At 34.9% G+C, this 131,706-nt stretch overlaps 15 protein-coding genes across 26 annotated transcripts; 10 read left to right on the top strand and 5 right to left on the bottom strand.

Moving 5' to 3' along the window:
- The first annotated feature begins 16,597 nt into the window (after nt 1–16,597).
- On the top strand, nt 16,598–21,199 carry LOC7467068 (auxin response factor 9). The gene is made up of 14 exons (XM_024589458.2): nt 16,598–17,125; nt 17,200–17,315; nt 17,477–17,572; nt 17,856–17,912; nt 18,034–18,186; nt 18,280–18,364; nt 18,524–18,614; nt 18,703–18,867; nt 18,997–19,110; nt 19,229–19,301; nt 19,390–19,543; nt 19,646–20,247; nt 20,348–20,535; nt 20,654–21,199. The coding sequence occupies exons 1-14, from the start codon at nt 17,056–17,058 to the stop codon at nt 20,790–20,792; spliced, it is 2,103 nt and encodes a 700-aa protein (XP_024445226.2). The 5' UTR covers nt 16,598–17,055; the 3' UTR covers nt 20,793–21,199.
- Nucleotides 21,200–28,005: 6,806 nt separating this feature from the next.
- Nucleotides 28,006–29,588, top strand: LOC18094457 (cellulose synthase-like protein G3). The gene is made up of 6 exons (XM_052448131.1): nt 28,006–28,113; nt 28,211–28,327; nt 28,410–28,595; nt 28,690–28,913; nt 29,164–29,264; nt 29,392–29,588. Exons 1-6 carry the CDS (start codon nt 28,006–28,008, stop codon nt 29,586–29,588), a joined length of 933 nt encoding a protein of 310 aa, XP_052304091.1.
- On the bottom strand, nt 29,542–32,311 carry LOC7477840 (probable E3 ubiquitin-protein ligase RHA4A). Of its 2 annotated transcripts, XR_002982273.2 has the most exons (4): nt 31,920–32,311; nt 31,645–31,730; nt 29,827–30,479; nt 29,542–29,642 (listed from the first exon to the last, which is right to left on the bottom strand). XR_002982273.2 is itself a non-coding variant. In XM_024602761.2 (3 exons), the coding sequence occupies exons 1-3, from the start codon at nt 32,139–32,141 to the stop codon at nt 29,999–30,001; spliced, it is 789 nt and encodes a 262-aa protein (XP_024458529.2). In that variant the 5' UTR covers nt 32,142–32,311; the 3' UTR covers nt 29,542–29,998. The 2 variants fall into 2 exon arrangements, 1 of the variants encoding a protein (XP_024458529.2); XM_024602761.2 differs by having other exon boundaries at nt 29,542–30,479.
- Nucleotides 32,312–34,246: 1,935 nt separating this feature from the next.
- LOC7467065 (30S ribosomal protein S6 alpha, chloroplastic) lies at nt 34,247–36,083 on the bottom strand. The gene is made up of 2 exons (XM_002297929.4): nt 35,589–36,083; nt 34,247–34,759 (listed from the first exon to the last, which is right to left on the bottom strand). The coding sequence occupies exons 1-2, from the start codon at nt 36,069–36,071 to the stop codon at nt 34,520–34,522; spliced, it is 723 nt and encodes a 240-aa protein (XP_002297965.4). The 5' UTR covers nt 36,072–36,083; the 3' UTR covers nt 34,247–34,519.
- A 1,051-nt stretch (nt 36,084–37,134) lies between these two features.
- On the top strand, nt 37,135–40,670 carry LOC7467064 (26S proteasome non-ATPase regulatory subunit 8 homolog A). The gene is made up of 6 exons (XM_002299416.4): nt 37,135–37,325; nt 37,471–37,549; nt 37,700–37,802; nt 38,781–39,044; nt 39,819–39,930; nt 40,313–40,670. Exons 1-6 carry the CDS (start codon nt 37,221–37,223, stop codon nt 40,451–40,453), a joined length of 804 nt encoding a protein of 267 aa, XP_002299452.1. The 5' UTR covers nt 37,135–37,220; the 3' UTR covers nt 40,454–40,670.
- A 988-nt stretch (nt 40,671–41,658) lies between these two features.
- LOC7467063 (protein ABIL2) lies at nt 41,659–45,072 on the top strand. 4 transcript variants are annotated; one of them, XM_024608106.2, is made up of 11 exons: nt 41,659–41,771; nt 41,992–42,097; nt 42,836–42,965; nt 43,100–43,182; nt 43,274–43,424; nt 43,668–43,767; nt 43,862–43,957; nt 44,086–44,128; nt 44,221–44,309; nt 44,423–44,520; nt 44,685–45,072. In XM_024608106.2, exons 3-11 carry the CDS (start codon nt 42,861–42,863, stop codon nt 44,856–44,858), a joined length of 939 nt encoding a protein of 312 aa, XP_024463874.1. In that variant the 5' UTR covers nt 41,659–41,771; nt 41,992–42,097; nt 42,836–42,860; the 3' UTR covers nt 44,859–45,072. The 4 variants fall into 4 exon arrangements, with proteins under 4 accessions (XP_024463874.1, XP_006368791.1, XP_024463870.1 ...); XM_006368729.3 differs by having other exon boundaries at nt 41,684–41,871; nt 41,992–42,165; XM_024608102.2 differs by having other exon boundaries at nt 41,685–41,871; nt 42,002–42,097.
- Nucleotides 45,073–49,671: 4,599 nt separating this feature from the next.
- On the top strand, nt 49,672–52,782 carry LOC7467062 (cyclin-dependent kinase E-1). Of its 3 annotated transcripts, none has more exons than XM_052446973.1 (2): nt 49,672–50,001; nt 51,055–52,782. In XM_052446973.1, exon 2 carries the CDS (start codon nt 51,143–51,145, stop codon nt 52,550–52,552), a length of 1,410 nt encoding a protein of 469 aa, XP_052302933.1. In that variant the 5' UTR covers nt 49,672–50,001; nt 51,055–51,142; the 3' UTR covers nt 52,553–52,782. The 3 variants fall into 3 exon arrangements, with proteins under 3 accessions (XP_052302933.1, XP_024447059.1, XP_002299450.1); XM_024591291.2 differs by having other exon boundaries at nt 51,018–52,782; XM_002299414.4 differs by having other exon boundaries at nt 51,011–52,782.
- Nucleotides 52,783–55,975: 3,193 nt separating this feature from the next.
- Nucleotides 55,976–60,899, top strand: LOC7477839 (protein NLP7). Of its 3 annotated transcripts, none has more exons than XM_024593744.2 (5): nt 55,976–56,691; nt 57,580–58,151; nt 58,349–58,396; nt 58,529–59,465; nt 59,622–60,899. In XM_024593744.2, the coding sequence occupies exons 1-5, from the start codon at nt 56,391–56,393 to the stop codon at nt 60,755–60,757; spliced, it is 2,994 nt and encodes a 997-aa protein (XP_024449512.1). In that variant the 5' UTR covers nt 55,976–56,390; the 3' UTR covers nt 60,758–60,899. The 3 variants fall into 3 exon arrangements, with proteins under 3 accessions (XP_024449512.1, XP_024449513.1, XP_052303810.1); XM_024593745.2 differs by having other exon boundaries at nt 55,978–56,682; XM_052447850.1 differs by having other exon boundaries at nt 56,549–56,792.
- A 5,482-nt stretch (nt 60,900–66,381) lies between these two features.
- On the bottom strand, nt 66,382–70,127 carry LOC7477838 (protein KINESIN LIGHT CHAIN-RELATED 1). The gene is made up of 3 exons (XM_002297928.4): nt 69,160–70,127; nt 67,548–68,456; nt 66,382–66,842 (listed from the first exon to the last, which is right to left on the bottom strand). Exons 1-3 carry the CDS (start codon nt 69,816–69,818, stop codon nt 66,617–66,619), a joined length of 1,794 nt encoding a protein of 597 aa, XP_002297964.2. The 5' UTR covers nt 69,819–70,127; the 3' UTR covers nt 66,382–66,616.
- Nucleotides 70,128–79,627: 9,500 nt separating this feature from the next.
- On the bottom strand, nt 79,628–83,420 carry LOC7467061 (beta-amylase 1, chloroplastic). Its single transcript, XM_002297925.4, has 4 exons — nt 82,729–83,420; nt 81,004–81,214; nt 80,786–80,902; nt 79,628–80,681 (listed from the first exon to the last, which is right to left on the bottom strand). Exons 1-4 carry the CDS (start codon nt 83,271–83,273, stop codon nt 79,887–79,889), a joined length of 1,668 nt encoding a protein of 555 aa, XP_002297961.1. The 5' UTR covers nt 83,274–83,420; the 3' UTR covers nt 79,628–79,886.
- Nucleotides 83,421–91,483: 8,063 nt separating this feature from the next.
- On the top strand, nt 91,484–94,713 carry LOC7477835 (luminal-binding protein 5). Its single transcript, XM_002299412.3, has 8 exons — nt 91,484–91,676; nt 91,948–92,215; nt 92,292–92,506; nt 92,597–92,839; nt 92,958–93,437; nt 93,547–93,701; nt 93,789–93,871; nt 93,960–94,713. Exons 1-8 carry the CDS (start codon nt 91,622–91,624, stop codon nt 94,459–94,461), a joined length of 2,001 nt encoding a protein of 666 aa, XP_002299448.1. The 5' UTR covers nt 91,484–91,621; the 3' UTR covers nt 94,462–94,713.
- A 995-nt stretch (nt 94,714–95,708) lies between these two features.
- Nucleotides 95,709–101,158, bottom strand: LOC7467060 (glutamine-dependent NAD(+) synthetase). 2 transcript variants are annotated; one of them, XM_024600098.2, is made up of 13 exons: nt 100,753–101,158; nt 100,346–100,651; nt 100,020–100,243; nt 99,678–99,781; nt 99,331–99,465; nt 99,012–99,180; nt 98,533–98,668; nt 97,691–97,829; nt 97,232–97,369; nt 96,773–96,940; nt 96,510–96,605; nt 96,295–96,423; nt 95,709–96,221 (listed from the first exon to the last, which is right to left on the bottom strand). In XM_024600098.2, the coding sequence occupies exons 1-13, from the start codon at nt 100,944–100,946 to the stop codon at nt 96,006–96,008; spliced, it is 2,154 nt and encodes a 717-aa protein (XP_024455866.1). In that variant the 5' UTR covers nt 100,947–101,158; the 3' UTR covers nt 95,709–96,005. The 2 variants fall into 2 exon arrangements, with proteins under 2 accessions (XP_024455866.1, XP_002297960.1); XM_002297924.4 differs by having other exon boundaries at nt 97,232–97,408; nt 100,753–101,157.
- A 1,911-nt stretch (nt 101,159–103,069) lies between these two features.
- Nucleotides 103,070–109,299, top strand: LOC7467059 (ABC transporter F family member 3). Its single transcript, XM_002299411.3, has 18 exons — nt 103,070–103,374; nt 103,531–103,743; nt 103,834–104,026; nt 104,199–104,407; nt 104,528–104,686; nt 105,035–105,163; nt 105,247–105,348; nt 105,443–105,589; nt 105,858–105,920; nt 106,028–106,074; nt 106,191–106,250; nt 106,413–106,495; nt 106,633–106,727; nt 106,991–107,077; nt 107,739–107,826; nt 108,084–108,169; nt 108,547–108,609; nt 108,787–109,299. Exons 1-18 carry the CDS (start codon nt 103,171–103,173, stop codon nt 108,907–108,909), a joined length of 2,151 nt encoding a protein of 716 aa, XP_002299447.1. The 5' UTR covers nt 103,070–103,170; the 3' UTR covers nt 108,910–109,299.
- Nucleotides 109,300–111,596: 2,297 nt separating this feature from the next.
- LOC7467058 (uncharacterized) lies at nt 111,597–112,207 on the top strand. The gene has a single exon (XM_002299410.4). It carries the CDS (start codon nt 111,725–111,727, stop codon nt 111,989–111,991), a length of 267 nt encoding a protein of 88 aa, XP_002299446.1. The 5' UTR covers nt 111,597–111,724; the 3' UTR covers nt 111,992–112,207.
- Nucleotides 112,208–115,789: 3,582 nt separating this feature from the next.
- LOC7467057 (trehalase) lies at nt 115,790–120,112 on the top strand. Of its 3 annotated transcripts, none has more exons than XM_052449989.1 (11): nt 115,798–116,611; nt 116,734–116,976; nt 117,380–117,495; nt 117,594–117,694; nt 117,804–117,913; nt 118,084–118,156; nt 118,244–118,411; nt 118,503–118,590; nt 119,269–119,368; nt 119,548–119,761; nt 119,847–120,112. In XM_052449989.1, exons 1-11 carry the CDS (start codon nt 116,031–116,033, stop codon nt 119,928–119,930), a joined length of 1,878 nt encoding a protein of 625 aa, XP_052305949.1. In that variant the 5' UTR covers nt 115,798–116,030; the 3' UTR covers nt 119,931–120,112. The 3 variants fall into 3 exon arrangements, with proteins under 3 accessions (XP_052305950.1, XP_052305949.1, XP_024449717.1); XM_024593949.2 differs by having other exon boundaries at nt 115,801–116,611; nt 116,857–116,976; XM_052449990.1 differs by lacking the exons at nt 119,269–119,368; nt 119,548–119,761; nt 119,847–120,112 and adding an exon at nt 118,689–119,257 and having other exon boundaries at nt 115,790–116,611.
- Nucleotides 120,113–131,706: the final 11,594 nt, after the last annotated feature.

Below are 131,706 nucleotides of genomic sequence, written 5' to 3'. Positions count from 1 at the left end.
GTTGTGAGCTCTTTACGCTCTTTCTGATGGAAACATCATGCCCCCATCAGACCAAGCTGCGTGCTAGCCAAACTATAACTATTTCATGCTCAGTCATTAATTATTTCTCAAGGGTTTGGCTGCTTTTTGACAAGAATGCGTGAACAGCCTTTTTGGCAAGGTTGTCCATGTAAGATGCGGCTTGTATAAGCTGATTTTGTCTATAAAATCATTGAAGTAATTTAATTAATTATGTACTATTTCATATTATTTTTACCTAGTTTGGCGTGGGTAATTCAAGCTCTACAACAAATGCATTAAACTGACAATAGGCTTCGCCCTGCATGAGGTTTGGGTCACAGAAAGATGGACACACAGTATTCTAGCAAGGCCAGTGTTCATCATTTCTTTTAGCCTTTGCTTTGCTAGCAAGTTGAAGCAATTTAGTCTTAAAAAAAGCTCATTTTCCTTTTTTGGCTTGCTCAAATCCTACCGTCCAAATTTGGATAGTATTACACAATTCTAGAGTTCAAGGGTCATTCTCATTTTCCTATAAATTTTTCTCTCTACCAGGTTCTTTAACTCGCTAGATCCTATTTATTGTTGTGTCTTAAAAATATTTTAAAAAAAAATTAAATTTTTTTTAATTTTTTCTTTGCTTTAAATTAATAATTTTAGTATTTTAAAATCATTTTGATACACTAATATTAAAAATAATTTTTTTAAAATAAAAAAATAATATTTTAATATATTTCTAAATAAAAAACATTTTAAAACAGCTATACTTCCGAATAGTTTCCAACTCGAAGCTTCATTTACGTGGACTTTGCCCATCCACTTATCTACCACCTGCATGTCTCATGTCTCTCACTGCTTGCACCCACTATACTTGGTTAGTGTGCCATTGCATTTACAAATCAAAATATTAGCTTATTTTATTTTGATTCATGTATTCACCTGTCATTGGTTTATTCTCAACGACCCCCATAAAAATAATATATATATGCTTTTAATATTATAGAATTTCAAGTTCTTCATTAGTTAAGAGTAGTTAGTTGCCCACGCGCATCATCATGTAACTTTTTGAAAGTATTATTAAACCCAGCTTATTTCAGCAAATCAACATTGTGAATCGTCCATTTGGGTTTTGTCCTGGAATAGGTTTTAAAGTAAATTAAGTCGGAGTTAACACTGTATCAACTCATCTACCTGCTTGGTGTATTCATAACTTGATTCATCTGTTAAAATCTAGGTTGATTTTCAAAAAAAAAAATTAAAAGCAATATTAATTTAATATTTTTTAAAAATATATTAAAATAATAATATTTTAAATTGACTCGGGTTAAATCGGGTTAACCCGCCTAACTTATAAACTAGGTTATAGACGGAACTAGATTTAATAGCTTTTTTAAAAAAAAATCTACTAGATTTGTGGCCAATGATTTTTTATTAGAAACATGTTTTATTGAATAAATAGCAATAGCAATATATAAAAAAAGTATAATCGTTTGAACTAAAAAGAAAAAAGCATATATTTTTTAATAAAAAAAACCTAATTTTCTTATTCATGCAGTTTTTTATTTTATTTTTACAAAATGTGTTTTCTTATAAGAAACATTACTTTTTAAGCAAAAACTTATTATAATTGTGAAAGCATGTATCAATTTAAAAAACTCGTGAATCAGTCATCTTTCCGTTATCACATGAAAAAAACCGAGAACAATAAATTTGAGAAATTATATAAAATATCTGTAATAAAAAAAACTAAGAAAATAAGTATTTCATTCTCATTTAATATTAAAGAGCAAACTATTTAAAAAAAATTCATATCAAACTAGTGCGTAATTATCTATAAAATACAATAATAATAAAAAGTTCTAACCTTCTTAAAAAATGGCATAATTTTTTATTAGTAGTATATTTTTTGAATAAAATGCAACAACAATTAAAATACAGGTTTTTTTACAAATTTCAATTATTTGATACAAGTAAAAAAAAAATATTTCTTCAATCTAAACTTCATCCTTTATTGATGTATTTTTTTATTTTACAGTAAGAAAATTTTTAATTATAAGCACTATATTTTATATAAAAACCCATCATGATCTCAAAAGTAAGTTTTAATTAAAAAATTACTAAATTAATATATAAATGTTTTGTATGTTATTGAAGATTAAAAAAATAATTAATATGATAAAATCAAGTAAAAAATATATCAAAAAAATATAATTTTCATTTTCATTAAATATCTATGAGCAATTATTTTTTTCTTCCATATTAGGTATGTAATAATTAATCATAAGCAAATTGTTAACATTCTCGTATAAAAAAAGCATAATATTATTGAAGAACTATGAAAAAATTAACTACTAATTTAATTATAATTTTAAGTAATTTATTAATAGTATATTTCAATCAAAACCTATGAAAAAAATTAAAAAAAATACATTGAAAGAGATCAAGCGTTTGGGCCAAAGAAATTAGGCCCACATGATTATCCCAAAAAAAAAAATTGATATGCATGGAATTGCATGGCCAGGCCTACACATTTGGCTTTCTTCTTTTTTTATGCTGAGGAGCTAACGATATGTTGTCTACTAGTCAAGATTCCAGCAATCAAATAAAAATAAAAATTCAGGTTGGGATTTTTTGGACTAAAAAAACCCTGATAAATACACAAAAAAGTTCAATAAGCCAGTTTATAACTCTAAAATACCCTTAAATCGATCAAAAAATACAAAAAAAAATTAAATAAAAAAATTCTTATGTGACCCTGTTTTATTTTTCCTAGCAAGATGAACGGTAAAAAAACATCTTAATTGAACTCCTCTCATCAAAAGCAATCAAATGAAACCAAGATTAGTTTTTTTTTGTAGTCAAAATATTATCAACCAATCACTTTCTCTCTCTTCTTTTATTTTTAAGTGTTTTTTTTTTTCATCTTAAATTTTAGGACTGAAATATAATAAAAAAAATATCAAACTTTATATAAATCATGTGAATATAATATAGAATGCTAAAATAAAATAAAAAGTTAGAGTCCTTAAGAGGGTGTTTGAGAGCGTGGTTGTGGTTGCATTTCAAAGTGTTTTTTGCTCTGAAATGCATCAAAATAATATTTTTTATTTAAAAAAAATTATTTTTAACATCAACACATTAAAATAATTTGAAAATAAAAAAAACATTAATTTAAAATAAAAAAATAAAAAAAATAATTTTTTTAAAACACAAAAACAAACCGTCCAGAATATAACTGACCTTGGAAAAAATAAAAAAGGGGACGAATCAAGCTTGATTGTGCGTAAACTGAAAAAGTAAACAGAAAAAACCTATGTGTGGATGGGCGTTAGTTTGACGACACTCTATGTAGGGCTGTGGTATAGCCAGCATCGTGCACTCTCGACTTCCTTGTGTGTCATCAAATTGGAGTTGTCACTCTAACCAAAAGTGCAAGGAAGCAATTGGAGAACTAACAGGAGGGGGAGAGAGAGAGAGAGAGAGAGAGAGAGATACCTGGCATTATAGCAGAGCAAACATTCGCATGACAATCTTTGTTGAATTCTTTGCATCTTTCCTTTCACAAAGATTTGTCAAAGAATCAATGTAAAGGAAAACCTCTGGCTGGGGACAAATAGAACCTCTCTGAATTAAAACATCGTAATCTTTATAGCATAATCTATAGCCCGAGGTTCATCCGGTCAAGGGATCAGGTCATATGAGTTGACTCGGATCAACCTGAAAAATAAAAATAAAAAACAATTCATATAGATATGAACTATAAAAGAAAAAATGTAAAGTGTGTTATAGTTATTCCACATCAAAAAATTAAGAAACAATCCATGCGGACATAGTCTTATATTATCCTAAATCAAAAAACTAAAAACTAAAAATCAATACATGTAGATGTAGGCTATAAAAAAAAATATAAAGGGTTGCAAAGTATAGTATAGTTATCTCACATCAAACAATTAAGGAATAATTCGTGTGGATGTAAGCTATCAAAAAATAAATGTGAGGCTAAGTATTCATAGATTAGTTTTATATTTTTTGAATTTTTAAAAAAATTATATATATAAAAAATTAGGTCTCACTCAGCTTATGTCGAGTCACTCGAGTTTTAAATCGACCCGACAAGCTGTCCAGATTTGACTAGGTCAATTGCAAACCTGATTTTTTATGATTTGAAGCTCAAACAAAACTCCAAGTCATCTGGATTCTAGATTAACCCGTCGGGCAAGACCGGAGACCGGGTGCCATAAATATGCTTTGAAGCATGCATTAAAGTTAGGATTGTTCCCACTTGCGTGGTGCTAAGTTACTGTTTAGCTAGTGTATTAGAGGAAGCACATGGGTAGCTTGATGTTGACAATGAGAACTTAGGTATCTTGATTTCTTCATTTAGTTAATGCTATGCTAATAGATTAGGCCATCATTGACCGAACAACTCTTAGAATCCCTCTATCACCCTTAAAAAGCCAATGTTGTTGATTAGCCCTAATCAGCATCATGAGCTTTTTAAACTTCCAAAGTATCATTCTTTTGTTAGTTGTGGTAATATTCCTCTCAAAGAATCTTCAAGCTCTCAAGTTTTATATATTAATCATTGTAGCATGCGTTCACAGCTAGCATTCTCCTGTCTCTCGGCAGTTTTTTTGAAGTGTACAACTTGCTTTCATATATTTTTTTCCTCATTTCTTACTTTCCTCGAACCCCTTCCTTTCCACTTCAGGTGAACAGAAATTTAAGCAGACTGCCTGCGTTCAGTTGATCTCCATTCTTCCACAGTGATTTCTTCTTAAAATACCAAGTTAAATGCTTGGGCAGGGAGCAACTTGCTAGACCTCTGTGCCTGCCCTTAGTTGACAAAAAGGATGCCTATAACCCACTAGTTTAGGTGACAACATCATATATAATTACAGGGGCAATGTAGGTGGCTGGGGGTTTAGCTAGTAAACAATTGCGTGCTGTAGTGCCATCCATCATAATTTGACCAATATTTATCTTAATTTATACATTTTAACGACTTATCAAATTTACTCTGAGATTGTTGGTAGGTAATCTAACATGCGAAGGCGTGCATTAATATATATCGAAGGCTTGTTGAATAAGTTCCAGCAAAACTCCGTTTTCCCTGCAGCCGGTGATGTCATAAAATGGCCACCTTCACTGCAGTCTTCATCTCGACCGAAGGGAAAATCACCTGAATTTATTGTTAATTCTTGGAGTCAACCATTTTAGATCGGTTTTAACAAAATACATAATTTTTAAAATCTACGTTTCTAAAATCATAATTAAAAAAATTATCACAGTACCAAACATGCACTTAAAGCTATCGGACATTACTGTGTTTACTTATGAGACTTGAGCGGCAGCAAAAGAAGATTAAGTCTTCTCTAATTATCAATTGTGGCACGAAGCTTATCTCCAATAACTGGCGATGTAGAGGTGTTATTGTTCGATGCATAAAACCCCATTGACCTCCTTTAAGCACTAAATTCATTGCTAATTGGGCTTCCTCCTTCAACTAGCCGATTCGAGAGTGCTAATTAACATGGATATTGGCTTGGTTAGTGCTGACTTGATTAGTTTGACCAATCTTTAAATGCATGTACGAATTGCTATGTACTGGATTGCTTGATTTCAAATATTTATAATACATAAATATTATAAATATGCAATGAAATTGATTTTCCATTTTTCTTGTGCAAGAGGCATGTAAATATAATGAAATTGAATAAGGAATCTATGACAGCAAATTTGGACTACCCTTTTAAAACAAGTAATAAAAGGATTGATCCATTTTCACCATCACCAAAAAAAAAAAAAAAAACAAGGGGATAGCCCAAAGCTGGTTTGAGAACTTGAGTTCTATTTGAAAATGTGATTGCGGTTACTTTTTAAAATGTTTTTTATTTAAAAATATATCAAAATAATATTTTTTTTATTTTTAAAAAATTATTTTTGAAATCAGCGCATTAAAATAATATAAGAACACCAAAAAAATATTAATTTGAAGTAAAAAAAAATTAAATTTTTTAAAAATACCTTTACAATACAAAAAAAAAATACAAGAATTTGAGATGATGACCGTCATATAGTGACAAAAGATGAAGGAGGTTAGGGCCGGATAAATGCGTGGCGTGGTGGCTAATGGTAATTTCGAACAGAGGATTTTGTGTCCTTTCCTTCTTGTGCAGAGGTAGGGAGGAAAATGTTGAAAAAAATGAGGATCCAGTGGATCTCGAGGATTTTGGACTGAAAGTGGGCAAGTCCACGTCCGGAGGCGGCCAGGATTCTGGTTTTTCTATTTCGGATTATGGCAGCTGTTTTAATTTAAAAATATATTAAAATAATATTTTTTATTTTTTAAATTTTATTTTTAATACCAGTGCATTAAAAAAAATTAAAAACATGAAAAAAATTACAATTTAAAAAAACATGTTTTCAAACATATACTATGAGATCACAAGGTGAAGAATGCCGAGTCAATCTTGTAGTCCTGTTCTGGGGGACCAAAATCCCACTCATCCTGCTCTCACATCTCTTTGGACTAATAATATGCTTACACGAGAGCAGTTTTAGGAAGGGGTAAGCCTCCACTACCTGAACATTTCCTAAGAACCCATGATTGTCTTCACATGGATTCCAACCCAGAATGTCACCTTATTTAATGTTCTTAAGAAGATATCCACCTAAGCAAGCCCCTCCTTAATTGCACATCTCTTGTTAATTAATAATCTGTGGGGACAGGAAGACAGAGGAAGGGGATTGGTCAGGACTCCCAGCTTGTGGGGTCTACGGCAGCCAGAGGATCGCCAACCAAATTGGTCTCCACGTGGGGAATACAAATATAAAGAGATCACCAATCATAGCACAAAAACATTGTTGATTCATTGGAGTGATGTAGAATAAAGAGTACAATAATGGCTGCCTTCACTGCTAGTCTCCCGATGAAGAGAGTAGAAGCATCCCTGTTTCAGGGCTTGGTGGCGGAATTCCACTCCATGTCCCTTCTCGAAACTGTGGAGTTAATAAATGGCAGCATGACTTCGGTAGGATCGCTGCTACCCTGAATCCGTCGTCGTAAATATATTAGTTCAGTAGTGATTGCAGATATTTATTTTATTTTATTATTATAAAAATATAATACAATTCTAGTGTGTGTATCAACTATGCAAGTAAATCTTTAATTGATATTGATTCAAAGTTGATTGTGATAAAAAATAAATATACGTTTAAATTAAAACAAAAAAATACGAGGTGGTCAAATAGAATAGCATCTTTTGTTATCACCTCTTAAAATTCAATCCATTAAACTTTTCAAGTTTATCATCATGCACCACAAAAAATAATGGTGGAATACTCACTACCAAAGTAATACCTACCAAAATGACATTGGTTGGCACAAGAAAATCTTGAGTGAAAAGAGTATAAGACATTATATAATCTATAAAAAAATAATAGCCACTAATATTTATAAACAAGTATCTCAACTCTATAATAAGTGAGAAATAAAATAAAAAACTTGTAAATAAAGCAACTTTTTAAATAAAAATATTTAAATCATACAAGATGAAATCAATAATCATTTTTTTTAATGAGTTACTATGTTAAGCTTTATTTTGTTAATTGGGTTTGATTCAATTATTATTATTTCTTTTATGAACTGTATTGTACACAAAATAGTATTGTGTGAACGATACTTTCACTAAGTAGATTTTCAAGAAATACTGAAGGAGTCGAAAACGGTTTCGCTTAAAACCTAGTCTTTTTAGACAAAATTTCTTGGATCATATTTATTCAATGAACTAACTTTTTATATATATATATGAACAAGATGATTTTGATGTCAATCTCATAAAGTATACTGTTGTAGTAAAACAGTACAGATGGAATTGGGTGAATAATGTTAGGAGATTGGCTTTTGTTAATTATGGCTTCCTTCCTATTAATTAAAGACATTAAAATTTTGTTTGAGTCGTGGTGTTATTTTCAAAAAAATAACATGCGATGAAAATAGTTAAATTAAAGATATGATTGATAAAAATAAAAACTAAAATATTGTTTTGAAAATAAAATACTATAAATTACCATGACTCTAATTTTGGTCAGAGTGAAGTTTTAATTCAAATTCTTTATTCAAATAAAGAATATTTCCTAATCAAATATATTTTTCACTTTTCCACATGTTGAAGTTATTTTTTTTTTATTAATCCTTAAAAAAACCATACCAAACTTGATTTTTGCATCACGCTTGAAAATACACTAGCAAAGTGGGAACCTTGCAAGGGGAAAGAATGCTCAAGGTGTCGGTCATTGTTGATCAATAAGCACAATGGTCATTTTTTCTTATCTTGCAATATATTTTACTTCTAACATTTTTATTATTTTAGTTCTAATTCGTTCAAGGTCAAATATTAATAATTATTCAAGCACAATTTACCACGTTGGTCTAATTTATAATCAATTTTTGGCACTATTTTTCAAAATTAAATGCTCATGCGATTAACTTATCTAATCCAAGAAACCATTTTTCTAATTGTTGATGACGAACATCAATCTTGTGGTTTAAACGCTTGTTTATAAGTGTGGTTGTGATTGTTTTTCAAAGTATTTTTCACTTAGAAAATTATCAAAATAATATATTTTTTTTATTTTTTAGAAATTATTTTTGATATCAGCGCATCAAAATAATTTAAAAATACAAAAAAAATATTAATTTGAAACAAATAAAAAATATTTAAATTTTTTTTAAAATATTTTTAAAATATAAAAATAAACATTATATCACATTGTCAAATTATATTTATCAATGAGGAATATTGTTAACTCTTCAGGGGAGAAAGAGTCACCAATTAAAAAAATATCCCATCACATAAAAGCAAATGCTATATTATCAAAATATATATAAAAAAAAGAGACAGGTGGCAAGCAAAGAGTGATGCTGTGAGAAAAAGTTCCTTTACTGCATAATCAAGTACAGAGACAGGCAAACACACACATACTAAAACCGTGATTGGTTTGTCCTTATTCCTGTTCACGTTCTCTAATCGAAGAGGCTAGAAAAAGGGCTTAATACCTAAGCAAAGAATGCTTATCCACATTAATAAAGGTAATTACTAAAATAAATGGTGATGACGTGGACTCCATAAACCTTGCTGCAGCTGTGAAGTTTCCTGGGTTCGAATTCCGTGGCGGGTTAATGAGAGGCATGGCTTTTATTTATATTCTTGCAGATTATCACTCTCGCTTCAAGACTTTTTTTTAAATAAAAATACAGATAATTGAAGTAAATAAAACAATTTAGTGGGGGGTAAAGGAACAAGAAATACCCTCAATTATCACTCTCGTTCTCATCCCTTCCTTCTTATTTTATCTCTTCCGCCGTATTTAGATGCCCACCTCTACCCCACCAAGAGAGAGAAAAAAAAGAGTGAGAGAGGTTTTTCCCTCTAAACAAATTTAGTAATGGTTATTTTTTTTTTAATTTTTTTTAGATTTATATTAATATGATTTTTTAAAAACATATTTTTGATATAAACACATAAAAAAAAATTTAAAAAAATAACCATTATTAAATTTGTTTTAGAGGAGTGAGAGAGGTTTGTTTTAAGGGGTGTTTAAAAATATGAAAATGATTATTTTTCGAAGTTTTTTTCGCTCGAAAATACATTAACATAATTTTTTTTATTTTAAAAAAATTATTTTTGATATAAACACATTAAAATGATTTGAAAACATAAAAAAATAATTTAAAACAAAAACACATTAAAAAATTAAATTTTTTTTAAAATATTTTTAAAACATAAAAATAAACAAACTAAAAAACATCGAGCTGTAGAGCTCTTTATCCAACTATGGTTAAGCAATAAACAAGTCAAGTCCTTCGGTGGCATCTATGTTTCTTTCCTCCGGGAACTTGAAGTTGAAGTTTTCTCTTCAAAGAAGAAGAAGAAGAAGAAGAAGAAGAAACTATAATTAAATATTTTTAAATTTTGTTTGGTATTGTGATAATAGATGTTTTTTTAAAATATTTTTTATTTAAAAATAAATCAAAATAATATTTTTTTTATTTTTTAAAATTTATTATTGTCATCAGTATATCAAAATAATCTGAAAACACTAAAAATTAATTTAAAACAAATACACATATATATAGGTGGGCATGGAAGGCATCTTAGATAGATCATGCTTAGGGGGTAATAGGGTTTTTTTTTTTTTTTTTGAGAATCGCAGGGGGACAATAATAGTTGCTTCTTGTGTTAAAGGTTCAAAGCTGGAAAACAAAAAAAATCATTAATTAAACTAAAGCAAGGTTTAAACAATTGCCCCCTTTCTCTTTCAGTGTTCTTCCAAGAAAGAGGTGAAAGCGGCTCAAGAAAGGGAAATTTAATTATTTAATTTCATACCATGGTCAATTCTACTACAAGTTGTGTGAGTGCTCTTTATCACTCGAGCCAACCATATCAAACACATTTACGAATATCGGCTAGTTTAGCTTGTAAAATTATTTATTTTTAAATTTTAAATTGTCGCGGAGAAAACTATAAATAAATGTGTTTTATATTTAATCATTTTAAATGTAAAATTAGTTAGATGTTAATCAAAACTACAAAATATCTTGAGAGCATTTTCATAATAATGGATAATCTTTTAATTTGTTTATTAAGTTTATTTTTTATAGCAGTAATGTGTTGTTTGTCCTGCCTTTTTTTATAAAAAAAATATTTTTTTTCTTCCACCTTTATTTAATTTGATATGTTTTTAAGTTCCTCGGTATAGTTTTTAATTACTTGGATGGACCAAATTATTATTATTATTATTATTACAAGCAACAAAATAGGTATTATTTTGGATCATCACAACTAGTTTTCTTGGGATCAGTTGTATATTGACACAAGGACCCACCTTCTGAACAGACCCCACACAGGCCCGACCATGTGGTCCCCATCATGACACGTCAGCTAATTTCTTCACTAAAATTTGAAGGTAACATGTCGCTGTGCGGTCTCTCATATACTTTTTTTTTTCAGAGACGACAGTCATTCACCTCAGAATGGTGAGCCCGTAAAATATGACTATTTTTAAGGTCAAAATATAATTAAATAAAAAATATATACCCCAATATTCTGCCGGGTTAACTCAAGCCAACCAAGTTGTTGCTTGCTTCGAAGCAGACATCAAACGAGACGGCAATATAACGGTAACGTCAGTTCAAAGATCTCCGTTACCCCTAGCCACGCGCATCCCAATACAGTGTCCGTACAATCAAACAAATCATTTCAAAATAGCTGCCATTTTTTTTTATTTTAAAAAAAGAATAGTTTACTGTAAGTTTAGCTTACACCAGATAGAAGACATGGGATACGTAATGTGCCGCACAAATTTGTTTAAACGATAGAAAAAACTATTAAGGCATTTAAGCATGTTCTAAATAACAAGGAAAATCATAATTATTATCTTTAAACCAAGTTTAATTATTTAAAAAAAACTAATAATTTTAATGCGTGTTTATCTAAGAGCATATGAATAATAAAACACATCTACATTGTCATAGAGCACTCTTCGCAAGTGATATCAAACTTTACTGTGCTAGTAATTCTTGAAATTACCCAACCTAAACTCATGCCTAACTCTGGTCTAAAATCAAATTGTGAGGGGGTGACCTAGTGTAACATGGCTCAATTGTCGAGTCTAAAAAACATATAAAGATCGGTAAAAAATATGGTTCGAATAAAATAATCCCAAGATAACATTATTTTTTTGTAAATATAGAGGTGGTGCGAGTCGGACCAAATGTTTTTTGGAACTTAAAAAAAAAAAGAGTCAAGATGATAGAAAAAGCCCAAACATATGGATCAAAAGACAACTTAGTATTGGTAATGATATGGTTTGAATTCATCAAATCTGTGGTCCGGAGAATGGGTTCCACTAGGTTTAATAACTTCATTTTTTTTTACTTATATATATAATAACAAAAATATAAAAAAGTTAAAAGAAAAGATTTAAATGATAAAATTGGAAGAAAAAATAAAGTACCAAAAAAAGAGGCAAAACACATGCACATGAGCTTTTTTTAGTGGCATGACATGCATGGGCTTTGAAAAAAGAGCGAGGCTCGCGTGCATGAGCTTTTTTTAGCACTATTTTTTTTTAAAAAAAGACATTTGTATGATTCATCCTCTGTCTACCTAGATTCTGGCCGTTAATGTGGTGGCTAGAAAATCTAGGTAGATTATTTTTATCCTATAAACCAATTTTCAACGTCATTTTCACCTAAAAACACCTGATAAAACCCCAACAAACATAAATTTATCAACCTATAAATCCTAAAAAACAGTATGGAAACACATAATCAATTCAAATAAAATCTTTCTTTCTCGAACCTGATCTATTTTTATGTCATTATTGAGGTTCAAAACAATCATCATCAAGCCATCTCGTTGAATGGAACCCGTTGACTTCAAGGTCAACCTTTTTTATGATCGGAATTAGTGTCAACCAATGATTTTCTCTCTCCTCGATTAGAATTCGACAACTTTATATCTCCTCTCTTAAACTCATGTAGTAAAAAAATAAAAATAAACTTTTAGATCAAAATTGAATTTTCAAAAAATATTAGGACCATAAAGGTTAAAAAAAGAAAGTAAAAGGATGGAAATGAATATTTTGCCCAAATTCTATATTAGACATAAGTTTTCTTTGTGTTTTATGCTTTGGTCCCTTATCATTGAATTTTTTCTCCCTTTTTTCTATAGATCTCATGGTCCAGGTTATCTTTAAGTTGTTCTTAAATTAATTCTTTTTATATAGTTTTAGCCATTGGGTGTTAAATTGATTTCATTGTTGTTAGATGAATTTTCAAGTTTGTTTTTAAATAATAAATTCTCAATTGCTAACCGCTCTCTCAAATTACAACTTCTGTCATAACTTATGAAGAGATTCCCTTCAAAATATCAAACTACCTGTTCCATTTTCAATTATAAAAAATTCTTAAAATCATCTCATTTTCAATCAATCACAATACTTGTCGAAAAAATAATAAGAGATAAATAGAACTCAATTATTATTATTATTATTATTTATTCAATAACATAGTGATTAACAAAAATAAGGATTCAATGACAATTCCGAAGAAAATATTTCTTTTTTTAAAAGGTACCTTTTGTTTTTCAATCTTCTAAATATATTAGATTGGTGAGTGAAGATATTTAGTTTATCATAACAAAAACATGCAAAATATAAAAAATTGTTCAAGAAAGCTAGAGAACATACAATTTTAAATCTATAAACATGCAAAAATAAAACTCAAGAGAAACATGCTTTCAATATAAATATAATAAAATAATACTATCATGCATACAATGCATATATTCAAACTTGCAATTGATATAAAATCAAAGTCCTAACATACATACTAATAATAAAAATAACTATACTTGAATTAAAACAAAGAAATATACTTAATTACTTGTTGAAGCACTTTAAAGTAATGAATATTTTATTATTGACAATGATGAGTCTTTTATTCTTAAGGTTTTATTACTCCTTACTTGTGCAATTAAGATGTTTATAATATACATCTCAAGATTCCAACAACACCACCTTGGTATAGATACACTTCTAAACAAGTTCTTTGAACCAAAAATTATGTAATTCAAGTATCTCTCAACAAGATGAAGCTAAGCTCTGGATTTAAATGGAAAACCAAAGCATAAAAAGAAAACAAAATACTAAAATACAAGGTAAGGAAGAGTGTATAAAAATATAAAAAACATTATTTTAAACTCTTCCTTCAACCCCCTATTCATAGTGAATTTTGAAAGATAAAATGTTAAAAAATTAATTCATAACCAATTCTCATTATTCAACATTTGATTAGCCACCATAAATCAAGAATTGCATAAAATGCTTCTTGAAGAGATTGTCAACATTCGTTAGTTGAACTTGACAAAACAATGGGCTGAAAGAAAAACCCGAACCTAGGCCCGACCTAAAGCCCGAGCACGAGCTAAAACACACATGTATGTGTGTGTTTAAGCTAAAGCCCCACTTTGCCTTGAGTGCTTTTTTGGCCTAATTTTAAGTTTTCAACTGCCCACTTTATAAGCACCATAAAAGTTTTTTTTTCTTTCCAATGTTGAATTGAGTTCTTTAGAGGGTTTGGAGTTTCACTAAAATATATCAATTAAGGGTTCCTTAAGATCAATTTCTCATTTACCCATAATTTGTTTAAATTAAGTTAATGTTTAATATTAAATAACATATAATAAAGATTAAATTCTAACAAAATATTAACCTTAAAAGTGAGTGGATCTTATTTTTAATTTGGTCTTATATATACCCATTAACCATGTTCTTTAGACAAATTTTCAACAATCTCCAAGATGAATGGAAATTGTCTCACCAATTTTAAAATGAATTGAAGATTTGTTAAGAGATATTGATTTGGTAGATCATTAAACTAGGATATGTAGCTTTTGGTTTTGAACCTTTCTTGGTGAGATACTATTGGATTTATTCCGGTAAATAGTGAACGAGATGTCCTGAATTATTCGGTTTTTTTTGTAAACCAATACAATAATACTCATGTATTTCTCTACCTAGAGATTTCATTTGGTTCTCACTGTTATGTTTATTTTAGCCCTGAACAACTTTTAGATTCACAAATGTTTTATAGAATTCAGCTTTTATTAAAATTTTTAAAGAAACGACTATATTTCTCACTCATATATATGATATTTCATTAAGCGTATCTTGGTATACTTCACTTGGTGTTCTAAGATATAGAATTTATTAAGAGCACAAGTTAACTAAGTATAGTTGCCATCATTACACTATTTCATCTTCTAAGACTTCAAGCTCATTCCACTCGATGAATTATACACAAGCTCTCTTAACAAATTCTTGGTAAACGAATCCATAATATTTTTTTGACTTTATATAGTCAATGAAAATAATTTATTTTGAGAGCAAGTGTTTAACGTTATTATATCTATGATGAGTATGTCTAGACTTACCATTATTCATACTACTTTGTGCCCTTTAAATTGTTGATTGACTATTGTAATGGACACAAATAGTTAGAACTGGTTTTTGCCAATATGGAATATCCTTTAAAAAATTTTAAAGTCATTCGACTTCCTCTCCAACTTTATTAAAAGTAATAAACTCTGATTCTATTGTGTATCTTACAGTACATGTTTGTTTAGAGGATTTCCATGACACAACTGCTCCACCAAGTGTGAAGACATATATACTAATGGATTTCAAGTTCTTAGTGTTAAGTATCCAATTGACATCACTATACCCTTCAAGTACCGCCAGGTAACCAATATAGTGTAGCTTATAGTCTAAGGTGCACCTTAGATATTTGAATTCTCTTTGTATTGCTTTCTAATGATCTATAAGTTGATTACTTGTAAATTTACTCAGTTTGCTAACCAAGTAAGTAATAAGGTTTTGTGTAGTTCATAACATACATCAAGTTCTTAATTATATAAGAATATTTTAATGGTTTATTCCCCCCTTTTATTTTTGGACAGACAAACACTTATATCCATTAGTGTTTTCACATTGCTATTGTTACTTTTAGAAAAATTATCGAGAACTTTCTCAACATAATGAAATTAGGACAATACTAATCCATCAAATGTTCTATAAATTTTTATTCCTAGTAGATTTGATCATAAAATCATTATTATCTAAAATAAACATACCGTCAACATAGAGACATATAATGACATAATTTTTATCCATGTTTTTAACATAAACATAACTTTTGTTTTTAAATAGAACAAGTGAGCATGCACATATTATATATGTTAAAAAAATTATTTTTAAGAAAAATAAAATAGAAAATAGAAAAGAATAATAATAATAATAATTATTATTATTATTATAAAATCTATTAATAATATATTTTTAAATGATCTAAAAAGGTGTTGCAAAAATCAATCCTTGAAATTTTCAAATTAATTAATAATATATATTTTAAAAGAACAAACAAGATGTTGAGTAATTTTATGGTGCTCATGAAATAAATAATGATATCCTATTAGTTATTCTTTATGGTCCACTCTTAATAAATAGAAAAATACAATTAGAATAAAGAAATACTAAGTGTAGATATTTTTATTATTTTTTATGGGTTATAAATTTTACATTATCTCTCCTCTTTATATTTATCTTTTTTTTGAGTTTCAAGAAATAACTAATTAAATATCATTAATAATTTAATGAACACCATAAAATTTTCCCAAATGTTGCAATACTCAATACTTAAATTTATTTTTTCATAAATTAAGGTCAATGTAGTTGGTTTATTTTGATGGTAATTAACAGTTTCCATGCTTGGAAAGCTTTTAAAGACAATTGTATAGCTTAAATTTTACAAAGTAATTTCACATGGGATCCTCGAATTGATAACAAAAAATTTCGTAAGAAAAAACTACCCGCCATCAGTTAACTAACGGCAAAATCATTTCTATTCTTTTCCGTCAATCTAACGGCATCCATCTAATCCTTCTCACAAGTTAAAACTCTTAACTAGGGTTAGTTGGGTTAACGTTACAAAACAAAACAAAAGCAGTCAGCAACAAATAGGAAATAGAGAACACAACAGAACAGAACAGTTAAAGCAACACAAAAGTCGCGTAATATAAGACGCGCGCAAAGCAGTTTTCATGTTGGAAACGGCGTTTTTATTGTCTGAAGAGAGAGAGAAAAAAGCTGCTTTCAGTGAGAGAAAACAGAGAGATTCCTGTTTTTCTTAAGCTATTAAGGAAGAAGAAGGTGGTTTTGTAACGGTTTAAAAGTGGGTTTTTTGCGTTACAGGTTCTTGGATCTCTCAAGTGTGAAATAAGTGAAAGGTTGGGGACTTTTTAACGGATTTTAAAGGGAAATAATTGTTGCAGTTATTGAGGGATTAAATTGTTGTGATTAAGTGTAGATAATGAGGGTTATTTAAGGTTTATAGAAAGAAGTTATACTTCGTGGGTTTGAATTTTTTTTTTGGAGGGTCTTTTTTTGGTTGACTAACTTTGGCTGCTGCTGCTGCTTGGTGGGTTTTAAAAAATGATGGCTATGAATAGAGGAATAGGAGGAGGAGGAGGAGGGGGCTCGTTATCGCAGGGGAATAGTGAAGGTAAAGTGTGAAATGACTCTTTTTTTTCATTTTCCGTTTGTTTCCCGGGAAATTTTTGAGATGTTTTTTTCCAGGTTGTGGAGGAGATGATCTGTATACGGAGTTATGGAAGGCATGTGCCGGTCCACTGGTGGATGTTCCCAAGCGAGGAGAAAGAGTGTTTTATTTTCCTCAAGGTCATATGGAACAGGTAAAGTTTGGGTTTTAAACTTTTTGTTGGTTGTTGAGCGAGTGATGGAGCGAATTAGTGTGGTTTAATTGGAAATTTTGAGTCTTCGATCGTTTCCATTTGTGGGTTTGTGCTATTTCTGGTTAAAGATTAAATTTTTTTCTACTTTTGGGTTTGTGTAGTTGGAGGCATCAACAAATCAGGAATTGAATCAGAGGGTTCCTTTGTTTAATCTGCCTTCGAAGATTCTCTGTCGTGTTATTCATACTCAGCTGCTGGTATTTTTCGCTCCCTGATCTTAGTTTCCTTTGCGTATATTCTATTTCCTTTTATTTTTATGCTTTGTTGTTGAGAAAGTAGATTATCGATCCATTTAATTGGGCTTTCATGAAAGTGATCATATTATTTAGCTGAACTCATTAGTTTAGATGCAAGGCATGTTTGACTTAGTTTTAGTCATATTGATTTGTGCATTTTCTTGGTGACTGATTGAAATACTAAATTTACTGGTCAAAACGGTTGATTTGAGAACTTCTTGTTGATTTCTTTCTATTTGTCCAGGCAGAACAAGATACAGATGAGGTTTATGCACAGATTACTTTAATTCCTGAATCAGATGTAAGAAGTGATTAGTTATCTTTCTAACTTCTAAACTTTTAGTGTTCAGGTTGCAGAGATGTTGACAATCATTTGTTTTGATTTAACTCTAATGGTTTTAAATTTCATTGAAACACTGTAGCAAATTGAACCTACGAGTCCTGATTCAAGTTCATCTGAGCCTCCAAGACCTACAGTTCACTCCTTCTGCAAGGTGTTAACTGCCTCTGATACGAGCACCCATGGTGGATTTTCTGTTCTTCGTAAACATGCCACTGAATGCCTTCCTCCGCTGGTAATATGTGTACGCCTGTGTGCTGTGCTAGTCTTGTTTTCTTCCTTTTGATCATATGTTGACTTCAGCTTTTTATATGTGGATGTTTTGAAGGATATGACCCAACCAACCCCAACTCAGGAATTGGTTGCCAAGGATCTACATGGTTATGAATGGCGATTTAAGCATATTTTCAGAGGTAAAGGATTTTTATGTGCTTTCCATCTGTATGTGTTATTCTTGAGTTTAGAGAGAAATTGATATCTCTCAATGGCTATGTCTTGGACTACTAGACTTACGGCACAAGTAATTGGTTGGTAAAAAACAAATCATCACTCACATATAATAAAATTAACAGGTCAGCCAAGGAGGCACTTGCTCACCACAGGGTGGAGTACATTTGTTACCTCCAAGAGATTAGTTGCTGGGGATTCATTTGTCTTCCTCAGGTATTTATTATGTTTTCAGATGTTGGTGTCTTGCCCTCCATAAAGTAAAACGGATGGAACTCTTATTTGTTTAACATTGGTTGTCCAGAGGGGAGAATGGGGAATTGCGTGTTGGGGTGAGGCGTGTTGCTTGCCAACAGAGCAGCATGCCATCATCTGTGATTTCCAGTCAGAGTATGCACCTTGGAGTTCTTGCAACAGCTTCTCATGCTGTTTCAACCCTAACTCTCTTTGTGGTATATTATAAGCCGAGGTATAATACGTCTTCACAAGAAACTGTGCAAGCTTTTTTTATCAAAGCATTCCTGACAATTATGTCAGATTGCTTTATCTTTTCTTTCTTTCAATAAAATATTTGTCTTTGTTTAATTTAAATTATCAGGACGAGCCAGTTCATCATAAGCCTGAACAAATATTTAGAGGCTGTTAGCAATAAGTTTGTAGTTGGGATGAGATTCAAGATGAGGTTTGAAGGTGAAGATTCTCCTGACAGAAGGTGGGAGAATTACAGCAAATGGTTGCTTTAAGCATTTCCTTTATAATGTTGCAGCTCTATTGCAAATGCTCTATGAAATTTTTAGTGACTTACAATTCTGAAATTATTGACTGTTAAGGTTTTCGGGCACGATTGTTGGGGTTGAAGATTTTTCTCCGCACTGGAATGATTCTAAATGGCGGTCGTTGAAAGTAACAACTTCTAACCTTGATATTTTACTCTTTATTTGATATTATAAGTGATGCATTTAATTAATCTGTTACTTTGTCTCGTTACCAGGTTCAATGGGATGAACCTGCTCCTATTCCAAGACCCGATAGGGTGTCACCATGGGAGATAGAACCCTGTGTGGCTTCCGTGCCAACAAATCTGTCTCAACCAGTTACACAAAAAAATAAAAGGCCCCGGCCTCCATTTGAAATTCCAGCTCTTGGTAAATAAGTGTTCTGTTTCCTCCTATCTTTTCAGCATTGAATAAGTTGGTCATTGCAATTTCTTACTGTTTTTGTTATTGGTTGCCCTCATAACGATATAGATTTATCTTCAACTGCATCAACTCGGAATTCTGGATTGACACAGTCCCATGATTTAACTCAACTGAGTGTTACTGGTGAAGGCAAAAGTTATGAAAATCACGTCATGTGGCATCAAAAACAGACTGATGTTAATGGCCATAGCAACTCTATGTCAAGGACTCAAACTGAAGGGGGCTGGTTAGCTTCTCCCCATGTTATTGTTTCTCAGCATCCGTTTCAGGATGCCATGGAGGATAGCAAAAGTGTTTCCCCGTGGCCTGTATTCTCAGGCTATTCAACTCCCCTCTCATCCAAGTCAAAGAATGACGCAATCCTTGACCCATCTGATAAGGGGAGGAAATCTGAGGTGCCTACTAGTTATCGATTATTTGGCATTGATCTTGTAAATCATTCCTCAAGTTCAACTCCTATTGAAGTGCCTGCACAGCTGATGAGTATATGTAGTGGTGCCACTGAAGGACATGTTCTAGGTGCCCTGTCTGCAGTTGATTCAGACCAAAAATCTGAAGTATCCAAGGAACAGAAACCAGAACAGTTACAGAAATCACCAAAAGAAATTCAGAGCAAGCAAAGTTCTACTTCCACTAGAAGTCGCACGAAGGTACTGAAAATAAGAATTTCTTGTTTAATTTAAAATTTTTTGCACTCTTCAGCAGGTTTCTGAAAAGAATTTTCTTGTGCGGTGTTGAATTTTCCTGTAGGTTCAAATGCAGGGGATTGCTGTTGGTCGGGCCGTGGACTTGACCATGCTTAAGGGGTACAGTCAGCTTATAGATGAGCTGGAGCAGTTATTTGACATTAAGGGACAGCTTCACCCTCGGGATAAGTGGGAAATCGTCTATACTGATGATGAAGGTGATATGATGCTTGTCGGTGACGATCCGTGGCCGTAAGTATAATGTAGTTTTGATGTTCACAATCTAGTAAAACTTGCATCAAAACTTCATAGACAATTCTTTTACCTGTTGCGTATTATGATACTCATTGGTTGGCTGTATTTGATGCAGTGAGTTCTGTAACATGGTGAGAAGAATCTACATATGCTCAAGTCAGGATGTGAAAAGGATGGGTCCAGGAAGCAAACTTCCCATGCTACCCATTAAAGGTGAAGGGACTGTATTAAGCTCAGATTCAGCAGAGAACTGAATCATTGAACTTCCCATTTCCCACATTTCTTATTCTCTCACTCTCTTTGTTTTTTTGTTTTTTTACCTTTGTTGTTGGTTATTTGTTTGCGGTTATAGTAGTTTTTGGGCTCCGGGGATGGTTTAAGTTGGAGAGACAGGAGGCACTGGCTGATTAACAGCTCGGTTTTTTAGAGCTAACTACCTAAGGAGACTCAAAAAAAGACATTGACTGGGTTCTAAGTAGTGGTGGAAGTTAAAACCGTAGGGCTAGAGTCTCTGCATTTTTTTTGGTATTTGCAGGTAGGGCTGGGGATGGGGTATATGTTTCTTGTGTCTGTAAATATCTTGCGGTCTGGAAATGTAATATTCGTCTTTACAGATTGGAAATTTTCACGCTTAAGTTTCTATGTTAGCTTTAGTCTATCAGATTATTTTGTCCGTGGATATTGGGCTGCATTACTGCATGTCGAGTTAGGTCTGAACAAATCCTTTTTCCCTTTGTTTTTGTTTTTGTATTTTTAAAGTGTGTTTTTTTGTTTTTTTTTTTAAATATTTTTTTTTAAAAAAAATTTTAAATAAAAAATATTTTAAAAATTAATCTCTAGTACACTACACTTTTATTCTTCTAAGAGGAGGTTAAATATTAAATTAAAAGTGTGTTTTAGGGAGAAATGGTGAATTGTCAACGTAATGATAGTAATCTAGAGCCTCTATCTTCGCCACAAATCTTACTGAGTGTATTTGCGCCTTTCAAATGGCATTCATGGCGTCTGTCTATCTTGTATTCAATTCGCTTTTGAGCTGTTGGCTGGTACGGTGAATGCCTTTTTTTAAAAAAGTAATTTGTTAAAAATAAAATTTTAAAAATAAAAAATAAAAAATAAAAAATATCGTTTTAATATATTTTCAAATATATTTTTTTCAAGATAAAGAATGCATATAAAAAAAACCGACATTTAGACAGAACTCAGAGCATGATCACCCACCACCATCCACTTTAAGACATGGGACCAAATGTTCTTTTTAATAGAATCAGCTAGACAACAAGAGGCACCGATTTTAGCATCAAAACACAAAGAACAGCAGCTGGGTTTTGGGACCTGTGTCTCTGGAGTCTAGCCCACAGCTCTAATCATATATAGCTTTCTCAGATCACCTGCAACTGCAAGCCAGGCAGCAGCCCAGCATTGCTATTAGATATGGCTTACTTGTTAGAAAGATATTTCGTGTGCGTGTCTTTTGTCATCCTCCATGGCAAAGAGAGAATAGCTGTCTGCCTGAACAAAATGACAGACATGAGAAAAGTCTGAAGAAGATTGCTGTAAGATGGGAACAAGAATCCCTTACCATCCCTCTCTCTTTTTGTGTACAGAGTCCATGGACACCAACACATGAGACCAAGAAGAGACAAAGTAAGAATATTTCAGAGAGGGATCCTTCTATGGATTTTTTTTTAAAAAGTTTTAATTGTCTGGTAAACTTTTAAAAAACGAAGAAAGGACAAGTGCTAATGCCCACTATCGAACATTTCATTTGTGTACAGTTAACCTAACATATCAAAATAGTTGGGGATAAGAATCTTTCTCAAGCACACATTTTGATTATTATAATGAAGTGCTCGCAAAAACTACTCTTTTTCTTCTTATGATGGCCTAAGCATGCCTTTTAAATTTGTAAAATTTTAACTCTTCAGAATTATTAATTAAATTAAATTTCAGATTAACAAAATAAATAATAAATCTCATAAAAAAATATTTTTTTTTGTTAGATTTTGATGGGGACAATAGCCTATATCGTGTATGGGTATAATTTCTATATATATATTTGTCCAATTTATACTAATTAAAATTTTAAAATTTCACTGTTTACCTTTATTTCTCATTGTTAATCAAAACTATATGAAATAATCAATTAAATAATCATAAAGTTTAATTGATATCGTGATTATGAACTGCGAGCTCATTTTTAATTTTATTATATTTATTATCAATAAAAAAATATAATTAATACCGTAAAAAACACACAAGTATTAAATTTTTTTTTGCTTTATTATTAATTATTTTTTTTAATGATAATTGGCAAATTTATCCGTATTTTTTTACCAGAAAGTACACGTTTTGTCACCCCCTTCTAATTTCTTCAGGAAGGGAAGTATATCCTGCCCCACCATGCCCACTTAAATCACAAATTTTACTGAAAAGATGTGTGGTAATAAGTGGTGTCGGCAGGCAGTTGTCAATTGTGGTCTATTTAGCATTTGATGACTCTGTTTAATAGTTGAGCATATGCAAGAACAGGAGATAGCTTGGATGTCAAGCAGTGATGAGTCTAGAATGCTGTGGAAGGAATTGGATAAGTGACTGAGTGGACGGCTATATTATCATGTTTTTTTTTATTAAATTTTTTTATATAATTATAAAAAAAATATTTATTTTTTTAATTTTATTTTTCTTTGATATTTTAATCTGTAAAATTTAATTATTATTTATTTTGTTTTGAATTATTTTTTTATTTGAATATATTTTTCAATTCAATCCTTTACATTTGATTTCATTTATTTTTTTATATTAAATTTAATTTTTATTTTTTAATTGTTATTTATTTTATTTTATATTTGATTTCAATTCTTTACATTTGATTTCATTTGTTTTTTACGAGGGAATCTCAATCTTAAAATCTGGAAGTTTTAAAAGTTAATCCAAGTTTTTTATGGTTCTTTTTAAAATTTATGTCTTTTCAATTTTATTTTTTAATATTAAAATTATATTTTTATTTTTTTTTATAAAATATTTTTATTTTATATATCAGATTACGAGTTTAGCATGTTAATCTAATGTATTAGAACAAAACTAAATCTTGATTTTCTTTTGATTTATAAAAACACTACCGGTATTGCCTTCTGGCTGATGTCCTTTTCTTTTAAATGTTGTAATAGCAGTTTTGTGGGGCAACTTTCCTTTATCCAAATCATAGCTTCAAAGACTGGCCAACAATTTAACACCGCAAATCCAGATATCAACATTTGGACTCAAAGATCCTCCAAATCCAAATTCCTGTCTTTGAGTAGACCCCACCCCATGTAAAGGAGATAAAAAGTTGTATAATGTAGCCGTTGTTAGTGCTCTTTCGAATTTATTTTATCTGCCACGGACCTAAATATTTATTATTTTTTAAAAAATATATATAAGTCACTTAAATTTACTTTTCTTACAAAGAGATGGTAAATATTGCAATTTTTTTTTTATCAATTTTATGAACAGGTCATTGAATGAATCATGACTCTAATTTTCTTGGATATCAAAGATCATAAATTATCACTAATGATTTAGTATTGCTGTGTGATGTAATCATTTAGCTATTAAAAATCAATATTAACAAAAGTCAATTGTTTTTTCGAAAAACATGGAAGACACCTTGTTTACTGTAACAGTATAGTTACCTTTTTGTCCATCCAAAAAAGAAGAAGAAATGTCTTGGTCTTGGGTGTATTTAAGTCTTTTTGAATATCCTAATAGTGATTAAAGGATTGTTAAAGGGTATATGTGTTTTTTGTATTTTTTTTAAAGTATAGTAAAAGAACCTAATTGCCTCTAAGTAAAAATTTATAAACTGACAAATAGGGATAGTAATGTCTTTTTTTTAATACATTAAAGTGACAAATTCACCCTTATAATAAAAAAAATTAAACCCTGTATCCAAGGGCCTTTTAGTATTTTCACGCTTGATTTTTTATTACCACTTTCATCAAGTGCATTTTGGTCTCTTATCAATGTTAAATTATTATTTAAAATGAAAATACTAAGATTTTGGCTTCTAGCGCGTGCAACAAATACACACAAGTGTGTGGGAGGCGTCAGCACACTTTGACAAAAAAACCCTTTCATCATGTTGTTGGAAGCACCGTCGCATTCTATTTCTCCTGATGCGGTGCGTGTTGGCGACAATGGAGTGATTTATCATTAGTGAACTTTCTCCTTTTTTTTTTCTCTTCTCCCTCAAAATTACATGTTGATTCTTTTTGTTGTTGATATTTCAACTCGTCCTATTCTTTTGATTTTTTATTTTTATTCTTGGTTCTTTGTAAAAGTTTTATTTGTTTTCAATTTTGTCAATCAATTCCAATTTGACATATATCATTTTTTTTCAATTTGGTCCTTATTCTTTTGATTTTTTATTTTTTTATTTGGTCCTTTTGTAAACGTTTTATTGGTTTTCAATTTCACCCTTCAATCCAATTTACAATGTATTATTTTTTTCCAATTTGATCCTCATTTTATTTATTTATTTTCCTTTATTAAAGTTATTTTTCTTTTCAATTTAATCCTCTAATTGAAAATTTGTAGTTGCCCTCTAATTTATTTTTTATTTCAATTTTCACCCTCATTAGTTTAATTGTATTTTTTTTATTTTAGATCCTTTTGTATAATTGTTTTTTTCTCGATTTCACCCTTAAGCGTTTGATTTGTTAGAGATTGAGTTTTGTAATTTTTTCATATGATGCTTATGATCTAATGACCCGGGTCATAAGTTTGAAAAGTTAACGTGAATTGATATTTTTTTTTAAAAAAATAGGTTTTGTGTTTGTCTTCATATTTTCTCTATTAGGCTATCCCAATCTCATGACCTGGATCACAGATTTGATGGAATAACCCGGTTTTGCTCGATCCTAATTATTGGAGTTAGAGGTTTGTCATGTTAACTCGGGTTCACCGGGGTTGATGTTTTTAGGTTCTTTTTATGTCTCATTTCATCCTTTCATATTTAACGGGTTGAGAATTGAGCTATATCATTTATCCTTTGCTGGAAAAATATTTTTTTTATCCAAGATTATTGTGATCACTTTTTTTTTTATTATAAAAAACATAGTCCATCTATTGTTGTTGCTTATTTTTGTATCGTCTAGTTAAAATAAAACCAACTTATTTGATCCAGTTAGGTCTATAACCCGAGTTGTGGATTTTTATTCCTTTCTTAAAACCTGGTTGCAGCACGTGAATATCATTTAACGCAAAAAAATATCTGGCCCCACGATGTCGCGCGATCCAGACCTAGTTAAAAACTAAAAAGTTCCGTAAGTTTAGATAATAATCTCTATTTTGTAAGTTAGATATTCCAAGATATATTATTTAAGAAACTATTTATTGTAAAATGCAAAATTCAAACTAATTGAAGGTAGAGTAAAATTCTTGAAATATAGTTTTTTTATATAGTATTTTTCTCATTGCTATTATTTTTAAGGGAATATAAAAGAATAATTATTTTAGAATTTAAAATTATAGATTAATTAAGATACATATTTATTATTATCTTGTTGTACTACAAACTAAAAAAACTGGGTACCATGACTCATCTTTTTTTGAATGAGTAGTGAAGGAGGTCTTTTTTTTTTTTTTTTTCTATTTTCATCATTCAACAATGCATGTGTATTGACTTTTTTATTGTTTTTTTTAATTTCATCATTTAACATGTGATTGATTTTGAATTAGTTTTTATGATTTGTTTCGGTTTACTTTCTATGAGTTTGTCATAATTTCAAACAAACGTCCTGATATTAGATTTATTCTCGATTTTATGAGCTTCTATTTATGTTATTGTATAATTAAGTCAACAAATATTTTATAAAATAAAGTTAATAAACCCAGTGGAGTCTATGACCTAGGTTGTGGGTTTGACAACTTAAGCCGTGAAATCCGAGTCGATCTAATATGTTTTCGTTTTAATATTCAAAATAAAAAGCATATCTTGATTTTATTTTAAAAGTCAAACCATATTTTTTACTGGTTGTTTCGGGTTGTTTTTAGATTTATCAAGTCAACTAGATAACTTTGGGGCAACTCCAACACGATTTAAATTTAAACTTGGTCTTGGAAATGAGACGAGTTGGTAGGTTTCAAGGTTTATCCAGCTTAAGAACAATATCAAGTAATTCTCTATGACCTGGATTTGTTTTTGATGTTTTAAAAAGAAAAAGAAAACTTAGGGCAACCCATCAAACCTGCGGTTCAGGTTATAAGTATGAGATAACCTCATAAAAAATAAATAAAAAAAACTATGAAATTCAATCCATAATAAACCTAATATTAAAATCAAAATTAAAAAAAATCTAGATTAGAAAAAAAACACTATTCAACTGAATAGTGTTCTCTAAAGACAGGCAGGGTAAGCACCCTTCTCTTTTGGTTTTTTTTTTTTAATGTTAATATAAAATGATGGAGTGGAAATGTAAAATAATAATAGTAACAGCACCTTAAAAAAAATAGAACAATAATAAATAATAATAATTGTCGTGAATACCAATACTTCAATTTAATCTTAGCAGCAACAAAAATAGTTCAGAATAAGAATTAGAGGTAGATGTCGGTATAAGAGCTCGTTTGTTTTTGTGTTTTAAATTTTTTTTAAAAATTAAATTTATTTATTTATTTTTACTTTAAATTATTTTTTTGATATTTTTAATTTATTTTAATATGTTAATATAAAAAATAAAATTAAAAAAATATTATTTTAATATATTTTTAAATAAAAATATTTCGATAGCTCGGTGCACGATTGGTGAATTTGTTCAATCTACCTTGAAGAATTCCCGGGAAACCTTGGAAAGGTCATTGAAAGAAGTGATTATCCAGCTTTGGATGTATTTATGTGCACTGCAGATCCATGCAAGGAGCAACCAGTGAGTGTAGTCAACACAGCCTTGTCAGTTTTGGCCTATGATTATCCTATGTGTCGGATGATGGAGGCTCAGCAGCATTGACTCTTTTTGCTCTCATGGAGGCTGCTAAGTTCGCTAGTCATTTATTGGCTACCATTTTGCAGAAGGAACAGCATAGTAGAGAGATGCCTCAAGGCATATTTTCAATCAAATCACACTTCCTCCTCTGAGATTGAGACTGTTAAGGTACATTATACTTACATTTAAACTCTATTGTTATGTTCCAATTTTTAAGATTTTCTATTTTTTTCCTTATCAGTCGAGTCTTGTTCCTATCAGTCTTCTTTCTTTACATGACTCAAAATTTTACCTTAATTACAGCTTCAACAATATTTTTTAAGAGAAGAAAGTTAGGTGAACTGGTGAAGGACCCGATCATGGGGCCATGAATTAAGAGAGGCAAGGACGCTCGGGTTCGAGACTCTTGTTTGTTTATTAAAAATGGCACATGAAGTAGACTAGCTGTACTACACACTAATATTGTGGCATTAATCACGAGCAGGTTTTGTAAGAAAATGGCATGGATAAAGATGTCACCGGCCGTTTTATGCCCAGCCTTGCATATGTCTCCAGAGAGAAAAGCAAGGCCTCAAACCACCACTTCGAAGCAGGTGCCCAAAACGTCCTGGTAAGAAAGCTACCCCATTATGTTGTTGAACTTGAACCACGCATTGTTCATTGTGATTGTTTTTTCCTTGGCACGTAATTTTGCTTGTATTTTGAAGCTTCGAGTATCGGCTGCCATGACCAATGCACCGATGATCTTGACCAATGTCCCGGCAACGCCTCTTCGGGCACTATCTTACTATTCGGGTCCTAAAATCCGGCCCAAAGATGGGTTCGTTCAATTTCCTCAACGTTTTCAAAGAATCAACAAAAATGACATCTGTTTTTTTGATGGATTAGTAGGTCCCTCTTATCTAGGAACCGGGAGCTTCTTTTTCTCGCCAAGTATTCTGTGGAGGCCCATCGAAATTTGAGTCACCGGCAATTCCTGAATTAAACCCAAACCATGTTGTAGACAAGTCCATACGGTCCTCGGATATTTTAGCACTGGCACACCATCCATCAGGTTGCAATTATGAGAAGCAAACAAATTGGGGTTACAAGGCAAGTATAATAAACGTCCCAAATTTTAAAGTTTTCCATGCTAGACAGATAGCCATTGACATTAACTGCGTTTCATTCTGAAACTTTCAGATAGGATATAGATATGGATCCTTGGTTGAAGACTATTTTACTGGATCGCGGTTACATTCTGAGGGTTGGAGGTCCATATTTTGCAATCCTGGGGGATGCACCCGTTTCCTTGTTGGTTCAGCAAAAACGGTGGACTGTTGGTGTTCTTGAGGTGGCCTTCTTAAAATGCAGCCCATTAACCTTCGGCTCCAGGGCTATGGGGCCTCTTGCAGGCCCCGGTTACTCAATGTATGCATTTTATCCCATTTACTCAATTAGAAGGTTAAGGAGGTCGAACATCTTACAGACTAGCTGTTCTCAACAAATTCATACCTAAGACTAGGAATGAAGTTTACCATTTTTCAAGACTTCAAAGAATATCACTAAATTTAAACGAACACCAAAATGTTAAAAATCTTTTAAAAAGCTCGAAGTGTATTTTTTTCTTTTAAAATCTTATCATTACCATGAGAAAGTGAAAGTTTGTTTATTTATCTAGAGTTTCTGATCAGACAATTATTGCGGTGTTGATTGGAGAAGAAAAAGGTGTACTACATTCAATCTACTATTCTAGTAAAACTCTTCAAAATATAGATCAAGGTACTTGAGAGTGGAGAAAATGGTCTTAGCTCTGGTATATGCTAGTAGAAAGCTAAAGCTATACTTCCAAGCTCATCAAATTATAGTGTTAATAGATCAATTTTTATGATAGATTCTTCATAAACAGGACATGTCTGGATGGCTAGTGAGGTGGGCAATTACGTTTGGAGAATATGGACTAAAATGATTTTGAGGAATGATAAAGGAAAGTTACCTGCCAAGACTAAAATTATTTCAACAATTGTGGCATTGTCCTTTTGTGTAGCAGCTTCTTCCATTTTCAAGTACGAAAATTCTGAGTTCTGTATTAACATTCCTCAATGAGTCTACACTTTTACTAATTATGCTCCGGTAAAGTGTGCTTTGGTCTTGTTTTATCTGCAATGCATTGTGCTCTAATAAACACTTGGTTTTAAAAGAAGAAGATCAAGATGATGCTACCACAAGATTTAACCATATTTTCGGGGCAAAAATGCTCATCTTAGCATGCTTTTCTTGTAATTTCTTCATTTACTGACATGAGAGGAGCTAAATTCGGATTTCGCTACAAGGCTGACTTTACCTTATCAGTGATTCGCTGACGCTACCAGCTAGTGACCGGCCTTCTATCCAACCCCTTCCAAGAAATTTTCGAAACACAATTACGCAGCTAGCTGAAAGAAAGCGCATGCTTATAGGCACGCGGGAGTTCACACGTGTGTTTGCCATTTGGTGTCCGCCTTGAGAGCTTTTGCCTATCTACTTATTTCAACTTCATGTGGAGGCAAATTTTCTCTTCTTGGACTGTGTGTTCGAATATGAAGAATGACAGATTCTCCATTTGTAGAACCCCTTCCACTCTCCATGGAAATAGACAACTCAGGCAAGCCGGAAGAGTCCCTCAATTGTGTTGTCACACTTGCTGTTCCTTCCATAGGTATCACAAACTGTTCTGTTGATCCAGCACCAACATCTTCTTGTTGCTGCGGTTCTGATGTCATGTTCTGAGGATGGTGAGAGTTTGCGCTAGATTGCGGCAGTATCATAGGTCCACTAGATTGTAGCGGACTGGTACAAAATTTGGTGGTGGGGAAAATGACATAACATCTACAAAGTGGACAAGTTGAGTTCGAGTGTAGCCAATGATGTATGCAGTCGATGTGAAACACATGCTTGCATGATGGGATTTGGAGAACTTCCTCTTCGATCTCGAATTCGCCCAAGCAAACACAGCATCTGCAACCAAAATGTTTCAAAATTCCATCAGGGTCAGCTGAAAGGAAGCCTTCGCCTTTTCTTTTTAAATATTCTAGATAGATGCCATTCCTAATATCATGTTCCCTGTTTTTCTGTTGCCATCAAAACTATACTTTGTACAAACTTCCAGCCATGGTTTGCCACTTTGCTTTCCAGAAAGTAGTGGATGTAACTAAAGATTCTTTGGTGCATATGAAATAGGACAGAAACTTAACAGTTTTAGTGGTCTCAACTTACAAAGTATAGACAAGAAGCATCAGCTGAAATTCTGATATTTTTGATAAAATTTTGGAACTCGATACCATGGCATTTTTCTTGGTTAAGGCTTATTAATTATTACAGAGGGTCTGGTCTAAATATTTGCTAGCCATTCTTTAGCTAAAGAGAATATCTAATCAGAGTCTTCAATTTCAGAGTCGGGTAAAAGTTTGATAGAATTGTGCAATTTACATCAAAATAATAGAAGCCAGGGAACCCAAAAAGGACTGAAAAGATAGCACTAAAACTAGACCTATAAGCGAATAAGAACTCAAAGAAAAGTCGTTAGGCTCCAATAGCTAAAAACTCTTGTACATGGCATAACATTACATATTTTCTTATCTTTTTCAATAGCTTTAGTGATTAGCTTTTTAGAATCTCAAAAGCGAGCAGGAGTACTGTTTGCAACATTATTTCATACATGCTTTTCCACCTCCATTCATGTCTATTTTCACACAGATTTTACTTGTTCACCGTAATCTTATTAAACAACATTAAGAGACACTGCTGCTGCCTAGCCTATAAAGGATGGTTCATAGGGATTACTGTTTTACAAGATAATTCTGCATGACTTTATGGAGATGTAAATACTAAATAGTGTGGCCTTATCTAAAGCCTTTTTTCTTCATGTTTACAGTTTAGAGAAACTTTATTGCAGGTCAATTTCAATCTTCCATTTTTTCAGTGAATTGGCCTTGTCAGCCATATGATCATTACTGCAATATACCACTAACTTGAGCATATGTTGTAGGGCAGGATAGAAACTAGCCCACATCACACGAACATATGTGATAGAAACTAGCCCACATCACACGAACATATGTAGCACATTTCCATCAAAGTTGTCTTAATCTTAAATGGAAATTGAGTAGTGTGACAAACTTACTGAGAATCCTTTGTCATTAATTCTTCATCAAATAAGACAATTGGTAGCTTGTCTTTAAACTCTTCCTTCAGACCAATCTGACAAATCTAAAGATATAATCATTGGAAACAAGAAAAAGAATTAGAAAAATATTAAGATGATGGCTGAAGTGCAGAACAGCAAACCATGATACCATAGTAGTATACAACTCGATCTCGAAAGCACAACATAAAAGAAAGAAATGCTCTTTTGCATGCATTTGGTGCATGCGAGAGAGAAATGGAGAGAGGTCTTACAGAGGAGGCGTGGTATAAAGTCGCTTGATTGGAACTTCCTGGAATTATATGTGGAGGAGATGAAATTGAGGAAGCCCTTCTCTTGAGGTAGAACAAGTAAAACAACAGAAAAAGAATGATAGAGAAGAGAATAGGAATTGAAAATATGAAAGCCTGGTAAAGTTTAAGTTGAAGTTGTTGAGGGTAAAGATGGGGAGGGGCTGGAGCTTGAGGGATGCCCATCAGTCTCCAAAGATTCAAAAAGGACTGGATGTGGAAACAAATGACCAGTACTCAGAGTTGAAGAGGTTGCATAGAAGAGTTACAAATGCCTTGCCGAATGTATTTATGGAGAGAGGCTAAGGTAGTTAAGGATTGGTATGAGATTGGGAAAAGGATACATTAATAAAGCAACCTTTTTTAAAAAAGAGAAAAGAAATAGAAGCCAGCAAATTAGAGCTTTTGAGATCAAATTTAGATGATGGTAGACATATTCTCACTTTTTCAATGATGGGACAAGCCCCATGTCCCACTAAAACATGGGTCCTCACACTTAGCACTAAAGACTGGTTTGTCTTCATTCTTCAGGCATGGACCCAAAACACTATTATGAGTTCTAAAATGCCTAGACTATAAGAATGCCGACCTCAATTGCTGAATTGACAAAGAGAAGGTAAAAATGATTGGTTTAGTAAATTTGTTTGGTTTGGTTAGCTAAGGCTATCACTAACCACCCCACAAGAAAGAGTACTTGCAAAAGATGGCCGTGGCAGTTGGTGTTTTATTGCAAATCTTGCTTAAGGAAGACATTCAGAAGGGTGTTTCCTAAGATGTCAAGGCAGAGCCTGATTCATGGTTGGCAGGTCACTGGCCTAACAACCTTCAAATAAATAGAAAAAAACATAATCGGGTTTGCGAGGTGGGTTTGTTTGACTCAGCTTCACGTTCCTCCCATACGGCTAAATTTAGGAGACCACCAGCACACTAGTATAATCAGGCCTGTATGCCTCCCACTTGACATGACGATTTGTTGTTGTAGATGTTAACCTAACCTTGCAGTTGCTTTTTATTTGTTAAGACATCATCAAACCCTCCGAAAAAGATTTTTCTGTTAAGATTTTTTTGTCCAGATACGTATTTCCTTTGGTAAAAGATGAATACTTCTTTCAGGTGGTTGATCCAGCTGGTTAAATATAAATATCTTACTTTAGATGTTTTTCTCATATGTGAATTATTATTTTAATGTATTTCACGTTTATTTTATGATCCTACTTAGTGGAAGGTGTCCTCCTTTCCCAGTATACAGTTCAACGTGGGCATGCTGCTCCAAACTTTAATTGAGAAAATCGCACTGTTGTTGGTGGATCATGAAGACAGTTCTCTCTCACACAAAGTGGGTATCAGATAAGATCTCGAACTGCACCACTACATCAGATTCTCTACATATAAAAATATTTCTGATCGTACAATTTGACACAATTATTCCTAGTAATCCATTTATATAGGCAAATGGCAGCTACAGAATCTCTTGTAGAAGTGGAAAAGTTCGCCCAAAAAATTATTCAAGTGACGACTGAATCCTATCCTAGCACTATTTTCTTTGTTAGTTACTTGTATATGATTGGGAGAGGCCGCCACCAGAGAACTTTTGTGCTTCAACTACTGCCATATGAGAGTAGTTTAACATTAGTGCTCTCCAAGGAAGGATCACCGATGCTGATATATCTTATAGTACTTCAATTTTGGAACAAAAAAGGAGACTGGAGCCCAGAACAGTCAACCAGTATGTCTATCACATATCGAGGCTGCTTCTTTTTGTAAGCAAATCAAAACTCTGGGTTTTGAGTTTTGGGTTTTGAGCGGGTAGAGTCCAGCTCTCTTCAATGCATTATAAAGAACTGAACTAACGTGGGGACGGTTAATGTCCTGAAGTTGATGACGTTGAGGTTAAGCCTTTTTTTATTATTAAATTTTATTTTTTTTATTTCGATTTTTTTTTAATGTTTTTACAATCTTTTTATTGTTTTGATATTAAAAATAAATTTTAAAAATTAAAAAAAATATTATTTTACTATTTTCAAATAAAATACATTAAAAAAAATAACATTTAACACATTTTCAAACACACCTAAAAAAGTATAGAGTTCAGCACCATTGAACATTAAAAGATGTTTAAAAATACTGTAACAATTGCTTTCAAAGTCATCAAAATAATATTTTTTTATTTTTAAAATTATTTTTAAAATCAACACATCAAAACTATTTAAAAACATAAAACAAATTACAGTTTCACATTCCCAAACAGAGTCGGACAAGAGGGGCTGGATATTTCTGCTCGCAATCAAAGCTAGGATAAACATGGCCTTCATGAGTTGTTAAATTCCCATACAATACAATACTACTTGCACTGTTGAGGCAAGTCCACATTCCTAGCACCCGCAGTCCACATTCATAGCACCCGCATGATTTCTAATCTTGTCATTGTGGATATACTTAAACAAAATAAATTTCAATCATTAGAATCAAGATTATAACAAACAAGATTACATTGCCGCTATAACTCATTCTCTCCTAACCATGTTCCTCCATCGTACTGCACAAAAGATTGAAACTGACCAGCACTAATACTTTCTCTTTCTCACTTTGAAACTGGATGATCGGATAACATCATCATCTGTGTTCAGAGTTTGCTCAAGAATTCCAATGGACTCAGGTTTTGTGAAGTAGGTAAAGAGAAGGTAAATACCATCCAAATAAGTGTTAGACTCCCCAGCTTTGTTTTTTTTCTTGATGCTGTAAGCTAGTGGAACGACCCCTCTGTTGAATACCTCTACATACATGCCACCACCAGCAACAAGCAACTGCAAGATGATCACCATCAGCAAGAACGATGAAGAAGATGTGCAGAGGAAGTGTATAATTAACCATTATGCTACTTGACACTGCTTTAATTTTAAGTTACAAACTAGCATACTTGCCTAAATAGTTCCCTTGCTTAGCTCCTAAAGTAAATATCTACACAAAATGCAATGCTATAATCAATTTATATTGAATGCACATCTCGTAACATGCATGACTTTATTGACGTGATCTTGCTTATAAGGTGCATAGCCCAGACCATCCAGATATCAGGGCTGGACGTAAATGTCAACTGCGCATAAGTACTGAAAAATTCAGGCCATCTATTGCAAGATCTTTCTAACACAAAATCATAATCAGCAGGGCATTGAAACAAATTGGCATGCAATACCATCAAGCTGAAGCATCTGCTAGTTCACTAAATCAAAGTAACAGATACAAGGAAAAATCATAATCGTCTGGCCAGATACATTTCAACTCGAAGCAATTGGGCTTAGAATCTTGGTCATTTGTCAACAAGAATCGCAATTCAACTAAAAGCATTTCTATCCATCAGTGACGGTTAAAGAATGTCATTTGGCCCCAATCACTACCCTATTAGTCCTCCTCAGTTTCTTGAGCACACTCAACGTTTAACAACACAGGTACCTATTTAACAATATTTAAAATTTACTTGCCATAATTACTCGAAAACTAATTATTAAAATTAAAAGAACCCCAGCATTTTTAGAACGCTGTAGGATTAACAACAAACAAAACATTGTAAAGTTTCATACTTCAAGGACTACATTGAAAAGAAAGAAAAAAAATATTAAACATGCTTGTTTTTACCTCCTCGTACTTCTGTGTAAGAGCGAGTCTTTCATCCTCCGACATGTCGGGTCTCAAAACAGCCATAGTCTCATACTGTCGAAGCCCGGGTGGGCAGGGAGGCGTCTCCTTCTCCTCGACAGCAGTCATAGTACCCGACCCAATTGGAGAACCCGGTTCATCGTCAGACCCGATCCCGCCTTCATAAAACGAGCCCGCGAAGTCTACAGTTTGGGCCTTGACTGCTGTTGTTGGGTTGCTGTGTGCTCTGTAGACCAGTTTTGAGGTGTTAGGGAAAGGCTTGAGGGTTTGAGAGAATGAGAGGAGGGGCAATGATGGGGATTTGGAGAATGATGAAGGGTAAAATGGGGATGAAACTAAATTTGATGTAGGCGAAGAAGAAGTAGAAGACGATGCCATTTTTTCAGCTACTGCTTCTGGGTCAGTGAAAGGCAGAAAAAGGGATAATAGATAAGGAGGGTGCGCTGTACGCACATGGCGCATTTTAGAATAGCACTTATGGGCCTGATTGTTTGAATTGGTTAAATTCTTAAAATCAAAACTATTAATTCCTAAAAAAAGCCATAAGTCCTTTTTTTTATTATTATTTCATTAACATAAAAATTATAATTTAATAAAACATTCTAATAAATTTTAAATTATATTGTACTTTAATTTTTATTAAAAATATTTTTTTTAATATGCTAATAAAACATGAAGTATTAAGTTTAAAAATAATTAAATTATATTAAAATTTATAAAATTATTAAATTGAATCCTTAGTTAATATTTTACAAGATACTTTATGTTATTGTTTTACGTTATTTTTTTTTACTCTTTAAACAAGCATGGGTAATACTAAAAAAATTAAGATTTATAACAAAAAAAATATATTTATAAAATTTGTATTGTTAATTTATATTCACATCATATATAATTAAAAAAGTGTTTAAGATAAAAAAACGTTCAAAATAATATAATGTTAGGTAAAACTGTGTTTTAGTAGTTTTTATTTTAAGATCCATATGTATGTATCTTAACTATTAATTATTAGATTTTGAAATATAATTTAATTTATGTCCCTAAGTTTCACTTTAAATTCCAGTTTAAAATAATCATATATTCAAAATATTAAAAAATATAATTTTAATTAGTATTATAAAAAATATATTAAGTTATTTAAAAATCAAACGTGATTATTTAATAAAAAATAGAATTTATGTTCTTATAAATAAATCTAAATAAATATATTAAATATTAAAAAAATAATATAAATTAAATAATTAAAAAAATAATATAAATTATATTTTTCAACTTAATTAATTAATTATTTTTTTATATAGTTATTTTTGCATCTGTTTCGATGCGTTCTTGGATTTGAAGGAAAGAAGGTAAATTCTTTCCCTTCATATACATTTGACGATGGATTGAATATTTCGGTTGTTTCTATCATTGTAGCCCAGCTCATAACAGCCCGTTATGGGCTGGGCTAGACTGAATCGGGTTAACAAGTTATCACCCGAACCAAACGCTTTTTAAACCCCTGTAAAATAACTAAAAAAGAAAAAATTCTTTTCTTCCGGTAAAAGCCAGGGAACTCGAGCTTAAAAACTAAAACCAGGGAGAGCTAGCGAGCGAGAGAGAGAGAGAGGGATGGATCCAAAGCTAACAGAAGTATCGCAGCTATTCGAGCGATTCAAAGCGGCATGTACTAGAGACGATTTCAATACTTCAACGAATCTGCTTTCTCAGCTCAAGGTAGACAAATCCTCACACTTGAAAACCCTATCTATTTGAACTCATTTTCAGCTTAATTCATTTCTGTTTTTTTTATATAATGATTTAATTACGGTTGACTTGATTAATAATCAGCGTTAATTGCAATTAATATTTTATTTTGCAGGTTTTGTTGATAGGATTTCGAAGCTTGCCGCCGTTGTTTGAAAACACGCCTCATTCTGTTCAAGAATTGATTATAGCAAGTAAAATCGTGGCTCTTTTTGTTATGTTTTGAGGATCTTAGGGTCATAATGTAGGACTTAGGGTTTCATGATTTTAGATTATAGGTTATAAGATTGTTTCTGACGCATGGTATTTTATTTATTTATTTATGTATGAGAATGTTTTTTCAGGGGATATTTATGAGCATGCTGTTCTTTTGAGTGTGAAGATTGGGGATCAGGATGCGTTTGAAAGGGATTTCTTTCAGTTGAAGCCTTATTATACTGATGCCGGGTAATTTTTTGATTGGTTTTGGTTTTCGAGGAATTATCATGCATGCTTAGTTTTGTATTTGGATAAGTGTTTTTAGTATAAACTGCATGCTTCTACAATTATGTTTCCGTACTTCGCTAGAATGCTGACTTGAATTTCATACCGAGTCCGATCTGATATATTCACCATTTCATAGTTTCAACTTGAGTCATGCATGTTTAGTTTTGTATTTGGGTAAGTGTTTTTAGTATAAACTGCATGCTTCTACAATTATGTTTCCGTACTTCGCTAGAATGCTGACTTGAATTTCATACCGAGTCTGATCTGATATATTCACCATTTCATAGTTTCAACAACTTGAGTCATGCATGTTTAGTTTTGTATTTGGGTAAGTGTTTTTAGTATAAACTGCATGCTTCTACAATTATGTTCCCGTACTTCGCTAGAATGCTGACTTGAATTTCATACCGAGTCTGATCTGATATATTCACCATTTCATAGTTTCAACAACTTGAGTAATCTATTTGAGTGTTGGCAGTGTGGACTAAAGTTGCATGTAGGGCATCACTTACAAATATTCTTACCGTGACAGGATGGATAATTAGTTCTGTTCTCAACTTGTTGGTTTGCACATCCTAGTGCATATCAAGGAATGGAACTTCAAACTACTCGAGTTTTGTTTCAAAGGCTTTGTTGTAATTGTGAACTCAATTGAGTGCCGTTTTGTGTGTGTGACTTTCCCCTTTCAGAATAGAAAATAAAAAATGGCTTGTTTTATAGTTGTGCATTTGGTTCTTTTAAATTTCTGGCCTCTCTATAACTGATTTCTGGTTTTTATGTATTGGACAATACTAAGTTCTTAACTAAAGGAATCATTAAAGTGAAGAACACATGTATTCCGGATGAGGAAGAATTTGCTGTTTTATTCTCTTCATTAGCCAGTGTTGAGTTGTATATTATTAGAGCTTGATGTTCATGATTTCTTTTTTGATGGAGCAGTGGCCGTCTTGCCCCATCTCCTCAGGAGTATATGATCTTGGGTCTCAACCTCTTGAGACTCTTAGTCCAAAACAGAATTGCTGAATTCCATACTGAATTGGAATTGCTCTCCCCTGCTGCTTTGGAGAATCCTTGCATCAAGCATGCCGTGGAGTTGGAGCAGTCCTTCATGGAAGGGGCTTACAATCGTGTGTTATCTGCAAAACAGAATGTGCCATACAAGACTTTTGATTATTTTATGGATCTCTTGGCAAAGACTGTAAGGTAATTTCTCCATACTCCATAATAACAGTCAAGTGACCATTGATTAGTCATTGAAAATTCATTCCTTGAAGTTATATTTTCTTATGGGTAATATTCACCACCGCACCCTAAAGGGTAGGAATTTAGGATAGATGGAATTGTCCGTTCAGAGAGCATATGGTCATCATTGTTTTGGTCAAAATGGTTCATTCTAGTCTAGACTACACTTGGGCTTAATTAATATCTTTTTAGGTGTTGTCAAACTCTTTGTTTTCAAGGTTTATATACGTGTTCCATCCATTGCTCTAAATGAAAGCCATCGTTTCTTTTGTAAACTTGTTCCTTTGCTTGAAGTTTTAATGATGGTTTTGATTTGTTGTACCTCTTTTGAAGTGACATCTCAAACATTTGATGTAGTTTTTCTAATAATGAGATCCATTGCTGTTAAGTTTTTGCCACAGTCCTTTTTTCAGTTTGATTTATCTAATAGTGTTGTGGTTAAATAGAGCATGTAATCCATCTTTTGTAAATTTCCATGCTAGAGTTTTGCACTCTGGCTCATTGGTTTTTTAGGACACATAGTTCGAAGTTTGAATGTAGGGGATTTTTTTTTTCATTTTAACCACATCGTTGTAGACTTAAAACTCATCTTGCTACTATACTTTGAAATCTGTCTTTAGAATTCCTGGTTGGAAGCTACAGTTCTCCCTATCATCCTATATGAATGGATATAGTTCACAGTTTGCATTTTCCTCTTGTCTTCTTATTAGTTAATTTCTACTGCATCACCCCCAGGGATGAAATAGCTGGATGCAGTGAGAAGGCATATGACTATCTTTCAATAAGTGATGCCCGGCAAATGTTGCTCTTCTCTTCTGATGATGAACTTTTGGAATACATCAAGGAGGTACTGGAATATGTTTGCATTGTTCTGTGTTGATTTTCTTTTACGTTTGAGTTTTTGGAATTTGAGCAATTCATATTTTCCATTGATTAGAAATTATATAAACTTGGATAAGAAATGCCTGTGGCACTGCTTCAGAGCTTGTAACTAGTCCTGGGTTTAGCTCCCCCAGTGACGCTACAAGCTTCCACAGTTAAGAAACAGTTTCTAGGGGAGGGGGCTGCTTGACCCATGATTTGGGATACTTGACAAACTGAAGTAAGTTGTTCAGATTGTTTCCCAACTCCTTTGGTGGAGTTTAGATCAAGCATGGACAAGTTCTGGACATTTTCAGATTTAGTTTCACGATTAACATAAACATGACATGTTCTGTTACTTAATGCAGGGGCATCTTGAGTGGGAGATAAAGAATGGCTCTGTAGTTTTCCAGAAGGCAAACGAATCTGCTCCCTGCAAAGAGATACCATCTCTACATCTCATCAACCAGACATTGAGTTATGCTAGAGAGTTGGAGCGGATTGTGTAAAAGATAGATAGCTGTCTTCAGACACAAAACTTCCAACTTGGAACTGTTTCATTTGAGGATACAAATTTCAATTGCCATCTTTTGCGGTTCAATTTGGTCACTCGGCGGCCTACATTATCAGCATTTCTCTCTTTGATTTGTAATGCTCCAGTGCATTTTACTTTTAATTTCACAATTTGACATGTTTCATGCTGCTTTGGAAAATTATCTTTACAGAGCTCCTCTTTTTTTTTTTTTCTTTTTTTTTTTCCAAATGAGCCCACTATAAAGGCATCTTTGTTAGGGAAACCTCAGATAGTTTGTCCTCAACTACTATATTATCTAAACTCATCTAAATTGGTTTTACAACTAATATTAATATCATTTTGGGGTCGAATCTTAAGGGAAGATTGCAAGAAGGAATTTCTCAAAAGCGGAGCCCAAGGTATAACCTTGCCATAAAATTAAATAAGAAGTTAAATTGATTGAAAAATAGTCCCTCCTCCACTCACCAAATAGGATGTGTATCATTGTTAGTGGAGCTAAATCTTTAATGCATGCGTAATCCGGCAACAAAAAAGTAGAAAGATTATGTTGCTTTTAACGAAAACGACAGCAACGTAAGAAATACTACAGCTTCAGGAAAAAGAAATCACTGACATTGCTAGTACTACTGTTGCTTTGTTTGTTCCATGTTTTCTACCTAAATCTCCCCTGTCTTTGCATGGTGTGTCGGTGCGCATGTTAATTTCCCTATTTTTATTTATTTTTAAATGGTTGGGGTTCATTTATCAGCCTCAAATGGGTTGTTCTTGAAACATAACTCTATACCTCAAAGTCATGAGCATTGATACCAACTCCATCTATGATTATGATCCCCTTGGTAAGGTGTCATTGACCTATCTACTCGTGAGAAAAATAAAAATCATCAAGTGATATAAACTTGCATCTTTGAGCATGGATTGATTTTTTTTTTTTTTTTTGTCATTTACTTTAGGTTGACGTGTGTTCTAGGAGGATGTTTGGCACCAGTAAGTAAGTAAATGAAGTTTTGAAAAATTTTGAATTTTTTTATTTTGAATTATTTTAATATACAGATATGAAAATAATTTTTTTTTAAAATAATTTTTTAATATATTAAAAAAAAACATTTCAAAAAAATAATCTTCTAAAGCGCTACATAAGTCGGTAGACGATGAAACCAGCATATAACTGACATGTGGCCGATTCCCGCTAATAAAAAGGCCTTCCTAGCTAACAGCAGAGAAAAGAAATCAGTTCTGTTTCCAAACTGTTGGTAAAAGTAACAAGTTCATCTCTTAACTACAATAACAAACTCGTGAGATTCTCTTGCCTCCTTTCTTTCCTTGCAAAGATTTCTGTCTCCTTTCAATAATAATTGCTCTCTTTCTCTTCCTCTTCCTCTCTCTCCCATGAAGGTACGGTTATGTATTATCTTCTAAACCATAACTTCACTATCATCTTTTGTTTTTAGTTGAACCAAGTCAAGATACTTTATTGTATGTTAGATAAATGAAGACCCTTTACTTCGTTTTCAGTGTTTTACAGTATTTGGATATCTACAAGGAATAGTGACTTCGAATGCAACTTGGGTTTGGGATTGCATTTCCAGTTCTAAATTAAATTAAGAACAAGGAACACTAGGTTGGCTCTCTGTCTCCTTCTCTCATGGTTTACGTCTCTCCTAGCCTGTCATTTTTATGTCATTTCTGGTACACTCTTCAATAAACTTTCGAAAAATCTCGTGTTCTGTGTTTTTTTTCTCAAACTTAACTATGTGATTATACCTGCTGAAGTACGAGTGTTGCCTGGAATAGTGTTATTGGTTTCCTTTTTGGGGAGCATAGGGATCAATATTTAACTGGAAAGATCAATATGCAGAGTTTTTTGGTCTCTATACAATTTCACGTCTTTGAAATATATTTTCTCTGAAGTTTTCTGATCTTATAATCTCTATAGTCCACATGCTCTCTGATGAAAGGTTTGCAAGCTCGAAAGGGGGGAAAAGAGAGTAGTAGAAAACAAAGTTCTGAATCTTTAGCTCATATTGGTTTAGTTTCAGAATTACAGTCCTCAACTCAACCAAGCTATATGGTACCATGTTGTATGTTGAGTTGATTAAGAATTTTGGTTGCCCAGATTTCAGGATATTCTTTAATCTCAGATTCTTATTGGTTTCTCTTTGGTCATCCTGTTTCCATTTGAGTGCCATAGAGTCATTAGTTGGAAATATTTTATGCACTTTTAATGTCTATCCTCGTAACTATATTTTGCACACTTGTTTAAGAGTCGGGGGCATGTGGTGCTGTGGAGGTGGCGTTTTCATGAAGTAATTAGAGTTGGTGGGTCTTAAATGTTGATGTGGTTTTGATTAATTGGCAGCTAAAAAGAGCCAGGTTTCATTGTCATGGATAGTAAGACCTCATCCTCTTCAGTAAATGGTCCTCGAGAACCTTCCATTCATGAGGAACTTCTGATGCAGCAGAGCTTGCTCTTTTCTGATGCTCTCAAGGTACACACACTCTTGTAAAATTCTTCCATTAGTCTCCAGGTTGCATGAAGACTCCAATGGTTGCTAGAAATTCAGTGATAATTGTAGAAATGATTACTTTAGTTTTAGTAAAGATAGTTGTTTTGTTTGATTAGGACTTGAAGAACCTTAGGAAGCAGCTATACTCAGCAGCAGATTATTTTGAATTAGCTTACAACAAAGAAGACCAGAAACAAATGTGAGTCAATTTTCAAATCCATTATAAATGCCATGAATGTGACATAGTATGCTAATGGTCGTCCCCGGCCACCGGCTTTGTCTAAGCGCAGAGTGGTGGAGAACTTGAAAGATTACGCCATCAAAGCTTTGATCAATACTGTTGACCACTTGGGTTCTGTAGCATACAAAGTTGACAGATTTTTAGATCAAAAGATTGATGAAGTTTCAGGAATGGAGCTTCGATTCTCTTGCTCCGAACAGGTATTGTTCCCTTCCGGCCTCCCCTTAACCTTCATCATACATTCTTCTATACAAGTGAGATTCAATTTCAGGTTTTTATGGGACAGTGCTGAAACATTATCACAACATGCTCGTGAAATCATTTATTATGATATTATTTTGCTTTCCTTGAACATGTCACTTGTCTACACATGAATTTAAACCATGCCAGACTGTCCAAGACTTCAATATATACTATATACCTTTTCCTGTGCCATGCCCTAGAGACTGGAAGCATGCCAAAAATATATCAACCAAGGTGGCCTTTCTCAACAATCACTGGTAATAAAAACTCCCTACCACTACAAGCGGTACATTTTTCCAGGTAAATATTTTGATCTCTCCTATTTTCCTTCAGCATTTTTCTCTACATTTCCAATATGCCAAAGATTCTTCTGACACTGGAACTCGCTGTTCAGTCGACGAGGAGACCATGGATTCATTTAGCCATGCTAAACCAGATCATGATAGTAGAAATCTTAGCACTGAACACAACTTGCTTGAGTTTAAAAATGGTATGATACTCCCGCTCCTGATGGTTCACAATGTGCTTATAGCAAATCAATCAAATACCAAATTTTTATGATCCAAAAAACCTCTTTCAAACTCATTAATTGTTTCTTGATGTCACTGTTATGCCAAGCTGTTCAAGCGTCAATCGAAGGAACCCCTTCCTCTTTCTTCAGGTAATCCCTATGCCATGTATGCCATTACTATGACCATCTTACCATGCCTGTTTCATCATGACCGAGGACTTCAATGTATAACTTTAATGCAGAGAGAGGCATTCTGAATTACGTTCTCCACAATTCTACTCGGGACAGGGAACATTTACATTCACAAGGACTTCAACCAACAACAAACCTGGTTTGTGCAAATGAATTCTTCTTCACATTCGTCTTATCTAGAGGAAAATTTGCAGTACACGCTGCAGATTGATCAGTGTGCTATAACATAATTCTGTCTCTCCTTTTAATCAGAGAAAAGATCATCCTCTCCGCAACGCTCTCCGATCATACGTTCTGGATCTCTTCTTAAGAGACCAATATCTCCTAATTATGCTAATGCACTACGAAGGGTAAGCGCAACTATTACAAAGAACATGGAATGACATTTGAGATTAGGCTGTCAAAAAATCCCAGACAATGAATAGTCATGACTTGAAACTTGTTAAAAAGGTTGCTGCTTAAACCTGAATTAATTCTGAAACTGATGTAAATCACTCAATTCCTTATATCTCAGTATCCATCGGAGCCTCGGAGATCTGTTTCATTGTCCATGTATTCGGAAAGAGACAAGGCAAAGGATAGTGATCAACAATATTCTGCCAAGAGCCAACGCCTGTTTAAGGCCTTGCTTAGCATGCGCAAGTCCAGAAAGGAAGGCTCACTGTTTACTTGCTTGGATCAGATTTGAAACGGCAAAATAAATGGAGATCAAGCATGGTAGGAAACAATAGAGAGACTATTTGTAGTTTCTGGTTGATAATATGTATCCTTTTTTTGGTTTAAGATTTAATTTCTCTATGGAAATGTAGGGGATTTCAACATATGCTCTCAAAATCCTTATTTTTGGATGCTATTATGTGATTGATAATAATATTACTTATATTTTTTTTTCAAAAACATAAGAGACTACCATGTTTCATTATATAATATTTATAGTTTCAATTTTAAAAAAAAAAAAATTGTTAAAACGCTTGTTAGCTACAAATTTAAGAAAATTATTAAAAACACACTAAAAAGTGTGGCTAAATCAAATCAGCTACACTCACAAGTACTATTCATTAGAATAATGTTTTGTATAATTTTTTTTTTAATTTCACCATTGACCAACCTAATTTTTCCTTTTCCTTTAATTTTATCCTTTAATATTAGGTTTTACTGAGAATTGTGTTTCATAATATTTTTTGATTTTCTTTTTGTTGAGTTATATACTAGTCTCATGGATTTATTTATTTTTCTCGATTTCAACTTTCAATATTAGATCAATTAGAAGATCGATTTTTTTTATTGCTTTCTATGAATTTATCTTGATCTCATAACTCAAGTCGCAGTTTTAACAGGTTAACTCGGGTAGACTCGGATTATTTTTTTGGACTTTTTTTTTAATTGATTTTCCTTTTGATTTTATCCTTTAACAATGAGTTAGTTGGAAATTAAATTTCATATTTCTTTTTCTTTCTATGAGGTTATCATGATGTTATAACTCAGGTCGTGGGTTTGGTAGATTACCTAAGTTGACCTTATTAATTTTTTGGGTCTTTTTTTAATTTAATTTGTTTTTTTATAAGGTTATCCCAATGTCATGACCCAGGTCACGGGTTTGACAGGTTGCCCAAGTTGACCTTATTAATTTTTTGGGTCTTTTTTTTATTGGGTTTCATTTTTTTAATTTTTTTTTTCAATTTTTTTTATGAGATTATCATAATCTCATGACTTGAATCGCAGGTTTGACAGATTAACCCGAATTGATTCCGTTTTTTTCTTTGGGTTATTTTTTAATTAAATATGTATTTTTTTTAATTTCACCCTAAAAAACTCAATCTTTTTTTATTTTATTTTTAATTTTATTTTTCAGTATTAGATTATTTACAAATTCATTTTGTTTTTTTTTATTTTTTTATTTTGGAGTTATCATGTAAGAGAGCAATGCCAATTTTAAGAAAGGAGGAATCAGGCCGTTTCCGATGCCTGTAATAGAAAAACGCATTCTCATCAAACACTGTTGATTCTTTATATATTTTAGGAAGCGCTTTGAACACTTGTCTCTTTTCATGCATTGAACTTTGGGGTTTAATTGCAACCCTATATGAGCCACATAACATAAATCTTTAGACAATTTCATAACAAATTGAGTCCTGATTCTTGTCAGGTATTTCAACAGAAACAATTGAATAAATGTCCTCGAGCAAGCGACAATTGAATTTTGGGACAAGCCAAACCAATAAATGAGTGTGTGGCAAGCCTCTTTTATGGAATTCAATCGTGCATACATCTATAAAGAGAAAATGTAAATGGAATTGTTAAGAACAATGTAGAAAAAGAAGAAGAAAATATATAATTTGTGCATAAATATCGGTTTTTGTTCGACCAGCAAGTTTTCCTAATTTGATGAATGATATCATATCCAGAAGTTTTGATAATAATGCCAAGCTTATCTTCAAGCTGATAGTTTCTTGTTTTTTAATCTCCCTTTGTATCTCAAACCAATTATGAATGTTATAAAAAGGTTTGGATTGCTATAATATATCCTAATAATTATTTATCATGTATCATGGACTGCCGATCAATAAAGATGGAAGGATAACCTTTCTGGTATCAATATCTTCTCGGGTCTGTTTGATATTGTGATAGTGAAGGTCATTCAAAGTGTTTTTTGTTTAGAAATATATTAAAATAAAGTTTTTTTATTTTAAAAAAATTATTTTTAATATCAGCACATCAAAACGATTTGAAAATATATAAAAAAATTCAAAATTTTTAGAAACGCGGTTTGCATCGCTTACCCAAACACACCCTTAGCCTCTCGTATCCTTTTATAAGCTTCGGTTCTAAGGCTTTTTTGGTTTGCAAGATGATCTTAATCAACATTAACAAATACATCAACTAAAAATTACTGGTAAAGTCGTCCTCCTTTAGCAAAAGTACTTTCTCCCTCGTTTTTTTCGTGTATTTAAACATAATAAGCTCTCATTATAACCTTTTAATGCTTTCCAGGTGGTTGTTGCTCTTGATTAGCCAATGCGATGTCGGTGTGAAATCCATCCTCATCATAAGGAAAAATGAGTGGATATTGCAGATACATAAACTTTGGATGAAGTTCAGGGATCCTTCATAGAATCTCTGGAAAACTTTCTATGATAATGTCTAATTACAGTTTGAGAATCACCAATATCTCCAAGAACCAGACCACTCGTGTCATTAGAAGATGGATCATCGTATTGTTTAGAATCATCATCTCTACTGGAGATCAAATGAAGCCTACGATTAGGACCACTTACCCTATCGAGTCTATGCCTACCTTGACAGAACCACCTTACACTATGTTGGATAAATCTAGCATTACAGTAAGTCCACTGACAATAATTTTATTTAAGGTTGATGAAGTGTTGTCTTAATAGACAAGGTTCATTCTTGGTGTTAAGAGATTAGGATCTGGGCAAACCTTCGTGCTTGATTGTGAGATGGCAAAAGAGAACCAATAACATGGTAACATTGCCCACTGATCTTAAAGATATAAGATCCTGTTTGAGCACTCAATATCCCATGAACCAAATCAAATTAACAAGAACAGTTATAAAAAAGACAACTTATTACAATTATCTCTACCTTTCACAAGATGAATCAAATCACCATATGATAATCATGACTTGTTATTGGAGGCATCAATTTTGCATCAAGCCACATCTTTATTTCATCGGTTTGAATTTTCGATGCTTGTTTACAATGAAGTCTTCGAGTAATGTTCTCTTGATTTGCTTGGCTTCATCAATTGTCCTTAGGTTTGCTTTTACAATCAGATTTCTTTCTCTTTTTTTTTCTTTTCTTATATCCTTTCTGGGATTCTTGGCCTTTTCAATTCCTCTTTTTGACGGCCTTCGTGGCTAATAGCTCTTGGGTTTTGCAATTCTTTTCTCGTCAATAAACTTAGTTTTATTGATTTAAAATAAAGTAATTCTAACAAACATGGTTGAATTTGATGACGTTTAGTAGAGAACCCGCATCAATTTCTGAACATGATGGTTTTCGCTCATAATTTACTCTTAATGTTCCTCGCTAGAGTGGAGCTCTTTGCTGCAGGATCAAACAAAAAATGAAATAAAAAGTAAAAAAGGGTTTTTCTCTCTCTCTCTTTCAGATGGAAAGCTGATTAAAATATAACACTAGCCACTGATCTCCCAACCATTTTCCATCCTCGTTGTGCTCTGCCCTTCGTTATGCTACTACCTTTTTGCTTAGACGATGGATCAGGTTGGAAATGCACAGCTGGCTTCATGATGCTTGTGTACAGGATTCTGTTCTATTCATTTGAATACGAGCTGGATCAGGCAAAGTTACATGAAGAGGTTGAGGATCTGGCTAAGGGGATGTTCTGGGCGTCGGCCACTGCTCCATAACCAGTCACCAACTTACCAATCAATTTTCGGTTGCTGAGATTTTTAATGAGCAGGTCATGTGCTATCAAACTCCCATGTCTTAGCTTTTTCCTTTTTACTCGACAGCGGGATGGATGTTGACAAATCCAAGTCGGTGAAGAAATGGAAAATTTATCTGAGCGTTATAAGGTCGGCAAGCTCGCATCAGCCGAGCCCGGGAGTATTTTTTATTTTCATAATTAATTTTAGATTCTATTTCTAATCAGGTGTTATAATTTTATTTGATTTAGAAGTGAGTTTAAGCTTCTATTTGTGCATTATTTCTTAAGAAAGATTGATTAGTCCAGTAATCGGTTTCCCATTTGGCATGCTGCTATGAGAGGATGCAACTCATAGTTGGGCTTGTGAACTCAAAGACCTCTTTTATTAAAGTGTTTTTTTTTAAATAAAATTTTAAATTATTTTGATATACTAATATTAAAATTAAATTTTAAAAAATAAAAATATTATTTTAATAAAAAATATTTTAAAAAATAATTATTATAATAATTCCAAACATTTCTTCAAGTCCACGGAAAATACGGAGTCAACAAACCTAATATGTAAGAATTAACATGAATTAACCATCTAGTAGGTGACCAGTGATAAGAGCATAGGACCAATGAATTTGTTCCTCCTGTGGTCTCAGGTTTGAGTCATGTGATTGCTAATATGATGACCACTGAAAGTTTATATGGTCGTTAACTTCAGAGCCCGTGGGATTAGTCGAGATGCGCGTAAATTAATCTAGACATCCATGTTAATAATAATAATAAAAAAATTAGCATAAATTTCTTCCATATTTATGTTGTAGATGGATGCTACAAAGAGATATATATATATATATATAGAGAGAGAGAGAGAGAGAGAGAGAGAGAGAGAGAGAGAGAGAGAGAGAGAGATTCGAGTATAAAAAGTTCCAATATGGACTTTTCCTTTTGCAAAAGAAAAATAATTTCTTAAATTTTTATTAATTATGTAAAATAAAATGACATGGAAAATAATATCTTTTTTCTCTTACATGGCATAAAATAATCTATTTTGATAAATATATTTAAAAAGTTATCTATAAAGATTTAAAAATGCTCTAATTTAAATTGAAAAAAAAAAAAAAAACTGGTAGGCTGTAAGATTTTCGTAATCAAACAGAGCTTTACGTTACAAATCTGCAAGCCCGCACTCAGTGTCAAGAAAAACCCGACTCAAGAAAACCGACTTTAATCACGAAAATTAACTCCAATTCCTTTAAATCTCCGGGACATGTCTTATTGATTTATGCACTCAGTGTGTATCTCAATAACAAAAAGATACTAGCTTTTTTGAGCCGTTGAGGTAGCTATATAGATAGATACCAAGAATCAAGATCTGGGTTTTTTAGAGTGATAGTAAAGGTCTTGAATCGATCCAGTTTCAGCTCGAAAGGTGAGTTTCCTTGGGTTTTTTTTATTGATACGCTCAACTGTATTTTTGCTTATTTATGTTGATTTTCTTAGCTTTTTTTTCTTGATCATTGAACATTGACTGGGTTCTGGATTTGGTTTGTGGGATTCAGTTTTTGAGGTTTTTTTTTTTCATTTTCTTATGAGTATCATTACTAGTTACGAACTGGAAAGTTAGCGTCTTTAATAGTTTTGGTCTTGCTTGTTATGAAGATTCAATCTTTTGGGAATCTTTAATATAGCAAATAATTCTCGTACTATAGTTTAGTTAATCCTGTTTTGCGTCGGGAAAACTCACATATTCTGGTTCAATTCTGAATTTCAGCATTTGAAAGCCTGAAAATCTCTTTCACTGATGATCATCGGTGTTCCAATGCCCTTGTAAATATTGTTTGGTTAAGTTTTTCTCCTTTGGATTTTGGTGTTTATAGTAGAAGGGGAAGATTTATATACATTACCTGGTGAGAGCTTGTGTTATTATGTTACCTTCAAGATTTTTGTTTGTGCTCTTTTGTTAAGATGAAAACATTATTTCCACTTTCATCTTATTGCATCTTACTTCGATTCATAGGATTGAAACAAGAAGTGGGAAGGGGTCGTGGACATAGTATTCCCTGTAGTGGTTGGATAGGAGAAATTTCACTGGGATTCGAACACTTTGCAGATGCTGTATCGTTTTGAGTTTTATTTCTAGGAATCTCTTATTTAAGTAATATATGCAGAACAAGGCTTTTGAACACAGTATTCCCTGTAGTGGTTGGGTAGGAGAGGTTTCACTGAGATTTGAACACTTTGCAGATGCTGACATGCTGTATCATTTTGAAATTTATTTCTAGAAATCTCTTATTGAAGTAACGTTTGCAGAACAAGGCTTTTGAACATGTAGCTATAGAGAAACTAACTGTGAAACATTCTCAATTGATAATCCATTCGTACTTCCAAAGATTTCAATTTCTTTTTCTTATCTTCCTAATAATTTCATTATTGGACAGTAAGCAGTTGCGTTTTAAGTTCATGGATCTGCAAGCTGGTGCAGGAAACTGGTGCACCCTTTTCTTTTCAATCTCAGTGCCAATGCAGCAACCTCGGTTGTAAGGACACACAGCCAAAGTTGTTTTGCAACCATGGGAGACGGCAATAATAGAAGCAACAACAACAGTGAAAAGCCAGAGTGGCTGCAACAGTACAATCTTATTGGCAAGATTGGTGAAGGCACTTATGGTCTTGTATTCCTAGCAAAAACCAAGTCTCCTGCAAATTGTGGAAAGTCCATTGCCATCAAGAAATTCAAGCAGTCCAAGGATGGTGATGGTGTCTCTCCCACTGCCATCCGTGAAATCATGTTACTTAGGGAAATTACTCATGAGAATGTTGTGAAGCTTGTGAATGTGCACATCAATCATGCTGACATGTCGCTGTATCTGGCTTTTGATTATGCTGAGCATGATCTTTATGAAATCATCAGGCATCATAGAGACAAGGGTAACACTATGATCAATCAGTACACTGTTAAATCATTGCTCTGGCAGCTACTCAATGGACTGAACTATCTGCACAGTAACTGGATCATACATCGAGATCTAAAGCCATCAAATATCTTAGTTATGGGCGAGGGAGAGGAACACGGGGTCGTCAAAATTGCTGATTTTGGACTGGCAAGAATATATCAAGCTCCCTTGAAGGCTTTGTCTGATAATGGTGTTGTGGTAACCATTTGGTATCGTGCACCTGAGTTGCTTCTGGGGGCTAAGCACTACACAAGTGCTGTTGACATGTGGGCTCTTGGATGCATTTTTGCTGAACTTTTGACTTTGAAGCCACTTTTTCAAGGGGCAGAAGCCAAATCGACATCAATTCCTTTCCAGATCGATCAACTTGACAAGATATTTAAGGTCTTGGGCCATCCTACACTAGAAAAATGGCCAACACTTGCAAGTCTTCCGCACTGGCATAATGACGTGCAGCATATCCAAGAGCACAAGTATGAGAATACTGGACTACATGGTGTTGTGCCTCTCTCTCCAAAAAGTGCTTCATTTGACCTTCTATCTAAGATGCTTGAATATGATCCTCGAAAGCGTATAACAGCTGCACAAGCTATAGAGCATGATTATTTTCGTAGTGAACCTCTACCTGGACGGAATGCCCTGGTTCCCTCTCAACCTGGAGAGAAGGTCATCAATTATCCTACTCGTCCGGTAGATACAAATACAGATTTTGAAGGAACAACTAGTCTTCAACCTCCACAGCCTGTCTCATCTGGAAATGCGGTTTCTGGAGGCATGCCAGGTGCTCATGGAATTAACAGCAGATCTGCACCTCGACCAATGTCTGTGGGCATGCAGAGAATGCAATCTCAGGGCATGGCAGCTTATAATCTCTCTTCTCAGGCAGGGATGGGTGGTGGAATGAATCCTGGTAACATCCCTATGCCACGTGGGGTTGCCCAGCCCCATCAGCAGCATCACCTGAGAAGGAAAGACCCACCTGGAACGGGGACTGGATACCCTCCCCAACAAAAATCAAGACGCTAATTAGCATATGGCATCTAGACAAACAGTCATTTTTTTACTTCTATGCCCCTCCCCAACAAAAATCAAGACGCTAATTAGCATATGGCATCTAGACAAACAGTCATTTCTTTACTTCTATGGAGTACAACCATGTCATTGTTCATGAACGTTCCCACCCACTAAGGGCACCCAAGAACGCATCCAATTCAAGAAGAAATTCCACTTGTGTCATGTATGTGACAATTGCTGTATCTAGGCCTTTTCAAATCATCTTTGTTCAGGAAGCAATAGCTTCATTGCATATCTCATCAGGGGATTCTGAGTTTTCGTGTCCAATTTGCAAGATAATCTTGTGAGGAGCATGTTCTGGGGGAAAAGGCAGTAGTATTATAATGATTATATTGTGTTGCCTTTAAAGCAGAACAAAGAAGTTTAACATCGTTTAGCCTAAGACTGCTAGCATCTCAGTCTTGAAAGAGTGTGTTTCCACACGAGATACAAGATGTGATCCACCTTTTTGATATCAAGATCTTACTAAATTTCAGCATATGAAAGCCAATGTTGAATTTGCAATTCATCGAGTAAACTTCTGGTTGATACACGTGCACAAGTAATTCTACAAGGCTGAACAAATTGTATATATTTTCCAGGCGTAGCAGGATATCCTTTGTCGGTACTGGAGCAAGGCATTTTGTTTCTCAGATGCTCGTTGTTGTTCTAGATATGTGCTTGTTCTTTGTTTTCTCGGTTCATTTCTAGAATGTGGCATCACCCTGTAACCCATTGTGGGTTCGATATGTTTTGGTCACCTACCTCATGATTGCCTTCACTTATTCTTTTCCATGCTTTCCCCATTCCCGCTTGACCAAAACCAAAAGAGGAAAGTCTCTTCACCTGTACGAAAGGAAACAGTGAAAGCTTGGGCTGGGCAGGGTTTTTGGAGCCCGAATTTTCTCTTCTGCAGATAGTTTATGCCACTAGGAACTTTACTATGTTCATATTGGCAAATCCAGTCCACAGGCAGCTCATTTCACGTACTTTCAACGAGTAGATGAGATCTCTTTCAAGTTTCAATGCCATAACTAGTCTCTGCTCTATCTAACATACACAACTCCACAAATCTGCCATCAAAATAAGTTGACCCTCTAAAAGTACAAGAACAAGGTCGTTGTAATGTTTGTCACATATTATGTAGTTCTATCATTTTCTTTAATTATTCAACTCTTCATTTTGCTAGAGTTTGTGAATCTTGAACAGCTTTCTAAAGGATTCTTCATGTCAACTCCTAATTGTCTATTCTATAAATTAGTGCAGATGGGCAGCACAAACCATCAAGCCAGCTTATAGCTGGATTATTTTTCTAATCGTATGTTGCTAGTTGACCCTCGACCGTATTGGAATACGTACAGATGACATCAAGTATTTCCGTGTAAATTATATCCAGTGTATTTGAATAATCTCCCGCTACGAGCCTACCACATCACTACTCTTTATTTGATTAGCTAATATTACTAATTCGTGTCACATTCGTTATTTTTATTTCGTGATATGTCTCCTCCTCCCATTTGTCTCCGATCAAAGCTCATGGGCATGCCGTTAAACTTGAAATGTGCATTATGCAATTGAAGCAAATGATAGAACACTAGAGCAACCTCATTGATAGCAAATGATGTTCCTTTGAATGGACTGTTGAAAATAGTTGTTTTTTTAAATATTTTTTATTTAAAAATATATTAAAATAATATTTTTTAAAAAAATTATTTTTAATATTAACATATAAAAAAATTTAAAAATATAAAAAAATTAATTTTAAATACTTTCTCTTACTGGGAGGAAAGATTAACAATCATGAGATTATAGTGATTATTTTATCCACTGTTAACTTATTAAAAATATATAATCATTGACTTTAAACACTTTGCGTAAAGTCTGAGAACTAAAGTTTCTTGAAATTTTATTTTTAAAATTATTTTTAATATATTTTTAAATAAAAACATGATTTAAAATTATTTTATTTTTATTATATTATTCCAAACACCTCTAGAAGGTTCCTCTTCCATTTTATTATGTCTTTTAGACGTAGTCAGTCCACTAAAATAAAAGAAAAGAAAATTAAAGGTGTGTGAGCACTATATAAAGGTATGTCATTTTATACGTGGATTTTTCTTTTTTATGACCGACTCTTTTACGATGTTTACTGCTTTATTATTTTGTGATGTTTACATCACTATAATTTTAACCACTAGAATATTTTCGGACTTGTTTCTAATCTTAAAATTAAGTTCTTCTCAATTGGATTTTAAGCAAATTAATTTACCATATCTGAACTGATGCATTTATTGTTTTTTTTATTTTTTTTGGAATTAAATTCAAGAATATAATATAAGAAACAAACTCCCTTTTTGGAACTTAAATTAAAACGATAATAATGATTCTGTACAAGGATCATAGTAGTTGTTAATTATGCCAAAGCTGGAAATTAAGTGGTTTGCCCATGGGGACGACAAATGATGATTGTAAAAGAGATGAATGAATCGGATTTCAATTGTTGAAATATTTAAACCCATCAGTGGTAGCAGCCACAACAGCCTCCTTAATTTCCACTGAATCTTTTGTTCACATATATATATATAAAGACAGAACACATGTGTAAGAAAATAATTTAACATTACAGAGTAGTTGTAAATTTGTTGTCATTCACACACAAAGAAAGGCACAAATACCACACTGCATGCCTTCTGTCTTCTTTCTTCTTCTTCTTGTTTATATATAAATAATTTTCCTTGGTAGGGCAAGAATTAAGTTGTTGGAGATACAGTGAAGTGACTACTTTTTTTCAGAGAGAGAGGGGAAATTTTTACGGAATATATGTATTTTGAAATTTAACAAAGAACTTGAGCCCCAGCCATTTTCATAAAATACCTGTTCAATGTGTAAGCAAATTGTTTGTTTAGGCCGTGGGTTTTCAAACACCCGGAATTTGGATGATGTTTTAAAATTATGTTTGTTGTGTTATGTTTTTTTTTTTAAAAAAATTTAAAATTAATATTTTTAAATGTTTTTTTAATCATTTTAATATATAAATATTAAAAAAAAATTATTTTAATATATTTTTAAATAAAACACCATTTAAAAAGTATTATTTATCACAATTAGAAACACAACCTAACCTAAGATGAGAAATGTTACTAAACACCAACTTATTTCTGTAGTATTTTTCTTGTGTTTCTGATTGAAAAAACTACATATATATTTTTCTTGCTAGAATATAAATGAAATATACACTCTGATACTTTTATTTTTTTAATAAAAATCTAAGGATATATTTGGTAAAATGTTGTAACAGTGGATGGATTGAAATAACATTAAATAGGGTCCTAATTTGCCAATGAGGAACTAATAGCTTCTTCTTTTTTTTTTACTAACAGTTTTAAGTAAATGGAGGGAAATGAAGGAAGACAAAAAGAAAGAAAGAAGAGAAATGAACGCGGCAACTTGGATGGTTTGGTTTTTGGTTTCATGGAAGTGGTAGTGAAGCAGATAATGATGGCTCATTATTTTTATGTTCCATTTCCTCAGCAGCAGCAAGTAGTACAATTGATGGATTCCATGGAATCACACACAAACAATTGTGCAGGACAAAAACCAAATTGTGTTTCACCCTCCTCCCTCCTCCCTCCTCCCCCACTCCCACTCCCACGTTTCCCCTCTCTCATTCAGATAAAAGAAAAAAAAGAAGAAAGAAGAAGACATCAAATTCCATATCATCTCTTGCAAGAGAAATATATATTAATACACAATAAAAACTTTGTTTCTTTGAATGTAAACCACTCTCAATCTTAAAAAAAACAAGACAAAAATGCCAGAACCAACTGAAGTTGGAGGAGGGGGTGAGTCCGAAGGAAGGAAGTCAATGGAGTTGGATCTTGATCTTGATAGCTCTTGGCCTTTAGATCAGATCTCTTTTATTTCTTCAAACCCCATGTCAACTTTTCTTATTTCTTCTTCTAATGAACAGCCTTGTTCTCCCCTCTGGGCTTTCTCTGATGCTGCTGATGATAGACTTCTTGCTGCTGCTGCTGGTGGTGGTCAGGCTTCCTCTTCTTTTGTTGGTGGCCTTCGCTTGTCTGATAATCCTATCGTACTCACATGTCGGTCCCGTAATTTGTTTTCTTTTTTTCTTTTTGAACTTTGGTGTTGTGTACGTGAATGAATGAAGATTATTTGATGCTAAAGTTGCTTTCTTTGAATGAATGAAATGGTGAAAAAGTTGTAAATTTTTAGTTTTGTTGTGGTGGTGTTAGAAATTATTTGACTTTTTTCTTACCTTCTCAGATTGAAAAGTTTGTTGTTTTGTGTACGGTGGTGAATGCAGAGAGGGAGTTTCTGTTGGGTTTTCTTTTCTGTGTTTAATTTTTTTTTGGTCATATTTGGTGCTTTTGATCGGTCAATTTGAGCTTTTCTTTGGTCTGCTTATTGTATAACTTATTGTCTTGTTGATTGTATTGAGGGATTGAAATTTCATTGGTGTCTGAATTTGAGCTAAAACTTTCTCAAAGCATGTGTTCATCACAGATATTGGAACTCTGGAAGCGTGCTTGTATAAAAGCCAAGACTCGAGCAATGAAAATGAAACATGAACATGATCTCCAGTGTTCTGGGAGATGAGAAAACCAAAATCCAAGAAGGAAAAGTGGTGCAATTGATTTTTGTCTGTTTTAATGGTCTTAATTTTGTCTTCTCTCAAATGAATGGTATCAGTCGATACCTGAACTCAGTACTGCCTTAAATCTGGAGACTTTGTTCAAGTTTGGTGTTCTTTCTCATTATCTTTTTGGCAAAATTTATATCCTTTGAAGTTTGAGGTCACACAGAGGATTTTGCAAGTCTAAGTAGGCTGCTCTTGCTCTTTCACCAGTTAACTGTATCATTTAATTTCTCGCAGTTTGTCTTCTATATACACTATTGCAGCTCATCGACCACTATCAGGATGGCGAATCATTTGTTTTTTTTTCTTCACTGCTGACTTGGAAATTTTCTTAATGCAGGTAATCCAAATTCGGTAACTGAAAGCAAAGGGGAAAATGATGATAACAGTAAACTTCCTTCTCCGTTTTTGGGATTAATGCCTATTGACAACCCTGATGGGTATTGTATAATTAAAGAGAGAATGACACGGGCCCTGAGACATTTCAAAGAATCAACTGAACAACATATTCTAGCTCAGGTTTGGGCACCTGTGAAGAATGGGGGTCGATATGCGTTGACAACTTCAGGGCAACCCTTCGTTATTGATCCTCATAGTAATGGACTTCATCAGTATAGGATGGTCTCTCTTATGTATAAGTTCTCTGTGGACGGAGAGAGTGATGGAGAGCTTGGGCTACCTGGCCGTGTTTTCAGACAAAAATTACCGGAATGGACTCCCAATGTTCAGTATTACTCCAGCAAGGAGTATTCACGGCTTGATCATGCTCTACACTACAATGTTCGGGGAACCGTGGCTTTGCCAGTCTTCGAACCTTCTGGACAGTCTTGTGTCGGTGTGGTTGAACTCATTATGACTTCACAGAAGATCAACTATGCACCCGAGGTTGATAAAGTCTGCAAGGCACTTGAGGTTAGGTTTCATCTCCCTTTGATATGCATATTAATCACATGCTATTTCCTTTCTTGATTGAGCTTGGTGATCCTTTAATTTTTAGAGGGATTTCCTATGGGAAACTTTAATATATGATTATTTTGATCATATTACGTACACCTTGGCAAGTACTTCATATCGAGATTCCCAGTCACATAATTTCAGTTGTTCTGCAGGCAGTAGATTTGAAAAGTTCAGAGATATTGGACCCTCCAAGCACACAGGTGAGGTGCACTAACATATTTTATGTAAAATCTGGTATTATTTGGAGAACAACAAGATAAATCTTGTCCTCTTCTCTCATTTCTTCCCCCTTTATTCTCACACATGTATACTTGGCACTGCTTTTAAACCAGATTTGTAATGAAGGTCGCCAAAATGCACTGGCTGAAATTTTGGAGATATTGACAATGGTATGTGAAACTCACAAATTGCCTTTGGCCCAGACATGGGTTCCATGCATGCATCGCAGTGTTCTGGCCTATGGCGGTGGTCTGAAGAAGAGCTGTACCAGCTTTGATGGCAGTTGCAATGGGCAAGTCTGCATGTCCACAACTGATGTGGCATTCTATGTAGTGGATGCTCACATGTGGGGTTTTAGGGAGGCCTGTCTTGAGCATCACTTACAAAAGGGTCAAGGGGTTGCTGGGAGGGCATTTTTTTCCCACAACCTATGCTTCTGCCCAGATATTACCCAGTTTTGCAAGACTGAGTATCCTCTAGTACATTATGCACGCATGTTTGGATTAACCAGCTGTTTTGCAATCTGCTTGCGGAGCAGTTATACTGGAGATGATGATTACATCCTTGAATTTTTTCTGCCCCCTAGCTTCACAGACAGTCGTGAATGGAAGACTTTGTTAGGCTCCATATTGGCAATAATGAAGCAGGATTTCCAGAGTCTCCAGGTTGCTTCTGGGATGGACCTTGAAGAGGAGGAAGGATTTGTAGAGATGATTCAAGTTTCTACTAATGGGAGACTTGATTTGAGACTTGAATGCATTCAGATACCCCAATCTACAAAATCTCCCCCAGATGACAATGCGTTGCTAAATGGACCGATTGTACAAATTTATCCAGAAAAGAAACAATTAATGTTGGACTTGGATGTCATAAAAAATGGAGGCAGTGCTGTTCAAGCAGATGTCAGGCAAACTCATGCTTCTCTTACAGAGAAAGAGACAAAAAAGCCAAAAGAGAGGAAACGTGGAAAGGCAGAGAAAATGATTAGTCTAGAGGTTCTCCAACAATATTTTACTGGAAGTCTGAAAGATGCTGCAAAGAGCCTTGGTGGTACGATTATGCACTTGAATAAATTGTCACTTGTAATTTTCTTGTGGTTATTGCAAAGATGCTGATCTCTTTCTTTATAAAAGCTGGTTAATGTTGTGATATAGCATGTTATAAAATGGATTTTTCTTAGATAATTTCTTGTGTTACACTTTACAGTTTGCCCTACTACAATGAAGCGCATTTGCAGGCAGCATGGGATATCTCGCTGGCCATCTCGCAAGATCAAGAAGGTTAATCGTTCCCTGTCTAAGCTTAAGCGGGTAATTGAATCAGTCCAAGGCACTGAAGGAGCATTTTCTACAAGTTCTCTTCCTGTCGCTGTTGGTACCATTTCTTGGCCTCCCAATTTGAATGGGAGAAATCAACAGAACTCACCAAACTCTAAATCCCCTGAACATCATGGTGACAAGAATGGATCACCCACCTGTAGAACGCCAGGAAGCGATGTAAAGGCTGGTTTCGAAGATCAATTGCTAGGATGTAGAAAATTGAGTCTAGAGGAACTCACTGTGCAAAATAGGTTTTCACCAGAGTTAGGTACAGGCTCAAACAGATCCAAAACAAGGGGTGGTTCGAGGGGTGAGAGTGCAGGAACTCCTACTTCTCATGGCTCATGCCAAGGTTGCCCAGAAAATGAAAGTGCACCTGCAAAGGACCCATCTGTTTCTCCTGTCCATGAGCGATGCATTAAAGCAGGGGGGTCACCTGAACTGGTTCTTCAACAAACCAGGGAACTAAATCTGTCAGCTGCTTACTCAATACCTGATGCTTTTTTCGCAACGGAAGCTCAAGAACAATTTGGTGGAATGCTAATAGAGGATACTGGAAGTTCGAAAGATTTGAGCAACCTTTGTCCTGCCATGGCAGATGCTATTGTGGATGAGCGATTTCCAGAATCTAAATGGACAGATCCTCCAAGTTCAGATATAAATCCCACACAAATGATTGCTGCTCTTTCGATCGCAATGCCGCATGTAACATCTAGGCAAGAAATGAATAGCGTAACCATAAAGGCAACATATAGGGAAGACATGATAAGGTTCCGAATCTCTCTGAGTTCTGGGATCGCGAAGTTAAAAGAGGAAGTGGCCAAGAGGCTGAGGTTGGAGGTGGGTACATTTGACATCAAGTATCTGGATGATGATCATGAATGGATTTTGATTGCCCGTGATGCTGACTTGCATGAGTGTATGGATGTTTCAAGATCATCAAATAGTAATATGATCAGGGTATCAGTTCATGATGCAAATGCCAATCTTGGGAGCTCCTGTGAGAGCACTTGGGAGATATGAATAGGTTGTAAATATGGAAAGTTTGGAGCACAATTCTTAGATTCCTAGGCAAACGATGCTGTAGATTTTCTGTTCTGAGAATTTGATTGGATTGTAACAAATTTTCCTTTGAATTATAGAGATCCACCTCTTCGGTTTTCTATATTGACATGAAGGCATGAGATGGGAGTGGATTAACTCCAACCTGCTATCTATGTTTCAGATTTCTGAATACGGGAAGCTCAAAATCTTTAAAATCTCCATGCCTCTGCTCTCTACTTCCTCACACGATGACGAGAACATCATCATCAAGGTGATATGTAGGGAAGACCAAACAACTGGGCTTTAATAGCCTGAGATACAGGCTTGCAGGAGCCCATGCGCTGCAGTGATTTTGTTAGTTCCATCTTCACTTTAGCAAATTCTATGAAGCCTTTGGCAAAGGAAGCGAGGGGATGTACTTTTTGTAGCAATCACAATTTCTGCATAATTAAAACAATCCAGTTATTTATTCCTCACTTAAACACATTCTATTAAGCCCATAAGCTAACAATTTCTCCTAATTAATAATCTCCATTTCAAAAACAAGTACAAACATAGCATTATGCTATATTCCATATGTATTAAGAGGGTGCTTGGCAGTGTGATAGCGGTTGCTTTTCAAATAACTTTTTGTGCTGAAATGCATGCCGATGATTTTTTTTATTTTTTAAAAATCATTTTTGACATCAGCACATCAAAACGATCCAAAACGTATAAACCATATTAAATTTTAACAAAAAAAAAATTAAAATTTTTTTGGGAACGCGGTTTGCACCGCGTTCCCAAACATGTTCTAAAGCACAATAATGTTAAAAAGATATAAATGAACAATTAAAATTTGAGAAATAGAATGAAGTTGGCATGATTAACTAAGCCTTGGTTTGGGATTGCAGCAACATTGAATATACAACAATGAGCCTTTGTTGCTTGTCTTAATGACTTAACAGTTCCATGAAGGTTGATAATAATATATACTTGAAAAGTATGGTTCAACTGAAAGCAACTTTATGCTTGATTGACAATCTAAAAGGAGGTTGACACTAAATGATTGTTGGCAGACTGTACACAACTGATCAGAAGACAGTTTTGGGAGAATCCAAGAAGTTAATGATTTTTTAAACTCCTTTATGATGAGTCAAACAACATCACACTTAGGGACATAATCAGACTTGACAAACAATAAGAATAGTAATCATCGCGAACAACCTAGAATGGGCATTACACTTACATTTGAGTGAAGAACTAGCATACGGTAGACTCGGATGAGCAAGTGAATTAGAAAAACTTAGAAAGTTGTGGATAACAAACAAAGACACCCTATGATGATAAAGCATCAAAGAGGGGGTATATTTCAAACCAGATAAGGATGCATGTATGCAATGTAACCCCAAAGCATTGCATAAATGTTTTTGAATTATTAAAAAAAAATCATCAATGAAATCAGGCAAGATTTTGATGAATTTGAGTTCACAAAGAAAGAATCATTGAGCTATGATAGCAAGGAAATGAGAAGATTAACCCTGCAAACAAGAAGCACCAAGTTTTCAAACCTCATGATCGGGAAGCATCAGGTCAACCTTACAATCAGGAAGCACCAAGTTTTTAACCCTGTCATCGAGAATCCTAGTTTTTAAACCCTGCAATCATGAAGAAAAATGAGAAGAACCATACTATTAGAAAATTCTCAAGAAAATAATAAATTTCAAACCTTGTCATCAAGAAGAACAAGAAAAAACCTATCATCAAGAATTTGAGTTTTGAGAACCTTGTCATCAGAAATCTCAATTTTCAATTCTACAATCAAAATAATTATAGACACCCTTAAAAAGTTCTAGTTAAAGGGGATTGTTGAGATAAGGATTACATGTTAACCCTACTGAGACAACATTTTGGTTCTGGTTAAAAGGGATTGCCAGATTGATATCTCAGGTTGACTGATCTGAAGACAAAGATTTTGGTTTTGGTTAAAAGAGATCGTCAGATTGGTATCTCAGGTTGACCGACATGAATGCAACATTTTAGTTCTAGTTAAAGGGGATCGTTAGATGAGATCTTAGATTGACTGAGCAGAACACAAAAACCACAGTTCTGGTTAAAAGGGTCTCTAGATTGAGATTTCAAGTTAACCCAAATGAAGGCAACATCCCAGTTTTGTTAAAAGGGAATTGCCATATTGGGATTTCAAAATAACCAAGTTGTAAACAGTTTAATTATAGTTCTTGTTGAAGGGCAAGTCAGCCGTAAAAATAGACTAATTTTTAGAATTTAAAAAGGGCGGGTCGCTCATGAAAATAAACCAATTTCAGGGAAGAATGAACGTTTGCTGAAGTTCCTTTTGGAATTTAAAAAAGGACAGGTTGCCCGTGAAAATAGGCCAATCTTTAAATGTCAAAAGAGGCAGGTTGCTCGTGAAAATTGACCAGTTTTTGAACGAAAAGGTCACTCAAGAAAATAGACCAGTTTTTGAATTTTAAAATAGGCAAGTTGCCAGTGAAAAAAAAAACCAATTTTAGGGAAGCATAAACGTTTGCTGAAGTTCTTTATGGAATTTGAAAAGGGCATGTCGCGGGTGAAAATAGACTAGTTTTTGAATTTCAAAATAAGCAGGTTGCCCATGAAAACAAACCAGTTTTTGAATGGGCAGGTCGTCCGTAAAAATAGATCAATTTTTAAATTTCAACATGAGTAGGCCACTCGTGAAAATAGATCAATTTTAGAATAGCATGGAAGTTCTTTTTGAAATTTAAAAACGGCAAGTCACCCATGAAAATAGATCAGTTTTTTTAATTTAAAACGGGTGGGTCACCCATGAAAATAGATCAATTTCAGGAAAGTATGAATGCTTGCTGAAGTTCTTTCTGGGATTTAAAAAGAGCAGGTTGCCCGTGAAAATAGATCAGTTTTTTAATTTTAAAATGGGCGGGTCGCCCGTTAAAATAAACTGATTTTAGGGAAGTATGGACGTTTGCTGAAGTTCTTTTTGGGATTTAAAAAGGACAAGTCACCCGTGAAAATAGACTAGTTTTTTAATTTTAAAATGGACAGGTCGGCCGTGAAAATAGACTAATCTTTGAATGTCAAAAGGGGCAAGTCACTCGTGTAAGTAGACCAATTTTTGAATGGGCAGGTCACCCATGAAAATAGACTAGTGTTTGAATTTTAAAATGGACAGGTCGCCCGTGAAAATAAACTGGTTTATTGAATTTCAAAAGAGGACAGGTCACCCATGATAATGAGATCATTTTCTTCTTTGGATTGGTGGATCACCCAACAAGTCAAGCAAATATTTTTTTATTTACAAGCTCACTATGCAAAACCTTAATGAGATTTTATTTCATAAGCGTTATGAAGAGAGGCATCTGTTGCTACTCAATTTGTTATCCTATTTTTGAAAACATTTTGAGAAAAACCAAAAATAACAAAAAAAAACCCAAAAAATATGTTCTTGATGTTTTTGCATCGTTTTTGACGTCTTTTCCAAAGAATTTAAAATAAAAGAGAAAGAAGAAGAAAAAATGCATTTAATTTTTAGTGATCTAATTATAATTGTGGATGGGAGAGGACCAATTTAAAAATTAAAAACCCTCTCACCAAGCAGCCTATTTTTTTAATCCAAGGATCCATTTTTCTTTGTTTTGTCTCCAAGTTATCAAATATTCAAATGAATGGTAGAGATTTATTCTTGAAATTCAATAGTTGATCTTGTTTTGTTTTGCCTTCAAACCAAAGAAATTTATTCACCTATAAATATATGATTATACCACACACAAAAGGGAGAATGATGACATTGAAAAGTAAAATCATTGAATAAAAGGATATAAAAAAGATTGATTTCAATCCGGGTTAACATCTCAAACCTGTGATCCAAGTCATGAGATCAGGATCATCCAATCGTAAGAAATCACAAAGTCCAATTCCTAACCAATTTAATATCGAAGGATGAAATTGAAAAAAAAATCAATTTTAAAAAAGAACCTAAGGCAAAAAAAAATAAAAATCAAAATAATGAAGATCAAATTTGAAACACAAACAAAATGAATGGACACCCTCTTTTTGCATAGCAGGATTCAAACCACTTTGCCAAAATAAAAAATAAAAAATAGGCAAATATAGACAATAGACAATAGAGAATATCAACAAATTTAAAATTCACTAGTTTAACCACTCAACCGTATAGATGATATGATTGGTCATTATTTATGCCTATCTTTATTTTAAACAAAACCTTTTATTTTTTGAGAGAAAAAGAAGTAGACAACATGTCACCTATGGAGACTCAGAATATGGCCACCACTTGTGGTTGAAAAATCGAGGGAGTGTTTTTTAGCCAAAAATCTAATTTTTCAAGTTATTTTCACCTAAAAACACTTCAAAACCCTTTTATAAATGACATAACAACCCTAAAACACCAAAAAATAAATAAATAAAAACTAAATCAAACCTAATTTTTCTTTTCATTAATGTTTAGAGAAAGAAAAAAAAAACCATTGTTATTAATCCCCTTTTATTTGACACCAAAAACATTGATTTTTATCACTGAAAAGTGATCAAACCAATAACTTTCTCTTTCCTCATTTTTTTTAGATGACTTTCTCTAGCTTTGGACTGAAATGCAAAAGAAATGATTTTTTGGATCAAAATTGAGATTATAAAAATACAGGGATTGTAGGATAAGAAAAGGAAAAGTATGAGGGTGAAAAAAAAACTCTTAGCTTCAATTTTAAATTGGCCATGGGGTTTCTTCTTGTTTTGCATTTTGGTCCTTTTTTTGAATTTTGTCCATAATTTGCCAATTTTGACAAACTTGGCATAAAAGGTTGGGACATTGAAAAAAATAGTTGAAATTGGAGAAATTCTTCCTGGCACTGTTCACTGTTACAGTGAATTCCTTAGCGTTTTAGTATACTTGGCAATGGTAAATCCTTTTAAGCAAATTTGCAGCAGTGTGTTCCCTAGGGGCTTGTCCATGCAAAGCAGTGATGGCATCCATGCCATCACGAGTACATGGACTTGTAGGCTTATGGCAGTAGAGTTCAGTCCACATCAAGAAATCTGCAGTTCCTAAATCAATGATAAGACCCACCCATGTAGCCCATTAGCAAAAATGCTGCTTAATTCTAATCTATTTAATTAATCAATATTTTGACAGATATCCTTATCCTATCACTTGGCATTGATTACTAGAGAAAGTTCTTGCCATTGGTTGAGTATGGTGAAGACTAAAGTTACAGTGGGGTTTATTTTTCAGACACAAGTAGATATATGGTTGGGATTAGCTGATTCCTATCATATCAGTTTATAGATTGACGGGAGCCCACGTTGCTTTCATGAGAGAACGTCCATGTCGAGCGGGCAGCAGGCTATCATTGGTTGGGCTGTGCAATCATTTAGAGCGTAAGTTACATTAGTTTTTACCAGCTATTCTCGATGCCACTATGCAGGCTCAAACTCTGGCAGAGCGCTAGAAGATTAGGTAAAATTTGTTACCAGATAGAAAGGAGCAACCCCAACAAAACCATTTGGGGAGTTGTGTATATCACATGAATTCTTGAGTTCATGTTACAGCAATAATATGAGGGGGCCGCAGAGTCATGATTGAGATATGCATAAGAAAACATCAGGCATTCTCAAAATTTATTCGCTCAAATGAACATTCTTCGTTGCGGTGAACAACTTTGAGGTCACAATACAGACAAGCAATAAAACAATTCAAATAGACAACAAATGGATTTCAAAGCTCAAGGAAACTCACCAGATTACAACTTCGACACTATACAGGTCTTCTATGCTACAGAATGTGCAGGTGTGGTAAAGTAGATAAATACGATCAGTACATTTTCAAATTCTAAAACCCCACTTCTTCGTTGATTCCTTCTTAGTCCTCCTTGAATTAGGATCGATGAGATTCTCCAATGATTTTGCCTTTTTGTTACGAGCCCTGCCTGCTTCTTTCAGGAGCTCAGCTAGCCTACTCTTCTCATCTTCAAAATCAGGATTTGCAATTCCAAGCTTTTCTTCTCTGAGCTTTAGAACATGCTCCAAGATCTCTATTGCATCTTCAACCCTGCAATGGAAGCCATAAAGATCAACAAGAGACAAAAATAAATAAATCTATAGCTTTAAGCAATGTTCGAAGTAGCAAGGTTGGAAACCCAAAACTAGCCATAAATGCTTTTTTATCTAGAATGCTGTCTCTACTATAAGTAATCATTATAAGCTTTACAAAACCAAAATTATAAAACTGGAATGTACACTTCAAAACTTAAGCCATGACTTAGCTCTTAAACCCCCACCATAAGTCTTCTCATCTCGGCAATGCATATATATTGGAGAAAGGTGAAAGCACAAAAACATCAAATAAGTAATTTTCATAAGCAACAACTTCACATATAAGAATGTGCTAAACTAGAAACAGAAACTCAACCAATTATACTCTGTCTAGAAATCCTCCCTGGGGACAAAATTCAAACTCAAACATCAAAATGGATAAATCAACCACTCATCATAATAAGAGGGTGTTTGATAGCATGGTAGAAGGTTGTTTTTCAAAGTGTTTTTCGCTTGGAAATACATCAAAATAATGTTTTTTTATTTTTAAAATTTATTTTTATATCAGCACATCCAAATGATTTAAAAACACAGAAAAAAATTAATTTGAAGCAAAAAAAAATCAAATTTTGATAAAAAATAAGTTGCACCGCAACCCCAAACGAGGTCTAACTCTGACATAATAAATATTGAGTAGCAATAGTTTGAAATGACATATTACCTCCCCAAAGCATCGTAAGTTGCTGCAAGATTGCTATATACTCCAATGGTATCTTGATGGCATGGGCCACACTCCTTTTCCAGTATCCCCCTTGCCTCTTCAAATAACTCACAAGCCTCATCTATTTTAAACAGCTGTACGCAAGCCAATCCCATCTGGTTCAGCACAACCCCAAAGAAGGCCGACTTCTTCTCACCACTACTTCTAAGTTTTGTTACAGCACTCTCGAATGAGTTCCTTGCTTCTTCATATCTCCCAACCATGTAAAACATCACTCCCATTCGAGCTTCAATCCCTGCAATGGTACTTTGCTGTCCTGGTTTATCCTCCAACAACTTCATTGCCTTTTGCAAGAGCTTCAATGCCTCCTCAGGCTCATCCACAGACTCAAAAATGGCAGAAATCTCAGTCAACCCCCCAGCAATCTCTTCTGCCGTGGTTCCCGGCACAGGTTTCGCATATATCCTCAGAGCATTTTCACAGTAAGACTTAGACTCTCGGAGTTTTCCAGTCCTATGATACAAGTCAGCAAGACGTACAAAGACGGATGCAACCGAAGGGTGGTTGTCACCCTTTGATGACTTGAAGACAGTGAGTGCCTTCTGATATGAGAAGACAGCCTCATCAAAGCGACAAAGAGACATGTAAATATTCCCAATACTGACATCAATAGCAGCAACCTCATTGTCCTGTCCATTTGCAATCATTGCCATGCTGGCAAGGACAAGGTGCTCAAGTGCTGATTCATAATCTCCCTTTGCCTCGCATACAAGGGCCATCAGCCTGCGGTCAGCTGCTTCTTCAATAGATGCTGGTTCACTATGTGCACGATGAATTTCAAGAGTTTTCTTGCACAATTCTTCGGCTTTATCAAAGTTCATAGCTTGAACATGTGCCTCAGCTAAGTACCTGACGTTTCCAAATTAATGAACTAAAATCGAGTTAAACAAGAAGACACATGCTGATTCAAACCTATTTTCACTATACATCATATGCAGAAACCAGCAAAACCTCAGTATTAAACATATCAGGCTTTTTTAATCAGACTTTGAAAGAACAATAGCAAAAGAATTTGACAAACATAAACATAAACATCAACAAACTCATATCAAACAAAGAAGTAATAATAAAACTACTAATTTTATGATAAAAAGACCATATCACTACATAGTACATACAAATATAAAACGACAAACAAATAGGAACATACACAAAAATGGAAATATTAACTTCAGTTCTCCTACTTTTAGCCCGCGACAGCAAACCTTAACCTCAAATCTCTTCCTAAAATAGTAAAAAATCCGAATATTTTATATTTAAGGCGTAATCAATCTTAATTACCCTATTAGCAACCACACACAAAACAACAAAGAATCCCCAAAAAATCAACACTTTCCCTCCAAATCCATTAACATTAGCATAATCAGCGAAAAAACACATTTAAATCACACTTGAAAGTCTTAATCTCTCATTAAGACAAAAGTCCCAACCTTAATTACCCCAATAAATCAAATTCACAATCACACAAAACCAACACCTTCAAAAACAAGGAAATCTCAGGGAAAAAAACAACCCAAGAAGAAAAACATTTCAGAATCCAAAACCCACAAACCTGCAAGTCTCGCCAACTCGTGGATCAATCTCCCCTAAGCTCTCGATCTGAATCTGCAACCCTTTCTCATAACACTCAATCGACTTATCAACTTGACCGAGCATTGAATAAGTATCCCCCAACTGCATATACCCACTAAATCCAGCAAGGGCATGATCCATTCCTTTACTCAAATCAGGCACTTTAATAGCCCTTTCAAGTACAGGCACTGCCTCTTCAAACCTCCCTAAACTGCAATAAATAGCACCCAAAACATGAAGACTCATAACAAGATCCAAACTTGGCTCTTCACCTTTTTCAATGGCCACTCTTTCAAAGGAATTTGATGCTCTGATTGCATAGTCCAATGCCTTAATGGGTCCTTCACCGGATGCAATGGTGTCACGGGCGAGCTTTAAGAGAAACGGGCCAAGATCGGGGTTGTCCAAGGAAGGATCCGAGAGGAGGGTATTCGAGTTAGGAGAATCTGGTGGTGGTTTTTTGGCGGAGCGGGCAGGGGAAGGTTTGGATCGAGATGGGGAAGGAGATGGGGGTTTTTTGGGAGTTGGGGTTCTGGGTTGTTGTTCGGATCGGGTTGAAGATTCGGGTCGGATCTCAGGGAGAGAAATGTTAAGTGGTGGTGCATCTGGTGGGGTTTTAACAGAGACAAGACCAGGCATGGCTGTCGTGTGAGAGATTGGCAGGGACGGAGAGTGAGTGAAGAAGAGTGAGAGTTATGGAGAAGAAATGGAAAATGAGAGGGGGGGAGGGGAGGTTAAGGAAGAAGGAATTAGGTGATTAGAGGAATAATTAAGAGAGATGATTAAAGACAAGGTACCAAGATGGAACTGACAGGTGGTGGTGGTGGTGGTGGTAAATTCAGTACTCTTTTGTTAGGACAACAAACAACATTAGAATTTAGATCAGATCAGATAATTCAAAGTGAAGGGAGGCGAGTGTTCTTTTCTCTGTTTTGTTTTGTTTTGTATTTTTTTCATGGATGTCGTCCTTTAATGGCTGTCTGGATTCTCTTTTTACTTTTTACTTTTTACTTTTTACTTATCTAACTGCCAACTGCCAACTTGAAGGAAAGACTGATTTTTGCTCCTTTCTCGAGAAGAAAAAATAAAATAAAATAATATTGGGGTCATTCAATGATTGAGCTTAGCCCTGCCAAGAGGCTGGAGAGAAAAGCCCTGCGGCAACTTACTGAAGACTTTTACTCTGTTAGCTCCATGATTCGAGTGTATGGTTAAAATGTCATGGTTAGCCCCGCTCGGCCCTAAGGCTCGATCCGGTGATAGGTTTGTTTCAAATTGTTCAGGGAGTTAGTTGACTTGGTTTTTGTAAACATTTTCTTTTTAATTGTTATCAAACGACGTCATTTCAACTTGCGATCAAAACCTATGGCCATGTGATAGGTCGCGCCGGATCTTATTAATATGCTACACAAGTAATTGGGTATGTACAAGTCTTTAGACCTCCAAGGATAATTATTTTATGGTATGGAAATAATTGCATCTCGGATAATCTTTTATCAATAAGAGTTCATCTTATATTTTTTAAAATAAGCTCTTTATTCTATCCAAAAATAAAGTTTAAATTCAAAACATCTTTTATGTCTTCAATCAAATTCTTTAAGACTTGTTACAAACAAAAAAGAAAAAGAGGAGGATGATGATTTTGGTTAGCATGGATTATATTAATATTTAGATTTGAGTCTAATTATCTTTTTAATTTTATTTGTATCTAATGTTATAAAAACTTTGATTTCATCCTGTAGAATTGGATTTTATTTTTGCCTAGCATAGATATATTATATATATCTATGCGATGGCATGCTCGTGCGCTGCCGCGGACTTATAAAACAAATGTATTTGATAGTGTTATAATTGTGAACCAACGTTAGATAAGTAATAAAAACTAAAGGTATGATGAAGCCAATATTTCATGATAGAAAAAAAAAAGTTTTGTTGGTGATCAAAAACTTAGAGACTGAACAAATTAATTTGAAGCAATCCACAGTGTTTTGTGAGGAAAGATACAGTGTTTTCGCCACATGATTTAGCTTTTCTGTTAATAAAAAACAAAAAAAATTACTAAGTTAAATTCTCTACCAACTTAATATTAAAAAAAAACAACAAAGATAATTTTGGAAGGAAAAAATCCAATGAAGAAAAACGTTGTAGCAATTGATAATGTTTTGTGAGGAAAACTACAGTGCTTTCTCCAATAAAATCGATAAAGATAATTTTAGAAAAAATCATTAAAAAAAATCATTTAGACAAATACTGTAGCAATTCTCAGTGTTTTATAAGAAAAGCTACAATGCTTTCCCCATATGATTTAGTTTCCCTATATGAGAAAAGCTATCTACTCTATTATCTTTTACAATGCAATGCGTGAAAGCCGAAAAGAGAAGGAGAAAAAAAAATTGGTAATCGAAGCCACACAACAACTCCTCTACCATCACGCATTGTCGAAAAATGAAGATCTTGTTGAGACAATTTCATTACCACCAATGAATGAAACATTTGGAGGTTTACAACTACACGTGGCCTATCTAACTTTTTAGCACGTGTGTTATATATGCTAGCTACTCTCACTTGCCCGTTAAGCTTAGCCCCTAATCTTGTAAAAAGTGAGGCTAGAAATTTATTTTAATTTCAATTTTTTCCCCGAAGCATTAATAATTTTAAATCAATAAAATTAATTTTTGTTATAAGGGGAATTCACATATATATTAAGTTCAATCCTAAATAAACTTGAAATAAACTTTCAAGCTCAATCCCAAATAAACGCAATACAACATGATCAAATAAAAAAAATTGAGAGATTAAAATAAAAAAAAATATTATAAACACTATTACAATCTATAATATTTTCTGTGTTGCGCTACAATAATTTCACCATTAGTTTTATTTTTTTGTTAATGGAAATAACTTCCTATACTTACTTTATAAATTTATTTTAGAAAAGATGGATACAAGATAAAAGAAAAAATCACGCCTAAATTTTGGAAAGTTTATTAAAACAGATAAAATATTTTTATCTAACTTCAAAAATATTTTTTTTAATTCTCTCTCATCTTTATATCTATTTCTCTTTTATAAAATAAATATTAATAGTTAACAAAATATGTTTACCCAACTGCAAAGAGATTTCAATTCCTTGATTTCGTACGTGGGCCGGGTAATTATCGGGGACAGCTTTATTATATAATATATACCAAGATGAGTTGTATCTCTCCATTATTCCTTTCTGCTCTAAAATACAAGCTCATAATTTATGCACTCTCTCATTGATTTATTCAACATGAAGTGAGCCCTTCAAGGCGTTGAGGTTTTTGCACAAGTTGTTCAACAGTTAGGGGATGCCACCACCACCACGAAATCTTCGCTGTTCGTGTTTAGGCGGTGATGGACCGCCAATGATATAGTCCATCCCTGCAGTCTCCATTATCAGCTTTTTTGAGATTTTTTAATTTCTGTATAAAGATTTAGTTTGATTCCCTGATTATTAAATCTTATGTATAACCAGCTTTCTAAGTTAGCTCCGTCAATATTGTATATATACTGTTTCTTCCTCCTGCTGCTAAATAAGAAAATCAGAAGAGTATTTCTCTATTTCAGCAATGGCCTGCAACATTGAGCAATCATAGTGTTTGTTATAGCAGCAGAGTTTCTATCGACAAATAATTTTATGTAGTTCTGTTACCTCACTAAGTGGATTTGCATCACTAAAACTCTGGCTGGAAGAGAACAAAATATGAAAATAATGTTGCTTTCAATGAATATTTGGCAAAATGCTAGCAAACAAGATTGAAATAGACATGGAGAACTCGCTTACCTGCAGAGAAATAAAAGGAGAATGAGAAATGTGATTTTGGTCTGGGAATTATCCATATTGGTAAATGTTATGGTGGTTTTTGTTATGAAGTTTGACAGAAGGGAGGCGGAGCCCTGGAAACAATATTCATGGTGCCAGATGTATTCGAAAGCATCGTAGAGTGCTACGATGAAAATGCAGTATCCATTAGCTAAAGTCAACTGCATGCACTAAGGTAGTAATCAACTGGCTTGCAATGCATGGCTGAAGCTTACACAATTTCAGCTTTCAATCTGTATTAAACCTCCACATACATGGAACCCATTTTTGGATTTGTTTCACTCAGTGGTGTCTTCATCAATACTTCAATAGCATGAACCGCTGGCTGGAGGCCTCGGCCTATTAATTCCACATACATCATTAAATCTGTAGTGAATGATGCATTTTGGTACTTGACAAACGAAATCAGTAACATAGCAATCTACAAATGGCACCATATTAATAGAAGCAATTTAGAGGAGGATGGGTTAAATGAACCAGAGATAAGATTTTTTTTTATGAAAATAAACAGCAGTAGAGACTGCAGTGTCCCACGCAGGGTGTCAAAATTCAATACCAAAGGATTTTCCATGGTGTGTGCTTGTTCACGTTGTTTGCCTACTGTGTAATACAGTGTTATTGCTTCTGAGACTCGTTCTGCTGTCATATTGTATGGTAATGGACAGAGCTTATCACTTCTCATGAAGGACCAAGACAAGGAATATGAAAACACATCTACCCCTGTTGTTGTGAGCTCTCAAATCATGGTAATTTGGATGGTGGATGTCTTATCATAACATAATTAGTCACAGCACCTTCTTTAAGTTGACCTCCCAACCTTTCCATATTTTCCATATCATGATAATAGTCCCTTGTCTAAAGTATCCCTTTTGGCTTTAAACATTAGGCTATGGTTTCCCAATCCTTTTTAGGACATTAATATTGGTTTAGTCTTGTAAGCCATTTGAGTGGCAATTAGTTATATTCTACCTAATAATGCTGTTAAAGGAATATATAGGAGTATGATTAACTAGCACAATTGGCTTGGGAACAAAGACTGGACTCATTATTAGAGATGGTAATCTTTTGGCTGCATGTTTCTTAGCCGGAAATTACCTCTTATGATTGCCAAACTATGGGGGTGCTGGCATTACAGCCTTCCATTATCGAATCTGCTAGCTGTATGGTATCTAAAAATTATATATAAAAAAAAAAAGAGTACGGTATCGTTTTTTCTGTCTCCTAAAACTTTCACTGGCATGGCCTGAGTATCCTCAACTTCTCTACAAAGGAATTGGGATTCAGGAATCCATTAGGTATCACAGATCTTGTAATTCAAAAGGGCATCTTGTTTCCCAAAGTCAAAGCAAAATTGGCTTAGCTGGGGCCGCAATCTTATGTTGGCCTCGAGGCTGATGGAGCATTACCAGATTATAAAATACTCACAACCATGGTTCTTAGCACATATGATGCACAATTACATATTATCATTGAAAATGTAAACATGTTGGTGTTGCAGAATTTCTTGGACAGATAATAACCCTTGGGAGGAAAAAACCCACAACTTGTCCATTCTGCTGTTTTTGGTTTACTGTGAAACTGAGGTGCATTTCTTTACTTGATATTTGAAGGCTGTATACATTGGAATTGAATTGGTTAAAATTGCTTATATTAGTTAAATGGTCTTCCTGATTAATGATAAAAGAAGGGACATACTAACATGTTTATCAGAAGATGCTACATTTGCAAGACAACTAAGAACGGATATCTTTAGACAACAAATTATGGAACTTGCAGATTCTCTATAAATCCCAGTAGAGCTACAGAGAGTGCTTTCTCATTATTCATTTTCATTTTACAATACATCCGAAAATTCATGCACTCTCTCATTGAGCAAGTGGTACCTTCAGAGTCTAAAGCTCTACTTACTAAACTGTCCAATGGACATGCATACATATTACATACATACATATTTCTTATTTCAATGAGCCCCCAAGGCATGGAGTTTTGAAGTAGAAATTTAAACAGTTAGGGGCCGTTTCCTCCAGGTTTATGTTTAGGATTAGGCTCCGGATCTTTTTGGTAGTCCACCATAGCCTCCACCTCTGTAAGCTTTCTCATCTCCATTTCAGCAATGACCTAAAATATTATAAAAGTATTATAACAGAAGAGTATAGTTTGATCTATCAACAATGACTAATCAGTGATGATGCTTATACATCTATGATGTATATATCTTGTAATTAGGACAGAACTCGAAATCTGTCTGGACTTTCCGATAGCTGTGAACTTGAACCGGAGCTTGCATCAATCAATAGCTCATTTAGATGAACTTCAAGCAGTATCATCAAGTCATGTTATAAAGTACGATTTATAGGTGAAAAAAACAAATAGTTAAGGCATGACATGTACATAGTTGCATTGACAAAGTGCTTGTTAATATGGTTTAGCTACCTCACTTAGTGGACTTGGAAGAATACTGCCCTCCTGGACTCCTAAAACTCTTGCTGCAAGAGGGGAAAAATGGAATAATGTTACTTTAATCAATACTTGGCAAATAATAAGATGAATTTACATGGAGAACTTATGAACTGCTTACCTACAGATAAATCAATGAAGAAAAAAAGAAGAAGAAGAAGAATGATTTTGGTATGAGAAGGCATGGTAAAATGTACCGGTGATTGTTGTTATAGGTTCTGAGAGGACAAGGGATGTGTTAAATTTATAGGGACAGAACCATGTAAACACTTCATGGTGCAAACTGTACTCAAAAGCTTTGTAGAATGCTATGATGAAAATGCAACACCCATTAGCAAAAACACAACAAAGTCAACTGCACTTTCTTTTCTTTTTTTTTCTTTTTTTCTTGTGACCTCAAGAGTCAGGTTCCAAGGACTTGCCTCACGCCTTCCCAAAAGCCGAATTGGTTAGGTAGCAAACAACTTAATTCGCATTTGCATGGCTGAAGCTCTATAAATCAATTCAACTTGAATTTCTGTGTAATTGCCTACGTTTCCCTGGTCTCAACCATTCTTTCCAACCTTTAAAACCCATTTTTGGCTTTATTTCACTGTTGAGGATAAGTGGTGTCATTATCAAACAATATGAACCATTGGCAAGGGGGCCATGCCCCATTTCATTCCATATGCAAATTAATGCTCTAGCTAATGGTGGTGCAGTTCATCTTCCAAAAAAGTTTTTTTGTACTTGATAAGTGAAGTTAGAAAGAGATTAGCAGTGGATTCTACAAATGAAGATCAGCATAAAAACAATTACAAGGTTGAATTAATGCCCCAATAGGATGAAAATAGGCAAGAGTAGGGACTGCAATAATATCCTATACAGAAAGTCAATTGAATTTACCAAAGTCCACAGAATTGCTCATGATGTGCTCTGTTCATGGTGCTTGCTTACTGTGTTATGGTAACATTGCTTCTGACTCTCTTTACAAGGTCATATTGTATGGTAATGGACAAAGCTCATTGCTTCTCATGGAGGGGGACCCCTTGTATATAGTCCCTGGAAAAAGAACACGAAAACACGTCTACCCTTCTTATTTTGCTGGCTTTCAAATCATGAAAATCGGGATGGTGCAAGTCATATCACAAGTCACAGCACCTCTTTAAGTTGATCACCCATCCTTCCTACATCTTTCTTTGTAAACTTTAGTTAATCCTCTTCTCTTAGAAAGATTTGATGATAGCTTATTAAACCCTTTATCTCCTTTTCCCACAACATTATTTTCGATAATTATCTGTCTAAATTAATTCTAACCATACTGCAGGAGAAAAATTATCCATCTTGGAGTTATTATTTTAAACTCTTAACCGATTTTTTTCTTTCCTTTTTTGTTAACCAACATGTTCTCTGAAGTGGACTCTAGATGTTAGAACTCACAGGCTTACTTTGTTTGCAAGCTATTTGTGTGGCAAATAGTCCTAATATTGACAGAATCATTGAGGGAAGAGGAGTCAGGTTAGCCACATTGGCTCGACAACTAAGACCGGCCACATCATTTGAGGTGGTGATCAAAGCTGGCTACATATTACTTAGCTGGAATTCATGATAGCAAACCATGGAAGATTCGACACTACAACCTTTAAATATTGAATCTGTGAGCTGTATGGTATCTAAATCTGTGGCGTGGCTAGAAATAGCGAATCCTCAGCCTGCCTGCATTTTTTCATACTTTATTGTAATTAAAAAGGGTATCATGCTTCCTAAGATTTGCAAAATGACTTAGAGGCGGATTGTTTTCACGTTTTAAAAGCATTATTAAAAAAATTACAGCTCCACTAATTGTAATTAAAAAGGGTATCATGTAGCTGTTGATGTTGTTGAATCCCTTGGAATGTTGCAGGATTTCTTTCACATGTACCAACTACTTAAAATTACAGCTCCACTAATTGTCCATCCTTGTATTTTTTTTTTTATTAGAGATGATGATTGTGAAGACTGAAAACTGATTTGAGAACCAGAAATATCTCTTAGTAAAAGAACGAAAAGAAGAAAAGAAAAAACTAGTTATGTACGAGATATGTTATGATATTCAAGGAGTAATTATGGTTATTTTATTAGTTATTTTTTGGACCTATCTTGAAAAAAAAACAGATATAAAGATAAAAAAAACTCATCACCTGCCAAAAATAATAAAAATATCTTTATTTAGAATTTTTCTCTAATTATATTTTAAAAAAGAAATAAATCTAAAATATAATTAATATGATATCAATAATTACTTTCTAAAAATTATAAAATTTGACATGTATGTGCCCCATAAAACCAATGGCTACGATCTTTCACAAAGTGATAGTATTTGAAAGCATTTTCGTTAAAATTTAGCACACATTAGCTGGAATTTACCTTATATGATTGCAGACGGCATTTTAATTCTAGCTATTAACAACACTGCCTTTAAACTTTTTAGCTGCATGGGTGTCCATTAAAGATGCATCTAGAAGTGAGAAATGTTTAAAATTTTCTCAAGTTTATCTGCATTCACGGATAATTAAGCGGTTTTTTTTAAAATATTTTTTATTTGAAAATTATTAAAATAATATATTTTTTATTTTTTAAAAATTATTTTTGACATCAGCATATTTAAAAAAATAAAAATAAAAATATTACAAAATTAATTTTAAATAAAAAAATAAAATTTCATGAAAACGTCATTTGGAACACGGTTCTAAACGGCGCCTTAATATATATGTGTGTTTTCCTTATAAAAAAAAATAATTTTCACTCGAAAATACATCAAAATAATGTTTTTTTTATTTTTAAAAAATTATTTTTGACATCAGCGCATTAAAAAAATATAAAAAATTACAAAATTAGTTTTAAACAAAAAAATTGAATTTTCATGAAACACTATTTGGAACACAGTTCTAAACAGCACCTTAATATATATGTGTATTCCCCTTGTAACAAAAATATTTGGTCTGGCCAATAGGGGTAATAGAGTCTTTTTCTAATTTTTTGAACTGTAAAAATACAAAATTATCCTTGGTGCCAAATTTTTACTTTATAACAAATATTTTTTAAAGAAAATTGTTAAGACGTGCGCTGCATGCATTGACACGAATGACATCTCCTGACGGTCTAACATCAGCTACTAGGGTGGCATATGAATTGTCTCGGCAACCCTTTTGTCCCTGTCCGAGGCGTGTTAACAACAAACATCTAGTTTGGAACTGATATAACCTCATAAAGAACAAATTAAAATAAATTATAAAATTCAATTCTTATTAGACCATGCCGGATCCAATGTTGAACAATAAAATTTATAAAAAGTGAAATTAAGAAAAAATGAAACAAAAAAATAAGTAAAGTTAGCTCAGGTTAAGTATTATTATCGAGTCATGAGGCCTAAATAGCCTAATAAAAAGTAAACCAAAACAAATCATGAAATTTAATTATTAATCATCCACAATATTAATTGATGAAATTAAAAAAAAATAAGTCAAAAAAATTAACCTATCAAATTTAATATCCAAATTATAAAAAAAAAATAACTGGATCGAAATAAATCCAGGATTAAAGGAATCGTGACCCAGGGTTATCTATTAAAATTGCCGATTTTCCATTAGAATAGAAGCAAGCATCTCTTTGTGTTTTTTTATTATCACGTATTCCAATACAAGCACTCAACAACAATAACAACTAGGTACCTTCTACCTTCTTGTATACCGGCCGTTTCACAGCATCTCCCATTCCACTGCCCCGTCAAATTTCCCCTTATTTTGCAACAATTAAATCTTCATCTCTACTTTCTTTCGCTCTTGCTGTGATTTTTCAAATCGAAATCGAATTGCTCGGTGCATCTCCTTTCTTTCCACTACAAGTCTTTCATACTTTTCTCCTTCCTTTACCATTTCTCTTTCTCCTTCCTTCATCTTTGGACGGAACTGAATGGCTCTAGCATATTCAAAACATCTCAAAAATCCAAAATGGACTGTCATTTTGAATTTTGCGATGAAATTAGTTTCTTTTTTTCTTTTTCTTTTTCAGGTGGAACGAGATCAGTCAGAACGGTATTCATAACCTTGCCCTTCACAATCAAAACAATCCACCAATGACCTCATTGATTCTTAGCCATGCCAGCAGGAGTTGACACTGACATTCCTTCACTAAACAGCCAGAACAGATTAGCACTACGTATCATTACAAGTTTCCAAGTACAAATTGATGAGACGCCAGCCACTTCAAAAATATTAGGGAGGCAAGATGTACACGGACAAATAATATGGTTCACAAGAACCCTGCATATGGTTAAAAGAAAAAAAATTGATTGAAAGTGAGGCATCACTACACATTTGGCAACAATTGATTGGATATCATCAGATGATTTGCCTTGCTGCTGGATATGGGTTGAATCTCCTTCCTTAACAATATGTATACGCAGCTCTAACTTTTACAACATCTGACATTGAAGTTGGTTGTACATCGCCTCCAAAATCTAATCTGGCTCGAAAAATATTGGCCCCTGACAATTGCTTCACAAAACGAGTAAAGCGAACCCATTTATGCTGTTCAAAGAGGTATCTGTCCATCCTCATAAAGTTGAAAGAAAAGGTGGGGCTTTCAAGACCATATGTGTAGAACTTTGACATCTTTAGCACCTGTTCAAACGATTCATCTTCCAAAAAAGTGGTAGAATTTTCACCTTCTATCGGTATGTGACAGACCCTAGCTGCCAATAAAAGCTGTTTTAGAAAACCCTCTGGACTGCTGACTGGGTTTGTCTTTTTTTCTTCCACGTCTCTCATTCCAAAGCCTGAGCAGCATAAACCAAAACCGTACCTACCCAACATGCGAGCAATTGGCAAGTACCCATCTCTTCTTGAAGTATTGTAGTAGCCAGCTGTTAACTCAGAAGGATGTGATTGCATGCCATAATGCCAGTGGATCCCAGCCACTTTGGCTGAAGTATCAATTTCAGTGCCCTGAAAGATGGTCTTCGCTTCTCTACATATCCTTTCGCCATGAAGCAGCAGCATCCCAGAGTACCATTGAAGAAAAAATTTCCCAAATGGGGTATTCCAAGATCCACCATTGCTTTTGAAAAACTCAGTATTCTCAGGGCCATGCATCAGATTACCAGAACCAATCGGGCCTCCATATCCCCATTCACGCATTCCGGCATCATGAGCACATGCATTCAGGGATGCAATCATATACTGCAAACAGTCAAATCAATACAGATGGCGACAATACTAAAAGACAACAGTCAGGAATTGCAAAGTTTTGCAAGCTTACAAGTGAATTGCACTTGTTGGTGTACCTTATCATAGCACTGAAACTCTCCAAGCTCACGTGTGTGCCAAGCCCATGCTAGCTTCTGTGATGGACATGAAGGGTACCTTAATTCACCTGCAGGACCCATGCCAACTTGGACTCCCTACAAAATGATCTATCAGGAAAACTAACTTGCCAAATCAAAGAATCAGTTGTCAATGATTGAAGAAGTGATTTGTTGTATTATAAACAGTAACATCTCACCGTAATGACAACACCAAGTAAAGATCTAAAAGTATCTCTGAAATTCATCATAAAATCTGAATATGCTTGGAGTGGTGATCGTCCCTTCAGGACAGGAAACATATCGCATCCAAGAGAAATGTATTCCATGTTTCTTCTACCGAATCGATCAGTATATGCTATATCTGGATCTTTATCAATCTCTTCAAGCACCCATTGAGGAAGAGAAACCCTTCATCATATAAAACTAGTTGTTTAGACCCACTAGCATATAAGCAAGCAAGCAGGAGAACCAAACAACAAAACTGAGGAAAAAAGATCAAATCAAATTTGGTAAAAGAAATTTTCTTTCAAACCAAACTCTCACCCTGAAACATGTGCAAGGGCCCAGAATTATGAAAATGTCTATAAGACAGCTTATGGTGCTAAATTAAACACATTCAACATATGCAAAATATGACTCACTAACTTCGGATACTACTAGCTAGAAGCCCCATGAAGAAAGGAGGAAAATCCTCACGGTATCCACTTAAACTGAGGAACCAAAAGGTTGCCCTCACCAAACCAGACCATGAATTGAACACTTTAGGTCCTAGGTAGCTTGGGAGCAATGAATACTTTAAAATTGCCCCAGAAACAAAGCAGTAGGCAAGACGACCTATGTTCTATGACTAAAATGTTACTCAAGACAGGTTATACAATGTAACTAAGAACAACCTTACTAGGGGATTGTTTATTCCAAAGATCAACATGGTTAGATGGTCCAGACCATCAATGTTGTAAAACTCATCATACTATCCAAAGAATAAAACCATTTATATCATCAGTGTTCACCAAATGTGTAAAGCTACTACATTGCACTTGATTTGCTGACCTTGATCACACTACATACACAATAAATCTGCCTGTTCTTTTCCCAAGGATGTCTACCATGAATAGCTAGAGGCTTTTTCAATTTTATTTAGATTGATCTCCATCAAAATGTTGATTATAGACAATCAACACACGGTTCTATCCATATTCATTATATACACAAGTCAGAACATAAAACTCTATGAATAAAACCAGCAGAACGTGAATATACTTGCTTCGGACCTGCCAAGAAATTGAAGGCTTCAACTCAAGTGTCCAATCACCTAGGCAACCGAATTAGCACTATTGACAGTAAGGGACAAAGAATGCAGCCAAAACCGTTCCCCAAAAGGTGTGACAGTTGAAAAAACCTTCAACCGAGTTCTCAAGGGATGATTTACTCAAAATTCACCTGGTCAGGCTGTATGCTTTTGGACTTAAATCATTTTTATGCACCTTTGCTAGATACAAAAGAACAATATATAGAAAAAATTCCGCTAACTTAGGCATAAGCAGTAATGCAGTGGTATCATCCATTAAACCATAGCACTCTCTAGACATGCACTTCTTGCCAGTATACCCACGGCACAGCTAACAGAACTGCAACCAAGACATTAACAACAAGGAAAGCATTGGAGGTATAAAAAATCAAGGCGAAGGACAATACAATATTTTATTAACAGTAACCAAAAGTCTCCACACATTATGTCAAACCTCCGGCAACAAACTAAAATTCCATAAATAACTATACAAGAAACACATAAATCACTAACAATGTGCATAACCTCCCGTATTAAAAATTAAAGAAACGGAGACAATTAACTAACTAGGCAATAATTAAACAGAAACTAAAACAATTCATCAAAGATTCTATTAAAATCAAGAAATTCTCACCATAAAGGATCTCCAGGTCCAGTGCCACGTTGATGAAAAGCCAAGACAGCTCTAACCTTCAACCCACACCGTCTTGCTAACGCCACAAGATCCAAATACCCTCCCCAATTATAAACCCTAGGCTTCTCCCTCTCCACTATCCCCCACCAAATCTCCATAACCACACCTTCCACTCCAGCAGTCACCAGGGCCCTCAAAGACGCCGTCAAGACCTTAATCCTCCTCACCTTTCCATCCTCCGCCACCAATTCCGCCGGCAGCGTCACGTACACTGGCGATCCCCTCCGCCGCCGCTCCACCGGGCCAGTAAATCCATGTTGAAGCTCGTAATGCTCGAAATCTTCGCTTCCGCCATTGTCGGGATAGACGGAGCCGCAGGATTTTGAGGAGTTGAGTCGCGAGCTGATCGCGAATCGGCGAGGTGGGAGGTGGCGAGTTCGTGTAGGTGACAAGGTGGAAGGGAACCGAATTAGGTGAGTTGACACAGTGCGTTTGCAACAGAAGGAAGCAGAGAAAGTTGGTGTGGATGGAGATGCGATCGCCATTGATCGGATTATCAGTGATTACTGGCTAGGGTTTCATTTGAAAAGAGATGAGTAAAAAATTAAAGAAATGATTTGCTGGCAGTTTCTTTCTTCTTTTTTTGTGTGTGCGTGAGAGAGGGAGGGAGGGTGTTCGTTAAGGTTGGTTAAGAGTGATTTTAGATGGCTGGGATTGTGTGAACGTGGATCCATTGGTTTTTACGGTTGAGATTGGGGCAGTGAGATTGTGATTATTATTTTTTTATTGATTGGGAAGAGAATTTATTAAATAAAAAAGTGGATCCAGCATCATGTGTTTGGTAAGGAATGAGCTGGGTAACAAAATATCTGCTCCATTTACCTTATTTTCTTATATTAAGGGAAGAAGAAAATTCAAATTATCTACTAATCTACGGTTTCTGTTTTTTTACATTAAATTCATATAATTACGTTTCAAATATTAATTTTATATAAATTAAAATAATTTATTTTTTATTTATTAAATTCTTTTTTATTTATTTTAAATATAAAAATTTATCTTATAATAATTTTAATCAAATTTATATTTTTTAAAATTTACTTTTTAAAACCACGAGTAAAAATTTTTACACAATAAGATGTTTTTTTATACACTTTTTATTGGGATATTTGAAGCCCAACTACACACAAATATATACACACAGCAGCAACCAATACTAGTTTATAAGTACTGTATAATAATTTATTGCTTGTGCTTAGATTGTCCCTGAGCTATATCATTTTATTTATACAAAATATATTTTCTTTCATCCAAGATAGTAAATGTCGTTATGTATTAGTTGTCCATTAAGAAAATACTAAGTCATGTAGCGTTTTTTATGTGAATTACAAAAAAAAAAAAAACCAAAAGCCCTCAATCAATTACCGTGGCTACGGAGTGTCAACACTATGGACTGGAAGAGTCCTTCTCGCGTGAAAAGCTGGAATTGTTTTGTGTTCTCGTGCGAAGTTGGGGTTGCTGGGGGATCTGATTGCATGTTAGTTTCTTTATGCGAGATGAGGTTTCTAGTATGTTGGTTATCGGTTGTAGGTGCTTCGAGGTTGGGTTAGTTGGGGACTTTGTTTAGAAGAGGTGTTTGCCAAAGAATTATCTCAACCTAAAAGTTTAGCTTGTTATATCATGTTCAATATATGATTTATATTATTCTCTAACACACCCCCTTAAATGAAAAATATTTGGGCTTGAAACTTGTATAGACTCACACTAACTTACTCTTCATTTTTTGTCAAATTAATAAGGATGGTGAGATTTGAATTCGTGATTGCTTGGTCATCAAGGCTCTGGTATAATATCAAAGAACCATCTCAACCTAAAAGTTTAAGTTGTTAGATCAAGTCCAAGATATGATTTATATTATTTTCTAACAGTGTCGTCTTGGCTTCATGGATCTGGTCGGTTTGTGGGGGTTTGGCTTCGCTTGGGTTGCTGAGTTATGGTTGGTCAATGTGTGTTTGATAAACTCTCATTCTTCTAGTTTGTTGAGTGTGGAAGGGTTGGTCATTAAATGCAAGCCTTACCTGCAATGTACCTAAATGCTTGGTGATTGTTGGGAGAGTGTTGGGCCAGTACAATGGGATTGAATATTGATTGATTTTGCATGAAATGGTTGTGATTTCTTTCAATCTTATAGGCTTAATGGGTTGTTGTTTGCCTTCGTTCTTGGCAGATAAGTGCTCTATCATTGTGTTGGGTTGTTTCTTTCAATTATTTCTTTTAGACTTTGCTTGATTCATTTTGATTAGATTTTGCGTCTAAAATTAATTAGGGCAATCGTTCTTTTTTTTTATTTTTGTGTTTATTTAAAAAATATTTACTTCCTTCTCTCTCTTAAAGAGTCACACAGGGTTTATATAGTTTTATTAACAACAATTATTTTGTTTCTTGAGATATTTTTCAGAGCTCTGATTGTCCAGGTTGGGTGGGTCTTTTTCATTCTTTGTGGTTTGGGGTTTTAGGGCGTTAACATCTTTGTATTCTAGTTGCATTCTCACAGGTTGATGGTGCTATTTTTTATGTTTATATGTTTTGCAGTTTGTTGTGAAGTGTGTTTGAGCTCTAATGGCTGCTGCAGTTAATTGCTAGGCAAGGGTCTTTGTACTAATCAGGCTGGTTGTATGTGCATTTTCATTTTATATTGCTTCGCTAGATTTTTGCTTGATTCATTTAATATTTTTTAAAACATGGAGTTTTTTTTTATGATTAGGAAGCATGATTTTTATTCTGAGATTAGGCAAGTCTTTTAAATTTTTTATGTTTATATGTTTTGCAGTTTGTTGTGGAATATGCTTGAGCTCTAGTGGCTGCTGCAGTTATTCGCTAGGCAAGGGTCTTTGTACTAATCAGGCTGGTTGTATGTGCATTTTCATTTTATATTGCTTCGCTAGATTTTTGTTTGATTCATTTAATATTTTTTAAAACATGGAGTTTTTTTTTTATGATTAGGAAGCATGATTTTTATTCTGAGATTAGGCAAGTCTTTTAAATTTTCTGGTAGCTATATTTGTTTGCTTCTTTTTCTGTGTTATTTCCCTTATCTTTTTGGGTTTTATTTGCTTTATGCTTATTTTATTTTTTTAATGATGTGTTTTTTTAACCAATGGCTTAGGTTATTATTTGATTGGTTTTGTGATGTTTGTTTGCACATGGCATGTTATTGTCTTGAAAGTTTATTGTTTTGTTATTTTTCAGCTTGCATCTTGAATTTGCCATTATTGGGAATTTTTGGTCTACTAGGGCAAGTTCATCATTGGAAAAGTAATTTTGGTTTTGACTTCGCATCGATCTCATTGTTTGGCTAGTTAGTTTACAGTGTTTTTCTAATTTGTTAGTTTACTTGGTCATTATATGGGATTTTTGGAAGCTGGTTTGCCTTTCAATAATTAGGATGCTTGCTTTTTTCTAATGATTTTGTTTATGTTTTGGTTGGGAGATCTTTATATAGTTGCCTGCTGCATGTCCATTATGATTTCAATCTGATGCTTTCATCAATTCTTTTAATTGTCCTTTGATTTTTTTTCCCCATATTTTGGTGCTTTCAGGAATGGTTGTTCCTCTGTCTTTGCAAATTTTTTTAGATTTTTGGTGCATTTTATCATTATTGAGAGCGTTTTACTTTAATCTATGTTGTATTTTTAATTGATATGGGCTGTCATATGAAATTGCTGATTTTCGTTTCAACAATTGCAATTCCCTTTATTTTTTTGTCTACCTCTGCATTTCTTTTCTTTTTTTTTGTTTAGCCTGTAATCTCATCTTTATAGACTAGTATGGGTATTGTCTTTTTTTTTTTTAGATGTTGTTAGGTGTTTTGTTGGCTTTTATATCCATGTACTCTTTGCATCTTTAAATTCAATGTAGCTGTTTTTTTAAAAACATTCGTAGATAATGTTTGATGAAAGAAAAATAGGGGTTTATAGATATAAATAAAAGACATAAGCCTTTATTTTGGAATTGTTAACAAGAGGGTGGGGATGGTGCTTTGGATCTGATATTGATAAGAAAAGAATAAGAAATTGAGATTATCTGAGTTGTCTTTCCATAATCTTTTAAAAAAAACTTTTAATGGTTTGGCCATTGTTTGTTTATTTTTCTTATAGCAATAGGTTGCTGCAAGTTTTCTAGCCACTACATGTTTTTTTTTCATGTTGTTGGTGTTTTCTATTGGATTGCTAAATAAAATAAGGTAAAAAGTGATTATGACAATTTTTTTTGTGGTAAATAATAGTTGACATGACAATTAAGCATGAAGAAGAACCATCTAATTTTATTCAATAATATGATTTTTACAATGTTATTTGTTTTGATGTTCATTCCTTACCGATAAACCAGTTATGTAATCTTTTAAATAGTGTCATATTATATTTGTACAACAACTTTTATTTCTTTGCTCGTGTTCAATCTAACAAGTCAATTTGTCATAAATCATTTTTGTTTATTTTGTTTTTATATGTGTTGCCCTTTCTTTTATTTAATTACAGATTTTTTTATATATAAAAAAAAAAACTTGAGTCTAATCTGGTTCAATGAAGCAGATTTAATGATGGCTTCTATATTTATGCAGGGTTAGCACACGTTTTGTTTGCAGCTCTACATTTCCTTTGTCTTTTGGTCCATTTATACGTGTTGTTGCAGGTTTGAACATCTCTGTTTTGTAACTCTTGAATGATTCACAAGTATTAGCCTCTCTCTTTTTTCACTACTTAAGGTTTCGTTTTTTGAAGGCCATCATGGCCATTGTTATTCTTTCTACGTATGCCTATATCATTGAAAAGTTTTTTTGCCAGCCATACATAAATACCTAAATTTATTGGTGAATTGTTTAACCTTAACAATGAAACCTTTTTTAAGAAATTTTGGACCAATCTTCGAGCTTACAATTCCATGTTTGTGATGGGTGCAAAGATCGATCATACTATTAACAACCAATCGGACATATGTCTTTAAGATTAATGGTCATTGCCACCATTTAATGGGCTTGCTTTTACCATCTGGTGATGATTCGCCAAAATTCACACAGCTTTACATTTATGATGTTGGGGACAAAGTTGTTAAGAGGTTGTCACCGTTTACAAGAGGGAATTCAACTTCGGATTTGGATGAGGGTGTTGTTTGTGGTCTTATCAGAATGCTTGATGAAACACACGACTTGGTCAAGCTCTTTCAAAGTGCAAAGCAAAGGCTCGCAAATGATGGAGGTCCAAACTACAAACTACGCTTACTTGGCAAAAGAGATAATGACTCAAGACAATATGATGATCCATCGTCAAATAATGTTAGTGGTTTGGTTGTTGGGGATATTGGGAGTTTCTACTCTAAGTGTGACATTGTTGTTGAAAGTTGTTCATGAAAAAAGTTTTTTGAACATGAAAAAAAAATGTATAGGCCACAAAGAACAATTTGACATTGTTACTAAACCTAACTTATTAGGTCAACCTTGAAACCTCGTGACCTAATTCATTGCCTAGTCTGAGTTTAAAATTAACCCTCATGAGAGTTGCCTTCACATGACCCAGTTAACTTGGCGAGTTCAAAATTAGCTTGGATGTTCAATAAAATATGGTTTAGCTTTAAAAAAATTCAAAATGACAATTTTTTTTTTAATATTGAGACAATGACATATTGGATCGATTCGAGCTTTGCGATTTAACTCGTTAAACTCGTGACCTAAATTACGGAATCTATTGGGTTTAACACCTTTGTTTTTTAAAACTATTTTTACATAATGATATGATAAAAAAAATAGATACTTGTAAGATTAAGTATCGATCAAATACCGAAAAATTTGTTTCAGACTGCAATAACCTCATGCAGTCAATTAAAATACATTATGAAGATCAATCCAAAATCAACAAAATTTAAAAACTCAGGGATGGAATTAAAAAAATAAAAAAAAAGATAAAAAAAATATCAACCTATAAGGTTAAGCTTGAAATCTCTTGACCCGACTCCTTGCTCAACCTATGTTTAAAATTAACTCATGTAAGAGTTTTCTCAATGTAACTTACTCAACTTGATGAATCCAAAAACCCAGATTACTAGTAAAAAACATGAATTTTATTTTAATAATTTTCAATATAGTCCTTTGACATTGTGTTTAATAAGGACTGGGCTTTGCAATTTGTTTATATTTGCATTTTATGGGGTTATTACAATCTCAAAAAAAAATGGTATTGAATTGACACTTGATTTTGTGAAAAAAAAAATTGATTTTATTGTTTAGGATTTGAAATTAAGGGCCCAAGATTGAGAAACAACTCAAATGGCATGCCCTTTATAAAAAAATTCAAAATGGTCCTCGTGCTTTTTTTCTCTTTAGACTTTGCCTTGGTATTTGACAAAGTTACTTTTTACCCATTTTATTTTTCCATAGAGCGTTTTGGTTCAAAACCTTTTTTTTTATTTTTTAGTTCTTAGTTTGAAAGAAGAGAGAGAAAGTTGTGGGTTGGTCATATTCTAGCCACTAGAATAATCATTCTTGATATCAACGAGTTCCATTCAATGAGAGTCATTGCATTAAGGTGTTTTTTTCCCCTCAATACTCCTTGAAAAAGTAGATCAAGACCAGTGGCGGAGCTAGAATTTTTTAAATAAGGGGACAAATTACTAACAAATATTTGATATTATATACTATACAGACATGTGTTATATAGAGAAATTGATTTGAAATATATGTACCAACTCAAGTCGAGCAAAATTAATTTAAGAATACTTTTAAAATAAAAAAAAAACTTACATTATAATTGTTCTCTTTGAGATTTTATATTTTAAAACTGCTTCACAATGATTTTATTTTTAATCTCATTAAAAATATTTTTCTCAATATATACAACAAACTTTCATTTATCTATTTCTGAATCTTCAAAGGACTAAGAAAGTTATTGGCAACAATTCTATGCTGACATATGGTACATAACATCTAAAATCATAGCTTAAAAAGATTGTCATAAATTGATGTTGTTTTTCTTAACTTGTTGTTTTGTACAATTGGATTAAACATAAATATTAAATGTTTTCTTTTTAATTTATTTATTATGTCCCTAATTTTTTTAATTGTCCTGTACTTCATTTTTAATCATTAATAAATTCATCACAATCATTTTTCATATGAAATTCATAGCAAAATATTTATCAATTCATCAAAACTCATTTCAATTCATATCCATTAGCATATAATATTACCCATACACATATTAATTCAACAAACCCATAAATTATTATAAACCCTAACATTTTCAATAACTAATTATAAAGAGATAAAACTAAAATTAGATAATGAAACAAATAGAAAAGATGAAGGAAACTTTTCTAAAGCATAAAGCATAAGAGGTTACTTGCTTAACTAATTAATAGCTTAGGGCTTGAAGATAAATTTTGTAGAAGGGAAATAACTAGGAACAATAGTGAAAAAAATAAAGAAAAAGAGCTTGGATCAATTAGTAGCTAACAAAGAAAAATTAACCCTGTAAAACTATTATCTTAATATTTTAATATAACAAAATATTTTGAAAAAAAAAAGAGATGGGGGTGGGGGGCAATTGCCCCCTCTTGCCTCCATATGGCTCTGCCACTGATCAAGACTTAATTTTTAGAATTAGGGTTGATTTTTCATTTTTAGACCAATTAAATGATTATTTAAGACTATAAATGGATATAATGAGGTTTATGATGGTGTTTATTTGGTGTTTTTGATTGAAAAGGAGTGAGAAAATAAGGTTTTAGGCTGGTTGAGGTTTCACTTGATATTTAGCTCATCAGGAATGATTAGAAAATAAATAAATAAAACAATTATGACTTGTCATCATAGATAATATATCACTTAAAATATATTTTTCTTAAAAAAAAAATCATTCAGAGAACGAGACGCCATAATAGCAACCCACGTGACTAGCTAGTTTAGTTAGGCTAGCAATTAGCGTACTAGGTGAAATGCCTACACATTCTCTCTCTTTTTTCTCTTAAAAAAATTTGGTTTGATCTAAGACAAAACGTAAGTCAATTATCTTGTTTGAGGAAAAGGCAACAGAATTATGTTTAAGCGGGACTTGAGTTTCATAAATAATTGTAAAATCTCAATTAGAGACTGTTTGGAAACGCGGTTCAACCTGCGTTTCCAAAAAAATCAATTTGTTTTGCTAAAAATTATTTTTTTTATGTTTTCGGATCGTTTTGATATGCTGAACTCAAAAATAATTTTTAAAAAATATATCATTTTGATGTATTTCTAAGCAAAAATCATTTTAGACCGCAACCACAATTCCAAATAGGCTTTTAAATGCACAAACATAGAGCTTGTTTGATATTTTGTGGCAGATGTTGTTTTTCAAAGTGCTTTACACTTAGAAATGTTTTGAAATAATATTTTTTAAAAAAAATTATTTTAATATTAGCATATTAAAATAATATAAAAAAATAAAAATAAAAAAAATTAATTTTTTTCAATGATGTTTTTAAAATCGTAAAAACAAATTGGTAATACTTTACCTTAAAATAAACAACCGCAAGCAAAGGTGGACCGAGACACGTATAATCGCCAATGATAAACGGCCACGATCACCCCAACAAAATCTCCAATTTGATTGGGTGAACGGTTGAAAATCAAATTCCTATTGGTCCACGTCTTCCGTCATGACATGTCGTTGCTTCAGTTCTATAAGCTACGTAATAGAGCCTCGTTACTATATAAATCCCCACTCACTCACGAGCGATTCAAAAGAGAGAATACCGAAACAAACAGCCTTCTAAAAAACCAACACTTGATTCAATTCATTATCTCACTCACTCGACAGAAGAAACCAGAAACTCCTCCATTGTAAATCCAGAGAGAGAAGACGCGATGGCGGGCACGTGGACAGCACGTGGTGTTGTGGTATCCGCGATTATCTTATTCGGTGAGTGTTTTTGATCTCGTCAACTTGATAGATCCGATTCTGTTTGATTCTGATTGAGAAGAATGCTGTAGATCTTGATAGATATTTTTTAAGTTCTTAAACGCTGCCGTTTAGATCTGTTTAGATTTATGGTGTTGCTATCATTGATTAGGAAATGATTCGCTGTTTAAGCTGCTAGACGGTGCCATTAAGATTAGCTAGTGGTTTTTTTTTTATTGGATTAGCATAATAATTTGGATATATTTTTATTTATTTATTTTTGTTATTATAGGGTGTTTGTTTGCGATTTCGATTGCGAAAGAGGAGGCAACAAAGTTAGGAACAGTAATTGGAATAGATCTTGGAACAACATACTCGTGTGTTGGTGTTTACAAGAACGGTCATGTCGAAATCATAGCAAATGACCAAGGAAACCGTATTACGCCATCCTGGGTGGCTTTTACTGACAGCGAGAGGTTGATTGGTGAGGCTGCCAAGAATCAGGCAGCTGTCAACGCCGAGAGGACCATCTTCGATGTTAAGCGGCTAATCGGAAGAAAGTAATGGCTAATTTTCCTCCGTTTTTTTCCCGTTTTAGTAAGTTTTCACAGTGTGCTAAGGTTTTTCTCATTGCAGGTTTGAGGATAAGGAAGTACAAAAGGACATGAAACTTTTCCCATACAAGATTGTGAATAAGGATGGGAAGCCTTATATTCAGGTGAAAATCAAGGACGGGGAAACAAAGGTCTTCAGTCCTGAAGAGATTAGTGCTATGATTTTAACTAAGATGAAGGAAACAGCTGAGGCATTCCTTGGAAAGAAAATCAAGGATGCTGTTGTCACTGTTCCTGGTTAGTAAGCCTTATCTGGCCTAGTTTTTGAGTCAAATGTATCCTCAGTTTTTTACTCTCACCGATTTGGTGATCTTGTTCATTTTGCAGCATACTTCAATGATGCCCAAAGGCAAGCCACCAAGGATGCTGGCATCATTGCTGGACTCAATGTGGCTAGAATTATTAACGAGCCAACCGCCGCTGCTATTGCCTATGGTTTGGATAAGAAGGGTGGTGAAAAGAACATTCTTGTCTTTGATCTTGGTGGTGGCACATTTGATGTCAGTGTCTTGACCATAGACAATGGTGTCTTTGAGGTTCTCTCCACCAATGGTGACACTCATTTGGGAGGTGAGAATAAGAATTAGCTCTGCTTTACTCCTTTTCTTCTCCTCTTGTTGTTACATGCTTTTTGATCGTATAGCAATTGTTTATGGATGTTAAGATTACGTGGTCTATTTTATTGCAGGTGAGGATTTTGACCAGAGGATTATGGAGTACTTCATTAAGTTGATCAAGAAAAAGCACGGAAAGGATATCAGCAAGGACAACAGGGCTCTTGGAAAGCTCAGGAGGGAATGTGAGCGTGCCAAGAGAGCTCTCAGTAGCCAACACCAGGTCCGCGTGGAGATCGAATCACTTTATGATGGCATGGATTTCTCTGAGCCACTCACCAGAGCCCGTTTTGAAGAGTTGAACAATGATCTGTTCAGAAAGACCATGGGACCTGTGAAGAAGGCTATGGAAGATGCTGGTTTGGAGAAGAACCAGATTGATGAGATTGTGCTTGTTGGTGGAAGTACTAGAATTCCAAAGGTTCAACAGCTTCTTAAGGATTACTTCGATGGTAAGGAGCCGAACAAGGGTGTGAACCCTGATGAAGCTGTTGCTTTTGGTGCTGCTGTACAAGGAGGTATCTTGAGTGGAGAGGGTGGTGATGAAACCAAAGGTATTGCCATTTTTTGAATGAGGTTTTATGTTTTATTAGAGAATTAGAGGACCATTTTTGTTAAACTATTCATTAATTGACAATGGATGCTGTGGCATACGGGATGCAGATATTCTTCTCTTGGATGTGGCTCCCCTCACCCTGGGTATTGAAACTGTTGGTGGAGTGATGACCAAGTTGATTCCAAGGAACACTGTTATCCCAACCAAGAAATCTCAAGTTTTCACCACTTACCAGGATCAGCAGACTACTGTGTCCATTCAGGTAAAATGAACGGAACATTTGCTTTTCTATTATTCGGCACTGTCAATGCCTTGGAAATCTCAATTGGGTGCTTCGGTTGCATTGCAGGTTTTTGAAGGTGAAAGGAGTCTCACGAAGGACTGCAGGCTGCTTGGTAAATTCGATTTGACTGGCGTTCCTCCAGCCCCAAGGTCTGCCTCATGTACCCATTAATTCTTTCCATTGTATGCTCCCTTACTTTTATGGTAGTTCAGGTATACTGATTCTTTGACTTAACAGGGGAACCCCGCAAATTGAGGTCACGTTTGAGGTTGATGCCAATGGTATCCTGAATGTCAAGGCAGAAGACAAGGGCACTGGTAAGTCAGAGAAGATCACCATTACTAATGACAAGGGTCGTCTGAGCCAAGAGGAAATTGAGCGAATGGTTCGCGAGGCAGAGGAGTTTGCTGAGGAGGACAAGATGGTGAAGGAGAGGATTGATGCTCGTAACAGTTTGGAGACCTATGTATATAACATGAAAAACCAAATTAACGACAAAGACAAGCTTGCTGACAAGCTTGAGTCTGATGAGAAGGAGAAAATTGAAACCGCAACAAAGGAGACCCTTGAATGGCTGGACGACAATCAGAATGCCGAGAAAGAGGACTACGAAGAGAAGCTCAAAGAGGTTGAAGCAGTCTGTAACCCAATTATCACTGCTGTATATCAAAGATCCGGCGGAGCCCCAGGTGGTGGATCAGCAGAAGATCCTGAGGATGACTCACACGATGAACTCTGAGAATCTTTCAGCTTCCATTAACCCCTGCTGGAAAGCGAGGGCGAGATGAGGATGTAGGCTAGATCCAGTTGAGGATACTGTAATTTTGTTGATGCCAGAAGCTGAAGGGTTTATAACATCCCTTCTTTCTTCACATGTTTTTTCTTTTTTCTTTTGAGGTTAAAAATACATTGAATAGTTGTTTTTACTTCGTTGTATTCTCAATGTTTTAAACTTTTCCAACAAGTCCTATCTATTGAAACAGGTTGAATAGTGTTGTCCTCCCTGAAACAAACAGGACCCTTGTTCTCGTGGGGTCATGAATAATCAGCACGAGGGCAAAAGGCTTGGCCTCGTTGCTCTTTATTTTTTTATACTGTTTTGAGCAAAAAAAAAATCTGAAAAATTAATTAAATTGAAAAAATCTAAAAGAAACTAACCAATTAAAAAATCAAATATTTGGCAAGTATAGTTACAGTTGCTTTTCAAATAATTTTTTATGTCAATGATTTTTTTTATTTTTTAAAAATTATTTTTAATATTAATACATCAAAACGATCTAAAATATACAAAATATATTAAATTTTAATAAAATACAAAAATATATTTTTTGAGAACGCGGTTTGCACCGCGTTTCCAAACATATTCTACATCAGACTATTTTCTCTCCCGAACAATAAATTCATGAACTTCAATTAAACTACATCCAAGCTCTTTGCTCAGTATAAAACATTTAACACAAGTATAAAACTCATTTGAATACAACTCATATAATATGAGCAAATCTCTTTTCCTCTTCATTTTAATTCATCTCCTGTTTTTATTTTTCTTGATATTTTATAGGGTATTGCCTTTTCTATTATGTTGTAATTTGTAACTCCAATTATTTTAAATAGAATTCAATCATGTAAACTAGAACAAGTTCCTAAACAACAGAAATAATTTTGCTTCTTGGTTTTATCAATTTTTGAACAATAAAAATCAAACCAAACCAAAACCAATCAGTTTGAACCGATTTCAGTTTTAAATTTTAAAAATAATAATTTCAGTTTGATTAATTTTTTATATGAAAACCAGACCGAACAAAAAATAATCACCCATTCACTTATATACATTTATAGATTTGCTGCCAAGGTCACGACGAACACACATACAAGTTTGTCACGGGCAACTTAATGTGGAAATTTTGGTACCAAGTATGCACAGACTAGCCCCCATAGTATAGAAGACGATAACCTATTCAACAGCTTAGAGGGGACTCCGCTAACTTCAGTAAAAGCAACTAGAGACTGCCGAAATAATTATAATAGTAGTAGTAGAAGTAAAGGCACACATTCGGCTCTATCAACTAAGAGAAGACAGCCGCAAAATATTCTCTCAAGAACAAAGTAATATGCATTGCATGTGGGGTGAAAGGAGCCGTTCTTGTTCGTGAGGACATTTACCCAAAGGAAACGGATGAAAGAGGGGGGAAAAAGTTACTTTCCATTCACTTATTTTGTGAGATCATGGGGGAAAATATTTATTTGCACATAGTGAGCGGATAAGCAAGCCTGTTCTTTGAATTAAAGGCCGGATTTGGGATCGCCTGAGCCTGCTGCTACAATTCCCATTCCTACTCCATTTACTCTCGACTTATCCTCGTCTCTTGTTTCTCCTAATGCGACTTCATTACCATCCAACTCCTTAACAAGTTCATCCATCTTGCGAAATTGATAGGGCCATCTTGCATTGTAGAGGAACTGACGAAGATCAAACCTGTTATCCTCAGGTGAATAACTCTGCACACAGATGGATGAATATCAGTTTCTTGAAACCCCAATGACGATAAAAAGCTCCTGTTTTATGAAGTACCTCAGCATGATATGAAGGTGTCAAGACGGTCATTTTATGCCGATTGATGGAGTAGTACTTGAAGAAGTGTTTCACTTTGTCAGCCACCTCTAATGGAGATAATCTTGACCCCCATCTGTAGCAGAGATTCTGAAATGGACGATAGAACCAGCAGATGTGAGACTTGGAATGTAATGAGTAAATTACGAGACATAATAAGGTGTTGAAAACCAAACCTTAAACATTGACACAGGCCCACAGCGGAAAATCTTTCTCAGCCTTCCGTAAACTGAGAGTTCCTCGTATGTCATTCCCATGTCCACTTCATCAAGCTGTTTCATGCAGAATGGGGCGTTAGAATTAATTTATCACTGGGGTACAAGTAAGCGTGTTGACAGCAGAAGCATCAGTTTGAAACAAACACAAGCATCCATTTAAAGATCTATAAGATCTTCGTTATCTATAATGTGACAAATGAATCTGGTTAATGAAAGAATACCTGGCTGTAGTTGGAACGTATTGGCTCCAATTCAGCTGTTGGGGGAGCTGCTTCAATTTCTGCCAAGGAAGAGTAACCAAGATGTATGGCTGCCCATCGCAAGAATGCCCGAAGGTCCTGCTTACTAATACTTCCAATTGGATTTATATCTGCAGAGCTGCAATCATACTGCAAAAGACATGAAAATTGAATTCTCAAAAGTAGATGTGCCATTTTGACAGAACATTTTAACTAATGGTCGTACTAGCATCAAACTCCCAGAACCAATTCACTTGAAAAAACCAGGAAAAAAATGAATATATCTGATTTACAAAATTTGTAAAGTTGAAAACTCTACTCAATTTGTTAAACTATACATCATACAGATCAGGGGTGATGAAGTTATCAAGTTTACAAAGAAAAGCAGTTTGCTTTAGAACTAAAAAAAATGGAATATCTGGTTTCAAAGTTATTCAGTACCTTTGTTAGGTAACCACGCAATCCTTCATCCACATTAGAGCTACCCAAAACGAGGTAAAACCCTGGTTTGCTGTGAACCCAAGGCAAGAGTGAGGCTAGCATAAATGCTAGCACCATCCTGATTCGAGCTTGAATATTCTGCAGCCCTAGGTTTTCAATGTTAGAACCCCCATCCACCTACACAACAGAAAAAATAAAAAGAAAATTTTTATGATAAAGCTCACTCGTCCACTAGCCAGCCAACCTTTTAATTTCAGTAATAAAAAACTTTCAGGTAATCTTAAAACTATAATTCTTCAGGAAGCAAATTAAAGCCCATGCTAAGATTTCACTGATAACCTAAATCATCATTGCATAATCTGAAAAAATTACTATACAGCAACCACGAGAGAAATTACAAAGACGGAATATTTTTCCTGGGCCATCCACTGGGGTCTATTTTTCTAACCATCATTTTACCTTATAACGAGGTCGTTTGCCGGTAAGTGTTTGAAACAATGATAGCAGTGCAGATACAACACCATCTATGCTAACATCCAGATGCCATGAACCAATCTCATCCGCTAGTTCCTTTGCCCGCTTCTTTGTGTCTTCAGAACTGAAGGGGAAAAAAGATAAAAGATAAATCCAGCGACAACACAAACTTAAGTCACTGCAATCAATCTTAAGAGTGAAACACTTATATGAAGTAACCAAATAAGTTATCAGAAAGTTGGCTTCTGGAAGTGGAACTAGTCAACATCTGAAATTCCTCCAAAATTAAACCCAATAATCCTCCGAGGAGATTTACTGCATCTTTCTACTAGACAAGCTCTTTTAGACAGCAGACATGCACAAAAAATCTGGTGTTTATACCAAATCCTAAGGCAGTCAATGACAGGCCTTAACATACAAGCCCGGTAATATTGCTGAACAAGTGTTAAGGAACCTATTATCATGAGTTAACAATGTTATAGTTTTGTGCCTAGTCAATAGTAACTGTTTAGTCCTAAACAGGAATTTAAATGTTAGGAAATAAAGTTGGAAAAAAAGGTAATGATGAACTCTTAAGAAATATATACTAGTCTTCCCATTTCAAAATAGCAAAATCTTCAGATTAATCCCAAAATTTAGTTCCCAAGATTTAGTGATTTACATTTACTGACAACTGATAATCAGGCAGCATCAAATAAAATTGAATGGCAGTTACATGTAATGGAAATTCCTACGATAGTAATGACAACACTGAGCTTGTCTGAAACAGAACTATAACAACAACAATAAGAGAAAGATGAGCAGCAATTCTATGCACATGTACCAACCTATTCTCAGACCCCATAAATACAGTATAAAATATTCGTTTTGCAAATTCCTTGCTGTCAGTAGGAAACTGCCCATCAGTATAATTGCCAATTCTTATTGCATCAGCTTTGACCTGTTCATCCCCGTTATCAATTTCTGCAAGCAACATGTAAAAACCAATCAGTGAATAGTAATCATAGGATTTAGGGATGGCTGTTTCAGGTTTTCAAGACAGGGGCAGGCAGATACTGCCTGATATGCCTTCTTAGTTCACCCCTACTAACCTCATAAACTAGAGTCATGGCTCTTGATTAATAACAGCTCAAAATCTTGGCTGTGTATAGCCAGCTGGGTACTGAATTCAGCTCAAGGCACTTGGTTGTGTATATTGATAGCTATGACTAGTTAACTGGGCTACTGATGATCTCCTTTAGTAGTGGGAAACATAACAAAAAGGTAAAACTTAAAACAGTGAAATGGTTGCATTGAAAAAATTGACCTTTTACAACAAGCTGGCACATGCAGCCAACTATAGCAGCTACAGAGGAGCTATCTGCGCCACCAGAAAGAGGAAGCAAAAATCCAGAAGCTCCGCTTCTTCTTAAATAGTCCCATAGCCAGCAACCAGGGCCAAAGGCTATTTCCTCCTCGGGAGAGTGATAATTAATCTGCAAATCATAAATCAAGCCTAATTTAATAAACTTAAATATTTGATTCACAGGTGCCATAGTCTAGTAAATATCATTGATAGTCTTCAAAACTTAGGTGATAACATCAGGTATTCCTGATTTAACAATAGTGAAGGACCAAGAGGAAACCTTAAGGGGGCTAGAAAGGGACATTTGCATGCTAAAAGGCTGACAGAGCTTGTATGGCACCAGGACTGATGATACTGTGTTTTTGTAACTCGCTTGTTCTTGAAAACTACTAATAGATCCTCTTAGACTAGCAACCTGCCATCAAGCCAGAGACAAAATGCATCAGAGCCAACTGCTTCAAACATAAAACATGAGAGTATAATAATATTACAGGTTCTGAAATGCTGTGAAATTTTATCAACAAAGCAAATCAGCTGACAAGCATGTATTAGGAAATGCTCTCTCGTGAAGTTTTTCAGCAATCCATAAATACTATTGTTCTCTAGAAGTGCAAAAGTATAGCATACCGCATCCAGATCCACTTGGGCAAGAACAACCTCACTATCCCTTAAAGAAAACTGTGAGCCTTGGGCAACCACTTCTCCATTCACAACAACGCAAGAGCACCCATCTGAGAAAATGATCTGTTAACCACAGAATTTCAAACAATTCTCTTTTTTAAAACACACTAATGAACTAACCAATCAAGAAGCAGAGTTATTGGAAGGTGTAAGCATCGAACCATAAAAACCACAATATGTGCAAAGTATAAGCTTCTATATGGGAATTAAGGTAATGTTTGCACTAAACAAAATACAAGCAGCATTAAAATTAAATGCAATCACCAGAAACTAAGAGCATCTGTATACCGTAATAAAGGCGGCCACCATCGCATCCTTGGTGATTACTGTACATGTAAACTCCTCCACAAGTATGAGTAGCACCTATAAAAGCGCGAAGACGAACATCAAGCTTTCTCAATTGGTGGTGACTTCCACTTGCATTCATAAACACTTCAACCCCATTGAGTGCAAGCTCAGCATGAGGAGGGATAGGAGTGAAAAGCTCTTCACAAACTTCGGCAGCAACAGCTCTACATACGAGTAAATTCTAAAATTACCATTTAGTTGAAGCAACCTATCAATAACCAAAAAACAAAAGAACAGAAAGAGCAACCAGAATCACGATCACTTACGTATCTAAAAACTGCACATATCCATAACCAAAATGCACTGATTTCTGTGAAATAGCCTCGGCAATTTCACTAGGGAGCTGAAAGTCCACAAGCTGATCTTTGTGTTTCCATGCTGTAAACCACCTGAGTTCTCTATAATTCCCATCATTTGCGAGCCACATTTTCGGACGAATCATAATAATCTTTCTGTTAAAGCACAAAACTTGACAATTATAACGCTCTGATCCTTTAATTACAGGCATTCCTATACTACACAATATCCCATCTGTCCAATCACCTACCAATATCTCTTTCAAGCACTCCCAGCTGCAATAAAGATCAAAACTTTCACTCTTAATCACCAATTCAAGCACATAAAAATACAAAACAAACAAAACCCAGATCATATAAATGAAACTGAAACTGACCCATGATTGATAGTGTCAAGTTCCAAGAAATGATCTTCACAGCCATAACCAGTGATTTCAAGCTCAGGGCCAAGTCTAATAACAGCACCAGCTTGTTTAGCTTGGGTTATTGACTCTTTTATGTTTTTTAAATTACAGTCAAAATCCATTGCCCATTGGTTCAAGTTACAAGTAGCTACCTTTAACAGCCTCATAGTGTTTTCAAATCCTAAGAACCAAGAAAAAGTTTCAAACTTTACTCTATGAAAACAACAATAAGGAGCTCAAAATTCAAGAAGGATGGAAATAATTTCAGTAATTTCAAGTGGTGATAATGACAATGGTGTTTTACCGTTTTGGGGTGGATGAAGAGGAGAGAGATTTGTGGCCTTGTGTTTTATTTTTATTTTATTTTTTTTGGGGGGGGGTTGGGGTGTAGTGGAATTGGATTCTGTTAATTTAGGATTTGGAGGGAATTGTATTTTGTTGTGGTTTATATTAATAAAGTAGGAATTGAAAGAAAGACTATGGTTTTGAATTCTTTATTTATTTATTTTTGGGTTTATTGAATTTATTTTGGGCTTCCAGGATCCTTTGATGGGTTTGGGTTACTGACTATGGTTGTTTGTTGAACATGTTTATAAATGTAGTTTGTCTAATATTTTTTAAAATATATATTAAAATAATATTTTTTAAATTTATTTTTGATAATAATACATTAACACGATTTAAAAATATCAAAAAATTTATTTTAAAACAAAAAAAATTAAATTTTTATAAAAACACTTTCTGGCCGCCAAAACAAATCAACCTTATATAAATTGATCATTTTTCCTATCTAGTAGAGATTATTTATTTAAATTGAGTTCTTTTTAATGTTCGGATATGAAAACATATATTTTAGAAAAATATATATTTTAAATTAGCACATAAATTGATTACTCTCTTGTTGTCTGAAAAAAAATCTTGAATTCAAATACAAATATTACTTGTGAAAGTTGAGTTATTTAACCATCTTTGTATTGAAATTGTGAGATTCACCACAAATTATATTGCAGACTAATTCCAAGCTGTTAGGGTTTAGAGATTTTTTTTAATTAATTCTGAAATACAATTAATTCTAAAAACTAAACAAATTGTGTCTGAAACATGATAATTTATTTTCCTTTTCTATTTCCTGTATAATTTTTACTTTTTCAGTGATTTATAATCTTAGTTTTAAATTTTTATGCATTCATTTTTTTTGTGTTCTCTTGAGTTTTGACAAATCCTGAATTACTTTTGATGGAATATAGAGGAAAGGGTAATTGTCAAAGACAAGACTGATTCAGTTGATCTATAAAAGACAGTATTTTTAACAACAATCTATACTTCGTGTATACATGTTCTCCAAGAAATTGTATTAGAGGTGAGTAAAAAAATTAAAAAATTGATTAAATCGAGAAAATCAGAAAAAAATAACTAAAAAAACCGATTAAAATTTTGAAAAAACCGGACGGTTCGGTTCGGTTTCGGTTTTATAAGCAAAAAACCCGAACCAAACTGAAAAAACCGAGCCAAATCTGAAAAAACCAAGCCAAAATCGAGAAAACCGAGCCAAACCGGTTTGAACAGGTTTTGTCCTAAAAAACCGAACCAAAATTGGTCGGTTTGAATCGGTTTCGGTTTTTTTAAAAAAAAAATTCGGTTTGATTATTTTTTTTGATAAAAACCAAACCGAACTAAAAATGATCATCCCTAAATTATATTACTTCACATGCATGAGAAGAAAAGAAGAAACATGAATGTTTAAATCTTGAAAAGGACACATTTCAACCCCTCAACTACAAATTAATTTTCAATTTGACCCTTCAAACATTCCCCAATGAATCTCCATCACTAAAATTTATGACAAAAATAACGGTTCTTTCATAACATTGAAGGAAAAACTTCAAGGAAGGGATTGATTGGGCAACTCCCAATATAAAAAGGACCCAATCAAGAAATACTCTTTGTTTAGGATCCAATCAATAATTAAGGATAGATAGAGATAAACACATCCCAGTGAGTGTCGAGAGTATGGTAAATGTTATATTTTAAAATACTTTTTTATTTAAAAAACAAAAATTTAATTTGAAAAAAATTTCAAAAAATAATGAAACGGCTGCTGAACCGTAACACTAAACAGGCCTGAAGAACAAAATGAACCCTACAACACACTCATGGACTCATGGATCCGATACTAAAATCCAAGGCCCATTGAAGTTTATTAATAAAAAACCCACCTCATCGAAGCCTAAAAATAAATAAAAATTCTATTAAGCCCATGAAAACGTCGTCGTTTATTTTAGCGAAAGCAAAATACAATCTCCAGTCCAGGTTTCGTCTCTCGCCCACTTTCACCTCTATGGTCTCTCCCTCTCCCTGCGAACAAAACCATATCGTTCTCTGCTCGTAGCCATGACAGAAGTGGCGAACTCAGTGGTTCACGAGGTGCTTGGCCCCCGATTCCTGGAAGTCGATCAACCAATCATCGATTACATAATCAACGTCCTCGCCGACGAAGATTTTGATTTCGGCGATGAAGGCGAAGGCGCTTTTAATGCCATCGGTGAACTCCTCGTCGGGGCCGAATGCGTCTCCGATTTCTCCGAATGTCGCCTGGTAAATGCAAACAGCTTCAAATTAATATCATCGCCTAGAAAAACTAATTGATTCAACTTGTTTGGATAGCTTTAAATAGAAAATTGAGCGACAGCGTTGGTGTTTTATGTGAATTTTTGAATTGTTTTTGTTGTGGAAATCATTGCATTGATTTAGGTTTGTAGTAAGCTGAGTGACAAGTTCGGGAAGCATGGATTGGTGAAACCGAAACCGACGGTAAGGAGTCTTACGACTCCGTTTCGAATGGATGATGGAATGGACGAGGAAGTAAAGAAGAAGAAGCCGGAGCCCATTGATGGTCCTGTTCTCACCGAGCGTGATAAAATGAAGATTGAAAGGAGAAAGAGGAAGGATGAGCGCCAACGAGAGGTATAATTTTGATGGGACTTCTATAATTCGATGATTGTCTAGATTTTTGTAGCTGTTGTTGATGATGTTTGTGCTGTCCTGATTGTGCAGGCACAGTACCAAATACATCTGGCGGAAATGGAGGCGGTTAGAGCTGGAATGCCTGTTGCATGTGTAACTCATGATGGTGGTGGTGGAGGACCAAATATTAAGGACATTCATCTGGAAAATTTCAATATCTCCGTGGGTGGTCGGGATCTCATTGTAGATGGTTCTGTGACACTTTCTTTTGGGAGGCATTATGGTGGGTTCTTGTCTCTCCTTCATGGCTTTATGCTGAAAAATAGGAAAAGAAGGAATTAAAAAACTGAAAATGATAGTTAGGCAATAACTAGACCAGATATTAAATACAGTTTTGCTTTGCTGTTATAGCTGTTTTCTAGTTATGATACTAATTTACTGCACCTTTCATGCAGGGCTTGTTGGAAGAAACGGTACAGGAAAAACAACTTTCCTCAGGTACATGGCTCTGCATGCCATTGATGGTATTCCTCGAAATTGCCAAATTTTACATGTTGAGCAAGAAGTGGTTGGTGATGATATATCAGCATTGCAATGTGTTCTGGACTCTGATATTGAGAGAACCCGGCTTTTGGAAGAAGAGGTTCGTCTACATGCACAACAGGTCAGTGTGTAGTTTTCTCTGTGGTGAATGTCACCCTTTTCAGTTTTTTTCCTGTTGCTCTTGCCTTTTGGGGTAGTCATTGCTTGTATTCTTGCTGACACATTGATTCTTGTCCTCAAGAGAGACTTGGACTTTGAGGATGCCACTGGAAATGGAAAGGGTGATCAGATTGGGGCAGTTAACAAAGATGCTATTTCACAAAGGCTTGAGGAAATATATAAGAGGCTTGAGTTAATCGATGCATATTCTGCGGAAGCACGTGCTGCTTCCATTCTTGCGGTCAGCACTTGAATCTTTCTTGCACTTCCTGACTCTATCAGTGCTTGCTTGATCAGGCCTGAAACTAAAATAAAAAACTGTTGGCATCTAATGTATACTATTGATTGAAACTGGCTTTGGCTCCAACAAAATAATAGGGTGTGAACATAAAATCTAAATAAAGCTTTGGATAGCTGATAGTAAAAATGAGGGAATATAAGATCTAGGCGCAAGAGATGCCCTTATGGATTTCTCCACAAAAACACTGCTACAGTACTGAAACCCTGTCTTTGGGTTGATTCGGCATGGACCGTTTAGATGGTTCACCTTGCTTGATGCACTATTCTCATCATCAATGAATATTTGCAGGGTCTTAGTTTCTCCCCAGAAATGCAGAAGAAGGCAACCAAAACTTTTTCAGGAGGATGGAGGATGAGAATAGCTCTTGCTCGTGCTCTGTTTATAGAGCCTGATGTATTGCTGCTTGATGAACCTACGGTACAACATATTCTATATTCCTCTTCAGGATATACTTGTTATTCAGTATAACTTGGTTATTTACTTCTTAATCATTTTTACAGAATCATCTTGATCTCCATGCTGTCCTGTGGCTGGAATCTTACTTGGTGAAGTGGCCGAAAACGTTTATAGTTGTTTCCCATGCTAGAGAATTCTTGAACACAGTAATATTCACATTGCTGCTTATTAAGTATTGATCATTTTAGGTTGCCAATTTTTTTCTATCCACTGTTTCTTAACTTACAGGTTTGTTTGCAGGTGGTCACTGATATTCTCCACTTACAAGGGCAAAAACTGACTGGTTACAAAGGTGATTATGATACCTTTGAAAGGACACGGGAAGAGCAAATTAAGAACCAACGGAAGGCAATTGAGGCAAATGAAAAATCAAGAGCCCACATGCAGGTTAATTCAAATGCCCTGCCCTAACAATTCTGTGATGTGAATAATGTCAAGCCCATTTTCCATGTCAATTTATTGATTTGGTGTTTTATGCCCCCCCACCCCACAGTTTTTTGTGCTTTTGACAGCATCTTTGGAATTTTGTGGTGCATAGATCAGAGAATTTCAAAATTGCACTACCACTTGTTTGAATTACAATATTTAGCTAAACCAAGATTTCCAGATTATATCAAGTCTTGTGTATGACATGTAAATGTTCTTTGTGATGCAGACCTTTATTGACAAGTTCCGTTATAATGCAAAGAGGGCATCTCTTGTACAGTCAAGAATCAAGGTGCGTGTTATAATCATTTTGGTGGATGATTTTAAATTGAAGAGCTCAGCCCTTTTAATGCTCTTTTTGCTTGTTAAACCAATACTTATCCTCTCCTTTGAATTCAGGCACTGGACCGATTGGGTCATATGGATGAGATTGTTAATGACCCCGAGTATGCATCTCTCTTCCTATGTGGTTGACTCGTTTTTAAATTTCACATGAATTAGGTTCAGTTACCCCCTATAGTTTTATTCATTGGAACCATATTTACCGTTTCTCGGTGTGCAGCTATAAATTTGAGTTTCCAACTCCAGACGATAGACCTGGTGCTCCTATAATAAGTTTCAGGTTTGAGTTGCTGCTTATGTAGCCATATTTTGGATTTATTTATGTGATGCTCTTTGGATTCTTTTAGTACCCACTGCAATTTGTTTATTATTATTATTATGAAGCCATGAAATTGAGAAAATCACACATGATATCATTGATGTTTGGTAAATCTGAATACAGTGATGCATCATTTGGTTATCCCGGTGGCCCTTTAATGTTCAAGAACTTGAATTTTGGGATCGATTTGGATAGCCGTATTGCAAGTAAGGATGCCTGCCACTGCGAAAACATCTTTCTTTTTTATTACTGCAATAGACCATCCAGTATGGTACAAGTTATTAAAATGGTATACTATCTGTAAGGTTGCTATTATCTTATATGTTATTCCTCATTCATCCAGTGGTTGGACCAAATGGCATTGGCAAATCAACAATACTAAAACTAATAGCAGGGGAGCTACAACCAACCTCTGGTACAGTCTTTCGTTCTGCAAAGGTATCTTACCAGCTCCTTTTATTGAGCATCTCAAATAATAATTTGCTACCAATGCTAATACTTGTCATATATGAAGAGTTTGTGCCACGGGATCCTCTTTCAATGATAAAAGTCATCTCTTTCTGTGGGAGAAAAATAATAATTTTATATATGGGAAGACATCCTGTTTTCTTTTGTAATTGATGGTGGAACATTTCAAAGTTTAATCTTGTCATCATTTTGCGTAACATCTCACTTGAATCTGACGAGGAATAAAATGACAGGTCCGCATTGCTGTGTTTAGTCAGCACCATGTTGATGGACTGGATCTATCTTCCAATCCCCTTCTGTATATGATGCGTTGCTTCCCAGTGAGTTTTTACTTTGGAAAATTATGCTTTCATTTTTTGTTTTCTTGCGACATGGTTTTATGAATTTGTTAGATTTCCTGGTTTTAGCGAGGATAGTGATCAGAGTACCTGGAGTTCTTCTGAGAATAGTAGAAATACATCATTGAACCTTAGTGCGTTCTTCTTGAGATCTGGAAAATGTAAGTTAGGAAGACCAAGAAGCAGAAAATAAGTTATCTCCTCTTCTGCTTCATGTTGCATTTTAAAGCAGATGACTTAGAATGGTCACAGGAATATTTGATTTTATTTCCATAGTTAGTGATGCTCTGTTCTGAAATAAGGGCCCATATCCATTCTTATTTGTCAATTATTGTACATAGCCAAAAATATCCATGAATCTCTTGTCATGATCAGCCCATTATCCAAGGATAGAGATGCTGCGGTGGTCCAGTTAGGGAGAAATCCTGCCCAGAGACTTTTTACTGGACTTAGGATAATATCCAGATTGATGTATTGGTAGCCTAAAGTCATTCTGGATTTGAAATAACCTTTTAGTTGGTGGTTGGAGATTGTACAATGTATTACCCTTTCAGCCAATTCTCTCTGTCATGCCTTCCCCTATTTTGGTTTTTTTTTTTTCCTTCTCTTCATGTTATTTATTTGAACAAAAGCTTTCTTTTAGGGAGTGCCTGAACAAAAGCTTCGAGCTCACTTAGGTTCTTTTGGTGTTACGGGAAATCTTGCACTTCAACCGATGTACACCTTGTCTGGTATGTTTGTTCTCTTCTGCATGCCTTCTTCTTATCATAAACTGTAGATCCAATTAGATCCTTCTGAACCAAAGCTTGACTTGGGTTTCAAAAGGAGTTTGATATTCTTTGGCTCAAGTCAAGCATGGGTATGCAAACAAGATGCAATTTATGTTTTAAGCATGAAGCAATAATGGTAATAATGACTTGTGGATTGCTTTTGTCTGATGCTGATGCATTAACATTTTTTTTTGTGTGTAATTGCTTTTTATTATTAGGTGGTCAGAAAAGCAGGGTTGCATTTGCAAAGATAACTTTCAAGAAACCACACATAATATTGCTTGATGAGCCATCCAATCATCTTGTAAGTCATTATCGTTCTCCTCCACTCTTTTCTGCCCATTTTTTTGTTGCTGTCAAACATGTTGGGAGGTGTTGAAATATGGGAAATGATAATTTGTTCATTTGTCCTACTGATTTTGTGTTGGAGAGTTGGAGTGTGAAATATTCATTTAAGCTTTCAGTTTATTTATGCGGAAAGGAACATATACAAATGTGGTTATAAAGATAAAGCTTTCTGGTTACCTAGACATAGTATTATCTTTTCCTTTGTTTCATTATTTTGTTGATGAAAAACTGTAGCCGGGTAATAGGATTGTAGCTTTTCTGATTTTAATTCTGAATTAATACAATAACATCATAGCAACTTCTTGCAACACACTGATATATGTCAACTTGCAGGATTTGGATGCGGTGGAGGCACTAATCCAAGGCCTTGTTTTGTTCCAAGGAGGGATTCTCATGGTATTGCATGTGTTCATTTGTACAATTACTTTTTGCTGATTTCATTTATCAAAATAAACGATTGAGTCAAGATAATATGATTTTCAATTCTCCAAACAAAAAAAAAAAAAAAGAGGAAAAAGAAATAAAACATTACTGGCATGTTTTTATACAACTTCTGGTCTTTCTTGCTTGCAGGTTAGTCATGATGAGCATTTAATTTCTGGAAGTGTGGATGAACTATGGGTGGTATCGCAAGGAAGGGTGACACCTTTCCACGGGACTTTCCTGGATTATAAGAAGATACTCCAATCATCTTGAATATACTCTGTCTGAGTTCTCAATTAGTCATGGTGCAGTAGGATGGATGGCATAGATTGATTGGCACAAATGACTCAGGCCCCTTGTAACTTTGGTTTTGATTCATGAACTAGAATGAAGAAGAAGAAGAAAAGGCTTACTGAATACAGTGCGTTGTGCGATTTGGAATGCCGCATCTAGTCCACAACACTCTAGTACCTTATTGCCGAGTACTTGAGATTACCTCGATATTGCGAATCGATACTGTCCTTATCTTGTGGAGAATCAGATGAGTTCTGTGAATTGAAGTTTTGCTAAACCTATACAATCTCATTTGCATGATTGGTAACTTATCCAAGTGTTCTTTTCAATGAATTATATCACCAGGTATTTTTGCGTTTGCTTGTTCAATTCTTGATTAATGTCTAGATGTGAGGAAATCCTCGAAGGCTTGTTTACTTCTTTTAAATGCGGTATTGAAATGGATCCTCTACTATAAAGAGAAATGGTCCCCGCCATGATGAAACTTAACCCACATTTGTTTACAGGTGAGGCACGGTAGACCCTAGCTTGGAGGAGGTCGACTAGGGATTTGATCTTATGGCCTTAGGGAAGGCCATATGCTATTGCAGCACTTGAGTCCACTGTGTTTCATATTACAAAAGAATATAAGAAACGATCGATTGTTAATCTTAGTTTCATAATTATATTAAAAAAAATGTTATATTTAATTTCTTCACTTTCTTTCTTCTTCTTTTTTTAATAAAATTATGATCATAGGGTGGTATTTTAAAAATTCAAAAGAAATCAGCACTTCTTTTTTTTTAAACAAAAATGATAAAATAACTAGAAGTCTATTCTTAGACAATACCACTTGGCTAGGAAAAAACAGGATTTGAACCATCGAAATTTGGGCGTCGTTCAAATAAGCTTCACCAAAGAATACACAATTTTCTTTCTCTCGGGAGGTGTTTGATTAGAAGAGGATGAAACTTGATAAAGAATTAAGAGAAAATATTTAAGAACTTTTTTATGTTTAAATAAATATTTTTTTAAGAGAAAAATTAATTATATTTTAGAGAAAAATTTTGAAATTAAATATGTAGCTAAAAATAAAGATTAAGAACCTCTTTTCTTAATGATTTTATGGGTCTTTATAGCCCTTGTTCTTACTCTTTGGTCAAGGAGCTCACTCGAAAGTTATTTTTTTATAGCCTTAAAACATCTTTTATATGTCAAAAAAAAAAAATCTAGATTGTTAATTTTAATTAAGACCCTGTGTAATTTTTGTAAATTATTTAGTTTAACTTCTTTAACATTTTAATTGATTGTCTGGATTGTTTATATAATTTTGTAATACTTAAAAAAAATAGCTGTGACTTTTTTCATCTTGAATTTTACCTAGATAATTTGTATTTGCATATTTTATTTATAACGGTGAAAATTATATGTAATTAATAAGTAGAATTAACCTCAAAAATATAAGTATAAAATAAGAAGGATAGATAATATAAAACATCTACATATGTATCAATTTTTTATTTTTTACAGAGAATTAGTTTTTCTCTTTGATTTTTAATAATCAATAATGATTGTTATTTATCGATTCTTATACTTTTCAATCAATTTTTATTAAACAAATTTTATTTTTTAATTAAACATTTTTTATTTTTTAATGAAAATAATTTATAATTTCAAAAAATAAGTAAATATTATTATTTTCCTTTTCTTTTTCATTAAATTCTTTTAATATTCTATCTTCAGTGTGCCATGAATTTATTGTGTTGTTATAGTGTATTTTAGAATTATAACATAGTTTGATAAAAGTTTTGGAAAAGTAACACAAGTTAGAAAAGTATTAGGGAGATAATACAGTTTGAACACATTTGCTATTGAAAATAACAGTTGTTTTAAAAATTATGTCTCTCTCTATTTAATTAACATTTATAAAAAGTTAACTCAAAATTTTATGAAGATCCAACAATCAAAAAATAAAATTCAAAATTCAATGACCAAGAAAAAATAAGTCACCGAGGACACACTGAAGTTTCATTTTCGACACATCCAGTACTGTTAGAAAGATCTTTACGAGACGATTCTAAATACACCTAAAAAGACCACAAGATACGGTTATAACTTGTTGGGGGGGTTTTGTTCGAGGTTAATTTAGGGTTAATTACAATCTCATTTGATGTTCTTTCAAGATGTAATTAAAATTATTTCATCGAGATCTTTCTAACAGTACCTATTACGTAAAAAATGAAGTCTTAGTATTTTCCTAGTGACTTTTTTTTTTTTATCTTTCTCAATTTCTTTTTACTACTAGATCACATTATCTTTTTTTTTTTCTTAGCTATTAGATCTTGACTTGTATATTTTAACCATTGAATCTTCATAAAATTTTAGATTGATTTTTGTTTAGGTTAATTAATTTGTAAAAATAACATGTATTGAAACATGACTAAACAACTATTTAAAACAGTGATTGCATACAAAAATATATTATGAAATGCGATTGTTATTCTAAATAAGGTTGTATTCAAAAATGATTTTTCAAACACTATAGGTTAAAACTTTGTAATTTTCCAAATAATATTTTCAATCTACAGTATTGTCCCAAAACTTTTAGGTATATTTCAAAAAAATCCGTTGTTATGGCCAAAACTCATCCTATCCCAGTAATTACGGATAAGATCAATGATTAATATCTTAATTAAATACCCCCACAAAATTCCAAATTAAAGCAACCCTTTACCACCCCCGCCCAATCCGCGCTCCTCAATTTCTCAATTAGGGTTAAAAAATCTCTCCCAATTTCCTATCCCTTCGATCGACAATGGAGAACAGCAACGATAACATCAACACCGCCATCACCACAACCACCAACAGCAGCATTGTATCGGTGGAGAATTTGAATAATGTAGCTAATTGGGTCAGCGCCACCGTGATCTCCGCCTTCTTTTCTTCTCTCGAGCGCTTCTCTTGCGTCAATGTTGCCACCATGGATCCTGATGAAGATGACGATGAGGCACAAGATCGTCCTCTCGCTCTCTCTACTAATCAGCACCTCCAACACAACGACGTTGCTAATCTACCTGTTTGATCGTTATCTTCTCCAGTATCGCGTTACAAAAGAAAACGAAAACGAAAAAGAAAAAGAAAAAGAAAAAAAATCAAGAATTGATTTTTATTGCTGGAGACCGTTCTTTCTTTTCTTTTTAGGGTTTTATGAAAACACAAAATTGTGATAACGTGATTGATTAATTACTATTGTATTCATTCTGTTTCTGTGAATTGAATGAGTGTACTTTATTTTCTATTTGTTTGTTCTGTTGACTGAAATTTTGTAGGGTTTTTGTGTTAATTGTTTACACTTTATGGAAATGCTTCCTGCTCTCGTCGACCCAAGGACGGGCATGAGAAAAATAATTGATATGTTTTCATCTAGGATGATGCGTAGAAGAAATGGATATGCTGTGGGTAAGTTAGTGCTTTTGCTGAGAGGTATGAGCTATCTCAGTGCTTTCATTACTGTCTGGGTGTTCGTATTATTATGTTCATAGACAAAACTTAACTGAATTCTACAATAAGAACATCATAATAGAAGATCATTAGTGATTTGAAATCTCATGAGAGCAAAATTGAAAGAATGTGTGTAAATTTCATGGACATAAGCTCGCAGCAGCATGTGGTTCTTGAACAAGGGGGGGCAGCAGCATGTTAGGTTCTTGAATAATAACACGTTGGTTTGTAGTAGAACATGATCACTCTCTATTTTGATGAAACATGTATAGCTTGTGCACTGTAATATGCCATGCAATGTGTTATGTTTCTTTCATTGTTGGTATGGCTTGATGTGATTCCTTATTTGCTTACACTAGAATTTATAGGCTTCAGTCTCTGCTGTGGTGAGAAAAGGTTGGGTGCCCTGGAAATGTTTGGATAACTTACTTACCTCATATATATATAATGAAATAGAACTGTGGCCTACCTCTGAAGCTGCTACTTTTGGAGTTTAACTCAGACCACTCTGAAAACAAGGACAGAGCCAATGTAACAGTAATTCTATAACGGCAACACACTAAATTCTTGTTGCTTGCTGAAGGCATTAAATTCTGCTCGCTTGCTTAAGTATCATGCAATAGGTTAGCAAGTAAGCTCTGCTGACTGTCGGAGTCATTGCTTTCAGTTTGTTTAAATTAGCTCCAAGTATATTCATGAGTTTTATAGGAAAGAAAGATTTTTCTTATGTAGTTTGACCTTTTTTCCTAGGCCTGAACTACCCTACCCATGGAGCAATTGTTGCTGAGAGAGTTGGTTTTGAATGCATCCTTAATTATATCCCACAGGCTCCTTGGTCTGGTCGGAGACATTCAATAACATTGGAAGAATATTGGGTTCAGACTAGTATTTATCATTCTCATTCAGCCTCTTGTCTCTATATTTTCTTTGTCATATTCGCTTTAACTTCCTGTTTGGATGTTGTGCTATGTGGAAGTTATATCTATACGCTGTATACAGGTGTGTTTGCGTCATATTTTCTTGTCATTACTCCAGTGAAAATACTCGGACATAATTTTCAAGAAGACATGTATTTGAAGAAGGAAAGAAAAACAGTAGAGGATTGAGGCAAAATATGATTTTTTACTAGGAATTCATATTGCATTGCCCTGATTCAACATTTCATTGCATCTATGCAGCAGATATTTTACATCTTTGTTTCTCTCAACCTTGTATTTACACCAGGTTCCTAGTCTCGCCTGATGAAAAGTAATAGTAAATACATTTGCTGATCTGAACAGGATGCTAGTTCGTGAATGTTCAACTTACCAGCATTACTCATCTTTGCTCTCCTTCCAACAAAGCAGCATGACCACACAACGGCAAATTATGTACAACCTTGCCCTCGCCCCCTTCAAAGCCTTGTTCTTTGCCTGAATTCTGGTTTGCCTTTGTGTGGATGAAGTAGCTTCCTTTCCCTGGGAAGTAGACAGTTCCATGAACACGAGTCCCCTTTGATCTTTAGACCAGAACAATCTCTTGTGCCCTTCTTTGTCTCTTTTTATGTAGAGCTTCTTTCATAGAGGAATCTTTTGAAGGAGTTACTGTCTGAAGTTTATTTCAGTTTTCTTTTTCAAGTCAGTAAATAAAGGGTGGAAGTAGCACGAAACTGAGTTACTGGCCCTAGTCAGCCTTAGCTGTTTTTCTGTCCTCTTCCCTGGTTCAACATCCAGATTTTCAGGGCAGTTGTATCCTGCATCACCCAAAATTAGTGTTCTATTCCAGGATTTATTCCCTAAAAGACAAATGGATTACATATCCCTCTAGACTTCGGTTATATAAGCTTTTAGCTAGCTGAATCACAATTACCTTGGCTGAGGTGGGGAGGTGAATTTACCCTTAATTTTTTCCCTTCTCATGACTATTTCAGGACCGGTCTTTCTTCGTCATTTTGACATGGTACAAAGTTTTTCCCTTGCGAAAGTACTTTTCGGTTAGTTACTGTGTAATGTACTTTGTTATTTATTTGTCTAGAGAATTTATATGGTCAAATTCAAATTCCAAAGCACCAACCTATCCAATTTGGCTATGCAACCTTGTTTCGGTACAAGTTATTAAGAAAAATGCTTATATGGGTTCTTGTGCAGCTCTCTCTATCTTTGATTATGAATGTTTGTTTCACTAGTCATGTATAGAACAGAACCTTTCACGTAGTTTTTCTCTCTTTCATATTGTAATTTACAATTATGGAGTCCTTTAAGGAAACACCATATTCTCTCCCCAACAACCTCCTAGGAACTTAAAAATAATACACCCAACTATGTAAGAAGTAGGCTTTGATGCGCTAGTGTTGGCAAATACAATTCTTGGAATATAGTACGAAATAGCTAGTGGACTCTGCCAATCATATTGCTGGGATTTCATAGTACGATTTAGAAATTTGATGCGCTACTGTTGGCGGTGCAAAAAAAGCTATGTTGCTGGGAAAGGGAACTATTCTGCTGATTTTGTGGGGAGGTCTGGCACATATGCTCAAGGTAAAGCCTTCCTTCTTCAGTCACGTGACTTCCACGTGGGTTTTCAATTTCTTTCCTTCAGACCCTAAAAAAATGAAAAATAAGGAGGCCATCATTCTTTTGTGTCGATCTCGTTCCAATATCTACAGCTTTGAACATGTGGTTAATGAGATTTTTAGAATTCTTGAAAAGGATTAACCTAATCAATGGTTTTTATTTTCTTATATAAATTAATTTTAATTTTTGAAAATGAAACAAATAAGTTTAAAATTTTATATTATTATCTTAATTGTCTCATCCAATTTTTATTATTTTAATTTTAAGAAATTGTAGTAGCCTAAATACCCTTTCTTCTTTGTCTCCAAAGAAAAACCAATAGCCTTAAAATTTATCCTTTTTTTAAAATTTAAAACCATACTTCCTAGATGGATAATTAATTATGAAATTAGATTTTATTTATAAAATTTAAAATCAATTCCATATAAAAAGAATTAAGATTTGTTAGTTAGGTTAAAGGATATTAAAATTAATTTCATATATAAAGAATTATCAATTAGGTTAAAAAAGATTGATGTTTAGGGTATTTAAATCATTTTAATAGTTTTTTTATATATAAAATACAGAAAGAACCTTGAAGAAGATAACAAAAAGACTTGGTTTTAAATATACCGAAATTAAAACTAAAATTGAAAATATAAAAATTAACTCTTAAATTTAGAAAAAAAAGTCCGAATACAGCTGGAGAAAGCATATATACTTAATAATAAATAGAAGTTGGAAAAGGTATATATACTCAATAAATAAATGAATGGATGAATGAAATAGATACAAGTGGCAGCCAAAAGGTCCACGGGAGTAAAAATTTCTTGGTATTCAACCGTGTGGGCGAATAGTATCAAAACCCTCCTACAAAGTATGAACCACAAAACATCAAATCAAAATTCCAAACTAAAAATTCGCATCTAACCCCATCCTTAACCCTAAGTTTTATCACAACCATATGAAGCCAAGAACAATAATAATACTCTTAACCATAGCCGGCTGCTTCGAAAATTCCTCCCTCCCTCTTCATACATATACAGGAGCAATCACCACCGCCATGGACACCTTCACTGTCTTTCTGTCATGGCTCAACAAATCCTTAATCCTGTGTTTTTCTCGTTATTGTTTCTAACAACAATGACTCTAACAAGAGGTTTGTCTATAAAATGCCGGGTAACAGTAGTACCAACAACACCCTTGGTTACCTTTCTTGAACGTGTCCAAGAAACTGCCCTCGACACTTTTGGAGAAAAGAACTTTGACGCAAAACTTTACGTCGATTTGTCATTAAAACTCAATCTTTCGAAGACAGAGAAAGCTTTTGATGGGCTACCAAGAAGTGGTGAAAACGGGACTGTTTCAGTCAAAGCCTTGAAAGAGTTTATTGCAACCTACTTTGATGATGCAGGGGATGATCTCCTGTACTATGATCCAGTGGATTTTGTTCCTGAACCCGAAGGGTTCTTGCCTAAAGTAAAGAATCCAGAAGTGAGGGCATGGGCTCTCGAGGTTCATGCTTTATGGAAGAATTTGAGTAGAAAAGTCTCCGATGGGGTTCGTGAACAGCCTGAATTGCATACTTTACTTCCCCTGCCTGAGGCAGTGGTTGTGCCTGGTTCACGTTTCATAGAGGTTTATTATTGGGACTCGTATTGGGTAATTAGGTAATTTAATGTTTCTGCACTTCCTTTTTTGGCGCTTTTCTTTGTTCTGCTTTACTTCTTATTGCTGTCTGTTATGCATCTTTGGATGGTTTTACTTACGTGTGTGTTTAGCATTGCGGTAGAATTATATCAACCTCTAATTGGTCGATATCATACGGGACCCATTGGTTAAGTCTTTCAGGAGTATTCCTCTTTGGTGCATCAAATTATGGTGAGAATAATATAGAAGAGTGCTTATCATGCAGGGGCTTGCTGTCAAGTAAAATGTATGAGACTGCAAAAGCAATTGTGACAAATCTCATTTTCCTTGTGGATACGTATGGCTATGTTCTTAATGGTTCAAGGGCCTATTACACCAATAGGAGGTAATACTTGTTCCCTTTTCTGACAAGTTATCTTTTCCTATTCTTGTTACATCTTTCTTCGTGTAAGAATTGTTTGAGGTACTTGTCTATATTTATAATTTACCTGCCAATTTTTTCTCATTGAATCATCTACAGCTTCTTCTTTTTTCTCCTTTTAAATTGCACAAGAACTGGGTTATCATCCCTGAACTAATCTCTTTCCCATTACTGATTGTCCTGTTTCATTCCCATTAATTTTTTTTTGTTTTTATTATGAATTAGAGACTTTCAAGCTCAAAGGCCGTGCCTTCTTCTTCTTCTTCCTTTTTTTTAATCTAGTTGTGATTTGCTTGAAATGAGTTCTGCTTCGATTTGACTTCTTTTATGCTTGAAATTAAGCTATAATCTTGTCTGCTGTTTTCAGCCAACCTCCCCTCCTGAGTGCAATGGTTTATGAGATATATAATAGAACTTGTGATGTGGAATTGGTTAGAAAGGCTCTTCCTGCATTGCTCAAAGAACATGCCTTTTGGAACTCTGGTACTGCGTGATATGCCCTTTTGCTTTCCTTCTATGTTTAGTTTCTTTTCTTTTTTGTTACTTGAGCTTTTGTAAACAGTACCTTGTTCTTGTTGTAGAGATACATAAGGTCACCATCCAGGATGCTCAAGGCTGCAACCACAACTTAAGTCGGTATTATGCAATGTGGAACAAACCCAGGCCCGAATCTTCTACAAAAGCATGTTCTTGCCTCTGGCTAAGTTACTGAAGCATTATTTGACTCTGTTCCATATAGGTAATTGGAGACACGTAAGATTTGTAATATGTTTACTTATTTTCTCTTACAGGATAAGGAATCTGCTTCCAAGTTCTTGAGTAATTCTGAGAAACAACAGTTTTACCACGACATAGCTTCAGCTGCTGAATCCGGATGGGATTTTAGTACAAGATGGATGAGGTAATGTTTGCATTATAAAAATCTGCTTGTACAAGAAAAAATTATTTCATGTCCTCAATCTTTAGTTCTTTACCAGTTTAGTCATAATATCAATGATGAGAATGTTATAATCGTTGAATTTTAGCAGAATTGGAATATTAAGTTGCTATCATTTATTTGCCTTGTTACAGGAATACGTCAGAATTCACTACATTGTCCACGACATCAATTTTACCTGTTGATTTAAATGTTTACATACTCAAGGTATGGTTCGAATACCTTATAGAGAAAATCTAAAGTCAGTAATTTTTTCACTTAATATCAAAGCAATCATTGTGTCTATCATTTCAGATGGAACTAGATATTGCCTTTTTGGCAAATGTCCTCGGAAACAAAGCCACAATGGAGAGTTTCTTGGAAGCTGCCGAAGCAAGAAAAAATGCAATCAATTCTGTTTTCTGGAATGGCGAGAAGGGACAGTGGTTTGATTACAGGCTCACTAATGGCACTATATGCAAGGTATTTTCCATGCATGTGTTTGAAAAGCCAATATCTGATATTATATTTTTCTCTGATTATTTCATGATTTTTGTTGATTTCATACTTTCAGGAATCTGAAACATGGCAAGCTTGTAACCAAAATCAGAATGTATATGCTTCGAACTTTATTCCTTTGTGGATAGATTTGTTCCATTCAGGTTAGTGACTCTCCATGTCTCCTTTCGAGCATTTCACAAATGATGTGCATGATAGAGAGAATCATTATTAAACTTATCTTAATCACCCTAATTTGCAGATAAGGGATTTACTTTTCTAATTCAAAGTGCATAAAGCTGAAGCTTAGTGCTTAAGAAGTTAAGTTTACTTATCATATAGCTGAATTGCTAGCTTATAGGTACTCTAAAGCTCCTGATTCAAATTGAAAAAGAAAACTGTATAGAACTGAAAGTGGGACAAGTTATTCAGCACAGTTAAGAGTAAGCTAGCAGTCATATCAGATAGTTTTATTATTCTAGATAATTAGAAGGTCATCAGAATTGACCCTAGGGATTGACCGCAGGTGTAAATGTTGTAAAACAAGTGATGTTCTCTTTCCCCAATTTATCAGATGCTATGCTATCTGGACCCACCGTATGCTGGCTTTATCTGTTAAGAAAAGATACAAGCCAGTATGACTTCATACATCTTAAGTTACTATTGAGATTTTTATAAGGTCTGCAGATAGCCTTCCATTTGAGAATTAGAAAGCAAAGGTTTAGATCACCTTGGCCTTTGATTCATGAGATGACTTTTTCCATACGGACATATATTAGGCTATATTCTCTTCTTTTGAAAGTTGAATACTGAAAATGCTCTTGATTTTCACGATTGTGAAGATGCTGCTTTGGTGAAGAATGTCATGGGGAGTTTTCAAAGTTCAGGCCTGATTCATGTTGCTGGAATTGCCACTTCTTTAATAAATTCAGGACAACAATGGTTAGTAATCTATTTTACCTTTTCCTTTATCTGAAACGTTTAATTTAAAAATCGTTCTTACTGTATCTTAATCCTGGAAACCTTTATGGCATAATTTTGTGTCTGCCAACCTTTTAAAGATCTATGGAAAACTGCCTTTATCTGAATTTTGTATAAACTGATAGAATTTGTAAAAACAGGGACTTTCCAAATGGTTGGGCGCCACTTCAACACATGATTGTTGAAGGTTTGCTGAGCTCTGGATTAAAAGAAGCAAGGTCATTGGCAGAAGACATAGCTGTGAGGTGGATCAAAACCAACTACGTTGGATACAAGAAAACAGGCGCAATACATGAAAAATACGATGTGCAAAAATGTGGAGAATTTGGAGGTGGCGGAGAATACATACCCCAGGTAGATATAAAACCTAAAAGTAAGTGTGGTCGCATACATATTTTACACACATCTGTACTGATTTCAAGATTTTTTGGTGATGCAGACTGGTTTTGGTTGGTCAAATGGAGTTACATTGGCATTTTTGGAGGAGTTTGGATGGCCTGAAGACCGGAGCATAGGTTGTTGATCGGCTTGGAAACTGAAGAGAGGGATTTTTTATACAACAGTTTATTTTTGCGATCCAAGGCATTTTTTTCCACGTTATTTCCTCACGCATGCCATATTGTAATTTGATCACATGCTGATAGATCCTATTGAACGCGATCAGTCTTGTTTCTGTGATCTTTTAATAGAAAATGAATTAATGAACTCATCAGTCTCATTTCCTTTTGTACACCATGCATTTAAGCCTATTTATATCAGAATGTGCTTCTGACGTCCGAGGCTTAATTTTTAATTTCATATGCAACTTCCTGTAAAAGGCAAAGAATATCCCTCTTTATCAGCCTATAATGGGCATCGAGACTGAAATAGTCCAATTCCACACGCTCTTGTATGCTCAGTTCTGGGTGGAGGAAAGGCATTCGAAGGCCTTGCTTAGTTTTTGGGTAATCCATATCAGAATTTGAAGACGGTCATCAATCTGAAAGCATGCTTATGAACTTCCATAGCATCATATAGAGTGCTTACATGGGCTTGCATACAAAAGCTGCATGCCATTAATTTATGAACTGAAACAAGAAGGAATCATAAAGATTACATGGAGAAAAGAATGAACATTAGACTTACCATGCTTGGAGAAATTCTTCTGTAGGGAGTTCGAAATGTCTGCTTCTGACAATTCTTGTTCTTATACAAAGCAGTGCATGTTCTCAGTTGTCAGTCTGAGTTCGGGCCGCCATCTTGCTGGACAGATGATCCTCACAGTCTGAATTCTTCTGTATAGAGGTTCTAAGTTCTAACAGCTTTTCTTATGATCTGTCCTTGCAGGCCATGCCCTAAGTTTGCTCGTCCTGCAGGCTGCTGGAGCTTCATTAGGACACATGGAATCCATCCTCGAGAGTCGAGATGATTCCCTCATTTCTTTTTTCTTACTGTAACTCAATTTAAGGTTTTTATTTAATTATTTTGCACAGCCAGTGTTTTCCTTGGCATCAGAAAGATAGAAATATAGTGTGACACTAGTGTTGATATAAGTAATTAATTTCTAATATATTGATGTCACCAGCAACTGGAACACTAATTGGTTTCTGACAATTATATTGGAGAGATATTGTTTGACATATTTGTAATAAGGTAAATAAAGCAACATTAAGAAGGAAATTAGTTTCATCACGGCTAAGTATCCATTAGATGTGACCTTATCCTCACAATGCGGTGGCTGTCAAGACTTGCACCGGCTCTAACTGGCTTTTCTATCAGAAACAAAGAAATCTAACTGCTTTTCAGAGAAAAATGACAAGGGTTCTCTTACTATTACTTTTCCATATGAGGCAAAGAAAAACTATATGCTCTCTCCATATTAAGTTAATCTATGTTATACTAATTAATTTGGTCTAATCTTCATAAGAACACCCTTGTGATTACGGTAAAGAAGCAACTGTATGTTTATCTCAACAAATAGAGTGGAGACATGATTTGTGTATTTAAGAATCCCAGGGTAGGCGTGTAGAACCAATCAACCAAGAGTTGAGCATGAAAATTGGTTGCATCTACTATGAAGCCTAAAGTACTTGGCGTTGAAAGAATTTTCGGCTGCAACGTACTCGAGTCTCTTAATTTTCATAGTTTTTGTTCTTGTGCATAGGCAGCGATGCATATGCTCTGTTGACAGCATTAAGGTTGCCAGCACAAGCTTCCAACTCCAGGCAAGCTCTGGGTGGACACTATAATACCCACCAACCTGAGGCAAGAGAAGCTGAAGGAGCTTCTCGCATGAGCTGGAATAGCTAGATTTGCCTGATTCTCCCAGGGTCACTTGTGTTGGAAATTTGAGCCTGCCCATATTGGTAGAGCCACCAGGAACGCAGTTGGAGGTCTGATCCGAGCTAATATTTCCCCTCTGGATATGGAACTCTTTGACTGGAAATAGATTCAGGTCTCAAAGCTGCAGCCGACTGCATATTGAGAATTAGTGATCTACCGGAATATAGATTGCTGATTGGCTAGGAAACAGAAGAGAGGGATCTTGGCACAGCAGTTTATTGCTGCATTCTAAGCATAAATAAACAATCTGTTTTCCACTTAATTTCCTTGTGCCATTATTTTTTTATCATATGACAATATATTTCATTAAACTCAATCAGTCTTATTTCTTCTTTTATTAATGAATGAATTCAATTAATCAGTCTCATTTCCTTAATGCCTGTATTCTTAGCTGTGATAGACAGTGCTACTCACGACCAAGGACTTCCTAATTCCATATCCAACTTTTGTTTAAAAGGTAAATCAGATGAATGTTGAAGGCTTCATATAGAGTGCTGGTATGGGCCTGCATAAAAGCTGCAGACCATTTATGAACTGAAAAAAGATGGAGCAAAGCAACTACGCGCAACAATTATGAATGCCATACTTGCTATATTTGGAGGAATTCTTCTGTTGGGAGTTCAAAATATTTGCTACTCGCACGTCTTGATAATCATGGGCAGCAATTTTGCTGAAATCATGATCCATTACAGGGCTTTAACTTTGAGTTTACTACAGGCAGATAGTGGAGAATTCTCCACCAGGGTTTCATTTGGTGTCTAATCTATCCAGAACATGGAATCTGGCCTCGAGATGATTTTCTCATTTCTTAGGAAATATGAAGATGGCGGCGTTGAGGGATTGAAGCTTTTAGCAGATGCAGGCAATTAGTTTCATGACTGATAAGTATCCATTAAATTTGTTCTTATCCTCACAACCAGTGCCAGCTCTAACTTTTCTAGACAAAACTAAAAAAAAAATGTGAATGAAAAGGATTCTGTGAGGATTACTTCTCCATATGAGGTAGAGAAAAATAAATGCTCTTAACAGAGTTAATTTAATCTATCTCATACTACTAAATTTGGGCTAATCATCATAAAAACATCACTCAGAATACGGTGAAGAAGTAAATGCATGTTTATCGCAACAAATGGAGTGACCACATGTTTTGTGTATATAGGAGTCGCAGACTAGGTTGGTGTCGCCACAAGAGTAGAGTAACATAATTGGTTGCATCCATTATGAAGCCTAAAATACTTAGCGTCGGACTTTTTTGTCTGCTGCATTCCTCAATCTCTTAATTTCTGTAGTTTTCATTCTAATGCACAGGCAGCGATGCATATGCTCCTAAATGTTGCCGGTGTGAAGGCTTGGCTAGCAGGCATGAACATCCTGCCCTACCCCAGGCAAGCATTAGGTGGGCAATATAACGCCCACCTGCCTGAGGCAAAAGTGGCTGAAGAAGCTTCCCGCATGGCTGAGATTGCTAGATTTTCCTAATCTCCTTGCCCACTTGTGTTTGGCATTCATTCCTGAGCTCATCTTGGAAGAACCAATCATTGTTCTCCATCTCTGTAAAAAAGAAATTATCGGCCCTACATCAGTTCAGTTGGAGGTCCGATCCAGGCTAGCATTTTGTGTTCAGAGACATAGTAGCCTCCAGCTTGGACCTGTGGTTGGAAGTAGAATTCAGGCCTCAAAGTCATAATGCACCGCATACTAAGTGGTGATTTGCTGGAAGATAGATCGCTGATTGGCTAGGAAACCGAAGAGAGGAATTTCGACGTATAGTTTATTGTTGCAAGCTCAGCTAACATAAAGCATTTTTTTTTCCAATTCATTTCCTGGTGCCATTATTGCAATTTGTTCAAATGATAATATATTTCATCAAACACAGATATCTATTTCATTTTTTTTGTGAATGGATTTAATTGATTAGTCTCATTTCCCTTTTTGCCTATATTCTTATTTATGTTAGATTATGCTCCTCATGCCCTACGGCTTTGTGATTTCATAATCAACTACTACATAAAAGGTTAAGACGCATATCATGCTCGTTTTTTGTAATTTTCGTTCTAATGTTTGGGCAGAGATGCGTATTATGATCAGTTGACAGCATAATTCTCACTTAATTATTATGGCATGGTAAATATCATGATTGATGAAGTTTCGAGCCTAGTTGTAAATGCTCTGCATTTTCCTTCCAGTCAAGGTTTTATTATGATGGTGTTTTGTACGAAATAGGAAAAACATAATCAGTTTTTGTTTTTTGTTTTAGGGTTACAGAGAAGAGGCTTGAACTCAAAACTTTTCTATGAGAAAGGGAACTCTAATGCCAATTGAACTAGTAGTAAACAAAGCTCATGTTGGGACTCTTTTGGCCAACAAAACATTGAGTTTGTTAGAAGGGACGGAGAGGAGAAAGGATCGATGGGGTAAAATGGAAGGATGTAGAGGAGAAAGGATAAATGGAGTACCATTCATTTAGTTGTCTGGAAGAAAAAAACGAGAGTAAATTCATCGAGACAGAGAGCATAGAAAATTACAAAAGAGGGGAAAGATATGACCAGACCATCCAAATTGGGAGAGGATCCTTACAATCTTTCCTTGGTCTCTATCTAACAAAGTGAACACTTGATCCTTCATATTTCATCTCTCCCCAGTCCCCTCTCGTTCCTCTTGCCAAACACAACCTTGGTGGCGCCAGTCATTTTGTACCTGCAATTCTTGTTTTTGAACAGGCAGTAACGTTAACCTCGTCCCATTACAAACCAAGTGTTTTGAGCACCTCAGGTTCAAACCCGAACATGGAGACAGACAAGACAAGATTAATCAGTCAACAGATTGTTGTTACGGAGCTGAGGTGCCTATGTTGTAGTAAATTACATCATGGGGACCTCCCCTGAAATGATCCTGCCAATCACTTAATTCTTGACTTCAGAACTAACAAATTATTCCTGTGTTCATCTCGTCGAGGGCTCGTCCTAATTAGTCATTAAAGGCTCAGAAGGCTTTGATTCAAGAATGCAGAAAAGAGATTTGAATTATATGATACAATTGAAGGATTTCAATTCATTAATCCCACGGCCTTAGCAGGAGTTTGTCACCAAGTCCTGGCAAATGGTTACACTGGGTGCCAAAATGCAAAACAAGTCTAGCTAGGAGTGACATTGATGTATCTAACAGCTTTTTCCGATGATCTGACCTTGCAGACCATGCTCTGAGTTTGCTAATCCTGTAGGTTAATGTAGAGTCATTTGTTGCAGACCATGCTCTGAGTTTGCTAATCCTGTAGGTTAATGTAGATTCATTTGGAATCAAATGACTCTAGAAGCAATAATGAGACACTTTCAGCTAAATTCTTGATTGAGAAATTCTAAGAGTTTGAGGGTAAAGTTGATATAAAAAATTGTTTGCGGGCAAATTGATACTGAGTGCTATATTTTTGGTTTGGACTTTTATCATTTAGATCATGCATAATGCCAATGCCAATTTTTTTTATGGTTATTCCTTTGCTCTAAGAAAAAACAAATCCTTCTTCATTGATATATTCCATTATCAGATGGGAGCTTTAATAAAGTTTTCGCGATATCACAAAGGGATTTATACTCTAGCATATACATGTAATATACCCCCTCTTACATTTTTTTAACAAGATATGCCTCCTCCAGTTGTCCACGTTTCAACTACATGGATGCTAATATCAAAGTTCACAGATTTATAACGAGAAAGATTAAGTTGGGTTCAATTGGGGGTGTTGTACTGGGTAATATTATTATCAAAATACAATTTTTTTAATGTTTTTTTATTATTTTGATATACTAATATTTAAAATAAATTTTAAAAAAATATATTATTTTAATATATTTATAAATAAAAAGCTGAGCTAGAATACAATGCATGTAGCATCCAATAGGTAATTGGGGGGAGATTTTTTTTGGATCCTATAGCATGTCTCACTTTGTGTTAAGTAATTGAATATAACTGTCACGGGGTTATTTTTCGCTATGCGAACAAACCCGTGCGGCAGCCTAGTCCCTCGCTAGACTCAGCCTTCCCTCGCCAATCTCACTCGTGTTTGCCTAATAACTAAGCAAGCGGAATACACAAGCAAGGATAAGAATCATAGTGCACAACAAGCTTTACAGGAACTCTTTCCCAACCTTTATTAATCTCATACACAAAGGAAACTATACACAAATCCGTATGTGTGCTATGCACAAAGATTACATGCTACACTAAGCTACCTCTAACTAGTGTTCTACATGCTGAACATTCCCAACTGAATGCTCTTACATTCTGGACATTCCCCACCCGAATGCCTCTTCTCAAACAAGAGCTGCATCTTGTATTTATAGACAAGCAAAGGAGCTGCAAAGGCTCCTCCCCATTATCCCCCATTTTCGGGACCTAGTGGAGCACTACCTTCCCCATTATCCTTAGTGGGTTGGTGAAGCACTTTGTCCTCCATTATCTGGCCCCTCCACCCATGATTCCATGTTTTCAGGACATAGTGGCCCGGACAGCACCCCAGTTATGCTCCCACGTTCTGCTTCCCATGAAGCTGCCACTTCCCCCATTTCCTGGCTGTCTACTTGGCAGCCCCAGCTGCCAGCTTCTGCTGCGTCAGCTGCTGACTTAGAAGGTCCATCATCTAAGCCCCCACGTCCATGCCAAGTCGCAAGCTCAAAGACTCGCATAGACCATTGCACGCTGCCTGCCGAATTCATCTCTGCCTATGCAAGGCTGCCGTGATCCATCGCTGCCGAATTCTAGGCAGTGTGCCTTCGTTGGCGCGTCCCAGCGCCTAGAGCTCTTTAACCCATGCCTTGGACAATCCTTCGCCCAAGTTTAGATCGTGCCAAGTCGAGCCCCTGACTTGCACAAGTTGTTGCGCGCTGCCGAGTCCGCATCTGCGGGCAGGCTGCCAATGCGCTGCCGAATTCGCATATGCGTGCTGCCAATCTCTGCGCTGCCGAATTCGCATCTGCGTGCAGGCTGCCCCTGTCTACGCTGCCGAATTCTGCGATAGCCCCAATTCTCGTCAGCCTATCCCCCTGACGAGTTTTCCTGCTTGGCTTGGACAGACCCTCGTCCAGCCCATGTTCGTCAACAATCTGCGCTGCCGATTTTCCCTTTGACGAACCTACAGCCGCATAAATCTGCGCTGACGATTTCTCCCACTGATGGCATGGCTGCCAGCACCCTTAGGCCTTGTTTTGGCCAGCCTGCCGAAGCGTGCACCTCGTGCACTTTTGACACTGTGACAAACCACCCCCACCAAAAGAACCCGACGCCCTCGTCGGACAGATTTGAAGTACCCTTGCACCGCATCTGTTCCTCGTCACAATCCATGTTTCTTCGCACGAAACCTCTTAGCTTTTCCCACATTCAACAACAAATTCCGTCTGAATCTTTGTCAACCTGTTTCAAAAAACCAAGCTGTGACACATTCTGTTTTGGCTCGTTAGTTTTCCACAAATGTCAAACACATCATACTCGCAAGCATGTTTTCGCAAAGTTTAGATGCCACGCCTAGCACCCAAGGAATCCGTCCCTTCCTTCACAAAATACATCCACACAAAATCACTTCGAAGAACCACATGAGCTCCCATACAAACATCTAGTTCTCCAACCATTCTGCGTGCCCCAAAACTGCAAGTATTACCAATATTGCTTACTTGTCTCGCTTCTCCGCAACCAACACATCCTGCCGAATTCACCTCTGCCCATGCAAGGCTGCTGCTGTTCATCGCTGCCGAATCCTATGCAGTGTGTTCTTCGTTGGCGCATTCTCACGCCTAGAGTTAAACCATGATCTGTCCATCGTCAAAGTTATGAAACTCCCCCGAATCTGCCTCGCACAAGGCAGTTTGGCCACGCCTAAGTCTTCATCAACTACGCTGGCCCCTTCACACTAACTCTTTACTTAGTGTTGAGCACACGTATAGGATTTACGTATGCCGTTCCTTCTCCATCCTTCTCCACGGAAGTAGCACTCAGCTGTGCTCTTCAACGGGCAGTCCCTTGTGAAGTGCTTCCCTTCACAAATAAAACAGCCCAAACATGATTCCGAAACCTTTTCCTTGCCCTTGGCTTCTGACTTCCCATTGCCGTCAGCCCTTTTTGGTTCTCCACCTGCAAGAAATAAGAATGAGACAGTGCTGTTGAACCTAGCACCAACTCAGTTTCGTTGATCAACTCCATCTCCTGTCGAAGTCTTTCGGCAAGTCCCTCTAAGTCCATCTCTAACCTGCCATAGTACAAAACATAGCATCCCAGCATCAAGTTTCGTCTGACCTGGTTCCCCATGCGCTACTGTCATGCCCTAGAAACTCCGTCAATCACACAAGTTTTCGCTGACGCAAAACAGCCCCTACTGTTTTCCACCTTTTCTGCATGTTTCGTCTGCCGAAAACTCACAACACTTTGTCCCAACAAAGGTCATTAGCATTCTGCTTCCATCACTGCAAGCCATCGCAATGCACAGAATAGCCATTCATACTGATTCCAAGACAGCACACAAAATCATCTTCGTCGACGATTTTGGCTTCCACGCCAAGCTCACTGGATCGGCTGCCGAATCCGTCACCCAGTCTGTCTCTCGACAACGTGCAGACCCCTTGAGACACACCCCCACGGTACTGCCTCCTCTGTAACGCCTCCAATCCTGGTCTCAGCGTGACTAAAGTCTATCTCAGCCACTGTTCTGTCTTCTTCGCCTTGAACTGTCCATCATCAAGGTCTCCACCGAAGACATCAATTCTGCCTCCACAAAGGCAGCAAAGCCACAACAAATCCTCGTAGATTCGTCTGTCCTCAACTTGGTCTTCTCTGGATTTTGCTTCCACCTCCCCGAACATTCATCTCCCTGAACATTCCTTTCTTGAGATGCACAACAATCCCTAAGTTCTGCCACCAAGGCAGCAAGTAAGGCCAGACCGCATCCACCCCGATATGCTGGCTCATGATGACTGAATTCCATCACGGTCATCTAGCAAACGTATAAGGTTTACGTATGCCTAATCTCAAACACCATCTTCCACAATGACAACATCAAGGTTTCCCCTCCTTTGGGCAACAATCTTGCACAAAGTAATTTCCATCGCAAGAGAACAACAATACAAGTTTCAGTTTCGAACCCTTACCGATTTGCCTTTTCGTCTGACTGTCCATCATCAGCAGCAACAAGTTTAGGCTCTCCGCATTGACTTGCTTCTTCTTCTGTCTCGCCCCATCCTTCCCTTAAGGCTTTGACGAAAATACAGAAGCGCCCAGCAGCCCCTCTGCTGGCCCCTGCTCTCAAGTCTGCCAGTCCACCTGACAGTTTCAATGGCCGAATCAGCACCCATTTTGAGCTGATCCCTTCATCATCACTTTGCATCGCCCATGGAGTAGTTAAACTCCCAAAACACCGCAGGCCTTTTGAACACCAACACTGCCCAAAACGCTAGCAAGTTTTTCCTCAAATGGCTTGGAACAAATCCGCCCTTCGAGTTGCCCCCACAGAACAGCCCATCATCTGTGCTACGAAACAGCCCATCGTTTCGTCATGAACGCATATTGCGCTCTTGCTCCAAAGTTTCTGCCAGTCCATCGGCAGCAGCAATGTTCCTCCCAAATCAGTCCCTTCGATTTGTCCCGAGAAACATCAGCATTCTCGTCGCTGATCATTGCGCTGAAATCTGCTTCTCCATCGGCAGAAGCAGTAGCTCTCCCAAATCAGTCCGTTGATTTGGCCACAGAATTCTTCTCGTCATCCTGCCACGAAAGCAACCGCGCTCTGATACCAATTAGCTCTGATACCAATTGTCACGGGGTTATTTTTCGCTATGCGAACAAACCCGTGCGGCAGCCTAGTCCCTCGCTAGACTCAGCCTTCCCTCGCCAATCTCACTCGTGTTTGCCTAATAACTAAGCAAGCGGAATACACAAGCAAGGATAAGAATCATAGTGCACAACAAGCTTTACAGGAACTCTTTCCCAACCTTTATTAATCTCATACACAAAGGAAACTATACACAAATCCGTATGTGTGCTATGCACAAAGATTACATGCTACACTAAGCTACCTCTAACTAGTGTTCTACATGCTGAACATTCCCAACTGAATGCTCTTACATTCTGGACATTCCCCACCCGAATGCCTCTTCTCAAACAAGAGCTGCATCTTGTATTTATAGACAAGCAAAGGAGCTGCAAAGGCTCCTCCCCATTATCCCCCATTTTCGGGACCTAGTGGAGCACTACCTTCCCCATTATCCTTAGTGGGTTGGTGAAGCACTTTGTCCTCCATTATCTGGCCCCTCCACCCATGATTCCATGTTTTCAGGACATAGTGGCCCGGACAGCACCCCAGTTATGCTCCCACGTTCTGCTTCCCATGAAGCTGCCACTTCCCCCATTTCCTGGCTGTCTACTTGGCAGCCCCAGCTGCCAGCTTCTGCTGCGTCAGCTGCTGACTTAGAAGGTCCATCATCTAAGCCCCCACGTCCATGCCAAGTCGCAAGCTCAAAGACTCGCATAGACCATTGCACGCTGCCTGCCGAATTCATCTCTGCCTATGCAAGGCTGCCGTGATCCATCGCTGCCGAATTCTAGGCAGTGTGCCTTCGTTGGCGCGTCCCAGCGCCTAGAGCTCTTTAACCCATGCCTTGGACAATCCTTCGCCCAAGTTTAGATCGTGCCAAGTCGAGCCCCTGACTTGCACAAGTTGTTGCGCGCTGCCGAGTCCGCATCTGCGGGCAGGCTGCCAATGCGCTGCCGAATTCGCATATGCGTGCTACCAATCTCTGCGCTGCCGAATTCGCATCTGCGTGCAGGCTGCCCCTGTCTACGCTGCCGAATTCTGCGATAGCCCCAATTCTCGTCAGCCTATCCCCCTGACGAGTTTTCCTGCTTGGCTTGGACAGACCCTCGTCCAGCCCATGTTCGTCAACAATCTGCGCTGCCGATTTTCCCTTTGACGAACCTACAGCCGCATAAATCTGCGCTGACGATTTCTCCCACTGATGGCATGGCTGCCAGCACCCTTAGGCCTTGTTTTGGCCAGCCTGCCGAAGCGTGCACCTCGTGCACTTTTGACACTGTGACATACTAATATTTAAAATAAATTTTAAAAAAATATATTATTTTAATATATTTATAAATGAAAAGCTGAGCTAGAATACAATGCATGTAGCATCCAATAGGTAATTGGGGGGAGATTTTTTTTGGATCCTATAGCATGTCTCACTTTGTGTTAAGTAATTGAATATAACTATCAAGAGAGAAGGTTATGAATCATACAGAAGTAGCAGTGATTGAAAGCCATATATTTTTTATGATGATAACACAATAATGCTCCAAAGCTGGTGGAGTTAGTTGCATAATACTTAATCAGTATATGTCAACATCTTAACCAAGGAACTGAAGAAAAAAGATTAACCATGTAATTATTAATCTCATATATATTATATTCACACAAAAGATAGCTAGGGCCTGTGTAGTGGGTGGTGGTGGGTCTTTTCATATATCCCACTTCTTTTTCTTAGCCATTGGTAGATCTTCTTAATGATAAGAGGAACAATAATGTAGTTTAAAGCCTATTTTCTAGTGACACCAAGACGTGTTGTTTGTTTTCTGGGATAATTAGGACAAGAGAGAGCCTAGCTAGAACTCAATGCAGTGTTTTATAACCCCACCACAAATCATGCATGAAAGATAAGGAATCCACAAGGTATCAGTCTGGATTCCAATTTGTGATCCCGTTTGAGTTAGGCGCTTGAATAATTCACTCCCTAAATAATCATGCACTTGAGCAAAAAGAATATCTTCTTCTTCTTCTTCTTCTTCTTCTTCTTGAGCGGAGCATGATCCTCATTCCCACTAAAAAAGGTTTCAGTCGGAGTTGAAAGGCATAAAGCCCAACTCATCGAGACTTAGCCCAAAGGGCTGCATGATATCATGAATTAAAGAACAAGAATGCGTTCAATCATGATTTCTCGAGGGTGATATTT

Source organism: Populus trichocarpa, chromosome 1 (assembly GCF_000002775.5).
Source record: "Populus trichocarpa isolate Nisqually-1 chromosome 1, P.trichocarpa_v4.1, whole genome shotgun sequence".
Taxonomy (NCBI): domain Eukaryota; kingdom Viridiplantae; phylum Streptophyta; class Magnoliopsida; order Malpighiales; family Salicaceae; genus Populus; species Populus trichocarpa.
The sequence above is the reverse complement of the archived record's forward strand: the minus strand, read 5'-3'. Positions and strand labels throughout refer to the sequence as shown.

Excerpts from the sequence above, each read along its gene's own strand:
- LOC7467068 (XM_024589458.2), top strand. The coding sequence starts at position 17,056 with ATGATGGCTATGAATAGAGGAATAGGAGGAGGAGGAGGAGGGGGCTCG. Across the intron at positions 18,365-18,523 it reads ATTTAAGCATATTTTCAGAG|GTCAGCCAAGGAGGCACTTG; the intron begins GTAAAGGATTTT and ends TAAAATTAACAG. Across the intron at positions 20,536-20,653 it reads GTCGGTGACGATCCGTGGCC|TGAGTTCTGTAACATGGTGA; the intron begins GTAAGTATAATG and ends TATTTGATGCAG.
- LOC7467058 (XM_002299410.4), top strand. The coding sequence starts at position 111,725 with ATGGAGAACAGCAACGATAACATCAACACCGCCATCACCACAACCACC.
- LOC7477835 (XM_002299412.3), top strand. The coding sequence starts at position 91,622 with ATGGCGGGCACGTGGACAGCACGTGGTGTTGTGGTATCCGCGATTATC. Across the intron at positions 93,438-93,546 it reads GGGTGGTGATGAAACCAAAG|ATATTCTTCTCTTGGATGTG; the intron begins GTATTGCCATTT and ends TACGGGATGCAG. Across the intron at positions 93,702-93,788 it reads AGACTACTGTGTCCATTCAG|GTTTTTGAAGGTGAAAGGAG; the intron begins GTAAAATGAACG and ends GTTGCATTGCAG.
- LOC7467064 (XM_002299416.4), top strand. The coding sequence starts at position 37,221 with ATGGATCCAAAGCTAACAGAAGTATCGCAGCTATTCGAGCGATTCAAA. Across the intron at positions 37,550-37,699 it reads TCAAGAATTGATTATAGCAA|GGGATATTTATGAGCATGCT; the intron begins GTAAAATCGTGG and ends ATGTTTTTTCAG. Across the intron at positions 39,045-39,818 it reads CTCTTGGCAAAGACTGTAAG|GGATGAAATAGCTGGATGCA; the intron begins GTAATTTCTCCA and ends CATCACCCCCAG.
- LOC7467063 (XM_024608106.2), top strand. The coding sequence starts at position 42,861 with ATGGATAGTAAGACCTCATCCTCTTCAGTAAATGGTCCTCGAGAACCT. Across the intron at positions 43,768-43,861 it reads CAAGCGGTACATTTTTCCAG|TCGACGAGGAGACCATGGAT; the intron begins GTAAATATTTTG and ends CTCGCTGTTCAG. Across the intron at positions 44,129-44,220 it reads ACCCCTTCCTCTTTCTTCAG|AGAGAGGCATTCTGAATTAC; the intron begins GTAATCCCTATG and ends ACTTTAATGCAG.
- LOC7467059 (XM_002299411.3), top strand. The coding sequence starts at position 103,171 with ATGACAGAAGTGGCGAACTCAGTGGTTCACGAGGTGCTTGGCCCCCGA. Across the intron at positions 104,027-104,198 it reads TTCTTTTGGGAGGCATTATG|GGCTTGTTGGAAGAAACGGT; the intron begins GTGGGTTCTTGT and ends CCTTTCATGCAG. Across the intron at positions 105,590-105,857 it reads AATCAAGAGCCCACATGCAG|ACCTTTATTGACAAGTTCCG; the intron begins GTTAATTCAAAT and ends TTTGTGATGCAG.
- LOC7477838 (XM_002297928.4), bottom strand. The coding sequence starts at position 69,818 with ATGCCTGGTCTTGTCTCTGTTAAAACCCCACCAGATGCACCACCACTT. Across the intron at positions 68,457-69,159 it reads CGAGTTGGCGAGACTTGCAG|GTACTTAGCTGAGGCACATG; the intron begins GTTTGTGGGTTT and ends TGGAAACGTCAG. Across the intron at positions 66,843-67,547 it reads ACTTACGATGCTTTGGGGAG|GGTTGAAGATGCAATAGAGA; the intron begins GTAATATGTCAT and ends CTTCCATTGCAG.
- LOC7477839 (XM_024593744.2), top strand. The coding sequence starts at position 56,391 with ATGCCAGAACCAACTGAAGTTGGAGGAGGGGGTGAGTCCGAAGGAAGG. Across the intron at positions 58,152-58,348 it reads AAGTCTGCAAGGCACTTGAG|GCAGTAGATTTGAAAAGTTC; the intron begins GTTAGGTTTCAT and ends GTTGTTCTGCAG. Across the intron at positions 59,466-59,621 it reads TGCTGCAAAGAGCCTTGGTG|TTTGCCCTACTACAATGAAG; the intron begins GTACGATTATGC and ends TACACTTTACAG.
- LOC7467057 (XM_052449989.1), top strand. The coding sequence starts at position 116,031 with ATGGCTCAACAAATCCTTAATCCTGTGTTTTTCTCGTTATTGTTTCTA. Across the intron at positions 117,695-117,803 it reads GGCCCGAATCTTCTACAAAA|GATAAGGAATCTGCTTCCAA; the intron begins GCATGTTCTTGC and ends TTTCTCTTACAG. Across the intron at positions 118,591-119,268 it reads GATAGATTTGTTCCATTCAG|ATGCTGCTTTGGTGAAGAAT; the intron begins GTTAGTGACTCT and ends ACGATTGTGAAG.
- LOC7467062 (XM_052446973.1), top strand. The coding sequence starts at position 51,143 with ATGGGAGACGGCAATAATAGAAGCAACAACAACAGTGAAAAGCCAGAG.
- LOC7477840 (XM_024602761.2), bottom strand. The coding sequence starts at position 32,141 with ATGGGCATCCCTCAAGCTCCAGCCCCTCCCCATCTTTACCCTCAACAA. Across the intron at positions 31,731-31,919 it reads CTTTATACCACGCCTCCTCT|ATTTGTCAGATTGGTCTGAA; the intron begins GTAAGACCTCTC and ends TTATATCTTTAG. Across the intron at positions 30,480-31,644 it reads TTAATGACAAAGGATTCTCA|ATGCTGTGTTTGCTTGGGCG; the intron begins GTAAGTTTGTCA and ends TTTTGGTTGCAG.
- LOC7467060 (XM_002297924.4), bottom strand. The coding sequence starts at position 100,946 with ATGAGGCTGTTAAAGGTAGCTACTTGTAACTTGAACCAATGGGCAATG. Across the intron at positions 99,466-99,677 it reads CCCAAGTGGATCTGGATGCG|GTTGCTAGTCTAAGAGGATC; the intron begins GTATGCTATACT and ends GCTTGATGGCAG. Across the intron at positions 96,606-96,772 it reads TACGTTCCAACTACAGCCAG|CTTGATGAAGTGGACATGGG; the intron begins GTATTCTTTCAT and ends TGCATGAAACAG.
- LOC7467061 (XM_002297925.4), bottom strand. The coding sequence starts at position 83,273 with ATGGCGATCGCATCTCCATCCACACCAACTTTCTCTGCTTCCTTCTGT. Across the intron at positions 81,215-82,728 it reads GGACCTGGAGATCCTTTATG|GGTTTCTCTTCCTCAATGGG; the intron begins GTGAGAATTTCT and ends TATATGATGAAG. Across the intron at positions 80,903-81,003 it reads TACTTGGTGTTGTCATTACG|GGAGTCCAAGTTGGCATGGG; the intron begins GTGAGATGTTAC and ends ATCATTTTGTAG.
- LOC7467065 (XM_002297929.4), bottom strand. The coding sequence starts at position 36,071 with ATGCGCCATGTGCGTACAGCGCACCCTCCTTATCTATTATCCCTTTTT. Across the intron at positions 34,760-35,588 it reads TTACACAGAAGTACGAGGAG|TTGCTTGTTGCTGGTGGTGG; the intron begins GTAAAAACAAGC and ends ATCATCTTGCAG.
- LOC18094457 (XM_052448131.1), top strand. The coding sequence starts at position 28,006 with ATGGATAAAGATGTCACCGGCCGTTTTATGCCCAGCCTTGCATATGTC. Across the intron at positions 28,914-29,163 it reads GCAGGCCCCGGTTACTCAAT|AGTTTCTGATCAGACAATTA; the intron begins GTATGCATTTTA and ends TTATTTATCTAG. Across the intron at positions 29,265-29,391 it reads TCTTCAAAATATAGATCAAG|GACATGTCTGGATGGCTAGT; the intron begins GTACTTGAGAGT and ends CTTCATAAACAG.